The sequence below is a fragment of the Pleurodeles waltl genome, chromosome 9 (genome assembly GCF_031143425.1).
Source record: "Pleurodeles waltl isolate 20211129_DDA chromosome 9, aPleWal1.hap1.20221129, whole genome shotgun sequence".
Lineage (NCBI taxonomy): Eukaryota > Metazoa > Chordata > Amphibia > Caudata > Salamandridae > Pleurodeles > Pleurodeles waltl.
The window spans coordinates 387,447,636-387,591,814 of record NC_090448.1 but is presented as its reverse complement, the minus strand read 5'-3'; the positions used below and the strand labels follow the sequence as shown (position 1 = coordinate 387,591,814).

The 144,179-nt window shown below is 44.7% G+C and overlaps 2 protein-coding genes across 4 annotated transcripts; one reads left to right on the top strand and one right to left on the bottom strand.

The window, feature by feature from the left end:
* Positions 1 to 41,608: 41,608 nt before the first annotated feature.
* Positions 41,609 to 101,863, top strand: CSKMT (citrate synthase lysine methyltransferase). Of its 2 annotated transcripts, XM_069207033.1 has the most exons (3): positions 41,772 to 41,868; positions 47,380 to 47,801; positions 100,723 to 101,863. In XM_069207033.1, exon 3 carries the CDS (start codon positions 100,740 to 100,742, stop codon positions 101,385 to 101,387), a length of 648 nt encoding a protein of 215 aa, XP_069063134.1. In that variant the 5' UTR covers positions 41,772 to 41,868; positions 47,380 to 47,801; positions 100,723 to 100,739; the 3' UTR covers positions 101,388 to 101,863. The 2 variants fall into 2 exon arrangements, with proteins under 2 accessions (XP_069063133.1, XP_069063134.1); XM_069207032.1 differs by lacking the exon at positions 47,380 to 47,801 and having other exon boundaries at positions 41,609 to 41,868.
* Positions 101,864 to 130,480: 28,617 nt separating this feature from the next.
* Positions 130,481 to 143,251, bottom strand: LBHD1 (LBH domain containing 1). 2 transcript variants are annotated; one of them, XM_069207030.1, is made up of 4 exons: positions 142,636 to 143,251; positions 139,468 to 139,556; positions 139,009 to 139,225; positions 130,481 to 131,615 (listed from the first exon to the last, which is right to left on the bottom strand). In XM_069207030.1, the coding sequence occupies exons 1-4, from the start codon at positions 142,640 to 142,642 to the stop codon at positions 131,563 to 131,565; spliced, it is 366 nt and encodes a 121-aa protein (XP_069063131.1). In that variant the 5' UTR covers positions 142,643 to 143,251; the 3' UTR covers positions 130,481 to 131,562. The 2 variants fall into 2 exon arrangements, with proteins under 2 accessions (XP_069063131.1, XP_069063132.1); XM_069207031.1 differs by lacking the exon at positions 142,636 to 143,251 and adding an exon at positions 141,718 to 141,837.
* Between the last annotated feature and the right edge of the window lie 928 nt (positions 143,252 to 144,179).

Sequence of the window (144,179 nt, the reverse complement as noted above, 5' to 3'; positions counted from 1 at the left end):
TCTGATCATGAATAAAAATGTTTAACACTCCTGTTTCAGACATTTTCATAGTTCACTATTTGTTTCAGCAATCACTAATGGTACATTTGCAGAATGTTAAACATTTGAGAAGAGCATAGCAACAGGGACATCTTTTTGTAGCATAGGTTTTACAAGTACGTGTACGTTCTGTGGGTAGAGGACTTAGAACTTTCATATGTTTTGGCACTCCAATATCTTCCCAACCAAATTCAGACCGATCTTTCTCTACATATGCATGATCCAAAACATTTACACCTCTTCTGATCAAGTAGAATGCTCTTTTAATGTGTCCACGCACAAAATATGTCTGTGGAACATCATTCAGCATGATCTCTTGAACTCACTGTACCGAAGATTGTCTTCTTGACTCGATTAGAACCATTTCAAACAGCTCACTCAACCTGTAGCACAACACGAAGGTCAGCTTCCTCCAATTTGCTGTTGAGTTCTTTAATAATATGGCCTGTAACATTTGAATATATCTCTGCAGGCACCAAATCCTCATTGACAAACATTGCACTTAAAATAATTGGAAATTCAGTGTTCACTGAAACATCAGCAATATTTTGGAGAGCTAACATCTCCAAATTCATCTTGTTTGATGTTGATGACCAAAATTCTTCAAGTTGAACAGGTATAGGGTTTGAATTTTTGATCCAGGCAAGGTCAGTTGTTCCACTTGTAGGCATTAGTTTGATTCTCTGAAATTCTTTGACATAGTTCAAGATAACTGTTAAAGACAATGTGCAGTTCTTGCAAGGTCCACAGTGTCTTGGATATCTATAGAACAGCCTGAACAACCTCTCTGAAGTTTTGCATAGATGAAATCTTGACCATTCACAATTGTGACATATAGCCCCCAACAACGGTAGCTTTCAATGAGGACACCTTTTCGAGTTGAAATTCTTTTCAAGTCTTGTGTGAGTTTGTAATTTACTTGTTTGGTTGTAGCATCTCAATCAAAAAATGAGTTTGTTGGAAGATCATAATGCACCAGAATGTCCTTGATAAATTTGCCACTTTCTTTTGATACATGCATCTCTGTGTGCTAGCAAAAGTTCTTTTTTTTGTAACCTGTTTTGTAGTGGCTGCTTTCATAAAACTCTTAATATGACAAAGTGTGGAAATGTAGCTTTAGTGATTGTCAAACAGTTTTCTCTTTCATTACAAATCTGTACTTCAGATCTGCGAATAGTTTCGATCCATGTTCCAGGACATCTAGGAGAAGTGTCTTATATCTTTTTCCACGTATTTTTGGGTCATGGAGTTGCATAGTCGCACAGGCTCGGTCATTTCAAAGAGATATCCTTGCTGCTGCATGAAATGAAGAAGGCTGTCAACATGTTCATTAAAATGTCTCCCTCTCTTTCATATAAGTTTGTGGTGAGGAACAGTTTCACAGTGGTCCATTAATTTTGAATGTCATCTCTCTGAAAACATTGAAAATAGAAAGGACTGCATGGTAAACTAGCTGCCATTGAGCAACATCTCTTTTACATGTCTGACCAACAATTCCCTTGGACCTTTTCTGTGATCTCTGGATCATCTGTTCCAGTGACATATCTGGAGCCACAGCATTTAACCTTCCTTCTGTCTTTCACCGCAAAATGACTTTGGAGGAAATTTCTATAGAGGTATGGTTTTTCCACCCCTAGCTTCTTCACTCTTTCCTAATACCAGGACCTATATCTCAGGTAGTTTATGCAGTTGAATTCGTGAAACAGTGATCAGTGATTCGACAGTCTTCACCTGCAGCTCCCAAGAACCTTCCCGATCAGTATGTACCAAGTTTTTCACTAGAGCTATCATGTGTAAAACATTTCCCCAGTACTTGTAAAGTTCAGATTTTTCTTCTCATTCTTTTGACGAACAGTACAAACTTGGTTTGAATGTTTTCTTATTTTGAACCGAGTGTACTGAACATTGCCTGGCTTTGCATTATGTCTTTTGCGCCTTGTGCCTTGTTCACTTCTGAGACAAGATATGCAAAACCTAAACTGTCATTTTTGTTCCAGACAGCATTCCAGTGCAATGTTTCTGTAGCCTCAGATAGTGAGCATACCTTGAAACAAACAAACATAATGAGTTCCGCTCAATACTGACTGTACAGTTTTGCTTCCAAAGATTTTATCCTCAATAAGTTCATGATCTATGCAACATCCACTGAGAACTTCTTGTACACCGCAACTTTTATCATGGAAAAAGCCCAACATTGGATAAAGATGAGCAGATTCTACTGGATTGCTCGTAAAAATGTCAGCTACAATACAGAAAACACTTTAATCGCATAAAATTGGCAGGATAGGCTGGTCTTCAAGGTAAGCACGCACCTTTTGGAAATCTGTTTAGAGCTGTGAATATTGTGTGGTTTGTGACTGGAGATGGTATTACTGGTAAAAAACCAAACTTCTTCAGTGGGGCGGAATTCTGGGAGATCAGAGCATGAATTCCAGCTCACAGAGGAACTGGCTTTTCTTCATTCTTCAGCCCGCACCAAATAAGTGATATGATAAATTCAGTTAAATCAGCTTTGCAGACCGCATCATCAGGTAGAAGAATATCCATGTTCTCAGCCACTTTGAAATTTGTAGACTGGGACATGTTGATGGCTTGTAGTGATTGTGCACATGTTGGCAAGGTAGTTGGGTTATAAGTTTGCAGCTTCGTTTGTTTATTCCTACAACTGACAGCGTGTTTTCCAGCAACTACTTCATTGGTACAGTCTTGAAAAAGCACCATGGCAGTATCTTGTGTGCTGGATGTTCCAGACAAAGAAGAGCTGTCTTCAAAATCTAAATTATCAAGAGCAGTAATTGTAAATCCTTTCCTGGAAAAGTGACTTAGAAGTGGTGTGCTGCCTGATTCACAAGATTTTACAGCTTGAGCTGCTAACAAGTTCCTGCTCCGTACTATGTCTTAACTTATTGATACACCAATTGCACTTCTTGAAGTGATAAGCTCTCTACTTTTGCACTTGACATAGATTGCGTGGGCAGTTATCATGTGTAACTGAGTTTCCTTTTTGCCGTGATATAATTAATAAAACATGATTTGGAAAAGACAGTACATTTCCACAGCATACGCCTGTCGGTTCCTGGGATCGTCTTCCACTTCTTCGCTTACATCTTCAAAGCAATAATCAATGTTGTTGGCTTCTGTTCCGAACTGAAGGACTTTAATTTGTAAATGTTTTGCTTTGCTGATATTAAACAATGATGTAAAAAATGTTAAGACAACATCGGGCATTCTTGTTGACCCCCATGATTTGCGGTGCACTGGGGCATCTCAAAATTTGTCACTAAGTCTAAAATCGAAATCTTTCAGGACGTTTCTTAAAATGGTTCCTGCTGATTTTACTGCATGCTGTGATCTTATTTTGACAGCAAGAACTTCAGGGGTGAAATCAGCTGAGAACACCATAAGAGGCTCATTCTTTTTGTTAGACTGACAAAACGAATTCTGTCAGTGCACATTCTTGCCAGAAGAATATTAATTTAGTTATTATGATGGATCAATACAGTTTAATGACCATTTTTTTCTGATCTCACTGATTGTGAACCCGTAACCAGCACTCGAGTGGTTTTAAAAGTTAATTTGTTTTTTCAAAGAGTGCAAACTTAATTGAAGGCTGGCACTTAAGTTGCTGCTTGGAGCTCATTGTACATTCATGTTTTGGAATGTATGCACACATGCATTTCAGTTGGGCATACATATCCACTGCAAATACATTCACCTTTGAAGAAAATAGCTGCAGATAAAACATGTTTGCCCTTTGGGACTTGCGTACTTTGTTCTTTCGTCAGTCCCTTTTTCCCTTGTTCTGGCTAAACCACAGATAACACATTGAAGATCCTCTGCTTTCTGATCAGTTGTTGGAGGTGGACGAGGGTAAGCCTTCGATCTTTTAAGTGGATGTGCATTGGGTTTGTTGTTGCTTGTTCAGAAGTTTCTGCAATTTTTTTAACTTATTTTTTTTCCAGGCTTTTTCCATTGTCTATGACTTGTAGCACTTGTGTTACAATGATACTATATCTGATCCTCTTCACCCATCAGTTTTAATCTTTTGTGAACTTCTTCTTGCCATATTTCTGCAGCACCTCCAACTCTCTTCTGTCCGGCCACTGTTAATGTTAGCTTTTCTTTCGGATTAGCAACACTCTGTCAGGAGGTAAAGATCCTCTACTACCACCTGCTTCGCTTATGTTTACAAATTTGAATCAACACAAAACATGAAACAAAAACAATATTCAAATAAATTACCAATATGATGGCTAAAATGTTATAGAGCCTCCATTTTGGAAAATGGCAGAAGGGTTGTTTTGAGGAGTTATTTTCTGTCTCTATAAGACTGCTTAACCTCCAAAACCTATGTTTTAACACCAAAATGAAGTATATAGGTATCATGGTTCCTGAAATATTACATCTACTGTGCAACACACGGCCATGTTTAAAAATGTTGTCTAGAAAGAAAATTGGCCTAGATTAGCAATGTCTACCCAAGCTAAATTACTTCTCTAATGATCCAAAAACACAAATCAAACATGAAAATCTCTGGACAACAATGTTTTATGGAGGTATATGAAGGGACCAGGACCATTACCCACCTAAATTAAATTAAAATATGTTATCTGCATGTTAAATGATGTGCTGTGCAAAAGGCATATTCTTCTTCTATGCTACTTTGAGTCAAAACCGGCACTAGGTATAACACACCTCCAACAAGCAAATGTGTATATACTGGGCACACAAGGATCTCTGCAGAAGGTACCTTTACCCCATAAAATATTTTAAAATGCAGACTTTGCTAACAGGCAGAACAGATTTGTTTTGTCACATATCTGCTTGTCATTTTCTTTGTGACAGTTTAAAAAAAATGTACAAGTTGACGCTCAGGTTTTGCATTGGGTTGTGACATTTTTTGCACAACCTGTAGCAAAATCTATTTTGGGACTTACACCACACAAGTCTTGTTTGTGTAGCTTTATGAAAGAAAGACAAAAAAAACCAAGGTAGCACATTGGACTGCCTCGTGTTACCTTGTAGCAACTGTTACATGGGTGGTGAATGGGCGTTCCCTGGCATCCACTCATATTTTGAAACAAACCGTGTTGGTTGTTGTTCTTATTTGTCAAATTACTTTTATTAGTAAGGATTATGGCTAACCGCAGGATTACCGCTCAGCAGGTTGTTGGTATGCCTTTTGAATCTTCCTCTGACCTTGATTATGAGACTGACTCTACATCTGAGTCAGAGGAGGAAGTGCAAGATTTCTGGCAGTGGATATTCTATTAGAGAGGAATTATCTGATGATGAAGCCAATCTCAGTGCGTATGAAGTGCCTGTTTTTGAGATGGACACTCATGTGGCATTAGTCCAGCAAAAGGTATTTGGATTGCAGGCTGTGGGGCTGCAAGGCTTCCCACTTGAAGAGTTGAAATCTGGGTTGCCCCAAACATGGTCCAGCTGGCTTTGCCTGCCTTTACTGGCGTCACAGGGTGTAAAATGAATACTGAAAGCTTTTTGTCTATACATTTTTCAGTTGTTTATGGATGATGTATTTTTGGGTGAGATTGTTGAGCAGATTCATTTGTATGCTAAAGGGTATTTGAGGGACAACAGTGCCAGACGTAAGCCTCGCTCTAGAACTACCCAGTGGACTCCCACAAATCTGGAAGAGTTGAAGTTCTTGGTTTAAATCTTTGATGATCTTGATAAGGAAGCTGTTGCTGTCTTCATATTGGTCTACCAGTCCCTTGAGGGCAACAGCTATATTTCCAGCAATCACGAGTCATGATCTGTATTTGCTTCTACTTCTAATGCTGCATTTTTTGATAATGTTTTAGCTTTAGCCCAAGATCACCTTGATTGTGACCGTCTTTAAGATTCGACCTGTCCTTGATCACTTTGTAGATGGATTTTCAGAGATCTGTGTTCCAGTGAAAGAAATAGCTATAGATTAGTCTTTGGTCCTTTTCAAGGGCTTTTTCTTTTTTTTAGGCAGTACATTCCTAGCAAGAGGGCATGTTATGGAGTTAAGATGTATATGCTGTCTGAGAGTAGTACAGGATATGTCTATAATTTCCTTGTATACACTGGTAGGGTTTCCACTATTGACCCCTGTGGCTGTCCGTCCACTTTTGTAGTTTGTGAGAAAATTGTGCAGGAACTTTGTAGAGGATATTTTGACAAAGGTCACCATTTGTACCTAGATAAATTGTTAAAGTGGACACCATTACTTGTGGCACAGTCCTCTCTAACCATAAAGGATATCCAAAGGAGCTTGTGTGTAAAAATAAATAAATATAACTGAAAAATGAGGGGACAGTGCTGTACCTTGCGTAGTAATGAACTATTAGCTGTGCAATTTGCAGACAGGAGGGATGTCTACATGTTGACTACCATCCATGATGAAAGTACTTCAACTGTGACTTTGGGATCAGGTTCCTGAAGTGCTCAAACATGTATGTTGGTGTAGGTAGAGCAGCTCACAGATTGGAACCTTACACTGCTGTTCGTAAGGGTTACATTTGGAATAAGAAGTTGGCTATCCATCTTTTCCACTTAGCAACCTTTAATGCCTTTGTGGTGTTCAAGGATTGTTCTCCAGAGTCAAAGATGACATTTTATCAGTTTCAGGAATCAGTGATATGCAGCCTTGTTTTAGTGGAACAGGCAAGTGTTCCTAGAGTGGTGGGTGTGGAGGATGTGGCTAGACTGAAAGATTGTCACTTTGTTTACATTCCTCCCATGTCCAAAGAAAACAATACATGTAAGAGATGTAAAGCCTGTATGTGAAGAAGCATGCATAAGGAGTCATATGCACTGCCCACTTGTTTTAGAGTGTACCACATGAAAAAATAAATACATTTGGAGCACCCGTGGGCCTTACCTGGTCTGTATTGTTTTATACTTTTTGTTCAGTTTCACTGTTGGCATTAGTGTGATGTATTTAGTTAGAGCTGTTGCGTTTGTAGTTTTGTATTTACCTACCTTGTTTTGTGTTTCTTTCTAAAAACAAATTTGATGGTGTGTGAGAGCTGGTGCTTGGCTGGCGGTGTGTGTGGGTTGGCGCTTTGCTGACGGTGTGAGGGAGCTGGGGCTTGGCTGATGGTCTGTGTAAGCTGGCGATTGGCTGGCAGTGTTTGGGTAGTGACTTGCTGCTGGTCAGTACGCACATTGCTAGCCAAATGCCAGTCCACACACTCCGCCAGCCAGTGTGATTGATGTGTGTCAGGCATGTGGGTGCATGAAAGTAATGGGCTGTTGAGTGGTGCTGTTTTTTGATGTGAGTATTGTAATGTGCTGGGCCCGCGGCTAGCGGCATGAATGGTCTTGTGTGTATTACATATGAAAGGTGTGTGAAGGGACTGTAAAACGGTTGGTGCCTTGATGCAGCTTTACAGCTCACAAGCTAAGCCATTGGTTCAGATTTATTTTACCTTTAAATTATTAACAATGCATTTAATTTTTGGGAAATCTTCATTAATACAATTTGATCTATTGAGCAATCACTCACTCTCCTGCCAAATCTAACCAAAAGGTGTGTACTTGATGAATAAATGGTAGTGCATTAATAATTCTCTTTTCTGTCTTTCTTTGCCATGGTGTACATTGTCTGTTGTGAATGTTGTAATGTGTTCGGCATGTGGCTGGCGGTGTGAATGATCTTGTGTGTGTCGCATATGAAAGGAATGTGAATGGCCTGTAAAGAGGTTGGTGCCTTGTTGTGGCTTTACAGTTCATGAGCTGTGAGTCACTGGTTCAGTTTTTTGACCTATCAATTATTAACTGTGCATTTCATTTTTGTGAAATCTCTTGTTAACAAAATTTTACTTAGTGAACCATCACTTTGTGCCAAATCCAACTACTACGTATGTGTACCAGTAAAGCGAGTGAGAAGAGAGCTTGCTCACCTTCCCAAATTACTATCAACAACCACAAGAAGAGAGCACACTATGAAGTCCCTTACTTTTGTGATGGCCCAAACACTCAGCTTATGAAAATCCCTGTTTTTAACCTTTGCCGAGGTTACCACAGTTAAAAACACGCCATATTGGTGGGTAACCACAAGACAGTTTTATTTCACTTCTCCTCTTAGCTGGGAATTCAGCTTAAAAAAAACAACTTGCTCCGCTGTTATCAGGTGTTGTAGCAGACCCCTGACATGTTTGGTGTCTCGGGTGGGACCCCAATGATGAAGCATTCCACCAACTAGGTTGGTGGGTGAGGGGTCTTTCTAACAAAACCCAAGGGCATTTTTTGTCACAGTTTGAGTGTTTGGAATAACACAGAAGTAAGAGATTTGGTAGCGTGCTCACTTCTTATCTAGGAAAAATCTACCAACTCTAGATATGTTTGAAAACTGTACACCCAGAGGAGTACAGGGTGGTGTGCCTCTCCTGGATTCCAACAAGTTTTCTCACCCACAATGCTCTGCAAATCTCAATATGTGACTAAAATCACACATTTTCCTTTCATTTCTGTGCCATATTCTTCCATAAACAGAAATAAACCACAGATTTCCTATCACCTAGCGTACCCCCTCAGTCTCCATTAAAAATGATACCTCACTTGCATGGGTGCCCAAAGCAGAGTCAGTCTAAAACATATTTAAAAACTGTGGTCATGAACAAGCTTTGGTACCCTCTCAATAGCTACACGTTTTTGGCCATTCTTTGTTGCAGGCACTTGGCCCACCCAGACAAGTGAGGTATAATTTTTGTTACAAGATTGAGGAGGTGGGGAAGGGGGGCGGACAACGCTTCGTAATGGGACATTTTTGACTCCCCTTAGATTCCAGAACTTTGTATCTCAAAAATGTGAGGAAAATGTGTTTTTTAAGACAAATGTCGAAGTTTGCAAGGGATTCTGGGTAGAATTTTTTTGTGAGAATCACACAAATCACTACATCCTGGATTCCCCTAGGTTTCTAGTTTTAAAAAATGTACAAGTTTGCTAGGGCTCAAAATCCACAGCTAGGAGCATTGCAAAAAAGGGTCATTTTTCAGTGGAGAAATGTGATACGCCCACATTCCGTTTTGAGCTGTTTCCTGTTGTGGGCACTAGGCCCACCCACACAGGTGAGGTACCATTTTTATTTGGAAACTTGGGGGACACAGAATAGCCGAACAAGCGTTATTACCAATTGTCTTCTGCATTTGCGCCTTCCAAACATTAGAGTGTGTAAGAAAGAAGTCATTTAGAGAAATGCTCTCTAATTCACATGCTAATATGGATACCCAAAGATTCTGAGATGTGCAAATAACCACTGCTTCTAAAGTCCATATCCTGTGCCCATTTCAGAAATACATAGGCTTCCTTGATACCTATTTTTCATTATTTATATTTTACCAACTAAATTGCTGTATGTAAGGTACACAATGAAAACCCATTGCAAGGTGCAGCTCATTTATTGGCTCTGGGTACCTTGTATTCTTGGTGAACCTACAAGCACAATATCCCAGCAACCTGAAGGATCCAGTGGTTGTAACAGTATATTGCTTTTGAAAATCTTCCATAGCTGGAAAAAGTTGCAGATGAAAATGTAGACAGAAATGGCTGTTTTTCAAACTCAATTTCAATATTTCTTTATTTCAACTGTTACTTTCTATAGGAAAACCTTGAAGGGTCTACACAAATGACCACCTGCTTAATTCAGAATGTTGTCTACTTTTCAGAAATGTATAGTTTTCTGGGATCCACCATTCGTTTCATACCCATTTCTGTCACTAACTGGAAGAAGGTTGAAAGCACAAAAAATAGAAAAAATGGGGCATATCCCAGTAAAATGCCAAAATTGTGTTGAAAATGTGGTTTACTGATTCTAGCCTGCCTGTTCCTGAAAACTGGGAAGATGGTGATTTTAGCACAGCAAACCCTTTGTTTATGCCATTTGCAGGGAAGTACCAGATGCTTTCTTCTGCAGCACTTTCCCCCATTTCCTGCCCCACCCCCCCAAAAAATGATTTTGCTGTAGTTTGGCTAATTTCTCAGTCTCTCCAGGGGAATGCACAAACTCCGGGTACCATTAGAATTCCCAGGATGTTGGAAAAAATGTACGCAAATTTGGCATGAATAGCTTATGTAGACAAAAAGTTATGGGGGCCTAAGCGCGAATGACCCCAAATAGCCCAAAAAAAGGCTTAGCACAGAAGGGGGAAAAGGCTTAGCAGCGTAGAGGTTAAAGTCCATAGACTGATGCTTGTATGTTACATTTTCAACTTGAACCGATCATTTCATGTTTGTTCAGTACCACAGACTGATGGCACTTACTTGCCAACTTTAAGAAATCACACGCTTGGTTGGTCTCTCATCCATGCTCCAACAGTGCATTTTTCTTTTCAAATAAGGGCGGTCTTGCATAACCTTGTTTGCTGCTCGATGACCCAAATATTTCAGCTTTGTACAGAAGTATCTAAATCTGTTACAGAACATTCAAATATTTGAAATGATGTGCTTTATTTACCAGTTCTAATCACTAAATGTTGAAGAGCTGTTTTCCTTTAAAGGAAGACAAGATGGTTTTTTTGTAGCTCTGGAAATTGAAGAGCACTGGATATGTCTGTGTTAATGCTTCCATATTGTTACTGTGCTGGAGTATGGCTGGTCTTCTGCTTTGCCCTTTTTACACCTACCTACCTACTGCAGCAATGCTGCAAAGTTTTCAATGTACTCTAACACAATTACACAGAGTAGCTTTGTTGTTACAGTACTCTTATTTCTGACAGACGGATGTAATTCAGAATTGTGCCATGTATAAGATGAAAAATCATGGGTGCTTACATGGGGCTGACTCCTTCAGGATGAGGTTACAGTGAATTGGCGCATCCACAGTTACTGTAAACAAGTAGGCTTTCTCCAATGCACCATGTTAGCAATGTAACATTTCTGATGTGCAAAGTTCTTATTAGCTAATGTAGATTCTGATTACTGGCCAAATTTTGTGGTGTCTATCCTCCTTGCTTTATTTCCCCAACTGTGTAATTTTTAGATGCAAACTAGTAATATTTCTCTGTGAAGACTAATATTTTCTTGAAAGTGCTAGTTATGACTGGAATTGCATGTCATTTTCATATGAGTTTTCAATTTTGCCAAGCTAAATGGTAAAAACTCTCTGAGAAAAAGGAAGATTAGAGTTATGATACAAATCATGTTAAAACATTAGATTGTTGAAAATGTTAAGGTTAAAATTAATAAATCGTTAAAAGATACCTCTAAGGTGGGGGAAGGAATGTTGTTAGAAGCTACTTGAGTAATTTACAGTTTAGCTGGGGGCGACAGTTGTGTGACGTGTTTCAGGAACTTGACGAGGTTGGAGTTTAGCTGTGGGTCATGTGGATTTAAGCAAGCTACAATGGCTCCCTTGCAAGACCTGACGGCTCTGTCAATGAACTGCCTCTTCTCTTTCGTAGTTCTAGCAGGCCCGGGCATATGTAGATTATATGTATTAGGTCTTCCTTCTGGGAAGCAGTGCCTGCACCGCTGCAAGGTAATGTTCTTCCAGGACAGAGCATTGGCAGGTTGCCTAGTCGCATTGTCATAAGATTAAATTGATGTGTGGTGATAAAGTTGTAAAGAGGTAGGCAGCCGGTTCAAGTTTGGCGCAGTATTTTATGAACATCCATGTGTGTGCCCCGGGCACTAAATTTCTTATCTTATGAGTTCACTTTCTCATCATTTCTTTCTCAACCTTGGATACTGGGTGGCTTACACTTATTTTGATAGTTATGCCAACAAAAGGAATGCGGGAGATGTCTGATGCTAAATGTGGATGTGTCCTTTTGGGGGGCAGCGTGTAATTTGCAAAAAGTACATACAGGGACCCAAACATTTTCTTAGGGTACCATTGCTGAATGCCAGGGTTGCCATAACTTTTTTTTCTTTCACTCTCCTACACTTGTTTTCTTGCTGGTTCTTTTTTTCATCCCCTTTTCTGCCTTCATTTTTAGGTAGAGTGCTGCTTTCTGGCCTGTTGTAATCTCGTCTGTGGTTTTAACCAGGCCCACCACTTCCATTTGTTCCTGGGCTTGCCATTAAAAAATCCCTGGATGTTGTTGATAAATGCTTTACGTTTGTCCCACCTTGGGACTGACCCTGTTACATGCATAATTACACGATTGCCAAAATGTTTTACTGTGGGTGAACTTCTTTATTATTTTGTCTCTCTCCTTTGTGCTCATGCTCATGGCAGACAAGGCGCTTATAAGTTTCATATAGCTCAAACTCAATCAGCTGTACTGGAGTGCTTTATATGACCAGGTACGTGACATTGTTTATTTTGTCTCTGTGCGCTCTGTAGCGCCCATGCCGCTTTTAACTTTCATAGAGCAAGAACTTGTTTCATTGTAAAAATGTGTCCTTCCTGTTTATGTGGTACTACTGTGCTCTTCCTTTTCTCCTTTCGTCAATCTCCAGCAGGCGGAGCTCCCTCACAAGCCAGAGGTAGAATCATTCAATCTGCGCCACACATGGCTGACGCTCAAGAACTCAAAGCAGAATACCAGCCACGCTTTTCTGAGCAGCTGGGATGTCTTTCGGGTCATCGGCGGGTATTGTTGTAAGCAATCTCAGAAGTACCTGCAAAGAAAAAAAATACAGACCCTCCTAGTACTGCCTCTTCCCTTGTTAATCAATTTAAAAAACAACTTTCTAATCGCACACCTTGACTTTTCACATTCTTAGTTAGTTTGAGTAGAAAGAAATAGTAGATGCCATTGGATGCTTGAGATCGCTTGTCGGGCGGTGGAAGGTCAGTCCAGGAAAGTCTTGCTTGATTTGGCAACATTGTCATGTAGGAAGTGAAATACGTGCAGGCACCTCTGGTATAGTTTTCACGTTCTCAAATTAACCAAGACTATAGTAGAACTCCCCTCTGCATCAGCCTCCTGTCACTAATATAGTTCACTCAGCGACTCCAATATGGTAACCCAGTCACACAGATCATTACAATAATGTAGTTTAAACAGGTTGTGAGGTATTCATTTTTAGAGAACGGTGCAGATTGTTCATGTGAGAGTTATCATTGAAGAATTTAGACCTGGAAGGGATACCAATAGATTGTAATAGTATTTTGTTAGGTTTTACTTAACTTTGTATTCTTATGGTTTTAATTGCAACCAACGACTTCCCCTCCTCCTCCACCGAAAAAATGGATGAAATCCAGGAATACTGCTAATTTCATCTGAGGCGCTAAGGGCCCGCAGCGTCTCGGAACAAGGTTTTTTTTGTCATGCTATAACCATACACTATATAGCGTGTGCATAATTATAGTCAATATTTAAATGAGTGGAAGGTGGCGGTTCCGTCACTTATTAGTGACGAAAAAGGCAGTATTTCTACCTGGGGGAGGACGATTTCTAACAAATATAATATCTACGTTTCAAAAGAAGATTTTTCAGTTCCTGTAGATATTATTATCGACATCTGCTGAGCACTGCAGGAAAAACAGATTTATGCAACATCACTCATATTTGGCAAAGTAGCTTGTCGTATTAAATGTTTTAAATGGCTTACAGTGCGCAGCTTTATAGGTCGAACATAGCAGCGCTGTTGTCATCTGTTATGTGGGCTTTAATCATACACATCTCATGCCCATCACTTCCATTTGTTCCTGGGCTTGCCTTTCAAAAACTTCTTGTTTTAAGTATAGCACATCACACCATATTTCGGCCGTTTCCTAGTGCAATGCATGACTGTTGGCACTATTATCTAGTTTAACGCTTCTGAATTTAACAGGTTATATTCAAAGATGGGAGGGCCCTAATGACATCTGATACTATGTTTGGGTGACCCTATTAGTTTATTTCTCTCGTTACTCCTCCATGGGGCGTTGTCTATTTTTGGGAGTTGTTAGCCAGCAACTCTGATAGTGGAGTGGTGAAAGTGGCATTATATTGGAATTAGCACAGCAGATTTAAATTAGGATGCTAAACGGCAACATTTACATTTTTTGCTGCAGATAGTGGAAGAAGGTATATTGAAGTGTTTTAGTTATATGCAGGGCCACTGGAATTATGTGGCAGGAAAATACCAAATTATGAAGCAGGGTTGACCAATTTTTGTGGCAAGAAAGTCAGTTTATCAATTTACAACACCAGTAGCTCTAACGTGAGCAAATGCAAGACCTATTGCATTGCAAATGCTTATTTTCCTGTATGTCTTTGTCCTTTTTTTCCTTTCTTTCTCTTATGCTTTGGGTCGTGGTCTGTTGGTGAAAAATGTGTCATAGTCTCCCAGAATTAGTGCAGGTGCCCACCACAGACAAATTAAGTGGTGGGTAGGGCTGAGTAGGTATACTTCACATAGACTAGCTCTTTCACCTCTGGAGAGTGCAAGCAGCTATAGCAATAACATCTAAATGGAAATGTGTGGCATCTGGAATATTATGCCTGAAGGAGTAGGCTGGTGGCAGACTTTATTTGTTTAATCCTTGGATAAATGAAGTTTTACACTAACAAAAGGGGAAATTGTTTTATGTGTAACTTACAAAAGCGTGAGCCTTCTGCCTAGATCAGGGGTGTTCGCGTATATACTTCTTGTACCTTGGCTTCATAATCCACTTCACAATCTCTACAAACATGCTGGATGGTTTCCAAACCTTGAAAGAATGGAGCTCGCTTTGTGCCCCAAGCCTTGGCCACTGATCTGTCTGACAAGTTTCAGCACTGTTTTCTGCAGTTAGGGTTTCAAGCTGGTCAATGTAGCTATCTCATATTTTTAGATGTTCCTAGTTCAACTCTATGGTTCTTATTACATCAATTTTCAACAATTACATTGGTCCGTGCAGTAGTAGAATTTTAACTCAAACAGCTAAATGATCGGTACACCACTCTGTTCAGTATTTTACTTTATATATTTAAGCCTTTAAGAGGTTTAAAAATCACACAATTTTATAATTTTTCTGTACTGATGCTGACCTCTTGATTCTTAGATGCAGAAATGTCCTCTCAGTATTCTTTTACTACTTTTTCTTGGGACATTCTAAGATGTGGGGTTAAAACTGAAGGAGTCGTGGCCACAGAGCATGAATGGGCAACTTATGTTTGCTCAACTTAAGGACCGTGTACACACTAATGGCTGCAGAAACACCCTCCTAGCAGGCCTCTTAAAGAAGTGCACAAGAGTAATTTTGAGCATGTGTAGTTTGTGTTAGGTTATAGACCTGTGCAGGAGATTCGCTCTTATTCATAAACTCATATCAGAAGGTTTCTAGGACTCTTGACATTGATGGGGATGAGATTACAGAGCAACTACAATCTATTTTGAGGGTAATAAACGCAGTACCAGTGACTTCAAGTGTCTGTGAAAGAGGTTTCAGCAGCATGAACTTGATAATATCCTTATGAAACTGTTGTGGTATTGCATGTTTTTCTTCACTAATGTTCATACATGTCATGGGTCATGCTCTCCCTCTTTGGAATCCATTGCCATATGTTAACAGATGGCCAACTGCTCACCTCCATGTGTATGATAGAAGGTGGATCCTACTCCCCATCACAACTAAAGATACCAGAAGCAAGGGATTTTTAAAAGTGATTGTTACCCACATGTTAGGGATTCAGTGATTTAAAAGGTCTCACTAATTGTTTCTTTTGGTTAAACAGCCTGTGGCAATGAAGCATGGTCCACAATGTCTCAACCAGCATGTGCAAAATATCCAGTTATAACTGTACCTTTCATAAGGGATATTGTTTGCCATCTTCGGAATATCAAATGCAATGTGCACCTTGCATTTTTAATAGTGACTGAAGTGTGCTAAAATTGTCAGTGTTTATAATGGTGTTATGTTACATAGGTTAATAAATTTTATAATGTTGATATTCGCAATTGCAGTTTCTGGTATTTTTAATTCAATGCACTTAGTTGCTTTTCTACTGTACTTAGTCAGACACCTGCCTTTGTCCCAATGTGGGCTGTAAATTGCTTTAAGCATAAGTACCTTTACGCTTAAGTACTGATCAGCTTTCATTTGTTAAATCTTGCAATGCTTTCAAATGTACTCATGATAGGCATGTTAAACATATGTGATGTCTTAAGATCTCATGTCACTTCTTGTGATGTCAGTTCCGATTGTGATGTCACTTCCAGTGATGCCACCTGTAATATCACTTGCATACTGCCTAACTTGGTTAGTCCCCTACCCCCAGTTCTTTTACTTCAGGACTTGTGCCCTGCCTGATTTCATAATGGACTGAGCTGGACTGCAAGAATGCAATACAAAAATCTGACCTGGAAAGGCTATTCCTGCATTAACCTGGGAAACTTGAGAACTCTGTGTCACACGGACATCACTTTTCACAAATCTTTGATATTACTTGTACTGAGTCAGCTGGATCAATTAAAGCCAACAGACTACAACTCCTAATATGTATAGATAATGTAAACAAATGCCCATAACTGCCAAGATGCTATACCGGTTTCATCTGTTATCCATATCCACCAAGTCACCCTTAATGAGTGCCAAGAATGAAACAGTCTTGTCCTCAGCATCCTTGGGGCTGGCTGCGCTGAGGACGAGACCATTTTGTCCTTAGCACTTATGTGGCTTACCTATGGCTTTTCCAAGCAGGAAGATAGACGTGTGGATGCAAGTAACATTGATGTCAATGCCAAAAAGTTCCTAGCTCCAAATGAGCAGCCCTGACAAATTTCTCAGGTGCTTGTGTGACTACCTGCTCCAGTCCAGTTTTTTTCGTTTGCATTCTGGGACTTTTTGTGTTGATCACATTAGAAAAGTAGGTCTATTGGTCTCAAAATGAAAAGTGAAATACACAAAAAAACAAGCATTGGCATTGCCATTAGGTATCACCTTTTTGACCATATAAGTGTTTAGACATGCACCATATTATCCTGGGTCTCTTGTTTCCCTCAGCTAACTCATGCTATATGAGGCAGGCGAATAGACAGAATGTCAAATAATGCTAAAAGTGGTGGAACTTATCTTTGAAAGGTGATGGGCCTCCCCTTTGGACCCAGACATGTAGATTTACAAATTTTCTACAATTTACTGCAATACAGTAGTCACTACAGGGGTGTATTAATGGGGAAAAGAAGGGCGCTCAAAGAAAAGGGTCAAACAGTAACTAAAAGGTGCCCTCACAAGGGACCACACCCATCCCTAAAGAAGTTTGCTAAACAAACCATAACAATAAACACCTGCGTGAGGCACTCAAACAAAATGTGATTATATTACATGTACACTATCACAATAAAGTAATACGTGCTCAACGATAGGCAACCAATCAGTTCATTCATATGTGGTCAGATTCATAAAATTTATTGAAGAATCCTCATGAAGCTGAAGTCCCAGCAAATCCAATCATCAGAAATTCACAAGGTATTTTGAAGATAAACAAAGCCAACACGTGTTTCGTCACGGGAGAATGATCCCAAAGACTTCTTCAGGGCTCGAAATAACGTTCTTTCAAAAATAGTAATCCTCCACAATTAACAGTAGTTCATCGCAACAAGGTCCGGGTCCGGCTTCTAGACACTTCATGCAAAAATATCCACGTTCTCAAAAAGTGCCACAAATCTTGTCCAGACGAGCCCTGATAAAAGGAACCCTCAGCCGGTGTCTCCAATCCATACGCCGAAATGACTGCGAGTATGCATGCAATACAGTATTCTGGTATTTTAAATTGTTCTTAAACCTGCTACAAATTAATGAGCAAACGGGATATACTGCAAAGAAACGACTGGATAGGTCAGTACTGTCAATGCACTAACTATGCTAAGCAACAATAACAATGCGAACACACGGAGAGATAGCTCTGCTGTCTACCACCAAGTGAAGGTCTTTCAACAAGCCACATGTGTTAAAGGCACACATAATTCTACCACCCACTTATTATGGAGACTCCTATCAGGCCATACGTGTCATACACCAAAATAGCTCTGTCTATAGACAATTGACACTCTTTCAACTGCTACTATGCCATTGAGTGAAGTTTCTCACACACACCAAGATGGTTCTACGCTCCAATAAAAAGTCACAGGTGCTATGTGAGTTAGAATGCCACCGTCTACGGTGGCCTGCATATGCAAAAAAAAAGAAAAAGCCTCAGAGCCCTCTTATGGTAAATGATGCTTTCAGAGCGACTACAGAAAGTAAATATACATTTGTGTGAATCGAGATGCATGTCAATTGCATGTCGAGGAAAGAACCATATTTTACACTCTGACATTCAAAAATGTGCTGAGATTTAATTTCCTGCAGCAGAAAGTCAGTTAAGTTGGGTATGTAGACTACCTGTGCACAGTTCTCACCTCTTTAATGCTGAATACAGTAACCTGGGGGTGAAGTTGACAAACATTTTCAAAGTGTTTGGTATTGTGCTGAGCCCCGTGTACAGAGTGTATACTAACCCTTGACAAGCCTGAGAATGAAAGTGGGGTTATTCCATGGTTATGGAAGTCTGTCATTATGCAGCAGAGTGGGTTTGGGGTCAAATGTAAAAAATCCATAAATATGGGGAGAACAGAATGCCAATAACTCAGTCAAGTCCTAAGGACACATCCAGCACTTGTGACACCAACATTCACACAAGGTACACATATGAATTATACAGTGTATATCAACATAGAACTAATGTTGTGTGTACTTGATACAGCTTACAGAAAAGTAAGGCATGTGACCTTTGACAGCATAGCTTGTCCCGAATTTACACAGATGCTACAGAGCTGCACCTTAGATGGCAGAAGTGTCTCAGCGTTATTGGATGTTAAAGGCATGCACCTTAGACAGCAGTGCAGTCTCTCAAGTTACTTAAATTTTACAGTGGGTGCTAATAAGTGGAGAGGTATGCTTCAGAATGGATAGGAGTTAAAGGCTTGCACCATAGACAGCAGGGCTGTCTCTCGGGTTACATTGATGACATAGAGTGTGTAAATGAGATGTGAGCTGCCTCTCGTAATGCATCAGAGTCAAGGGCTTGTACCACAGGTTTCATGGTTCTCTCAGGTTACAAATGATACGAAGGCTGAAAATTATAGATTAGCCACGTTTCAGGATATACTTGGGTTAAAGGCTTATATGTAATTTGCAGGAGAATTACAATTGAACTAGATTTAAAGCCTCTTTTTTTGGCCATTGTGGCAGAAGGGAGCGTGCCTCGAGCTGGGCCATCTCTGAAAAGGACCTAGAGGAAGCGCAACCCAATTATTAAGTCTAAGGACGGAGAGGACCTAAAAATCTCTGGGCAGCAAATGAAATTGAATGCTAAAAATCGGATATATTTATTTAGGAACTTTGTTAAAGCGCTTTTAGGTTACTTCACGATGGTAACGTAACTAGGTTGATGGTCTAAGTATTAGGAGGGCATCCTGATGTGACATCAGTGACTGAGTAGTGAGTTTAGGAGCTACAAATGTGAGGGCAAGGGGGAAAAGTGGCACTTGTGGCAAAGAAACAAGCTGCTGGGAGAGGAAATGGGGGTGGGAGTAGGAAGGCAGGGAGGGCGCAACATGCTGGCTGTCTACAAGCTCCATGCAAGCACATATTTTAAATTACAAAATAGCATTTTTAACAAATGGAGCAAAACTAAACAATTTAAGGAAACAATAAATAAAACGGTAACAGATGGAATATACAAAAAAGTAATTCTGTCAAATCTTATATTTCAAAAAGAAAAAGACACAAACAAAACAGTGCATACAACGGTAACGCACGGAACATAGAGAAGAGTAATTCTGTCAAATCATATAGTTATTAAAAAAAATACGCACAAAGCAACCTTACATTAAACAAAAGAAAACACAGGTTCTCTCACTTTCACAGTACACACCCTCACTCGAAGAAGCAGCCTTTGACATTTGATCTCAGTCGAAGGTCAAAGCTCGTAGCTTCTCAAATCACAACCGCTCGTGTGAGGAGCTGTACAGGATTTAACAAAAATAGTTCCTGAGCAGTAAATAAAATAGAAACAGGTGAATTAATATATGTAACAGGGCCAGTCACCATGGGTGGGAACAACACACCGAATGGAGGGACGAATGTAAATAATTCACCACAGAACTTAAAGGAATCTTGATACGCCCACAAACGAACAAATCAAAAGTGGTGGACGTGCTGAATACTCAGGAGATACAGCATGTTTCGTTGAGACAGAGCATGCGCTGCCTAGGCGAGACCTAGAAATGCACCACATAGCTGGTCAGGCATCAGCAAGGGGAGACATACTTGACATTTGTGAATGCGAAAACCATAGGTACAAAATGGCTCTATATCATGTGTGACACCTTTACTTTCTTTTTTAAAATACATTTATTTTTGCATGCCATTTTTGGTTACTCAACAGTAGTGGCTAGTCTGGCATGTACATTTATTTCTATTTGCTGTCTGGTAACCTACAGCTAATTCTGGCTTTTGAGACAAAAAGCATGTTGCATTCTTGTTCCTTTTATAGTGGAGCTCAGATCTGCTAGCACAGGTATATTAATAACATTTATTAATGAGTAGTCATGTATTCTAAATAAGGGGTTTGTGTAGAAAATATAATGTAGAAAAATAATGCACGTATTTCAAAATGTGATTACGAAGAGTGGCCACCCATGTGCATGAAGTGTACTTATTAATATCCTAACATTGTGAAAAGTTGAAAATATGTTTGACTAATGTAGTAATATGTCATATTAAAGGTTATGCATTATACTCTAACTTTACTAATTGTAGGCCTTATATTAGCAAGTGTCTTGGCCTACTTGCCAGGCCTCATGTCGAAGCTGTATTTCTTAATGTTCAATAACGGCTGTCCTAGAGAGTTAAACTGTGATTTTATTGTATTGTTTAAATGTGCTCATAACGTAAGCTTTCTCATGAGAACTGACTGTTCGAAGATGCTGTTCTTGTTAATGTAACATTTTGTGTGTATTAAGTGTGAGACTGACTTTCTCAGGAGGAGAACAATGGAGATACTGACTAGAGTAGAATCTGCAACAATATTGTTAACTGACAAGCTGGATGATGAGCACATTGCAGGACAGCCAATCAACAACATGTGACTGGAGTAGTGGTAGAATTCATAGATTTGGAATTTTTGTTTTATTTGGACAAAATGTGAACATGTTATTAACTGACCAATAGGGATTTGGGAAGTAGTTTTAGTAGTTTTGATTTAACAACACTGCACAGAGAGAAGGGAGGCTCATTCTTGCTCATCTTGTGTCTTGACAAAAGATGTGCTTAACTTAAATGCTTAAAGACTTTGCATTTTCTGAACTTTGATGCTGAATCCTGAATGCCTTGCTGATCGACTGATGTCCTGAGGAAGAAGATTGACTCTGCTTGCTGATCCACATTGAGGATATGTATTATGAATTAGACTGTTAACTATCATACGTATTTGCTTTTCCTTTCTAGGTACCAACTGCACTGTTTTGTTACAGTCATAGTTAGATGTTTTTCCAAATTTGTGTTACTAAATTGTTTTGCATGAAGCCCAACATGCAGATGCTAATCTGATGTTAGTTAAGGATTCCTCGCTAATGAAATTATGTTTATAGGGAATAATGCTTGATGAATTCTCTGCTGAATTTGAATGTATGTAATTACTTTGACGCAGTTGACTTTGTTATTAATTTGCACCATAACCTTAGAATGTGTTGTAGTTCATGCTTTGATTAGATTATGTTTCTTCCATCACTTTGGACCGCCAGTATTGTTTCTGTATGTGTTTCATTTGATTTTGAATTTAATCTACATGACTTTAGCATTGTTAATATAGGAAAATAAATATTCTAACTTTTACTAAAAGGGGTGGTTATTCATGACTGAATGGCTATGGGGCGTGGCAACTACAGACTCCATTGATTATTACTGTTACTGTTGCTGATTATTGACTATTGTTTATTGGTTATTGATTATGTACTGGAGCTATAGTAAGAACATCTTAATTGTGAGTCAAAAGGTTCATTGACCTGTTCGTGTCCCCTTGTAAGTTTATTTATTAAGGTCAGACGTGCTAACAGAGATGGTAGCAGACTGATGGTTCGTCTCCTTAAGAGCTTATCATAGACATCTGGTACAGAGTAACAGGTGTTAACAGAGATGGTAAGAGAGGTCAGGTGTTAACAGTGTTGGTAGATGGAGGTGAAGGTTTGTCTCCTTAAGAGCCCATGATACATGTCCAGAGATAGTAACAGAGTTGAAGGTTCATTATTATTGAGATTTGGATTTTGTTTTTCAATGATGCTAATTGGAGAGAAAATGTTCCCTTAAATCCAGAAATGACTTTCCTAGAATCCAGGTTCCTGCTAATGGTTGTTTGAGGAGGTTCTTAGCGTTCTAGTGACAGTGTGATGAAGTAGGTTGTGCTTGCACACCCTATGCAAATTGCAGGTGAATTGTGAGGTTTGTGAGGGTTTAGGGAGTTTTCGTACTCCAAATGAAGTTGTAGAAGGAGTGTGCATACTCTGCAGTGTGAGAGTAGAGAAGTCGTCGAACTTTATATGTGTGTAGCGCTTTGTGCTCAAAAATTGTCCACGTGGTTGTGGGTGTACGGACCCTGCGTGGTCTAAGACTCTGGAGTATATTGAAAAGTGTATGAGACACTTGGTTTTATGTTGTAATCTGTTTGGTTTAGTAGGTTGATCGGGTGTGGTCAACAAGTCAGAGTGTGAGTCAATGTGAGTGAAAGAAAATTTTGACTGAGATTTTGCGAGTCCTATGTGCACCAGGACAGACCCACTGATCAGTTGAGAGTAACATTTGCGGGTCGAAGTTTGCTTGCAAATCTGGGAGACCGAGAAAGGAGTAGCAGCTGTAGGTGTGGGAAGAGCCGTCACAAAAATCCGTTAGGTTTCTGAAGCAATTGTGTTACCTTTCCTGTAGTGAACCAGCAGATTTGTTTTTTGATTGGTGCTCGCAATTTTTGCATTAGTTTGTGTGAATCAGAGTTGGAAGGACAAGCCGCAAGACTTTGTCAGCCACAGTACGTTTGAGTGTGACGTCATTGGAGTCGCGATGGGATAGGTTGGATAATGAGAAGGGTCACTCACGGATTGGCAGCTGTCCGTGAGAAACAATTGGTTGAGAAAGTAGGAGAAAGGAATCTTGGGATTAAGTCACTTCCTGATTTGATTTTGAATAAAAAAAATGTAGAAAAGATTACATTTTTCAAAGCATTAAAAAGTGCCTTAAGGGGAGATGCGTACATTAGAATGAGTGTAGGCGAGGCTACACCCCCAGAAGGTATACCAGTTTACATTGTAATGGCTAAAACAATGGTGCAAATTGACAGAGAAGGATGGGAACTTAGTGTTTCCTACAAAGAAGACATTCAATTTGAGAGTTTTGGAGCATTTTAAGGATGGTGCTATAAGAATCAAAGCCCCTTCCGAGGCCAGCACAGTTTGAGGCATTAGCGATTTGGGAGTTAGTAGCTAGACAGCAACAGAAATTCAAGAGGAGGATGAGAAAGGCAGAAAAGACTTTAACAGAGGCTAGGTGGGACACTGCTTAGAATTTAGAAGATGGATACTTTGCACAGAATTAAGCTGTTTCTGGCATTTACGCAGGACAATGAGAAGGAAGGAAGGAAGGAAGGAAAGCTACTAGAAAAACTAACAGAAGTCCGTCCAAAAGTAGGGAGGCTAGAAAGTCTTCAACAGTGGAGAAGGAATCAGATGATGATGATGAGTTTATTACACAGTTATTGAAAAATCACCCACCACCATATACAGCACATGAGAGTGATCCAAGTACCAGTGCTAATCCGACAGCCTCGACACAGGTGAATGGGAGAATGAGTCCAATACAGGTAAATGCCAGCCTGATACAGAATGCAATGCAGAGTGGTCTTAATGTGCCTACAACTACTGGAGTGCAAAATCAGATGCAACCGCCGCAGGTTCAGAGAATTTCTCCTGATATACCCATTATGGAAACAACTTCGAACTTAATGGTGCCTACGGAACAAGTTTACCAGAGACCAATGTTGGTTCAGACTGAACCAGCTCCAATTTTACTGCTCCAAGTGCAGCCGCAGGTCATGCCAAGATTTACTCCACTAAGAGGGACATAGTCAGATATGACTCCAATAAAGAATCAGCAATGGAAGTTACTCTCCCACAGAACGTAAGTGCCAGAACAGCCCCATATGCTATATTGCTACCTATAACTGTTGGTCCAGCCATACCCTTATTTGCACATAAGAAACCTACTGTTGGTGAACAGGGAGCAATGTCCCAGAGTATGATGAGGGGAGGTCATAATGAAAATGTTCAGGTAGTATCTCCTGTGGGACAGACCCTTGATGGATCTAGTTAATTGTTAGACCCTGGTCCATTTTTAGCAGTTACAGATACTTTGGCATGGTCAAACGTTAGCCAGAGTTTGAAATTATTGACACCGCCGACCCAGATTGCAGTTGCAAAGCAGATGCCACCACTCCATGCAAGTAACATTTCACTACAAGGATTGACAGTTCAGCAGTTGACTGAACGGTTAGACAAGCTGAATACCCCCCAGAGTTCTCCTAAGGGAGAGGAGTATTTGAATTGTGTTAGGCTAAGCATGGAAGCGAGTGAACTCATTGATGGAACTATGGGTGTGAATAGGTTGCAATCCTACACAGGGGCAGAACTGAGATATTTATGCCTGAAGATTACGAGAGAAGTGAGCAATGTGCATCAGAAACTAGCAGACTTGGCAGAAAAGTATGGCATAGAACTAAAGAAAACAAAGCATTTGAAAAGGAGTTAAGAATAGATTTTGAGGCTAAAGTTTTTGAACACATGAGATCTGCCGGAATAAAGGCAGACCTTAAGGAATTGCTTCAAAGTGCTCAGACCTGGAGAGCATTAGTCAAATGCAAAGGCAGCTGGGTAAATAAGAGAGACAAAAGAAAAAGGGATTTTTTAGAGCTGACTGCACATGTGTAGCAGGATAAAGATCCAGTGAAACGTTTACCAATGAGAGAGATCCCAGGAGGGAATTTTGTTAATGTCCTGTGGAGCAGAAGTGACATTCTGTCATTTACAAATGATTATCCAAAATTGAGAGAGAAGCCAGTAGAGCGATATCAGCAGGCAGACAGGTTTGTGAAAGTTGCAAGGTGTCTATGGGAAGATTTTAACACATTCCTGGAGATAGTAGTTCCAGCTGATTTGTGGATTGAATGTAAGAGTAGTGTAGATTGGCCCACAAGCGAACCAGAGAGAGACAAGATTACAGGTGCACCATCTCCTGAGGTAATGAAATATTACTATAAGGTGATAGAGTTCTTGGAAACGAGAATTTTGCCCAAGAATACTGATTGACAGGGGATTGATAGGACAGCTCAGGAATCAAAGGAGTCAATACATGCATATTGTGAGAGATTGTTGCAGGCGTTCAAGCATTACAGTGGTACAGAAACAATTGGGGTGAAAGACATGCTCCATTTTGCGTTCAGATTTGTGGAAGGGTTGAGACCTGAAATTAGCCAGATGATTAAGAGTCAATTGATTTGCTGGCAAGCAAAGACAATTGATGAGGTGTTGGAGTATGGGAAATACTGTAGCGATGAGATTGAGTTGAAGCAGAAATAATTGAAAGAGAAGGCAATGGTGATGTAGATTAAAGCAGCTCAAACAGGGGTGTAAGGGAATTGTTCTGCAGCAGTTGCCACAGCAGTAGCAGGGAAACATGATGTTTCAGCCCCAGATGAGAGGTAGAGGTCCTGGAGGAAATATGACTCGTGGTCCAGACTTAAGTACTGTAGGTGTTCAGAATGATGTGCAGGGAATGAAGAAGTTATTGCCATATCATGTTTGTGGACCTGTTGGACATTGGAAATGGGAGTGTCCGATGATGGTGCAGCAAGGTGTCGCTCAGCAGAGTAATGACATCAGTTCATTCCAGAACGTGAGAGGATCGAGAGTGAAAGGTCCTAATCCAAAATTTCAGAATAATGTGAATCAAATGCAGAATTTCCAACCCATGCAAAAGGTGAAAATTCCACATGTGCAAATGACATAGTTGCAACCAATGCAACAGCAGGTTCCTATGGTACCTACACAGCAAATTCAAATACCTCCGGCCTCCCTGCGGCCCGCCCCCCTCGTGCCCCCATTCGCAGCTCCCTCCCGCCTCCCAGCTGCTCCTCCCTCCCCATCCCTTCTTAATGGCTGGCGCTGCGCGTCGCGAGTGAGCGACCTCTGACCTGTTTTAGGTCTAGAGCTCGCCCCCCACGTCCGCAGCACCACCTTGCTGTCTCGTGCCCCTGACCCCCGCCCACGCTGCTGCTAGTGTGTTCGAGGCCCTAGTAAGCCTCTTTAGACCCGTGTGCCACTTTTCGCCGTTCTGTAAGTGTTTTTTCCACTGTTTCAGCGCCTTGCCTCCTTGCGCTTCTGCCCCCTTTGTGCCCCTTCTGATTGCTGTATCCCGATTGTAACTTGTGCCATCATTGTATTTTGTGACTGTTTTTGAAGTTTTTGCCTTTCTGCTTGTGCCTTGTTTTTTTCCTGCTTTTTCGCCCCTTGGGTGCTCCCCCTTGCCGATCTCTTCCTTGCCGCTGCCTCCCTGCGGCCCGCCCCCCTCACGCCCCCATTTGCCGCTCCCTCCCGCCTCCCAGCTGCTCCTCCCTCCCCCCTCCCTTCTTAATGGCTGGCGCTGCGCGGCGCGAGTGAGCGACCTCTGACCTGTTTTAGGTCTAGAGCTCGCCCCCCACGTCCGCAGCACCACCTTGCTGTCTCGTGCCCCTGACCCCCGCCCACGCTGCTGCTAGCGTGTTCGAGGCCCTGGTAAGCCTCTTTAGACCCGTGTGCCGCTTTTCGCCGTTCTGTAAGTGTTTTTTCCACTGTTTTAGCGCCTTGCCTCCTTGCGCTTCTGCCCCCTTTGTGCCCCTTCTGATTGCTGTATGCCGATTGTAACTTGTGCCATCATTGTATTTTGTGACTGTTTTTGAAGTTTTTGCCTTTCTGCTTGTGCCTTGTTTTTTTCCTGCTTTTTCGCCCCTTGGGCGCTCCCCCTTGCCGATCTCTTCCTTGCCGCTGCCTCCCTGCGGTCCCGCCCCCCTCGCACCCCCATTTGCCACTCCCTCCCGCCTCCCAGCTGCTCCTCCCTCCCTTCTTAATGGCTGGCGCTGTGCGTCGCGAGTGAGCGACCTTTGACCTGTTTTAGGTCTAGAGCTCGCCCCCCACGTCCGCAGCACCACCTTGCTGTCTCGTGCCCCTGACCCCCGCCCACGCTGCTGCTAGCGTGTTCGAGGCCCTAGTAAGCCTCTTTAGACCCGTGTGCCGCTTTTCGCCGTTCTGTAAGTGTTTTTTCCACTGTTTCAGCGCCTTGCCTCCTTGCGCTTCTGCCCCCTTTGTGCCCCTTCTGATTGCTGTATCCCGATTGTAACTTGTGCCATCATTGTATTTTGTGACTGTTTTTGAAGTTTTTGCCTTTCTGCTTGTGCCTTGTTTTTTTTCCTGCTTTTTCGCCCCTTGGGCGCTCCCCCTTGCCGATCTCTTCCTTGCTGCTGCCTCCCTGTGGCCCCGCCCCCCTCACACCCCCATTCGCCGCTCCCTCCCACCTCCCGCCTCCCAGCTGCTCCTCCCTCCCCCTCCCTTCTTAATGGCTGGCAGTGCGCGTCGCGAGTGAGCGACCTCTGACCTGTTTTAGGTCTAGAGCTCGCCCCCCACGTCTGCAGCACCACCTTGCTGTCTCGTGCCCCTGACCCCCGCCCACGCTGCTGCTAGCGTGTTCGAGGCCCTGGTAAGCCTCTTTAGACCCGTGTGCTGCTTTTCGCTGTTCTGTAAGTGTTTTTTCCACTGTTTTAGCGCCTTGCCTCCTTGCGCTTCTGCCCCCTTTGTGCCCCTTCTGATTGCTGTATGCCGATTGTAACTTGTGCCATCATTGTATTTTGTGACTGTTTTTGAAGTTTTTGCCTTTCTGCTTGTGCCTTGTTTTTTTCCTGCTTTTTCGCCCCTTGGGCGCTCCCCCTTGCCGATCTCTTCCTTGCCGCTGCCTCCCTGCGGTCCCGCCCCCCTCGCACCCCCATTTGCCACTCCCTCCCGCCTCCCAGCTGCTCCTCCCTCCCTTCTTAATGGCTGGCGCTGTGCGTCGCGAGTGAGCGACCTTTGACCTGTTTTAGGTCTAGAGCTCGCCCCCCACGTCCGCAGCACCACCTTGCTGTCTCGTGCCCCTGACCCCCGCCCACGCTGCTGCTAGCGTGTTCGAGGCCCTAGTAAGCCTCTTTAGACCCGTGTGCCGCTTTTCGCCGTTCTGTAAGTGTTTTTTCCACTGTTTCAGCGCCTTGCCTCCTTGCGCTTCTGCCCCCTTTGTGCCCCTTCTGATTGCTGTATCCCGATTGTAACTTGTGCCATCATTGTATTTTGTGACTGTTTTTGAAGTTTTTGCCTTTCTGCTTGTGCCTTGTTTTTTTTCCTGCTTTTTCGCCTCTTGGGCGCTCCCCCTTGCCGATCTCTTCCTTGCTGCTGCCTCCCTGTGGCCCCGCCCCCCTCACACCCCCATTCGCCGCTCCCTCCCACCTCCCGCCTCCCAGCTGCTCCTCCCTCCCCCTCCCTTCTTAATGGCTGGCAGTGCGCGTCGCGAGTGAGCGACCTCTGACCTGTTTTAGGTCTAGAGCTCGCCCCCCACGTCTGCAGCACCACCTTGCTGTCTCGTGCCCCTGACCCCCGCCCACGCTGCTGCTAGCGTGTTCGAGGCCCTGGTAAGCCTCTTTAGACCCGTGTGCTGCTTTTCGCTGTTCTGTAAGTGTTTTTTCCACTGTTTCAGCGCCTTGCCTCCTTGCGCTTCTGCCCCCTTTGTGCCCCTTCTGATTGCTGTATCCCGATTGTAACTTGTGCCATCATTGTATTTTGTGACTGTTTTTGAAGTTTTTGCCTTTCTGCTTGTGCCTTGTTTTTTTCCTGCTTTTTCGCCCCTTGGGTGCTCCCCCTTGCCGATCTCTTCCTTGCCGCTGCCTCCCTGCGGCCCGCCCCCCTCACGCCCCCATTCGCCGCTCCCTCGCGCCTCCCGCCTCCCAGCTGCTCCTCCCTCCCCTCTCCCTTCTTAATGGCTGGCGCTGCGCGTCGCGAGTGAGCGACCTCTGACCTGTTTTAGGTCTAGAGCTCGCCCCCCACGTCCGCAGCACCACCTTGCTGTCTCGTGCCCCTGACCCCCACCCACGCTGCTGCTAGCGTGTTCGAGGCCCTGGTAAGCCTCTTTAGACCCGTGTGCCGCTTTTCGCCGTTCTGTAAGTGTTTTTTCCACTGTTTCAGCGCCTTGCCTCCTTGCGCTTCTGCCCCCTTTGTGCCCCTTCTGATTGCTGTATCCCGATTGTAACTTGTGCCATCATTGTATTTTGTGACTGTTTTTGAAGTTTTTGCCTTTCTGCTTGTGCCTTGTTTTTTTCCTGCTTTTTCGCCCCTTGGGCGCTCCCCCTTGCCGATCTCTTCCTTGCTGCTGCCTCCCTGTGGCCCCGCCCCCCTCACACCCCCACCCCCCTCACACCCCCATTCGCCGCTCCCTCCCACCTCCCGCCTCCCAGCTGCTCCTCCCTCCCCCTCCCTTCTTAATGGCTGGCACTGCGCGTCGCGAGTGAGCGACCTCTGACCTGTTTTAGGTCTAGAGCTCGCCCCCCACGTCTGCAGCACCACCTTGCTGTCTCGTGCCCCTGACCCCCGCCCACGCTGCTGCCAGCGTGTTCGAGGCCCTGGTAAGCCTCTTTAGACCCGTGTGCTGCTTTTCGCTGTTCTGTAAGTGTTTTTTCCACTGTTTCAGCGCCTTGCCTCCTTGCGCTTCTGCCCCCTTTGTGCCCCTTCTGATTGCTGTATCCCGATTGTAACTTGTGCCATCATTGTATTTTGTGACTGTTTTTGACGTTCTGCTTGTGCCTTGTTTTTTTTCCTGCTTTTTCGCCCCTTGGGTGCTCCCCCTTGCCGATCTCTTCCTTGCCGCTGCCTCCCTGCGGCCCCGCCCCCCTCGCGCCCCCATTCGCCGCTCCCTCGCGCCTCCCGCCTCCCAGCTGCTCCTCCCTCCTCCCTTCTTAATGGCTGGCGCTGCGCGTCGCGAGTGAGCGACCTCTGACCTGTTTTAGGTCTAGAGCTCGCCCCCCACGTCCGCAGCACCACCTTGCTGTCTCGTGCCCCTGACCGCCGCCCACGCTGCTGCTAGCGTGTTCGAGGCCCTGGTAAGCCTCTTTAGACCCGTGTGCCGCTTTTCGCCGTTCTGTAAGTGTTTTTTCCACTGTTTTAGCGCCTTGCCTCCTTGCGCTTCTGCCCCCTTTGTGCCCCTTCTGATTGCTGTATGCCGATTGTAACTTGTGCCATCATTGTATTTTGTGACTGTTTTTGAAGTTTTTGCCTTTCTGCTTGTGCCTTGTTTTTTTCCTGCTTTTTCGCCCCTTGGGCGCTCCCCCAGCGGCCCCGCCCCCCTCGCGCCCCCATTCGCCGCTGCCTCCCGCCTCCCAACTGCTCCTCCCTCCCCCCTCCCTTCTTAATGGCTGGCGCTGTGCGTCCGCGCCACTGGCGCGCCGGAGGCGCACCAGAGGCAAGCCCGTCTGCGCCCGTCAGCGCCTGGACTGCGCCCAGCGCCATCCCCCCTGGTCCAATCGCCCCCGCACCTCCAGCCTCCGCTGCTCGGCCAGCGAACTCCTCGACCTTAACCCTGGATCCTCCACTGCATGCTTCCAGGCCACCCCGAAGCACACCGCACCTGCAACTTCACCTGCAACAGAACAACAAAGCCTGCAAACAATCAACACCAACCACCTGCACTGCATCCTCCTCAACACACGCTCCGCACGAAAGCATGCCATCGAGCTCTGGGACCTGCTCGACACCACCGCCCCAGACGTAGCCTTCCTGACCGAAACCTGGTGGAACGACTCCTCGGCCCCAGACATCGCCATTGCCATCCCTGACGGCTACAAGATCACCAGAAGAGATCGCAGAAATGGAATCGGTGGAGGGATAGCCATCGTCCACAAATCCACCCTCAAGATCCACACCCACACGGAAGACACCCTCAAGACAGCTGAACACCTCCACTTCCAGATCCACACGGACCCCAACACTACCCTCAGAGGAACCCTCATTTACCGACCTCCAGGACCAAGAACCCCCTTCAGTGACACCATCTCCGACCTCGCAAGCACCCACGCCCTCGCCTCTACGGACTACATCCTCCTGGGAGACCTCAACTTCCACCTGGAGAACAACAACGACGCCAACACCGCATCTCTGACCACCAACCTCTCCAACCTCGGACTCAGACAACTGGTCAACACACCCACCCACATCGCCGGTCACACCCTTGACCCACTCTTCACTGCAAGCAACCACATCTCATTCAGCCACACCTCCGAACTCCACTGGACCGACCACCACTGCGTCCATGTCACTTTCAAGAAAAACACCGAACACCACCGCACCCCACTACCGCCTCACCGCCGCTGGGGAAAAGTCACCGAAGACCAACTAACCAGCACCGTCGCCAAAAACCCACCGTCCGACCCCACCGACCCAGACTCCGCCGCCATCAACCTCCAACAGTGGATCCTCAACTGCGCCAACATCCTAGCACCACTCAAGAGACCGACCGTCAACCAAGAAAAGAAAAAAGCAGCCTGGTTCACAGACGAACTGATCACCTCCAAACGCAACTGCCAGAAACTCAAGAAAAAATGGATCCTCGAATGCACACCCGACAGCCTAGCAACCCACAAGGAAGCCAACCGCAAACACCACCAACTGATCCGACTCGCCAAATGCTCCCACTTCACAGAACGCCTAAACAACAATGCACACGACAGCAAGGAACTCTTCTGCATCGTGAAGGAGCTCTCCAACGCCAACGTCAACGACGTCCCACCATCCCAGAAACTCTGCGACGCTCTCTCCACCTTTTTCTACCAGAAAATCGCCGCCATCCACGACAACTTCAACACCACACCTCCGCCAGACCCCACCCCCAACAACCCCTCCCACGCCGACCGCCTCACCACCTGGGCCCACGTAGACGACGCCGAAACCCTAAAGACCATGAACTCCATCCACTCAGGATCTCCCTCTGACCCCTGCCCACATCACGTCTTCAACAAAGCCAACGCCACCATCGCCCCCCAACTCCGCAAGATCATCAACCTTTCCTTCAACACCGCAACCTTCCCGGACAGCTGGAAGCACGCCGACATCCAACCCCTCCTCAAGAAACCCAAGGCTGACCTCAACGACCTCAAAAACTTCCGACCGATCTCCCTCCTCCCCTTCCCAGCGAAGGTCATCGAGAAGATCGTCAACGCACAGCTCTCCCACTACCTCGAAGACAACTCCATCCTAGACCCCTCCCAATCCGGATTCAGACACAACCACAGCACCGAGACTGCACTCCTCGCTGCCACAGACGACATCAGACAACTAATGGACAACGGCGAAACCTCAGCCCTGATGCTCCTAGACCTATCCGCCGCCTTCGATACGGTCTGCCACCGCACCCTACTAACCCGACTCCACGAAGCCGGAATTCAAGACAATGCCCTCAACTGGATCTCCTCTTTTCTTTCTGGTAGAACCCAGAGAGTCCGACTCTCACCCTTCCGCTCCGAAGCCACCAACCTCATCTGCGGCGTCCCCCAAGGCTCCTCGCTTAGCCCGACGCTGTTCAACGTCTACATGGCACCCCTCGCACAGCTGGCCCGTCAGCACAACCTCAGCATCCTCTCCTACGCCGACGACACCCAGCTCGTCCTCTCCCTCACTAAAGATCCACACACCGCCAAAGCCAACCTACACGAGGGACTGAAATCCATCGCCGAATGGATGAGAAACAGAAGCCTGAAACTAAACTCTGACAAGACAGAAGTCCTCATCCTCAGTCGTTCCCCCTCGGCCTGGGACGACTCTTGGTGGCCCACCGCACTGGGCCCCCCACCCACTCCAGCCAACCATGTACGCAACCTCGGCTTCATCCTCGACTCCGCTCTCACCATGTCCAAACAGGTCAACGCAGTCTCCTCCTCCTGTTTCAACACCCTCCGCATGCTCCGCAGAATCTTCAAGTGGATCCCTACGGAAACCAGAAAGACGGTGACCCAAGCCCTCGTCAGTAGCAGACTTGACTACGGCAACGCACTCTACACAGGCATCCCAACAAAAGACATCCAACGACTCCAACGCATCCAGAACGCATCTGCCCGCTTGATCCTCGACATACCCCGCCGATGCCACATCTCCCACCACCTGAAGGACCTCCACTGGCTCCCCGTGGACAAGAGGATCACCTTCAAACTTCTCACCCACGCGCAAAAAGCACTACACGACGCCAGACCCGCCTACCTGAACAACAGACTCAACTTCTACGTCCCCTCCCTCCAACTCCGCTCTGCCAACCTTTCCCTCGCCATCATCCCCCGAATCCAGCGCAAGACCTCCGGCGGCAGATCCTTCTCTTACCTCGCCGCCAAGACCTGGAACTCACTTCCGACCTCCCTACGCCAGACCCAGGACCTCCTCACCTTCAGGAGACTCCTCAAGACATGGCTCTTCGACCGATAGCAGGTACCCCCCCCCCCCCCCCCCCTAGCGCCTTGAAACCCTAACGGGTACATAGCGCGCTTTATAAATTTCTTGATTGATTGATTGATTGAACAGCAACAGACGATCCTTTCTCAACAGGTCACATGTCAGAGGCTTAACCAAAGTAGTAATACAGTGCACTAATTCCCATTACACAGTGAGAATGGAATAAATGATGATTGGACGAGTGAAAGTTCAGATGGGGAGCCGTGTGTGCTTGCAACCTCCTTGGAAGTAGATCAAAGAGGAACCTATGTGAAAGGAAAGGTTATGGGTCACAGAGTTTAATTCTTGCTTGACACTGTAGCTACACGCTCGACAGTGAGAAGCGCAGAAGTTCCAAATTTGCCCCTTTCAGGTATAACAGTTCAGGTTGTGAGAGTAGGGAACCAGTATTTGACAAACTGGATTACAGATCCAGTTAAAATTGAGATTGGCAACTTTCAGGGATTGCACAAATTTGTAGTCTGCGATTCAAGTCCGGTATCCCTACTGGGAAGAGACTTTCTGTGTAAAACGAAATGTTCGATAACTTGTTTAAATGATGGAATTGAGTTTCAGATGAATAGTGATGAAGATGACCAAGCCCCGGAGACAGAGAGTGAAACTACAAATGAGGAATACCCTCTGATTGAATTTTTCCCGATGTTAACAGTGAAAGAGCTTCATCCTGATTTGCAGGGAACAGTTAAAGAGAAAGTGTGGGATTTGACAGAAAAAAGTTGGTTTGATAAAGGGTGTTGAGCCAGTTAAAGTTACTGTGAAGCTGAATGCAGTTTTTCATCAACTTCCACAGTACCACATACCGCAAGACATCCTTATGAAGGTTGCCCAGATAACTGCAGACTTTGTAAAGCAAGGGGTTTTGAAGGAAGTATTGAGCACTCCATGTAATTCACAGATAATGGGTTTGCAGAAGCCCTGTGGGAAGGTTCGAATTGTTCAGGATTTGAGAAAAATAAATGAGATTGTGGTCAAATGTTGTACCGTGGTGCCAAATCCAGCTGTGATAATGTTTCAGATTCTATGTGATGCCGAGTGGTTCACTGTCATTGATTTGTCACAAGCCTTCTTTTCTGTGCCTCTTCATGAGGATAGTCAATTTCTCTTTTGTTTCAAATTTCTGGATCGAGTTTACTGCTGGTGCAGAATTCCTCAAGGGTTTTCAGAGTCCCCTTCCATATTTATTCAGATCTTGAAAAAAGAATTTGGAGTCGTTGGAATTGCCTTTCTAATCAACCTTGGTACAGTACATTGATGACTTGCTGATTACGTCTAAAACAAGGGACGAGTGCAAGTATGAAAAAATGCCCTGTTGAACCATTTGGGAAAGAATGGGCACAAAGTGTCTCTGCTTAAATTGTAATACTGTCAAAAAGTGGTGAAATATTTGGGCCACCAGTTTGAGAAGGGATCAAGAAAGATATCCAGAGAAAGGATTACAACCGTATTGCAGATATATTCCCCGACCACACAAAGAGATGTCAGGATGTTTTTAGGGATGGTAGGCTATTGTCAGCAATGGATTCCAAATTTTTCAATCATTTTGAGACCATTGCAGAAGCTGACTCATAAGGAAGTCACTGATCGTATAGTGTTAGGCCAGGCTGGAATGAAAGCGTTCACTGAATTTTTGAGAGAATCCAGCGTTGGGTATGCCTGATTACACGAAACCTTTCACATTGTTTTGTCATGAGCGTGATGCATGATCTTTGTCTGTCTTGACCAAGGTCCATGGAGGTGTAAACCGCCCAGTAGCATATTTTTCAGCTACTTTGGACACAGTTGCAGCAGCCTTACTAGATTGTTTGCACGCAGTTGCAGCAGTTGGTCAAAGCCATACAGCGTGAAGGCATTGTGATGGGACATCCCCTGACTGTAATGGTCCCTCACTCTATTGAGATTCTGCTTACAAGGACGAAAACCCAATATTTGACTAGTGCGAGGTTGACCAGATATGAAACAAGTATTCTAGGGTCACCAAATGTGTCATTGAATAGATGTACAGTGCTGAACCTGGCAACCTTACTTCCAAATGAAAATGTTGAAATTGAGCAGATGGAAGATGTTGAGCATAATTGTCTTGAGGTAACTGACTTGTGCACAAAACTAAGACCTGACATTAGAGATACCCGATTGGAAGAAAATGACCAAATTATTTTTGTTGATGGCTCTTGTCTGAGAGACAATGCAGGGACCCTGAGAGCAGGATATGCTGTGTGCACAATAACTGGTATTTTGGAAGCTTCTTGGCTTCGAGGATTGTATTCTGCCCAAGTTGCGGAACTGGTAGCCTTTACCAGAGCGTGCCATGTTTCTGCTCAGCTGAAAGTTTCAATCTATATGGATAGCCAGTGTGGATTTGGAATAGTCCATGATTTTGGCCAGCTGTGGTCACAGAGAGGTTTCATGACCCCTTCTGGTTCACCAGTGAGAAATGGAGAGAGAATTAAAGAATTGTTACATGCTATTCAAATGCCTGAAAAGATTGCTGTGGTGAAATGCAGGACACATCTGAAGTCACAAAACTTTGTGTCATTGGGAAATGGATATGCGGATCAAGTCGCAAGGTTTTGCACATTGAACTGTATATCATTCAAAGACAAGTGGGAAATGTTATCTGAAGAAGACAAAACCTGTACAAGTTATGCATAGAAGGTAATTGACACTTTGGAGGAACTGAAAATGTTACAAAATAATGCTTACAGGGAGGAAAAACGTTAATGGAGCAAAATGAAGTGTGTGCAAAGACATAATGAATTGTGGGTTTCAGAAGAGGGTCAGTTGGTTTTGCCAAATAGCCTGTTGTCTCAAATGGCTAGGTACTATCATGGACAAGCACATATTGGGAGGGATGCAATGATTCGATTGTTCAAACATGATTGGTTTAACCCAAGGTTTAGACAGGTTGCTGAATCAGTTTGCCATTGTGTCATTTGCCAAAAACTAAACACAGGGAAAGGGACAGTAGTTAATTTGAGCCACATTGGAAGAGCGGGAGGTTCATTCAACAGAATGCAGATGGATTTTATTGAGATGCCTCTGTGTGGAGGTTTGAGATATGTGTTGGTGATTGTTTGCATCTTTAGTCACTGGATTGAAGCTTGACCTACACGAAGAAATAATAGTATCACAGTAGCGAAACTACTGCTTAGGGAACTGATACCGCAATTTGGGTTTCCAATCTCTTTAGACTCAGATAAGGGAATTCACTTCAACAATGAAGTAATTAAAATAATACTGTGCAGCATTGAACCTTGAGCAAAAGTTGTGTTGTAGTTACTGCCCTGAAGCATCAGGACTAGTGGAACAGATAATTCGTACCTTAAAGTCAAAAGTTGCAAAGATGTGTGCGTCCACAAATTTAAAATGGCCTGACTCATTGCCTTCAGTGTTGATGTCAATGAGAAACACACCCGAAAGGAAGACAGGATTGTTGCTGCATGAAATCCTTATGGGCCGAGCCATGAGGTTGCCAGCGGTGCCTGCAAATGCACTTGTCAACATTACACATGATATGGTATTGGGCTACTGCAAATGTCTGGCCAATGTGTTTCGCTCTTTCTCTCAGCAGGTGGAAGCCCCCACACTGCCACTGATCCACGACCCAGGGCACAATCTGAGAGCTGGAGACTGGGTTGTGGTCCGGAAACACGTAAGGAAAACGTGTTTGGAGCCTCGTTGGAAGGGACCATATCAGATAGTTCTGACAGCTACCACAGCTGTGAAGTGCACTGGAATTCTGAACTGGATTCATGCGAGTCACAAGAAGAAAGTGGCATGTCCACTGGATCATGAAGAAGAAGAGTTGTTGAGAGTACCAACAACAACGAGACAAGTCTCAGGGCTGGGAAGAAAACAAAGAGGAGCAGAGACCGGATCTGAGCCCGTTGAGGATGGTTCAGTCACTCCTGTGAGGGACGAAGGAAAAGACCTCCAGGAGGGTGACGGAGAGCCTTTCTCAATTGAGGCAGCAGGACAGCCTGGTCAGAGGAGGTCTTTCCCAGAAGCAGACAATCTTGAGAGACAGACAGAGCATTTGTCAGACCCAAGGGGAAAGGAGTTGAGGTGGATCAAAGTCACTGTGATCTGACTCCTCCTGAACCCATTGCAGGTCCATCAAGAGGAAACACCCCAGAACAAGGAGAAGGTTCAAGTTTGACTCTGAAGAGAACACTGACAATAGGTCCACTGAAAGGAGATAAGTGGCCGGAGTGGCAAGTAGAAAGAGGGAAAGAAGTGGTTGTTGAGACAACAATCGGGCAAGAAGTAGATACAACAAGGAGAGAAGACATAAGTGAAGGAGAATTGAATGGTGATCGAAAGTTGAAAAGAAAGAGAATAGCAAGTTGAAGATACGCAGGTCCTGAATGGGCGTATGCAACTATAAGTGAATGGCTGCAAGAATTTTTGTCTTTTTATTTTGATAGAGACATTCTGGGTCAGTATTTTGGCACTTGAAGGAAGCTGATGAACTGAGCTGTTGAAACAAGCTGAGAGAAACTTTTTTTTTAGAAAGAGACTGTTGAAAGTAACCATAAGAGACATTGATAACCTGATTTGACTTTTGAAACCTGATTTTGACAAAGCTGCTTACCGATTTTGACAAGGGATCCTGGAAGTAAGACTGAGAGCTGTAAATAACTGCTGAAAGAATAGTTGTCTATTTTTGCTGCAAGTTTTTCAAAATTTTCTTCTGCTTTCTGATTCTTTACAGATCATGAGTAACATTAGTCAACAGGGTAGAGATACTAGGTGCTGTAAATATGAGTATTGGTATAGCGATTATGTGTGGGATATTGTTTGTGGTGTTGATTATGGGTATGTCTGTTCTTGATAAGAGTGAAGCCAACCATACTTCTGCTTTTGAAATGTCTACTGCACTAACGGCAATAGAGAAATTTAGGTTATATGAGAAATATTTGCATGAGGATACTAATGCGCAAGAACTATCTTCTAATGTCTTCAATCGCTTGTTGAGTGAGTATGTAGAGACGATGGGTGTGAGGAATTGTGTGTATGCAGATTCCTTCATCAGTTGAGGAAGGAGTTACCTACCATAGCTTGCCATTAACCTACGGAATAAGTTGTAGTCTGCTACTAACAAGATTTTATAACCAGGAGTATATGCAGTACTTTTACTCAAATTATGATGTTGTGCTTTTGTTTGTTCCTATAATTAGGTATTGGAGTAGAGTATCTAAGGATAATGACGTAGTAATAGTTGGAGGTTTCTTTGAGCCTACATTAACGTTTGGCACAGCTTATGCGCCCAGGAATAATTTGACATGCTTGCTTACACCTGTAGAGAAAAGCTTCTTAGATCACACAGATGACAGGAGAAAGGCACTGAAGCAGAAGTTATAAAAAGGCTTAGAGAAAAGGACTTACAGGAATGATTATGCTTATGGCGCAATTAAAACGCAGGGGAAATTAGCTTTAGATGCACAACACGTAGGGAAACTTTGTATATACAGGATTAAATGACCCACTGATACTTTGTTTGTGGGAATGAGTGAATGTAAGCATGTGTTTTTGTTCCAGACTAAATGGAAGTTTATGTTGAATGGACAGCACCCGGCAACTCCCGGAATTTATTATATCTGTGGTCTTAATTCTTATTACTGTCTTCCAAAAGGATTGTATCGGACATGTTATTTGGGGATAGTTTTCACAAAGATTTATCAAATGGATGATTGAAAGAAGTTTCCGAAAGTGACTGAATTACATCATAAGAGACAGAGGAGGGAGTCCTCTTCTGGTATAGTGGGAGATATATTTGGAGCAATGATTCCTTCCGTGGGAGTCATTCTGAATTCGATAAAGATTTGAAAGTTGTCTACTGTTGTGGATAACATGCTGACAATTGTTGATAGAATTTAGTGAAGGATAGTGGAGTCTGTAGAATGATTAATTCTAGGCATTGTTGTTTATATTCCTGATAACAGTAAAGAAATTAGAAGCTTAATTACTAATCTGACTAAGAAAGTGCTGATTTGAAAGAATTGAAAGAACCAGGTGTCTGGAAAAAGGTTGGCAAAGGTTGTGCTTCAGTGGGAAATTGGTTCAACAACATTTGGAATGGGATTCTATTGAAAATATTGCAAGGGATATTAATTATTGTGGTTTGCCTAATTGGAATATGGGGATTGTGTAAATTATGCAAAATAATGAAATTGAAAAGGTCAAAGAATAACCAGAGGAGGGAAGAAATGAAAAGGGAAAAATTGTATAGGGAAGAAAATTCAAAAGGGAAACAAAAGGATGAAGGGATTGAATTGACAAAATTTTAGCTGATGCTAAAATGTGTGGGTGGTAGTTAGTGTGATGACACATTTAGCCATCAGAGGAGCGGACGCGCTTAACGAAGCGCGACCGATCCTGAGGAACAGCTGAAAAGAACAGCTGATCGCTCAGAGCGCGGCTGATAAGCGTGTAACGGCCGCACTAGGCCGTTACCCAGTGCGCGCTGAAGGCGCTCGCTTTAGATTGTTGACAACAAAAACACGGCAAAAAATGAAAACAATGTATTTTTATACTAGTACAATTATAAACACTGTATGGCACAATAAAAGTGTTAACATGGAAATCTAACACAGAAAAACGTATACAATAATAAAGTTAGTAAGATAGTACTTATCTTGACTGCGAGCAGCAAGAAAAGAGAACTTGTTGCTCTCAGTCAAGATGTTTATACTCACCTGTTATTGGTTGTTTCCTTTATGACATGTACTGGGTAGTTTCTCAGCCAGGTTTTCTGGGAGTTGTAGTTTTTTCTTGGCTGCTAGTGGAATTTAAGCAAGAGAAGATAGCATAATACTCGCCTCTGTGTCTTTAATAAAATCAAGACTTTCTTTCACTTAAGCTAAGAAAATCTCCATTTAACGACACTGCACAGAGTGAAGGGAGTCTCATTCATGCTCATCTTGCATCTTGACAAAAAACGTGCTTAACTTTAATGCTTAAAGACTTTGCGTTTTCTGAACTTTGATGCTGAATCCTAAATGCCTTGCTGATCGACTGATGTCCTGAGGAAAAAGACTGATTCTGCCTGCTGATCCACATCAGGGATAGGTATTATGAATTATACTGTTAACTATCATGTGTATTTGCTTTTCCTTTCTAGGTACCAACTGCACTGTTTTGTTAGAGCCATGGTTAGATGTTTTTCCAAATTTGGGTTACTAAATTGTTTTGCATGAAGCCCAACCTGCTGATGCTAATCTGATGTTAAGGATTCCTCGCTAATGAAATTATGCTAATAGGGTTTAATGCTTGATGAATTCTGTGCTGAATTTGAATGTACGTAATTACTTTGACGCAGTTGACTTGTTTATTAATTTGCACCATAACCTTAGAATGTGTTGTAGTTCAAGCTTTGATGAGATTACATTTCTTCCGCCGCTTTGGACAGCCAGTATTGTTTCTGTGTTTCATTTGATTTTGAGATTAATCTACATGACCTTAGTATTGTTAATATAGAAAAATAAATATTCTAACTTTTACAAAAAGGTGTGGTTATTCATGACTGAAAGGTCATGGTGCATGGCAATTACTGACTCCATTATTACTGTTATTGATTGTTGCTGATTGACTATTGTGTGTTGGTTATTGATTATGTACTAGAGGTATGGTAAGAACATCTTAATTGGGAGTCAAAAGGTTCATCGACCTAATCACGTCCCCTTGTGAGTTTACTTATTAAGGTCAGAAGCGCTAACAGATCTCAACAGGTAAAATGGTGAGTGTGTAATAAATGAAAGGGGGTTAGTTTTGCCACCTGTCCAGTATTTTACTCACCTGACCGGTATTTCTGGAAAATCAGTGAATCCGGTACAAGTCCCCTTTAACATTTAAATGTAAACAGCAACTACAATAAGAAATCACTTTAAACTTATTTTGGAGCTGTCTGAGTTACGACTATATGAATATTGAAGCAAACAATGGGAGAACTCTGAAGTAAAAACAAATATTATAGAGGGTTTTACGCATTCTTTTTTCAAATCTGCGCTCCTGGCTATTCCACAAAATCAAACGGTAAACGGCTAGTATTTTTTTTCTGACCAGGGTGGTAACTCTAAATGGGGCTGCGTATCAGCAAAACACTGTTAACAGAGAACCTACAAATCCCAGACGGTAGTACTGTGTACCACGGCTGCAATGTCGTGTTAACCGTACCATTGTTAAATTCTCAGTCTTTCTTCAATTGCCATGTAAGGCTGTAGCCCAGTCTTCCTTTCCTTTCTAGTGTGGTTGTCTTCGTTCCATGATAGATTGGGATCATGGCTGTACTTATTGCCCTGCGGAGGACCCCTGGCCTTTTTTCTCCGTTCTACCGCGCTTTCCGCTTCTCCAGCCTCGCAGGTACTTAAAAAAACAAAACACTCCGTGGTATCTAAAGCGAACTTAAACTAGGGACTGGATATATGGCTCTCGCAGAAGAGCAACGTTCGTCATATTTTGGAGGTCAAGCGAGGCATCAGCACTCTTCGTTCGCAGACTGCAGGGTAAAAGCGGGTGGCTGTAATTGAAACAACGGCCACCGGGGCAACACCGCGGCCATGTTAGACGGGCGGATTAAAAGGAAGGTCATAACGAAAAATGACAATAACTTCTAGTCCTTGTTTGTAGACGTCTGTAATTGCATGTTTAAGTTTTCAGAGAGGCGCTGGCGAGCACGAAAACTATTTTTAAAAATCTGCTTAGTCATGTTCATGTTGAGGTGGAAGTGGCATTGGTGCCATAGCTGCCGAATAGGAAACCATGATATCGGCTCGGCATTCTGTGATTCTGGGTAAATCACTCAGCCTCCCAGTGCCTGACAAATAAACATGTCCCCGTGTAAGGTAATTGGAGGTCATGCAAAGTGCACCAAAATCTTCAGGTCGCATTCGCGCTATATAAACCTGCAAAAATGAAATAAATCTCCACGTGCTTGAAAAATGTTACCCTGTGTAGTATAACTGGTGCTCGTGTTAAAGCACCCAGAAATATTCGGTTGGGGTTCGCATTATATAAACTGTGAAGAAAAAAAAATATATCAAGCTGTCCCCTTTCCTCTCGTGGTAAAGGTTATATAGCCAAAATGCGGATATCTATATTAAAACTGTTCTCAAGATTATAAAGTACACAGCTCACAGAAATACAAGCCAAAGTTGTTTTTTGTTTAGTTTGTTTTTAAATATTGATTAAAGTGTTGAGCAAGCATTCACACATAGCTGGACAGATTAAAGATGAAAAAACTAGCAAACATATACACTCCAAGAAGCCAATATACGGGGCTGTTTTCACAATTCCACCCTAGTACCATGAATGATAAGAGTAGAGGTAGCCTACTGTTACTGAACATAGGCTTAGGGTTCATAGGCAGCACCATTACTATAGTGTGTGAAAAAGAGAGAGAAATGATGGTGAGAAACGAGGAGAGGGCTATATATTTAGAGGGAGAGACAGAAGTTTTGTTCGTGAGAATGGACAGTGAGAGAAGAAAACGGGAAGATCTGCAAACTGAAAGAAAGAGCAGATGGTGAACAGAAAGGATTCTGAGGGTGACAGAGAGAAGTTTGACGAGAGCAGAAGGTAGAGAGGGGACATATGAAATGGAAGGTATAAGGAACTGATAGGCATGTGGTGGAGTGTGAGAGGCAGAGACGAATGGTAAGGTAGAAGAGGGGAGGGAACGAAAAGAGAAAAGGCAACTGAGAGATGAAGAGGGTAAATAAGGAATGAACAGAGATGATGTGAGGGTTTACTTTGTCACTTGCATATCAAACCTTTCAATCCCATTTCAAATGCACCTTATCTTTGAAAATATGGAGCTACTCTGCTCTTTCCCTTTCATGCAACGCAGCACAGCAACTTCACTTGCTGTGTTTGTTGCTTGAAATGTTAGTAAATATATCCCTCAAAGATTTGGCACAGGTGGCCAGACTTGTTTTGAACCATGTATGTGCTCTGCTGCCGTTTGGCATTCAGGCAGAAAATCACTGAATGTTATTTTTCAAATAAAGATGGAGAAAAATCCATCCAAGGTTCCAGCCTGGAGCATTTGTCTCGCAGGGTACAGTTTGACTCTAGAAGACTCTGGGATTAGAGCACTTTGGTCTTGATATGCAGGTATTTCTACTTGTGCTCTTCATCATCCGTTAACTGGAAATGTTGAAAACTTTACAGAAACACATTAAAATAAAATTGGATCCTTCCGTTTATAGCGCCTTCTTACCCCCATCCCACAGTCCGCTGAAGTGCATTTAACTCGGGGTCTGGGGCAGTGCAAGGGCTGCAGGAATGATAGCTACATAGCTACATCCCTGAAGGGGCTGGCTTTAATGCTGATGCCAGATGGTGTGAGAATATTTGTTTTGCCCCCCCCCCCCCCCCTTCAAAAGACCTCCTTCTCCAAATATTAAATCCTCTAGTGCTGTCCATGGACATCATTTAGAAGTCTCCAGGGTTCCCAGCTGCGACTTTTGGCTTGCTACTTGCAAACCCCTGCCTTCTGAAGTGGCAAATTCAGTGCCAGGAACATAGTGACCGCTCATCCAGGATGTCAGTTGGTACGCCACTCTGTTTTCTGTCAATTTGTATTACACTAATAGTGAATAATAGTATATTATTCGCTATTTGTGTAATAACAATGGAGTACAATTAGCTGAGAATATGCCCTTCCATGGAAGCTGCGGTAAGTAAAAATGCTTTTAAATGTATGTTGCTGTGTGCTCGCAGGTGAGAATGTGTGTGTGTGTGTGTGTGTGTGTGTGTGTGTGTATGTATGAATGAAAGTGGAGGTCCAAGGCCACTACTCCCGGCATTTTGGTGAATTGACATCCATGATGCTGTCCCTCATCCCTACATAGACCCGCTCTCACGTGCATGTAATTCCTTTTTCCGTGCTATTCATCCCAAGTATGCAAGGTAGAGTAGGGTGCCAGAGTGAGGTGTATTACATATATATTATACAGAGACAATGGTGTGTAACTGTGTATATCAGTGTATTGGAAATGATATTTAAGACTATGGCCACTGGAATTATGCAATTGTGCAGCTGTGGCATTTTTTGCCTAACTATAGATTTGCCGCATTTGAGACATAATCCTTCATCTGCTGCATAATGTGCAGAGTTGAGCTAAAACGGTTCAAAAGTTACTAAAAACGCAGCAACACATGTTTCTGTACAGTGGGAAGCCTTTGTGAAGGTTGACTGGTCACCTTTCTGTTGCTTACTGCTATATTTGGGTGTTAAACTGGTGCTAATGAGGTGCAACCAATACCCAGACAGTATTGAAATGTTTAAAAATGTCAAAATAATTAAGTATTAATATCAGAAAATGTGCCGCATTTACACAGCATAGTTTAGCTTTTACTGTTGTTTGATTTGCTCAACCCTGTTGCATAATTCGGCCCTCCCCTGCAGCATAATTGCTGGCAGACATTATATGAAAAGTGTGCCTAGTCTGGTGAAATACTAATACAGGATTTAAAACATAGCATAGTGGTTGGGTTTATTTTTTCTAATAAGCACTTATTATTATCCAAAGGAGCCATATTTAGCAACCTTACAATAATGAAAAAAAATAGGGAAAAAACAATAATATTGGAAACCCATGCCTTGCAGGTTCCGTGCTGCTTTTTCAGTCTTGTTCATAGCCAGGGCCACTGGAATTATGTGGCAGGAGAGGGACAAATTATCAAACGTATCTCTGGGACAAAAACAGTGACCCATTGAACTATCTACATAAGAAACAATTTTTAGATATGCATGATATACACTGTTTTGCTGTAGGAACACTATCTCTATGCACTACTTCTAGATAAATCAAAACTGGACTAGGCAAAACTTTTCATTATAAACTGCAGCACAGAGGGACTCTGAAGTCTGCCTTTAACCCTGCAAAAGAAGTGTCAAAATGCAGCCGTCCCCAGACCTCGGCCCCGGGTGCTGTGACACCAGCCTCTGAACAAAATCAGAATACCATGCCATAGGCGGGGCAGGAAGAGGCCCAACACATGCTGTGACTGCAGAGAGAGGACTATTATCATTCTGTATGTTAAATCACCGGCAAACAGAATAGTAATGGCCCGATAGTAGTCTGTGCTATGTTGGGGAGGGGCTGCTGCAGACCCTGGAGTTCACAGGAGGAGTATGAGCTGGCCCTGTGAGTATTTAAGAAATGAGGCTTCTCACAGGGGGACAGCTCATCTCCCGGCAACTTGCAGAAATATGGACAAAATGTGTCTGTGAAAGGACTCTTCACAGACATCGGACGTAAGGCCCAAATAACGGACGGTGCGTGAAAATTATGGACAGGTGGTCACCCTAAGTGCCATGCTTTTATGGTATGAGACGTTTTACTTTACCATTGCAAAAAACACTGTTTGAAAACCGCAAACCAAGTGTTGAATTACTAAAAAGGAATACAAAATCTACACAGAGCTGGTTGGATCATCTAGCTTAGTAGATCTCCCAACCACACATGGTACAACTGCCAGTTGTCTGTGCTCTCAAAATGCTAACCTAAAATGAATCATTATGTTAATGGCATTATTTGTTTTTTTTTATATTGCAGACTAATTACAGCAAATCAATTTACTTAGATGTTATAAGTGTTTAAAACTTTAAGTAAGAACTGTTAATTTGCGTGAGACCAACATTTTAAAATGAGTAAAAAATATTGGACAAACCACAAGCAACATGGGAGTCGTTTGTACATAATCTAATGACAGTTAATCACTAACGGCTATTTTTTTTTGTTCGAAAAACTTTTATTGAACAATGAGAGTACAGCACATTAACAAGACATTAACGACAGTCTATCTGTATTTAAGGAACAGTTGAAATATTTACCCAGGATCCCTCCCCTCCACACCTGTTCCTTCATGTCTGCACTCCATTCATCACAAATGCCTGTATTCTGTGAGGCTATGAGTTCAGTATATGTGGGAATTGTTTCTGGTTCCCGGATTGCAGACAACCTTTAATAGTGTAGGCACCATGCAGCATTCATTCTACAGTCACGTCCACCCAGTGTTTTAAATTTTCTCATGGAGTTTGTATGTTTCGCCCTGCCATCATACCATTCTCAGTCACTCTGCCCCATCTGAGTTGTTCGTCTTGTACTTTAGGTCTGACAACATCTGTGCCTATACCACCAGACCGTTTGCAGGTTTTTCTGTCTCTTCACGTGTGGTTTATGCTCACTTTCTTTGCCACAGCCCATTCCAACATGTCTCTAAGCCAGTCATCATACATCAGGTGTCTAGGTTTCAGCCGTTTCATAGCTGTTTGGCGTTCAGATAATAGAAGCCTCAAGATTATTCATTTTTGGCTTTGTTTTCCGCCCTTTGACGTGGTGAGCATACCAAGGAGGAGGACTCCTTGGTGTAAGGGGAATTTTCCATCCTGTAGCTCTGTCTAGATTCATGATCGCCTTTTGCCAGTAGGATGTGCTGACGCAGAGATGTTAATTAGAAATATTGACAAGTGTTTATGCATTTTTGATCAATAAGAAAATGGTAGAAATACATAATATAGAAAATTAATGTGCATGTTTGAAAATGTGCCCACGGAGAGTGGTCACCAAGATTCACGAATTATACTAAAAATGAGTAAAAATATGTGACATGTTGAAAATGCATAATAATAATGTATTAGTATGTCATATTGAGATATATAACTTATTTTTTGCATGATATTGTAGAGTTAACTTAGCCAAAGTTGTGGCCTAGTTTTGCCAGGCCTCATGCAGAAGCTGAATTACTAGCACAATGTAGAGAAGCCAATGTGCTGAACTGACTCTGAACTGCTTATTGTTTAATAAAATCTGCTCAGCTAAAATCCTATGCACGAACCAACAGACTGGAGATGTTCTTTCCCAGGACTCGAACAATGGAGACACTGACTGGAGAAGAAGATGCAACATTTTTGATACCTGACAAGCCGGATGATGAGGACATCGTACAATGAACCAATCCACAGTTTGAGAATCATGAAATACTAGAATCTATAGATTTGGTGTGTTTTATCCTTTGACTATTTAAATGAACGCTTGACTAATTGACCAATTAGAAATTGTGGGATATCTGGGTGATTTTGATATAATGCAGTGACAAAGGGGGAAACTTCAGAACTGATGGAGAGATGTTGGGGGCAGACGTTGGAAGAGAGACCTTCAATATTGGGAAGAAGAGATTCGAGATTCTGTTATTGGGCGCAAGCCCTTGAGAGCCTGATGTAATGCTGATCGATTGATGACCTGAAGACGAAGGCTGACTTTGTTGCTGATCCATACTGTGGATAGGTAGCTATGACAATGTGACTGATTGCCTTTTTGTGCCTTTTCTTTCTAGGTACCAACTGCGCTGTTTTCAGTTTCCCTTCTAGTTAGATGTTTTTCCAAATTCATATTCTAAACTGTTTTCGCATGAAGTCCCACATGCTAATGCTAATCTGAGTTAGATAGGGTTCTTATTCTGAGACATTGACATATATGGTGACAAATGATTGACAAACTGATTTGCTGAACTCTGCTACTCATGTTAACATATTTATCATTATTGGCTTATGTTGAGGCATTAGAACGCATGCTTTCTCAAGTTCTGATTAGATTATGTTATTGGTGGTCACTAATGAATTAATCTTGAGTTGATTTGAATCAAGTTTGAATTAATCTCATGACTTAGTATTGTAACTAATAGGGAATAAAAATTACTAAATTGTATACTGTGTGTGGTTATTCTTGACTAAAGGTCATGGTGTGATTTATTAACATTTGATTACTGAATAGATAAGTGGTTATTGATTCTTATTTATTGACTATTGATGCACATTGGTTACACCATAGCTAGGATACTCCTTGCAAATCAAAAGGTTCATCTGCCTATACGCGCCCCCTTGTAAGTTTACTTACTAAGGACCAGGCGCGCTAGCAGTTTTTGGTAGCAGCTTGATGGTTAGTTTCTTTGGAGAACTAGTTATGTGGAGACCAATGGTTATGGTGGTAGTTTAAATTAGGGTTAGTTATTCATTTTATGAGATTTGGATTTTGTTTTTTTAAATGGGAATTGTAGCAAGAATGATGTCCCCTTAAGCCCAGAAATGACTTTCCTACATCCTGGATCGTGCAAGTAGAGTTGGGTATGTTCTCAGTGTCTTTGTGATAGTGTGAAAGTGGTAGGTTGCGCTTGCAAAGGCTTATGCAAACCGCATGTGAATTGTAATGTATTTGAGGGAAGTAGAGAGTCCTCGTACTCCAGTTGAGGTTTAGTAGGAGTGTGCGTACTCCGCAGTATGAGAGTAGGGAAGTCATTGAACTTCACATGTGTGTGGCACCTTGTGCTCAAAAATTGTCCAGGTGGTTGTTGGTGATGTACGGACCCTGCATGGTCTAAGACTTTGTAGTATATTGACAAGAGTAGGAGACACTTGGGTATATGTTGTAATCTGTCTGGTTTAGTAGGTTGATCGGGCGTGGTCAACAAGTCGGTGTGTAAGTTAAGTGAGTAAGAGAAAATTTCAACCTATATGCACCAGGACAGACCCATTGATCAGTTAAGAGTAAAATATGCGGGTCAAACTTTGCTCGCGAATGTGGAAGATTGAGAATGAGGAATAGCTTCATGAGTGAAAAGGGCCATCAGTGAAAATCCGTAAGGTCTCTGAAGCGATTGTGTTCCTTCCTGTAGTAAACCAGCAGGTTTGTTTTGGTTATTGGATTTTGGTTAGTGCTCGCTATAATTTGTATTAGTTTTGTGTGAATTGGAATTCAGGAGGACAAGCAGCAAGACTTTGTCAGCCGCAGTGTGTGAGTGTGACGTCAGAGTGAGCAGCGCTGGGATAGGTTGGTTAGTAAGAAGAGTCACGAACGGATTGGCAGCTGTCCATGAGAGACAATTGGTTGAGAAGGCAGGTGAAGGGAATCCTGGGAGTAAGTAATTTCCTTATTGAATCCAATAAAAACAGAGAAAGATGAAGTTTTTCAAGGCATTTAGGAGTGCCGTGAAGTGTGATACATACATTAAGGCGACAGTGGGGGAGCCTACCCCACCGAAAAATTATCCGGCTTATATGGTAATGGAGGAGCAAGGTGTTGCACCATGTCTTTGGTTAAACCAGTGGTGCAAGTTAACTGAGAAACAGGGAGCTTTGGCGTCAGAGCATGGAACGTTTAATTTGAGATTTTTTGATCAATTGCGAATGACATATGAGACAAAGCCGCTTCCAAGACCGGCACAGTTTGAGGCATTACCGATTTGGGAGCTCATATCAAGACAGCAGCAAGAAATGAAATTCCAGAGGAGAATAAGGAAGGTAGAGAAGTCTTTAGAAAAGGCAAGATGGGATTGGGAACAGAAGAAGTGGAGAATGGCGACATTGCAGGGTGTTAAGTTGTTTCCTGCTATCACAGAGGAAGATGAGTCGGAAGGGAAAGAGGATACTAGCAAGAGTGATAAGAGTTCATCCGGGGGTAAGAAGAAGAAAAAAACCTATGTAGAAGAGGAAGATTCAGATGTTGAGGATCTTATTTCTCAGGTGTTGAGAGACCGACCTCCACGCTATGCGATGCATGAAGGGGGTCCAAGCACTAGTTCTGCTCCAAATGCCCCAGCTCAAGTGACGCGGACAGTGGGACCAGTGCAAACAGATAATGGACAGATACAAGGGGTAGTGCAGAGTCCTTCTAATGCAGTGACTACTTAGGTAGTCCAAGCGCAGATGCACCCACCACCGGTACAGAGAATTTATCCAGAGGTACCAATTCTCGAGACAACTTCGAACTTAGTGGTTCCTACGGGGCAAGTGGTTCAGAGGCCGATGTTAGTTCAGACTGAGCCGACTCCAATGCTGTTGCCCCAGGCACAGCCACAGGGTTTGCTGAAGTTCACACCAATGACGGGACACAGTCAGATGTGACGCCAGTAATAAATCAGAGTATGGGAGTAGCCCTTCTACAAAAATGCGGGCGTCAGAGCGACACCAAATGCAATATTGCTGCCGATTACAGTTGGTCCGGCGGTACCATTGTTTGCGCAAAAGAAGCTAATTGCAGGAGATCAGGGTGAAATGTCACAAAGCCTCGTGAGGAGGGGGGTGAGAGAGCATGTGCAAGTGGTTTAATCTATGAGTCAGACCTTTGATGGATCTAGGTCATTAATGGATCTTAGTCCACTTGTTGCGCTTCCAGATGCCATAAATGGCCGAGTGCAAGTCAGAGCTTTAAGCTTTTGACACCGCAAACTCCAGGAGCAGTAGTACAACAGGTGCCATTGCCGAACGCAAGTAATATTTCATTACGGGGATTAACAGCACAACAGTTAAATGAGTGGTTAGATAGTCTGACTACCCCACGAAACACATCCAAGGGTGAAGAGCAAATTGATCGTGTAAGGCTGGCTACAGAAGTGACTGAACTGGTTGAGGGATCAATGGGAGTGAATAGGTTAGAATCCTATACTGAAGAGGAGCTGAGATACTTGTGCCCGATAATCACGAAAGAAGTGGGCAAGATACATCAGAAATTGGCAGACTTAGCAGAGAAGCATGACCTAGAAATTGTGAAAATGAAGCATTTGAAATGAAGCTACAGATACGTTTTTGAGGCAAAAGACTTTGAACACATGAGGTCAGCTAGGATGAAGGTGCATCTTAAAGAGCTATTGCAGAGTGCGCAGATCTGGGGAGCATTAGAGAAATGGGAAGGCAGATGGGCAAAGAAGAAGGATAAACGGAAACGAGATTCACAGGAAGGGTCTGAAAGTTTTCAGAAAGAAAAGGATCCAGTAAAAGTTATACCAATGAGGGAAATTCCAGGAGGGAAGACTGTTCACTTTCCATGGCACAGGAATGATATTTTGTCATTCACAAATGATTATCCAAAGCTGAGGGAGAAACCAGTTGAATGGTACCAGTTGACAGATAGAATTGTGAAGTTTTTGAAATGTCTGTGGGAAGACCTGAATACTTTATTGGAGATAGTAGTGCCAGCTGATTTGCGGGTTGAGTGTAAGAGAGCAGTAGATTGGCAGACGAGTGAACTGGAAAGAGATAGTTACAGGTGCACCATCACCTGAGGTGATGAAACATTATTATAAGGTGATTGAGTTAATAAAAACAAGAATCTCGCCTAAAAATATTGTTTGGCAGAGAATTGACAGGACAGTGCAGAAGGTAAGAGTCAATACATGCGTACTATAAGAGGTTGCTGAAGGCGTTCAAGGAGTACAGTGGCAAGGAAGTGACTGAGCCGAAAGACATGGTACACTTTGTGTTCAGGTTCGTGGAAGGATTGAGACCTGAAATAGGTCAGATGATTAAGAGTCATTTGATTTGTTGGCAAGCAAAACCAATTGATGAAGTATTGTAGTATGCGAAATACTGTAGTGATGAGATTGAGTTGAAACAGAAGAAGCTGAAGGAGAAAGCAATGGTGATGCAAATTAATGCAGCTCAGACAGGAGTGCAGGGAGCCTTAGTTCAGCAAATGCCAGAACTGCAGGGAACTGTTATGTTCCATTCTCAGATGAGAGGTAGAGGTCGTGGAGCTAATATGAATTGTGGTCCAGATTTGAATACTGTAGTGGTTCAAAATGATGTGCAAGGGATGAAAAAGATGTTGCCTTTTCATCTTTGCGGAAACGTGGGACACTGGAAACTGGAGTGTCCGATTATGGTGTTGTTTGGCAAAGTGGTGATGTCAATACGTGTAAGGAAATGCCTCCTTGGCATGGTTGCCCCCTGACTTTTTGCCTTTGCTGATGCTATGTTTACAATTGAAAGTGTGCTGAGGCCTGCTAACCAGGCCCCAGCACCAGTGTTCTTTCCCTAACCTGTACTTTTGTATCCACAATTGGCAGACCCTGGCATCCAGATAAGTCCCTTGTAACTGGTACTTCTAGTACCAAGGGCCCTGATGCCAAGGAAGGTCTCTAAGGGCTGCAGCATGTCTTATGCCACCCTGGAGACCTCTCACTCAGCACAGACACACTGCTTGCCAGCTTGTGTGTGCTAGTGAGGACAAAACGAGTAAGTCGACATGGCACTCCCCTCAGGGTGCCATGCCAGCCTCTCACTGCCTATGCAGTATAGGTAAGACACCCCTCTAGCAGGCCTTACAGCCCTAAGGCAGGGTGCACTATACCATAGGTGAGGGTACCAGTGCATGAGCATGGTACCCCTACAGTGTCTAAACAAAACCTTAGACATTGTAAGTGCAGGGTAGCCATAAGAGTATATGGTCTGGGAGTCTGTCAAACACGAACTCCACAGCACCATAATGGCTACACTGAAAACTGGGAAGTTTGGTATCAAACTTCTCAGCACAATAAATGCACACTGATGCCAGTGTACATTTTATTGTAAAATACACCACAGAGGGCACCTTAGAGGTGCCCCCTGAAACTTAACCGACTGTCTGTGTAGGCTGACTAGTTCCAGCAGCCTGCCACACCAGAGACATGTTGCTGGCCCCATGGGGAGAGTGCCTTTGTCACTCTGAGGCCAGTAACAAAGCCTGCACTGGGTGGAGATGCTAACACCTCCCCCAGGCAGGAGCTGTGACACCTGGCGGTGAGCCTCAAAGGCTCACCCCTTTGTCACAGCCCAGCAGGGCACTCCAGCTTAGTGGAGTTGCCCGCCCCCTCCGGCCACGGCCCCCACTTTTGGCGGCAAGGCTGGAGGGAACAAAGAAAGCAACAAGGAGGAGTCACTGGCCAGTCAGGACAGCCCCTAAAGTGTCCTGAGCTGAAGTGACTCTAACTTTTAGGAATCCTCCATCTTGCAGATGGAGGATTCCCCCAATAGGGTTAGGATTGTGACCCCCTCCCCTTGGGAGGAGGCACAAAGAGGGTGTACCCACCCTCAGGGCTAGTAGCCATTGGCTACTAACCCCCCAGACCTAAACACGCCCTTAAATTTAGTATTTAAGGGCTACCCTGAACCCTAGAAAATTAGATTCCTGCAACTACAAGAAGAAGGACTGCCTAGCTGAAAAACCCCTGCAGAGGAAGACCAGAAGACGACAACTGCCTTGGCTCCAGAAACTCACCGGCCTGTCTCCTGCCTTCCAAAGATCCTGCTCCAGCGACGCCTTCCAAAGGGACCAGCGACCTCGACATCCTCTGAGGACTGCCCCTGCTTCGAAAAGACAAGAAACTCCCGAGGACAGCGGACCTGCTCCAAGAAAAGCTGCAACTTTGTTTCCAGCAGCTTTAAAGAACCCTGCAAGCTCCCCGCAAGAAGCGTGAGACTTGCAACACTGCACCCGGCGACCCCGACTCGGCTGGTGGCGATCCAACACCTCAGGAGGGACCCCAGGACTACTCTAAGACTGTGAGTACAAAAACCTGTCCCCCCTGAACCCCCACAGCGCCGCCTGCAGAGGGAATCCCGAGGCTTCCCCTGACCGCGACTCTTTGAATCCTAAGTCCCGACACCTGGGAGAGACCCTGCACCCGCAGCCCCCAGGACCTGAAGGACCGGACTTTCACTGGAGGAGTGACCCCCAGGAGTCCCTCTCCCTTGACCAAGTGGGGGTTTCCCCGAGGAAGCCCCCCCTTGCCTGCCTGCAGCGCTGAAGAGATCCCTTGATCTCTCATTGACTTCCATTGCGAACCCGACGCTTGTTCTAACACTGCACCCGGCCGCCCCCGCGCCGCTGAGAGTGAAATTTCTGTGTGGGCTTGTGTCCGCCCCGGTGCCCTACAAAACCCCCCTGGTCTGCCCTCCGAAGACGCGGGTACTTACCTGCTGGCAGACTGGAACCAGGGCGCCCCCTTCTCTCCATTGAAGCCTATGCGTTTTGGGCACCACTTTGAACTCTGCACCTGACCGGCCCTGAGCTGCTGGTGTGGTAACGTTGGGGTGGCTCTGAACCCCCAACGGTGGGCTACCTTGGACCAAGAACTGAACCCTGTAAGTGTCTTACTTACCTGGTAAAACTAACCAAAACTTACCTCCCCCAGGAACTGTGAAAATTGCACTAAGTGTCCACTTTTAAAATAGCTATTTGTGAATAACTTGAAAAGTATACATGCAATTGAAATGATTCAAAGTTCCTAATGTACTTACCTGCAATACCTTTCAAACAAGATATTACATGTTAAATTTGAACCTGTGGTTCTTAAAATAAACTAAGAAAAGATATTTTTCTATACAAAACCTATTGGCTGGATTTGTCTCTGAGTGTGTGTACCTCATTTATTGTCTATGTGTATGTACAACAAATGCTTAACACTACTCCTTGGATAAGCCTACTGCTCGACCACACTACCACAAAATAGAGCATTAGTATTATCTCTTTTTGCCACTATCTTACCTCTAAGGGGAACCCTTGGACTCTGTGCATGCTATTCCTTACTTTGAAATAGCACATACAGAGCCAACTTCCTACATTGGTGGATCAGCGGTGGGGTACAAGACTTTGCATTTGCTGGACTACTCAGCCAATACCTGATCACACGACAAATTCCAAAATTGTCATTAGAAATTCATTTTTGCAATTTGAAAGTTTTCTAAATTCTTAAAAGTCCTGCTAGGGCCTTGTGTGTTAAGTCCCTGTTTAGCATTGTCTTTTTAGAGTTTAAAAGTTTGTTAAAAGTTTGAATTAGATTCTAGAAACAGTTTTAGACTCTTAAAAAAGTATTCCAACTCTTAGCAGAATAATGTCTGATACAGAGATGCAGGTGGTGGAACTCGACACCACACCTTACCTCCATCTTAAGATGAGGGAGCTAAGGTCTCTCTGTAATATCAAAAAAATAACCATTGGCTCCAGACCTACCAAAATTCAGCTCCAGGAGCTGTTGGCAGAGTTTGAAAAAGCCAACCCCTCTGATGATGACATCACAGAGGAAGAAATTAGTGACTTGGAGGCCAATGTCCCTCCTCCAGTCCTAAATAGGGAGAACAGGACCCCTCAAGTCCTGTCTCCAACTGTGTTAGTCAGAAATAGTGAGTCCCTCACAGGAGGGTCCCACATTTCTGAAATCACTGAGGATGCTCTCAGTGAAGATGACCTCCTGTTAGCCAGGATGGCCAAAAGATTGGCTTTAGAGAGACAGCTCCTAGCCATAGAAAGGGAAAGACAAGAGATGGGCCTAGGACCCATCAATGGTGGCAGCAATATAAATAGGGTCAGAGATTCTCCTGACATGTTAAAAATCCCCAAAGGGATTGTGACAAAATATGAAGATGGTGATGACATCACCAAATGGTTCACAGCTTTTGAGAGGGCTTGTGTAACCAGAAAAGTGAACAGATCTCACTGGGGTGCTCTCCTTTGGGAAATGTTCACTGGAAAGTGTAGGGATAGACTCCTCACACTCTCTGGAAAAGATGCAGAATCTTATGACCTCATGAAGGGTACCCTGATTGAGGGCTTTGGATTCTCCACTGAGGAGTACAGGATTAGGTTCAGGGGGGCTCAAAAATCCTCGAGCCAGACCTGGGTTGACTTTGTTGACTACTCAGTGAAAACACTAGATGGTTGGATTCAAGGCAGTGGTGTAAGTAATTATGATGGGCTGTACAATTTATTTGTGAAAGAACACCTATTGAGTAATTGTTTCAATGATAAACTGCATCAGCATCTGGTAGACCTAGGACCAATTTCTCCCCAAGAATTGGGAAAGAAGGCGGACCATTGGGTCAAGACAAGGGTGTCCAAGACTTCAACAGGGGGTGACCAAAAGAAAGGGGTCACAAAGACTCCCCAGGGGAAGGGTGATGAGACAACCACAACTAAAAATAGTAAAGAGTCTTCTACAGGCCCCCAAAAACCTGCACAGGAGGGTGGGCCCAGAGCCTCTTCACAAAACAATGGGTACAAGGGTAAAAACTTTGATCCCAAAAAGGCCTGGTGTCATAGCTGTAAACAGCATGGACACCAAACTGGAGACAAGGCCTGCCCCAAGAAAGGTTCCACTCCAAACTCCCATCCAGGTAACACTGGTATGGCTAGTCTCCAAGTGGGATCAACAGTGTGCCCAGAGCAAATCAGGGTCCACACTGAAGCTACTCTAGTTTCTGAGGGTGGGGTGGATTTAGCCACACTAGCTGTCTGGCCGCCTAACATGCAAAAATACAGACAGCAACTCTTAATTAATGGGACTAGAATAGAGGGCCTGAGGGATACAGGTGCCAGTGTCACCATGGTGACAGAGAAACTGGTTTCCCCTGGCCAATACCTGACTGGAAAAACTTACACAGTCACCAACGCTGACAATCAGAGAAAAGTACATCCCATGGCAATGGTTACTTTAGAATGGGGAGGGGTCAATGGCCTGAAACAGGTGGTGGTCTCCTCAAATATCCCAGTGGACTGTCTGCTTGGAAATGACCTGGAGTCCTCAGCATGGGCTGAGGTAGAACTAAAAACCCATGCAGCAATGCTGGGTATCCCTGAACTGGTGTGTGTGAAAACAAGAGCACAATGCAAGGCACAGGGTGAAAAAGTAGAGCTGGAGTCTGGAAAAATGGCCCAGCCTACCAAGAGAACAGGAAAGTCAGTTGGGAAACCAACTGCAACACAGCAAAAGAAAGGGAACCTCTCTTCTCAGGAAGAAGTTCTGCCCTCTGAGGGAACTGAGCCTTTGGAGCTTGAACCTTACCAGGTTGAGCTCTTAGGCCCAGGGGGACCCTCAAGGGAGGAGCTGTGTAAGGGACAAGAAACCTGTCCCTCTCTTGAAGGCCTTAGGCAGCAAGCTGCTGAAGAGTCCAAAGGCAAGAAAAATGGAACACATAGGGTCTATTGGGAAGATGGACTCCTGTACACTGAGGCCAGAGACTCAAAACCTGGTGCCACTAGGAGAGTGGTAGTGCCTCAGCTGTTCAGAGAGTTCATCCTAACATTGGCCCATGACATTCCCCTTGCTGGACATTTGGGACAAACCAAGACGTGGGAGAGGTTAGTCAACCACTTCTACTGGCCCAATATGTCCAACATGGTTAAGGAGTTTTGCCTCTCCTGCCCCACCTGTCAAGCCAGTGGTAAGACAGGTGGGCATCCAAAGGCCCCCCTCATTCCACTTCCAGTGGTGGGGGTTCCCTTTGAAAGAGTGGGTGTGGACATAGTTGGTCCACTAGAACCTCCCACAGCCTCAGGAAATATGTATATCCTGGTAGTAGTGGATCATGCTACCAGGTATCCTGAAGCTATTCCCCTTAGGTCGACTACTGCCCCTGCAGTAGCCAAGGCCCTCATTGGTATCTTTACCAGAGTGGGTTTCCCTAAGGAGGTGGTGTCTGACAGAGGTACCAACTTCATGTCAGCATACCTAAAGCACATGTGGAATGAGTGTGGAGTGACTTATAAATTCACTACACCATACCATCCACAAACTAATGGCTTGGTTGAGAGATTCAACAAGACATTAAAAGGCATGATCATGGGGCTCCCAGAAAAACTCAAAAGGAGATGGGATGTCCTCTTGCCATGTCTGCTTTTCGCTTACAGAGAGGTGCCACAGAAGGGAGTAGGATTCTCACCCTTTGAACTTCTGTTTGGTCATCCTGTAAGGGGACCACTTGCCCTTGTTAAAGAAGGCTGGGAGAGACCTCCCCATGAGCCTAAACAGGACATAGTGGACTATGTACTTGGCCTTCGCTCTAGAATGGCAGAGTACATGGAAAAGGCAACCAAAAACCTTGAGGCCAGCCAACAGCTCCAGAAGTTTTGGTATGACCAAAAGGCTGCACTGGTTGAGTTCCAACCAGGGCAGAAAGTCTGGGTTCTGGAGCCTGTGGCTCCCAGGGCACTCCAGGACAAATGGAGTGGCCCCTACCCAGTGCTAGAAAGGAAGAGTCAGGTCACCTACCTGGTGGACCTGGGCACAAGCAGGAGCCCCAAGAGGGTGATCCATGTGAACCGCCTTAAGCTCTTCCATGACAGGGCTGATGTGAATCTGTTGATGGTAACAGATGAGGATCAGGAGGCAGAGAGTGAACCTCTCCCTGATCTTCTGTCATCAGACCCAAAAGATGGCACAGTAGATGGAGTGATCTACTCAGACACCCTCTCTAGCCAACAGCAAGCTGATTGTAGGAGAGTCCTACAACAGTTTCCTGAACTCTTCTCCTTAACCCCTGGTCAGACACACCTGTGTACCCATGATGTGGACACAGGAGACCGCATGCCTGTCAAGAACAAAATCTTTAGACAATCTGACCATGTTAAGGAAAGCATCAAGGTGGAAATCCACAAGATGCTGGAATTGGGAGTAATTGAGCGCTCTGACAGCCCCTGGGCTAGCCCAGTGGTCTTAGTCCCCAAACCTCACACCAAAGATGGAAAGAAAGAGATGAGGTTTTGTGTGGACTACAGAGGGCTCAATTCTGTCACCAAGACAGATGCTCATCCAATTCCAAGAGCTGATGAGCTCATAGACAAATTAGGTGCTGCCAAATTCTTAAGTACCTTTGACTTGACAGCAGGGTACTGGCAAATAAAAATGGCACCTGGAGCAAAAGAGAAAACAGCATTCTCCACACCTGATGGGCATTATCAGTTTACTGTTATGCCCTTTGGTTTAAAGAATGCCCCTGCCACCTTCCAAAGGTTGGTGAATCAAGTCCTTGCTGGCTTGGAGTCCTTCAGCACAGCTTATCTTGATGATATTGCTGTCTTTAGCTCCACCTGGCAGGATCACCTGGTCCACCTGAAGAAGGTTTTGAAGGCTCTGCAATCTGCAGGCCTCTCTATCAAGGCATCCAAATGCCAGATAGGGCAGGGAACTGTGGTTTACTTGGGCCACCTTGTAGGTGGAGGCCAAGTTCAGCCACTCCAACCCAAGATCCAGACTATTCTGGACTGGGTAGCTCCAAAAACCCAGACTCAAGTCAGGGCATTCCTTGGCTCGACTGGGTATTACAGGAGGTTTGTGAAGGGATATGGATCCATTGTGACAGCCCTCACTGAACTCACCTCCAAGAAAATGCCCAAGAAAGTGAACTGGACTGTGGAATGCCAACAGGCCTTTGACACCCTGAAACAGGCAATGTGCTCAGCACCAGTTCTAAAAGCTCCAGATTATTCTAAGCAGTTCATTGTGCAAACTGATGCCTCTGAACATGGGATAGGGGCAGTTTTGTCCCAAACAAATGATGATGGCCTTGACCAGCCTGTTGCTTTCATTAGCAGGAGGTTACTCCCCAGGGAGCAGCGTTGGAGTGCCATTGAGAGGGAGGCCTTTGCTGTGGTTTGGTCCCTGAAGAAGCTGAGACCATACCTCTTTGGGACTCACTTCCTAGTTCAAACTGACCACAGACCTCTCAAATGGCTGATGCAAATGAAAGGTGAAAATCCTAAACTGTTGAGGTGGTCCATCTCCCTACAGGGAATGGACTTTATAGTGGAACACAGACCTGGGACTGCCCATGCCAATGCAGATGGCCTTTCCAGGTTCTTCCACTTAGAAAATGAAGACTCTCTTGGGAAAGGTTAGTCTCATCCTCTTTCGTTTGGGGGGGGGTTGTGTAAGGAAATGCCTCCTTGGCATGGTTGCCCCCTGACTTTTTGCCTTTGCTGATGCTATGTTTACAATTGAAAGTGTGCTGAGGCCTGCTAACCAGGCCCCAGCACCAGTGTTCTTTCCCTAACCTGTACTTTTGTATCCACAATTGGCAGACCCTGGCATCCAGATAAGTCCCTTGTAACTGGTACTTCTAGTACCAAGGGCCCTGATGCCAAGGAAGGTCTCTAAGGGCTGCAGCATGTCTTATGCCACCCTGGAGACCTCTCACTCAGCACAGACACACTGCTTGCCAGCTTGTGTGTGCTAGTGAGGACAAAACGAGTAAGTCGACATGGCACTCCCCTCAGGGTGCCATGCCAGCCTCTCACTGCCTATGCAGTATAGGTAAGACACCCCTCTAGCAGGCCTTACAGCCCTAAGGCAGGGTGCACTATACCATAGGTGAGGGTACCAGTGCATGAGCATGGTACCCCTACAGTGTCTAAACAAAACCTTAGACATTGTAAGTGCAGGGTAGCCATAAGAGTATATGGTCTGGGAGTCTGTCAAACACGAACTCCACAGCACCATAATGGCTACACTGAAAACTAGGAAGTTTGGTATCAAACTTCTCAGCACAATAAATGCACACTGATGCCAGTGTACATTTTATTGTAAAATACACCACAGAGGGCACCTTAGAGGTGCCCCCTGAAACTTAACCGACTGTCTGTGTAGGCTGACTAGTTCCAGCAGCCTGCCACACCAGAGACATGTTGCTGGCCCCATGGGGAGAGTGCCTTTGTCACTCTGAGGCCAGTAACAAAGCCTGCACTGGGTGGAGATGCTAACACCTCCCCCAGGCAGGAGCTGTGACACCTGGCGGTGAGCCTCAAAGGCTCACCCCTTTGTCACAGCCCAGCAGGGCACTCCAGCTTAGTGGAGTTGCCCGCCCCCTCCGGCCACGGCCCCCACTTTTGGCGGCAAGGCTGGAGGGAACAAAGAAAGCAACAAGGAGGAGTCACTGGCCAGTCAGGACAGCCCCTAAAGTGTCCTGAGCTGAAGTGACTCTAACTTTTAGGAATCCTCCATCTTGCAGATGGAGGATTCCCCCAATAGGGTTAGGATTGTGACCCCCTCCCCTTGGGAGGAGGCACAAAGAGGGTGTACCCACCCTCAGGGCTAGTAGCCATTGGCTACTAACCCCCCAGACCTAAACACGCCCTTAAATTTAGTATTTAAGGGCTACCCTGAACCCTAGAAAATTAGATTCCTGCAACTACAAGAAGAAGGACTGCCTAGCTGAAAAACCCCTGCAGAGGAAGACCAGAAGACGACAACTGCCTTGGCTCCAGAAACTCACCGGCCTGTCTCCTGCCTTCCAAAGATCCTGCTCCAGCGACGCCTTCCAAAGGGACCAGCGACCTCGACATCCTCTGAGGACTGCCCCTGCTTCGAAAAGACAAGAAACTCCCGAGGACAGCGGACCTGCTCCAAGAAAAGCTGCAACTTTGTTTCCAGCAGCTTTAAAGAACCCTGCAAGCTCCCCGCAAGAAGCGTGAGACTTGCAACACTGCACCCGGCGACCCCGACTCGGCTGGTGGCGATCCAACACCTCAGGAGGGACCCCAGGACTACTCTAAGACTGTGAGTACAAAAACCTGTCCCCCCTGAACCCCCACAGCGCCGCCTGCAGAGGGAATCCCGAGGCTTCCCCTGACCGCGACTCTTTGAATCCTAAGTCCCGACACCTGGGAGAGACCCTGCACCCGCAGCCCCCAGGACCTGAAGGACCGGACTTTCACTGGAGGAGTGACCCCCAGGAGTCCCTCTCCCTTGACCAAGTGGAGGTTTCCCCGAGGAAGCCCCCCCTTGCCTGCCTGCAGCGCTGAAGAGATCCCTTGATCTCTCATTGACTTCCATTGCGAACCCGACGCTTGTTCTAACACTGCACCCGGCCGCCCCCGCGCCGCTGAGAGTGAAATTTCTGTGTGGGCTTGTGTCCGCCCCGGTGCCCTACAAAACCCCCCTGGTCTGCCCTCCGAAGACGCGGGTACTTACCTGCTGGCAGACTGGAACCAGGGCGCCCCCTTCTCTCCATTGAAGCCTATGCGTTTTGGGCACCACTTTGAACTCTGCACCTGACCGGCCCTGAGCTGCTGGTGTGGTAACTTTGGGGTGGCTCTGAACCCCCAACGGTGGGCTACCTTGGACCAAGAACTGAACCCTGTAAGTGTCTTACTTACCTGGTAAAACTAACCAAAACTTACCTCCCCCAGGAACTGTGAAAATTGCACTAAGTGTCCACTTTTAAAATAGCTATTTGTGAATAACTTGAAAAGTATACATGCAATTGAAATGATTCAAAGTTCCTAATGTACTTACCTGCAATACCTTTCAAACAAGATATTACATGTTAAATTTGAACCTGTGGTTCTTAAAATAAACTAAGAAAAGATATTTTTCTATACAAAACCTATTGGCTGGATTTGTCTCTGAGTGTGTGTACCTCATTTATTGTCTATGTGTATGTACAACAAATGCTTAACACTACTCCTTGGATAAGCCTACTGCTCGACCACACTACCACAAAATAGAGCATTAGTATTATCTCTTTTTGCCACTATCTTACCTCTAAGGGGAACCCTTGGACTCTGTGCATGCTATTCCTTACTTTGAAATAGCACATACAGAGCCAACTTCCTACAATACGTTTCAAACTGTAAAAGTCCCTAGAATGAGAGGACTTACTCTGAATTTTCAGAATAATATGAATCAAGTGCAGAATTTTCAACCCATGCAGCAGATGCAAATGCCACGTGCACAAATGACACAGCAGCAACCAATGCAGCAGCAAGTTCCTATGGTACCTAGAAAGCAAATGCAGATACCTCAAGCCCTGATGGAACAGCAACAGATGATGCTTACTCAGCATGTCACAGGTCAAAGACAAAACAGAAGTAGTGACACAGTGCACCAATTTCCAATACATAGTGAGAATGAAATAAACAATGAATGGATGTGTGAGGGTTCGGATGAGAAGCCATGCATGCTTGCATTTTCCCTAGAGGTAGATCCTAGAGGACCTTTTGTGAAAGGAAAGGTGATGGGTCATGGGGTTTTATTTCTAGTGGACACAGGAGCTACGCGCTCTACAGTAAGAAGTGCAGAAGTTCCGAACCTACCTCTTTCAGGCAGGACAGTTCAGGTTGTAGGAGTAGTGAATAGACAGTTGATAAATCCGATCACAGGTCCAGTACAGGTTGAGATTGGTAACTTCCAGGGACTGCACAAGTTTGTAGTTTGTGACTCAAGTCCAGTATCTCTACTGGGAAGGGACTTGTGCAAGACCAGATGTTCGATTAGTTGTTCAACTGCTGTAATAGAGGTTCAGACGAATAGTGAAGATGAGGAAGAACAAGCTTCTGAAACTGAGAATGAAACCATTAATGAAGAGTACCTGTTGATTGAGTTTTTCTCAATGTTTACTGTGAAAGAATTACATGCAGATTTGCAGGGAACAGTGCAGGAAAATGTGTGGGACCTGGTAAAGAAGTGGGTTTGATTAAGGGAATGGAGCCAATTAAGATCACTTTGAAGCCGAATGTAGCGTTCCTGCAGCATCCACAGAATAATATGGCCCAAGATGTTCTGATGAAAGTGCCGCAGATAATTGGAGATTATCTGAAACAAGGGGTTTTGAAGGAAGTGTTGAGCAGTCCATGTAATTCACTGATAATGGGCCTGAAGAAAACTTGTGGGAAAGTACGAATTGTGCAAAACTTGCAAAAAGTGAATGACATGGTGGTCAAGTGTTGTCCTGTGGTGCCGAATCCAGCAGTAATATTGTTTCAGATTCCATGCGATGCAGAATGGTTCACAGTGGTTGACTTGTCACAGGCTTTCTTTTCTGTGCCTCTCCATGAGGATAGTCAGTTTCTTTTTAGTTTCATATTCCTAGACAGAGGCTACAGCTGGTGTAGGCTTCCTCAAAGGAACACAGAGTCACCATCCTTGTTCAATCAGATCTTGAAAAAGAATCTGGAGTCATTGAAACTGCCATACCAATTGACTCTGGTGCAGTACATTGACGACTTGCTTATTGCATCCAAAAAAAGGGACAAGTGTAAGTACGACTCGATTGCCCTGTTAAATCATATGGGACAGTTCAGACATAAAGTATCACCTTTGAAATTGCAGTATTGTCAAAAGTCAGTGAAATATCTGGGACACCAAATTTAGAAGGAGTCAAGGAGAATTTCCAAAGAAAGGATTACAATGATATTGCAGAGAAGTCCCCCGACTTCACGGAAAGATGTCAGGATGTTTCTGGGAATGGTAGGCTATTGTCATTGGATTCCAAATTTTGCTGAGATTGCCAAACCATTGCAGCAGCTGACACATAAAGATGTTACAGATCCCATTACCTTAGATCAGGATCAAATGAAGGCGTTCACTGAGTTGAGAGAAAGTTTGTGCAGAGCTCCAGCGTTGGGAATGCCTGATTACACTAAGCCATTCATATTGTTGTCATGAACATGATGCTTTTTCTTTGTCTGTCTTGACACAGGTCCATGGAGGTGCTTATCACCCAGTAGCCTATTTTTCAGCTACCTTTGACCCAGTTGCAGCAGCCTTAGCAGGTTGTTTGCGTGCAGTTCCCGCAGTTGGTCAAAGCCTTTCACAGTGTGAGGGAGTAGTGATAGGATACCCTTTGACGGTAATAGTACCTTACTCTGTTGAGATCTTACTGACAAGAACAAAATCACAATATTTGACTGGTGCCAGACTGACAAGGTATGAGGAGAGCATTCTAGGTGCTCCAAATGTAACATTGAAAAGATGTACAGTGCTGAACCCGGCAACATTACTTCCAAGTGATACTGTTGAAATTAAAAGGAAGAAGACATTGAGCATGATTGTCTTGAGGTAACTGAATTATGCACAAAACCCAGGCCTGATATCGGAGAAACACGATTGGAACACAATTAACAAATTGTCTTTGTCGATGGCTCATGTCTCAGGGATGATACAGGAACATTGAGAGCAGGATATACTGTGTGCACAATTACAGGTACTTTATAAGCTTCTTGGCTTTGCGGTGTATATTCTGCACAAGTAGCAGAATTGGTAGCTCTTACTAGTGGGTGCCATATTTCTGGGAGATTGAGAATTACTATCTACACAGATAGCCAATATGGATTTGGAATCGTCCATGATTTTGGTCAGTTGTGGTGGCAAAGGGGGTTCCTAACCTCTACTGGTACACCAGTAAGAAATGGCGACAGAATAAAAGAATTGCTGTATGCAATACAATTACCTGAAGAATTTGCTGTGGTGAAATGAAGTACACATGTAAAGTCACAAGACTACTTCTCACTAGGAAATGGATATGCGGATCAAGTCGCAAGTTTTTGCGCATGGAACTGTATATCGTTCAAGGACAAGTGGGCACTGATGTCAGAAGAAGATAATATATGTATACGTTTTGCATTAAAGGTGATTGATACTCTGGAATAATTGAAAACACTGCAAAATAATGTTGACAAAGAGGAGAAACGACTTTGGTCTAAACTAAAACTTGTTCAAAGGACTGATGAGATATTGGTCTCTGAGGAAGGTCAGATGGTCCTGCCAAATAGTTTATTGTCGCAAATAGCCAGGTATAATCATGGGCAGGCACACATTGGGAGGGATGCAGTGGTCCGGTTGTTCAAGATTGACTGGTTCAATCCTAGGTTTAGGCAGGCAGCAGAAGCAGTATGTCATCACTGTATAATCTGTCATCAGCTAAATGTGGGAAAAAGGACAGTGGTGAATTTGAGTCACATTGGAAGAGCAGGAGGTCTATTCAGCAGGATGCAATTGGATTTCATTGAGATGCCTGCATGTGGAGGTTTGAAGTATGTGTTGGTGATTGTATGCATTTTTAGTCACTTGATTGAAGCATACTCCACAGGAAGGAATGACAGTCCCACAGTAGCACAGTTGTTGCTCAGGGAGTAGATACCACGTTTCGGGTTTCTGATCTCTTTGGAATCAGATAGGGGAACTCACTTCAATAACGAGGTGCCTAAACTCTTATGTGCAGCACTAAACTTTGAGCAGAAGTTACATTGTAGTTACCGCCCTGAAGCATCAGGACTAGTGGAACAGATGAATGGTACCTTGAAATCCTGAATTGCTAAGATGTGTGCAGGTACGAATCTGAAATGACCAGATGCGTTGCCGTTGGTGTTGATGTCGATGAGAAATACACCTGACAGGAAGACAGGGCTATCGCCCCACGAGATTCTCATAGGCAGAGCAATGAGATTACCAGCAGTCCCACAAATGCTCTTGTAAACATTACAGATGATATGGTGTTGGACTACTGCAAGGGTCTGGTTGATGTGGTTCGCTCTTTCTCTCAGCAGGTGCAGGCCACTACCCTGCCACCTACCCACGATCCAGGACACAATCTGCGAGCCGGTGACTAGGTCGCTGTCCGAAAACATGTTTGCAAGACATGTTTAGAGCCACGCTGAAGAGGGCGTTACCAGGTGGTCTTAACAACTACGACAGCTGTGAAGTGTGCAGGTATTCCGAACTGGATTCACAGAAGTCATACGAAGAAGGTGGCATGTCCACTGGATCATGAAGAAGTGTTATTGAGAGCACCAACAACAGCGAAACAGGTTGTCGCACCTGAGCCAGAAAGAGAACCAAGAAAGCCTGAAATTGAGCTTGTGGAAGAATCAATCTCCACGGATACAACAGGAGAACCTAGCTCAGCAGGGTTCTCCCGGAAGCAGATGGTGCTGAAAAGCAAACAGAGCAAGTGCCAGATCACAAAGGTGAAGGAGTTGAAATGGAGCAAAGCCAAGGTGATGCGACTCCACCTGAGCCTGTTGCAGGTCCATCAAGAGAAAACACCATAGAAAAAGAGAAAGAGAAAAGTCCAATCTTGAGAAGGATATTGACAGAAGGATTTAGAAAAGGAGATAGTTTGCCTTAATCACAAGTAGGGAAAAGAAAGGAAGTGGTCATAAATGAAACAATAGAAGAAGTAGATACTGCGAGAAAAGAATTGAGTGAAAGAGAAATAAGTGGTGATCGAAAGTTGAAAAGAAAGAGAATAGCAAGTTGGTGTTACGCAGGTCCTGAATGGACATATGCAACTACAAATGAATGGCAACACAAGTTTATGTCCTTTTGTTTTGATAGAGAGGTTCCGAGTAAATACTTTGATGTAACCTGAAGGTGAACAAGACGCTGAATTGTTGAACCTGTTTGAAGTACTTTAAAGAGATTGTTGAAAATAAACCGGAAGAGACACTGAAAACCTGATTGACATAAAAACTGGATGTGACAAGCTGCTAATCGATTTTGACAAAGGAAAAGGGTTCCTGGATGTGAAACAACTGTGAGAGAATAATTTTTTATTTTTTTATTTTTATTGCACTTTATATAAGAGTTTCTTCTGTTTTCTGATTCTTTACAGATCATGGCTGAGATAAATAATCAAGGGCCATATGTACGAACACATTTTCCCATTGACACAGAATGGGAAAAACCCTTTGATACATCTGGCCCCAAGTTAGGGATGCAAGGCGCTGTAGATATGAGCATTGGATTGGCAATTATGTGTGGGGTTTTGTTTATAGTAGAGATTGTGGGAATGTCTGTTCTTGATATGAAAGGAGCCAATTGTACTTCTGTTCCTGAAACTACTACACTAACAGCTTTAGTCAGTTTTAAATTAGATGAGAAATATTTGCATGACTATACTAATGCTCAGGAGAGCTTTCTTCTAATGTCTTCTATCGCTTGTTGAGTGAATATGTTGAGACGATGGATACTAGAGATTGTCTTGTGTGTACGCAAATTCCTTTGTCAGTAGAGGAAGGAGTTACGTACCACAGCTTATCATTAATCTACGGAATAAGCTGTAGTCTGCTACTAACAAGGTTTTATTAAGAGTTGATACTGTATTTTTATTCTAATTATGATGTGGTGTTTTAATTTGTTCCTATTATTAGATATTTGAGTAAAGTAGCTAAGGATCATGATATAGTATTAGAGGATTCTTTGAGCCTACACTAACATTTGGAACTGCTTATACGCATACAAATAATCTCACATGCTTACACCTTTTGAAAAGAGCTTTATAGAGCATACTGATGATGGGAGAAAAGCACTAAAAGAGAAATTAAAGAAAGGTTTAGAGAAAAGGACTTACAAGAATGAATATGCTTACACTGCAATTAAGACGCAAGGGAAATTAGCTTTAGATGCTTTACATGTAGGGAAGCTTTGTAAATATAGGCCAAAATCACACACTGACACTTTATTTGTGGGCATGAGTGAATGTAGGCATGTGTTTTTGTTTCAGAGTAAATGGACTTTTATGTTGAATGGTGAGGACCCTGTGATTCCTGGTATCTGGTATATTTGTAGGCTTAGGGAGTCATTTTGACCTCGGCGGTCTTTTTTGAAGACCGCCGTGCGGAAGACCGCCAGTGGTGGCGGTTTGCCGCTCTGCCTATTATGACCGTTGGCAGCTCTCCGTCCTTTTATGGACGGAGAGCCGCCAACAGCCATACTGGCGGGAGGCGGGGAAGTGGAGGGTGATCCACCGCCACGCCAACAGAACACCGCCCAGCGAATCACATCCTGTGATTCGCCGTGGCGGTGTTCTGTTGGCGGTGTGGTGTCGGCGGAGCTGCCCCCATGGCTCCCGTCCCCTCCCGGAGGATCGTCGAACCAGGTAAGTCGATCGTCCGTGAGGGGAGGGGGGCGGGGGGTGTTGTGTGGGTGCATGGGGGTGTGAGTGTGTGTATGTAGAGGGGGTGTGTGAGTGCGTGTATGCTTGCGGGGGTGTTGTGTGTATGGGAATGAGTGCGTGTATGTCTGTGGGCATGTCTGTATGGATGTGTGCGTGTATGTTTGAATGTGGGTGTGCATGTCTGACTGTGTGTGTAGATGTAGGCATGTATGTAGGCGTGTGTGCGTGTAAGTGGGTAGGTGGTGCCTGCGTGCGTGTCGTGTGGGTATGGGTGATGTAATGTTGGGGGTTAGGGTGGGGAGGGGGCCCCTGCCACCTTTGGGGGGTGGCAGGGGTGTAGGGGAGGGAGTCGGGGTTCGGAGGGGTGAGGGAGACCCCTATCAGTGCCAGGGAAGGAATTCCCTGGCACTGATAGTGCTTACCGCCATGGATTTCATGGCAGTTCAAACCGCTGGAAATCTCCGGCGGTAAGCCGGGTCCAAATACCGCCGGCGGTCTACTGACGGCCGCCGGGCTGGAGAACCAGGTCTCCAGCCCAGCGGTCATCTCCGCCCTGGCGGGCGGAACGGAGAACCGGCGGATGACCATGGCGGTAACCGCCATGGTCATAATTCTGCAAAGTAAGACCGCCAGCCCATTGGTGGTCTTGCTGCCGGTTCTCCGCCTTCCGCCAGGGTCATAATGACCCCCTTAATGCTTATTATCGTCTTCCAAGAGGATGGTATGGGACATGTTATTTGGGGGTAGTTTTCCCCCAAGATTTATCAGATAGATGACTTAAAGACATTTCCGAAATTGACTGAATCACATCATGAGCGACAGAGGAGGGAATCCTCTTCTGCTATTGTGGAAGATATATTTGGTGCGGTGATTCCTTCACTGGGAGTCATCCTGAACTCAATCAAGATACGAAAGTTGTCTACTATTGTGGATAACATGCTGACAAATTTTACAGCGGCAATACTCCTGATAGATACTGTTGGACTTTTGCTTATGCAGGGTCATCCCCAGTCTTTTTGCCTCCTGCCTCCTATTTTTTTCTCACCTGTCGCTGTTGAATTGAACTCTGAGCACTTTCCCACTGCTAATCAGTGCTAAAGTGCATATGCTCTCTGTGTGAAATTGTATGTGATTGGTTTATCCATGATTGGCATATTTGATTTAATAGTAAGTCCCTAGTAAGGTGCACTAGAGGTGCCAGGGCCTGTAAATCAAATGCTACTAGTGGGCCTGCAGCACTGGTTGTGCCACCCACATAAGTAGCTCTGTAATCATGTCTCAGACCTGCCACTGCAGTGTCTGTGTGTGTATTTCTACACTGTAAATTCGACTTGGCAAGTGTACCCACTTGCCAGGCCTAAACCTTCCCTTTTCTTACATGTAAGGCACCCCTAAGGTAGGCCCTAGGTAGCCCCAGGGGCAGGGTGCAGTGTATGGATAAGGTAGGACATATAGTAATGTGGTTTATATGTCCTGACAGTAAAATACTGCCAATTTCGTTTTTCACTGTTGCAAAGCCTGTCTCTCTCATAGGATAATATGGGGCTACCTTTAAATATGATTAAAGTGTAGATTCCCCTAGAGAGTAGATGGACATGTGGAGTTTGGGGTCCCTGAACTCACAATTTAAAAATACATCTTTTAGTAAAGTTGATTTTAAGATTGTGCGTTTGAAAATGCCACTTTTAGAAAGTGAGCATTTTTTTGCTTAAACCATTCTGTGACTCTGCCTTGTTTGTGGATTCCCTGTCTGGGTCAGTTTGACAGTTGGTTGTTTTTCACCTCACACCAGACAGTGACACAAAGGGAGCTGGGGTGTAACCTGCATTTCCTGATTAGCCATCTCTGCTAGGAGGGAGGGGTGGAGTGGTCACTCTCATCTGAAAGGACTGTGCCTGCCTCTAACAATGCCGGCTCCAACCCCCTGGTGTGTGTCTGAGGCCTTGCCTGGGCAAGGCAGGATTTCACAAGTAGGTGTGAGTCCCCTTTGAAGAAAGGTGACTTCAAAGACTAAAATGGGTATAAGAAGGGCACCCAAATCTACAGACTTGAGAAACACTTCTGGAACCAAGAGGAACCTCTACCTGGAGAAGAGCTGATAGCTGAGGAAGAAGTGCTGCCCTGCCTGTGACTGTGCTTTGTGGAGCTTTCCTGCATTGCTGCTTCTGCCATAGTAAGAGGGCAAAGACTGGACTTTGTGTGCCTTCCATCTTGTGAAGAAATCTCCAAGGGCTTGATCTAGAGCTTGCCTCCTGTTGTTTGAAGTCTCAGGGACAGCAAAGACTTCTCTCTGCCAGCACCTGGAGTCTCTGGAGAGACTCCTACTCTGCCCTGTGGTGCCCATCCAGTTCCTGGGACCCTGAAAGGAAAAGCTGGCAGCCTAAAGACAAGAAAATCCACGCACAGAGCGCCGTGCGGGGAAAAGATTGACGCAAATCCGATCTGCGGCTGAAAAAACGACGCGCCGCCGGCTCCGCAGCTGAGAAACGACGCTCGCAGGAAACGCGACCGAAAAAGCAACGCACGGAGCAGGAGAAACGACGCGCAGCATCGCTGACGGAGGCTGGGAGATCACAACCTGCGCTGCGGGATTTTCAAATCATCGTGCGGCTGGATTTTTGACTCAAGTACCGCCGTGCAGAGTTATTTTTGACGCACACCCGCCCGTGCGGGGTTATTTTTGACGCACACCAGGTACATTTTCACTCTAGCAGCGCTAGTGTGTTTTTAAAACTACTTAAAGACTCTTTTTGATTTTTAATTAATAACTTGACTTGGTGGATTTTTGTCGTTTTGGTCTTGTTTTGTTTAGATAAATATTTCCTATTTTTCTAAACTGGTGTTGTGTCATTTTGTAGTGTTTTCATTAAGTTACTGTGTGTGTTGGTACAAATACTTTACATCTAGCACTCTGAAGTTAAGCCTACTGCTCTGCCAAGCTACCAAGGGGGTAAGCAGGGGTTAGCTGAGGGTGATTCTCTTTTACCCTGACTAGAGTGAGGGTCCTTGCTTGAACAGGGGGTAACCTGACTGTCAACCAAAGACCCCATTTCTAACATTGGTGATCAGCGGTTGGGATTTGGACTTGTATTTGTATTTGACATACAGTGATTAAGTGTACACTACTGTTTGAGTTCAGACCATTACGTGACCACATACTACTTGTTTGGTGATCTTTTGCTTTTTCTCTTAAGGACTCCATTTTGTTTTACTTCCATGATTTTGCTGATCCCTTGACTGATTCTTTTTACTTCATTGGGAACTTATTTTCTTCCTTTGGAACTTTGCACTTGTGACCATCATGTTTCAATCTGGAGATGCAACAGCTGGAGCTGTGTTTGAAATAGAGAAACTGAAGGAGTACTCAGTTGCTCAATTGAAACAGTTCCTTAAAAATCTTGACTGTCCCACTGAGAGCTCCACCAGGGAGGCGGAGCTGCAAAAGGCACAGAGGGCCTGGGTGACAATCAAGAAGGCTGGAGGGCACACAGAGGAGGAGAATGTGGGTGGGGAAGTGCAGAGGATACACAGTGGTGTAGTGGAGGTACCTGTTACGCCTGGGGGGAGGGTCCCCAGGAGGGGTAGCAGGGTGTCATCCAAGGGTCTGACTCCTGAAGAGTTACAGGACAGACAGGCAGAGAGGGCTCGCCGGTTCAAGGAGTTGAGGATGCAAAGGGAGAAGGATTTGGAAGAAAGGAGGAGGGACTTAGAGATCAAAAAGAGGATTTGGGCTTATGAGCTCAAAATGAAGGAGCTGGAAGTCATGAGGGCTGAATCCAGCTGGAATGGTGGCAGCAACAATTTTTTATCTAGTGCTGCTGAAGAAGTGCACATGCCCAGAGATGTGGTGCCCTACTTGAAGGAGGGAGTTAACACACACCAGGAGGTTCAGGGGTATGAGGTAGCTCCAGTGATGCACAGGGTCCCTGAGGTGGATTGGGGAACTGGCATGGGGAGTCATATTCCTACTGGTGGGAGGGACACTCTACTGACTCTAGGTGAGAGTGACAGGGAGAGGGGTTCCCCCCAGGTAGAAGTCCTGGTTATGGAGTGTGAAGACATCCCAGAAGAGTGTGGGTTGAGTGTCAGGGACAGTCAGGTACTGTCTCACCAGTCTCAGGAGGGTGATGTGGGGTGCTTTTTCAAAGCAGAGTCACTGGATGGTTGGGTGAAGGGTACTTTGGTTAATTCATGTGAGGGGCTGAGTGATGTAATTGCTGGAGAGCATATGTCTAGTCCTTATTTTCCAGAGCTATTCCAACACCAGGTGGAGTGTGAGTTCTCTGACCCCAGGGAGCTTGCAATGGAGGCAGACTTCTGGGTGAGTACCAGAGAGTCTGAAGAGGCATTTGGGGGTGCTCCTGAGAGGAGTGGTCTAGGTAGTTCCCAACCAGGTGAGGTAGGGAAGGATTGTAGTGTCCCAGGTAGGTCCCAGTGTAGTGGGATGGGTGAGGGACCCCATATCCAGTCTCAGAGGAGAGGAAATGGGGATGGGTTGAGGCCCAAGGTGCCCGAGATCCGGTCCCAGGTCCTGGAGGGTTCCATGAGGGAACACCAGGAGGGGAGCCTAGCCTGTACCATAGGGCCATCTGTTGAGGGAGACCCCACAGTCTCAGGAGAACTTGGGGGGCGGCTGTAGCCAGCGTCCCACCAGTTCTGGTGTCTGGCAGTACCACTCCTAGTGAGGGGGTGCAGAAGTCCAGACAGAGGGTTGAGAGGGGGTTGCGGACCCCAGTGGAGAACCTGGAGGGTCAGGGGTCAGCTCTGAGAGCAGAGCCCCCCAGGAATGACCTTGGTTAGACCATTTCTGGGTTGGGGGGGGAATCCAGACTCTGTCAGATGGGCAGAGGTCAGGAGACCTGCGCCAGCCAGACTCTTGTGTGGCCCTTGGGGACAGTGTGTCCCTTGAGGGGGATAAGTGTGCCCCCCTGGAAGTCTTGGTGTGCCAGGCAGTGGTTCAACCGCAGGGTGGTGACCCTGGGTTGGATGACCAGGTTCAGAGGGTAAACTCTGACCTGGTGGGGGGTAGGTATGCCCCCCAGGAATTCCTGGGTTGCCAGGCAGTGGTCCAGTCTGTGGGTACAGACCCTGGACTGGAGGATCAGGTGCAGGGGATAAACCCTGACCTGAAGGGGGGGACGGTTTGCCATATCACCCCCCCTGGTGTGATTTCAAGGGGTACTCTCCCTGAGGGGTGGGTGCAGAACCCTGAAAGTAGGGCAAGGGGAGAGAAAGACTCACCCCTGACCCCAGAGCAATCTAAGGGTACAGACCCTGGATTAGAAGGCCAGGTTCAGGGTGTCCCCCCTGACCTGGAGGAAGGGGCTACTGCTAACAGTGCCCCTACCATGTTGTCTTCTGGGGGGGCCACTCCTAGTTGGGTGGTTCAGGACCCCAGAAGAGAGGGCAGGGGGAGGGAAGCCTCACCCCTGGCCCTGGTCCAACCTGAAGGTACAGACCCCAGGTTGGAGGATCAGTTGCAGGTTAACATCCCTGCACTGGTGGAAGAATTGTGCAGGACTGCTTCTACAAGCACCCTGACAATATTTTACTCTGGGGGTGCCGCTCCTGGAGGGAGGGTACAGAGCCCCAGAGGGGAGGACCAGGGTCAGGTTATCTTCTCTGACCTGGTGGAAGGGAGAGTGGTCAAAGGGTGTCAGGCACCTGGGGCTACTGCCCCCCACTCTCCGCAGTCACAGTGCTTGGAGAGGCCTGAGGTCGGGCTCTCATCCCTGACAGTTGTCTGGGGCCACTTTGGCTTGCTGTCCTGGTGGACAGAGTTGCCCCTGGGGGGGTACGAGAGTCACACCTCGGGGGTGGAGTGGGCAACACCACTGTGTTGGCCCTGGTGGTACTATCTGCCCATTGCAATACATCTGTGAGCAAAGTAAAGTTAGATGCTGCACAGATGGTGTCTGTAGATGTGGAGAAGGGTTCCCCATGGGTTAGCTTAGTGGGCCCTGAGAGTATGGACAGAGGGATCCAACTGGAGTCAGGAAGGCGTAGAACTGGAACATGCCCCTGCTGTTGTGGGCCTGGGTCCTTGTTCTATCGCCCCAATCAGGGAAGTACATCAAGGTATTGATTGTTCTCCCCTGGCTTTAGGCTGGTAGGGGGTCGTGTTGGACTTTTGCTTATGCAGGGTCATCCCCAGTCTTTTTGCCTCCTGCCTCCTATTTTTTTCTCACCTGTCGCTGTTGAATTGAACTCTGAGCACTTTCCCACTGCTAATCAGTGCTAAAGTGCATATGCTCTCTGTGTGAAATTGTATGTGATTGGTTTATCCATGATTGGCATATTTGATTTACTAGTAAGTCCCTAGTAAGGTGCACTAGAGGTGCCAGGGCCTGTAAATCAAATGCTACTAGTGGGCCTGCAGCACTGGTTGTGCCACCCACATAAGTAGCTCTGTAATCATGTCTCAGACCTGCCACTGCAGTGTCTGTGTGTGTATTTCTACACTGTAAATTCGACTTGTCAAGTGTACCCACTTGCCAGGCCTAAACCTTCCCTTTTCTTACATGTAAGGCACCCCTAAGGTAGGCCCTAGGTAGCCCCAAGGGCAGGGTGCAGTGTATGGATAAGGTAGGACATATAGTAATGTGGTTTATATGTCCTGACAGTAAAATACTGCCAATTTCGTTTTTCACTGTTGCAAAGCCTGTCTCTCTCATAGGATAATATGGGGGCTACCTTTAAATATGATTAAAGTGTAGATTCCCCTAGAGAGTAGATGGACATGTGGAGTTTGGGGTCCCTGAACTCACAATTTAAAAATACATCTTTTAGTAAAGTTGATTTTAAGATTGTGCGTTTGAAAATGCCACTTTTAGAAAGTGAGCATTTTCTTGCTTAAACCATTCTGTGACTCTGCCTTGTTTGTGGATTCCCTGTCTGGGTCAGTTTGACAGTTGGTTGTTTTTCACCTCACACCAGACAGTGACACAAAGGGAGCTGGGGTGTAACCTGCATTTCCTGATTAGCCATCTCTGCTAGGAGGGAGGGGTGGAGTGGTCACTCTCATCTGAAAGGACTGTGCCTGCCTCTAACAATGCCGGCTCCAACCCCCTGGTGTGTGTCTGAGGCCTTGCCTGGGCAAGGCAGGATTTCACAAGTAGGTGTGAGTCCCCTTTGAAGAAAGGTGACTTCAAAGACTAAAATGGGTATAAGAAGGGCACCCAAATCTACAGACTTGAGAAACACTTCTGGAACCAAGAGGAACCTCTGCCTGGAGAAGAGCTGATAGCTGAGGAAGAAGTGCTGCCCTGCCTGTGACTGTGCTTTGTGGAGCTTTCCTGCAGTGCTGCTTCTGCCATAGTAAGAGGGCAAAGACTGAACTTTGTGTGCCTTCCATCTTGTGAAGAAATCTCCAAGGGCTTGATCTAGAGCTTGCCTCCTGTTGTTTGAAGTCTCAGGGACAGCAAAGACTTCTCTCTGCCAGCACCTGGAGTCTCTGGAGAGACTCCTACTCTGCCCTGTGGTGCCCATCCAGTTCCTGGGACCCTGAAAGGAAAAGCTGGCAGCCTAAAGACAAGAAAATCCACGCACAGAGCGCCGTGCGGTGAAAAGATTGACGCAAATCCGATCTGCGGCTGAAAAAACGACGCGCCGCCGGCTCCGCAGCTGAGAAACGACGCTCGCAGGAAACGCGACCGAAAAATCGACGCACGGAGCAGGAGAAACGACGCGCAGCATCGCTGACGGAGGCTGGGATATCACAACCTGCGCTGCGGGATTTTCAAATCATCGTGCGGCTGGATTTTTGACTCAAGTACCGCCGTGCAGAGTTATTTTTGACGCACACCCGCCCGTGCGGGGTTATTTTTGATGCACACCAGGTACATTTTCACTCTAGCAGCGCTAGTGTGTTTTTAAAACTACTTAAAGACTCTTTTTGATTTTTAATTAATAACTTGACTTGTGTATGGTGGATTTTTGTCGTTTTGGTTTTGTTTTGTTTAGATAAATATTTCCTATTTTTCTAAACTGGTGTTGTGTCATTTTGTAGTGTTTTCATTAAGTTACTGTGTGTGTTGGTACAAATACTTTACACCTAGCACTCTGGAGTTAAGCCTACTGCTCTGCCAAGCTACCAAGGGGGTAAGCAGGGGTTAGATGAGGGTGATTCTCTTTTACCCTGACTAGAGTGAGGGTCCTTGCTTGAACAGGGGGTAACCTGACTGTCAACCAAAGACCCCATTTCTAACAGATACAGAATTAGCTGCGGAAAGAGCTATGATGCTTCAGAATCGCCTTGCTTTAGATATCCTTCTAGCGACGGATGGCGGAATCTGTAAAATGATTAACTCTAGGCATTGCTGCTCATATATACCTAACAATAGTAAAGAGATAAGAGACTTACTTACTAACCTGACTAACTCAAGGAAGGATTTGAAGGAATTAAAGGATCCAGGTGTTTGGGAAAAGGTTGGAAAGGGATTTGCTTCAGTGGGAAATTGGCTTAGTAACATTTGTAATGGGGTATTATTAAAAATCATACGGGGAATATTAATTGTGACCGCTTGCATATTAGGATTATGGGGTTTATGTAAATTGTGTCAAAAGATTAAATTGAAATGGGCTAAAAATATTCAGAGAAGGGTAGAACGAAACACGCAAAGAATTTATAGAGAAGATTTGAGAAGGAGACAAAACACTGAGGATATCGAACTGTGAAAATGATGATGGTAAAAGTAGTTTGATGACATATTTAGTCATCAGAAGAGGGATTGCTGACGCAGAGATGTTAATTAGAAATATTGATGAGTGTTTATGCATTTTTGATCAATAAGAAAATTGTAGAAATACATAATATAGAAAATTAATGTGCACGTTTGAAAATGTGTCCACGAAGAGTGGTCACCAAGATTCACGATTTATACTAAAAATGACAAAAAATATGTGAAATGTTGAAAATGTGTATACTATAATCTATAGATTGGTGTGTTTTATCCATTGGTTATGTAAATAAACATATGACTAATTGACCAATTAGAAATTGGGGGGATAATCTGGGTGATTTTGATATAATGCCGTGACAAAAGGGGAAAACCTCAGAACTGATGGAAAGATGTTAGGGGCAGACGTTGGAAGAGAGACCTTCGATATTGGGAAGAAGAGATTCAAGATTCTGACATTGGGCTCAAGCTCTTGAGAGCCTGATGTAATGCTGATCGATTGATGACCTGAAGACGAAGACTAACTGACTGCTGATCCATACCATAGATAGGTAGCTATGACAATGTGACAGATTTACTTTTTGTGCCTTTTCTTTCTAGGTACCAACTGCGCTGTTTTCAGTTTCCCTTCTAGTTAGATGTTTTTCCAAATTCATATTCTAAACTGTTTTCGCATGAAGTCCCACATGCTAATCTGAGTTAGGTAGGGTTGTTATTCTGAGACATTGACATATATGGTGACAAATGATTGACAAACTGATTTGCTGAACTCTGCTACTCATGTTAACATATTCATCATTATTGGCTTATGTTGAGGCATTAGAACGCATGTTTTCTTGCGTTCTGATTAGATTATGTTATTGGTGGTCACTAATGAATTAATCTTGAGTTGATTTGAATAAAGTTTGAATTAATCTCATGACTTAGTATTGTAACTAATAGGGAATACAAATTATTAAATCGTATACTGTGTTGTGGTTATTCTTGACTAAAGGTCATGGTGTGATTTATTAACTGTTGATTAATGATTTGCTTAGTGGTCATTGATTCTTGTTTATTGACTATTGATGCACATTGGTTACACCATAGCTAGGATACTCCATGTGAATCAAAAGGTTCATTGGCCTATACGCGTCCCCTTGTAAGTTTACTTTCTAAGGACTAGGCGCGCTAGCAGGTGTGAGTGTCCGGCATTGCCATATCATGTGGGTGAAGTCTGCTGCCGTGCCACCACAGCGAGGACAACCTTCTGATGGTGAGAGATTTATGCGGCTCAGCGCTATAGGGGCCAGATAAGTTCTGTGGTGATAATGTACTGAATAAGCATAAAACCAGTGTTTTTACCGCTCACTCTTTTGGCCCCTTCCCTTCATATACATGGTCTCACTCACTGGCCAATAGGGTTTCTTCCAGGTCCGTCTCCCATACTGCCTGTGCCTTAAGTATCAGCCTACGACCCCCCCGCCATGTCCAGAAACATTGTGAGGGTACACAATACCGACAGCTCTTCCGGGAAGCTGGGCCAGAGTGCCCTTGCTGTCGCTGACAGTTTAGCATACTGTAAGTATTGTCCTGGGCCTAATGCGAAGGAGTCGGTGGCATCGTCCTACCTTATAAACTGACCCCCTAGATATAGATCTCCTAGAATATTGCATCCCCATCTCTCCACCTTCTGCCAGACATTGTTATTTTGGAAAATGGTTGTAAATCCCAGATTGGGCACATCCTCAGCACCCATGTAACTGTATATGTCCACGCTCCACACACCTATCGTATTTGGTATGGAGCATTCGTCTGTACCCACCCATCACCCAGCAGCAGGGCAGGCAAAGTCAAGCTGCTGTGAGAACCCTGTAGAAGTGTCTTCTGCCAGTTGTTCTCTAGCCAATGACCTGCGTGCTGCTAATGTGATGCTAAATAGTATTGTTCTATATTAGGGAGTTTGATCCCCCCACGCTCCCACGTCTGCTTAAGCATAGAAAGTCCTACCCATTTCCTCTTATAGGGCCAAAGGAGGTATAGGATAAACCTATCTAGTTGGACAAAGTATAGTCACAGGATCTTGTATGGGGTATTCTGAAGGCCATAAAGACACCTAGTGAGCACCACCATCTTAACTATTACCTCCCTGCCCATTAAGGAGAGGTGGAGTTCTTTCTAGATTCCTACAGATGCCTGCAGTCCCTCCAATACTCTGCCTATGTTAAGGTCATGGCACCTACTTTCGGTATAAGCCAGTTTGATTCCCAGATACCGGAGGCCCTCGGCTCCTCATGGAAGCCCCACATCAGGGAGAGAAGCGGTCAGTGCTCCCATTGGAAACAGGTCAGACTTGTCAGTGTTGATACGAAGTCCATACCCTTCTTCGAAATATCGCTGGGCATTCAGAAGAAGAATGGAAATTGAATATTCCGCATGACGCACATATATTAAGGCGTTGTCCGCATAGAGAGCTACCACGTATGTAGTCTCTCCCTCCTGGATCCCCCACGACTTCAGCACCCTTCACAGCAGCACTGCCATTAGTTCCATGGCTATGGCAAATAACAGAGGCAATAATCGGCACCCCTGTTGAGTTACCCCTAGATAACTAAATCTGATGGGATACTAAGGCACCCGTACATACTCAAGCAGCAAAGCAGCAGCATCTGTGGATAGCAGCTGGACCCATGCAGTATATTGTGGGGGTAGGCCCACCTTCTCTAGCACCAGCTATAATTACTCCCATTCTACTGAGTCAAAGGTTTGCTCGTTGTCAAGGAGCACAAGGGCATAGGAGTCCTCACTCAGGTGTGGTGCGTGGTAGACGTGGGACAGGATTGGACGCTATGCCTGGTGCTTCACCATGGAATAAAACCACATTGATTCATATGTATGTGGGTAGGTGGGGCAGGAGACGAGCAGCCAGAATCCCACTAAGTATGTTGAGGTCCCCATTTAAAAGAGACAGTGGTCTGTAAGCGAACGGCTCCATTGGGTCTTTGCCACGTAACAAGGGCTTCTCTCATCAAAGAGGGTAATTGCCCAGATTTTCCTACGTCCTGATATACTTGTAGTAGTCTTTCAGCTAGGACATTTGCATATTTTTGTTAGAACTCGGCAGGGAGACAATCAGTGCCTGGTGTTTCAGCTGTTTTGAATCGTTGAATGCTAGTCAGGATCTCCTCCCTGGTTAAAGGCTCCCCCAATGAGGTCTGCTCCACTTTCACCAGTTTGGGCATTTCTGCTCAGCCAAGAAGTTCGTTCATGATCCGTCACTCTCTTGATGTGTATAGTGTACATACGACTAAGATGTGCCCGGAACACCCAGTGGATGGCTGGCTGTGTGTGGACTTGTATCCCCCTTTCACCTCTCAGAGCTGAACCGGTCCGCTAAGTGTCGTGTCTGAGTAACCGTGTGAGCATTGCTCCAGTGGTATCCAGGGGTGTGGAATTTAATAAAAATATCTACTTGTCCTTTTAGTGCCATGTGGCTAATCAACAAATTACGGCAACAATCTCATTATACAAGAGCTCCGACAATAGCCTCTCTGATTATTCCAGGGCGAATACTATAGTAGGGCTTTAGTGCTAGCAATTTTGCCACCTTTCCACAGATTCATACTGGAGCTGGGGGTAGCGGTAAGCAATAGTTCCAAGGTTGAAATGGTCTTTTGAGTATGTGCAAACCTACTAACTTGCATGTTTTGGAAATTTACTCCTGACAAGGGCAGATGTAAAGTTTCTTCCATGGTTAGGAAAAAAAAGTGGTTGGAGGGAAAGAACTTGTAAACGCTCAACAGATTTTTACAAGTAAATCTACACATCCATATTTGCTTGTGCTAAAATACAGTTCAAAAATACTTTCTATGAGTACGATTATGTGTTCTACTTCTGTAAATTCTTGTGGGTTCATGAAATACATGAATCTGCACTAATGCAAAGACATATACCATGAGCTCACTTTTGTGAATTTCTTTAAGAACTGGGCCCATAATTGGGTTTGGCGTTAACCAAGACATTTTGGGCCAGATGTACAAAACGTTTTGCACGTCGCAAACAGCGAATTTCGCTGTTTGCGACGTGCAAAAAGCACATTGCGATGCCCAATCCCCGTTTTGCGAGTCGGTAATCTGATTACCAATTCGCAAAACGTGACTGCGAGTTGCAATTAGGAAGGGGTGTTACCCTTCCAAATAGCGAGTCGCAGCGCGATGTTGTATTGTTTTGTGACCGCGAAACAATCGCAGTTACCATCAGTGTCACACTGGTGGTAACCCATTCACAAAAGGGAAGGGGTCTCCATGGGACACCTTCCTCTTTGTGAATGGCATGTAAAACATTTTTTCAGAGCAGGCAGTGGTCCACCGAAACGGAAAACGGGCTGCATTACAAAAAACCCAGCTTTATTTAAAAGCTGTCACAGACATGGTGGTCTGCCGTCTCCAGCAGGCCACCATCCCTGTGAGTGCGGCGAGTCTCAAGAGGGTCGCAAATTGCGACCCACCTCATTAATATTAATGAGGTGGGCCTTTGCGACCCCCTTGCGAGTCGCAGATGGTGTCAGGGACACCATCCTACATTCTGAATTGCGACTCGCAAATTGCGAGTCGGTCTGACTCGCAATGTGCGAGTCGCAATTCAGAATTTTACTACATCTTGATTTAGTAAACTTATGTCTCTCTTTGTCCACCTATCACAGTGAATGATAGCAATCTGCTCATTTACAAAGAGCATATCGGCACACAAAGTAATTTTGCTCAGTGCCAGGAACTACTTTGTCAATGTGTGCTTATTGAGACCAAAAAATATTTTTGCTTTTTGCCAGTGTTTGTTACAGTGGTGAGGGCTTAGCAGCTCCTACAACAATAATGTTTTACAACAGCCATGTCAAAACAAGACACACGTTGACAAAACTAAAGACTGACCACCAATGCTTGTTTATTATTTATGCTTCCCATAATGTTGTTGAAACTGGTTACACTGATTTTCCACTACAAATAGTTTTTGGAAATACCAGCATGCATCAACTCATTTTAAAATGATGCTTCAAAGAAATTGTACCTAAATTTCACAGTAGTTTAGCACAACATTTTTTCCTGGTTGCATTTTTGTCTGAATATTTAATTTTGCAGGCAAAGAATCATCAATCTTGCTTTTGCGCTTCTGCAAATATTTGTATTTAATCAGAGAGCATTATACATAGCCTTATATTGTTAAACTTTGCAAATGTGGATACACTTTTTTTTCTTTTTCTGGAACCACAGTCAGTAGTGCAGTCTGAGCATACAACATTTATTTAGAGCATCCTAATACTAAAGGCTTTGCATTAATGAACCATAAACTTGTAACATATGGACACAAATATTACCTCTACTGCTGACAATTCCCTTCCCTCCTCCATAATGTGGTACTGTAAAATGGCAGCCAAAGGGTTTGTGCTACAGGGGCTTGGGCCTACTTCTCCCAAAGACAAAGTAAACCTGAAATCTTGTTGTCCTTTACCACAAACAATATGTCCTGTGTGTCGGGCTGTAGGAATTCTACAACCTTGGGTATCTCCCTCTGCATGAAGCATTTGGTAGTATGCTGTACAGGTGTGTTTTTCTAATCTGTCTGTGCCAGTCGTCCAGAAGGTCTCTACGGGCCAGGTGCCAGTCTCCCTGTTTTTGTGGATGAGTGGGGAGCATTTTTTCTGTGAGCACAGATTTGCTTCTTGGCGAGTGATGTTGCTCTTAAGTTGGCACTACACCCATATGTAGTTTTTCAGCAAACCCCCCTCAGAACAACCTTTATTGCTTCCCAAACGCAGGCCTTAAGTGCTTACAGTTTTCCTCAAAGTAAAGTCGTAGCTCTTCCTGGACTGTTGCCTCTGAGGGGGGTTGGGGTGTTAATCAGTCAGTGCTTCTGCACCAAGTTGCCACAGTGGAATCACCAGGAGCTTATATCCCCTGCCTAGGGTCATGAACAGTGGGAAATGGTCAGCGATGTAGCGAGCAAGGTAAGAAACATTCCGCACTTGCTGGATCAGTGAGGCAGTGACAAAATAGTAATCTAGCGGGCTATGCGTGTTCTTGGCAGGTGAGTAGCAGGAGTATACTCATGCAGCTGGGTGTGGACTCCACCAGGGGTCTAATAATGCCAGTTCCCTAAGAAGGTCTGTCAGTTGCCCTGTCATGCAGGGTTTCGTGTGTGCCCTTGGAGGCTCCCTGTCTAGTGTCCCATCGATAGCACAATTAGAGTCTTCTGCGAGGATAGTTTCTGCAGTTAAGTAGGGGGCTGCAGCTTTAATCACCTCCCCATAGAAGGTCCCACTATCCACATATAGGGCAAATACATTAATGTGACAGAACTCTTTCCCATCTAAACTTCCTAATAATATCACACACCTCACTTCCTGGTCTATATGTCCGCAGTGTCGGAGCGGAACTCCAGGGGCCACCCAATTCGGCCCCTGGAGCCTGAATAGGATGTTGCATATATTTGGCCTAGCCATGTCTCTGTATGCTAGAGATAAAAAATCCCTCATGTGTGTGTTTCCTATAGTAGGCCTCTGACATTCCATGTCAGTAGTTTAAACGTGTCAACCATTTTGGTTCATCTGCATCGTGCACCTCTCCAGTCCACACCCCTCCATTGCCCGTTAAACTCAGCCTACTCACAGGGTTTAACCAGGACAAACGTATCCCCCACATTTTCATTGAGCATCAGCATACATCCCAGTCAGTCGCAAATTAACAAAACAAAGCAAATCCCAAACCCCTCCCTCCCCTTGGGCAGTAAAGCCACCTCATCCCACCCTACACATGGCTGAGTGAAAGCCAGGGAACCCCCCTTATTCCCGTTTCTGGAAACTAGCATCAATGACAAGCAATCAGTAACGTTCAAACTCAGAAACTTACTGCGCTACACATCAGTGTGGTGTGAGACCACAAGGCCAAAGCGCTCAATCACTCCACCCCCATCTATGCTCCTATAGTCCTATTGTATCGCCAGCCCTCCTTAATAGTTCTGCATGTATGACATCAGGTAGTATATCTCAACAGCCATGCACAATAATGTAGCAGAGGAAGACAGATAATATAAGTGGAGGTTTAATAGGAATGGTTCCACCATGATAGTAGGTGGTAATGTCAGTGAGTCAGTGTCTGGCTTGAGCACTGGGCCTGCCAATGTATGAGTGTTCCTCGCGTCGCATCAATGAGGCTCTAACAGGGTGTCCCTACGTCAGTACTATCTCTGTTCCAGGGTTACTCGTCTGTTTGGTAAACATCTCTCCGGTGTCCGTTCCTAATCACTAACAGCTATGTATTGACCACCTCACTGTCTGTAGATAATCATTAATCACTCTACACCTGTCTTAAAAAAAAAAGTACCAACAGGACACAGTCTCTATTATGTTCATCACAGTTAGACAATCTGCTGCCATTGTACAAATTACATTACCATTCATATTGATCTTTGGGTAAACCCAACGCATGTCTTAACAACTCTGGGAAGAGCCATAATTCATGACTCAAAATATCTTCTTCAAATCCGTGTAAACAAGTCTGATTGAGTTCCCTTTATGAACTATGGACATAAGGCAAAAGATGGAAGATGCCTTAAGCCAAATGTCGGGAACCCTTGTCTCACAACCTGCGTCATTAGTTCTGTAACATAGCACTGCAAAATCCAAATACCTGTTTCCCAAACCTCTCAAACCTTTTAAGCTCCTACGTGCTACCACATCTTTACTAAAACTCATTACATAGACCTCCTGAGATAACCGCCCCTTTAGCTCTGTTTTTAGAAAGAACATGTATCTTCTCCAGAATATTCAATATGTATATCTGTTTAAGTCTTCTAGGATACTGCAACACACTTACAAAATATCTTGTATATTTTACTAAAAATGCATGTTCAATACATGCAAACACTCCAGATTTAGATGTTACATTTTTTTCTCCTAAAATGGAGAGCACTTAAGTTTTCTGGCCCATGCAAGTGAAGGCCACCCAATCAAGATTTTTGTATTTTCTTCTTTTCTGCATTCTGGGATGTAAGTCTTGTTCGTCTCATAGTAAAGTCAATCAAGACTACAGAGTCAAATATTGAAAAAAAATACCCGGACATCATTGTGTACTCAAGCATCAGCCTTCCACACATGAGTCATGAAAATGCTGTATTTTAGCTTTCTCCCTAAAACTGATGCAAACATTGGCTTAGTTGCAGACAGTCCTAATTCACTAGAACAGTAAACTGTCAGTGAAAGGGTTTGTGCTGCAGTGGGTTGATTGTACTTGCCCAGCAGACAAAATAAAAATGACAACTTGATTTTCTTTACCCCCCAAACAATATCTTGGGTATCAGGGGTTAGGAATTCCACCCTCCTGAGAAAAGTAAACATGTCAAAGAACACACAATATGACACAAATCATCAGTTTAACAAAATAATACAAATGACAATGTAATAAGCCACGAAATGTCATGGTCTTGAAGAAGAACCCATCTAAGAAATGGCAAACCATGAAAACCGCATGAATGTCAGTGGTTGGCTGGATGACCCAAATCCCACTTCTCTCCGAATTACTTCCTGTTGTATATGCTTAAAAACTGACAACATAAGTTTCTTGAAAACAACTAAAGTGCACTGTAACCAGACCTTAAAGCTAGAGGGGATGTTTGATGTCATCCTTCCTGACAATGGGTTGGCAGCAATTTCTGTTCATTAAAATGTTGGGAAATGTATAGAGCACTTGGCGAGGAAAGAACAGGCAATATCGATGAAATGAGGGAGAGCTGGTAAGGATTGTGAGTGGCCTGTTAGAGATATCCGATGAGCATCAAAGCTTCACATGCTGGCTAGTGGCCCAAGAAAGAGATTTAATGAGCTTGAAACTAACACATGTTGATTCCCAAACATAAGACTGGAAGAGGGTGGGACTTTGCTTAAAGCTTTTAAAGTTGCTCTCAATTAGAGAGACCTTTCTGAAGTCTGAGTATCATTGTCAATAAGTAAAATTGTGTTCTAAGTTGCGATACATACACATGTTGAGTGAAAATGTGCTTCAATAGATAGACTTAACACTTTGTTAGGGAAACTGTGGTCCATGGTGTGAGATGCCCAAAGTGAGGGTATGCTGGAATATTTGAATCTCTCACTAAAATAATAAAACTGTATTCCAAGATTTGACAATGACAACCTTTGTGTGAGATTGTTCTCCATGGTGAGAGACCACCACCTATTTAGCAATAGTAGGCTCTCAATTATTGAGTAAGACTGTACTCTAAAATGAGACACACCCAATGAGTAGTACTAAATGTACTTGCCTACTGTTGCCTCTTCTACACAGAACATTGCTCACTCAGCCCACCACATAGTCATCATCTGCCACCCTCCCAAAAGGCTTTGGTCTCCCATGTTCTGATGGAACTGGAAGTCATCAAATACATGGACTAGTTGGAGCAGCAAGCTCAGAGGTTATAGCTGTGCTATGATTTCAGTAAGTGTCACTGACCTGGCAGATACAGTATCAATCCACATTTGGGGTGCTGTAGGGCAGACAGGGGTTACTGGGTCTCAACCATGGTGGTTGATTTTGGTTCCCCGTGGTATCATTGGATCTGTACTACTATGGGTCTGTGAACCAGGCCAAGTGCTCATGGTAGCGAGGAAGGGCAATTACATGTTTGACATGTACATAGTATGGTGGACACAAACTCAACAATCCATCAACTGACTCAATAAATCAAAGCACTGCCATTTGCAAGATGGTAGGGGTGAAGAGTGAGACTTTAGTTTGTATTGTTCAGGTGGAGAATGCTTGGGGCCAGGCCTGTCCTTTTGTCTATCCTAGATCACTGCTTGAGAGAGACTGATGACCGCCCAGTGTAGAAACCTTACACTTCATTGTGCCTGTTTTGTGGATGAACCAGTTCAGAAACAGCCTCAGTGCTACATGTTTTGAGAAGCTTCACTTTACACAAAGCCTGTGAATGGAGAGCAAACTGGAAAGGGCACTTAAAAGACAACCACATCAAACTGGTTCTGAAGCTTTAGACAACAAATCCACCTCCTTTGCCTGGAATATGTGTGTAAAAGTATGATCCACATCTCTGCCATTTGTTCCAAGCTCTTCCAGACTAAGGAAGGGAGTGCTCTGTAGAACCTACCTGCTGAGAAAGGAAATAAATGTGCCTGGCCTGGTAACAGGAGCCACTGTCCAGGAGGAGGGAAACAGCCTGTTCCCGACAAGTGGCACCCCCAGTGGAATCTGACCAAAAAAGAGAGTGAGTCTGGAGTGCTGCAAAGAGATTCTCAACGTCTCTGTGCAACCCCAGAGTGACCTGTATCAAGATTCTTGTCTTGCACAGCAGCCTGACATGGGCTAAATATATGGGTGCAGCTGTTACCAGTACTCAAAAAGGATGATGTCACTGAAGGATTAAGGTTGGATGAGCCCGGAAGCCTCAACTGCCACAGAGTGACGACATTGTGAAGAAACTCGAGACGCAGTAACTAATACAACCTATCACCACTGTGCAGCCAGCCACAAGTCTGGGCATTGTCTAAGATTGGTTTGACCACTCAGACCTGCGTAGGGAATCTGCGAACTGTAGCCCAAACAGAGCTGCATTGCAGCCCTTTGAAGAAAGGACCAGTGCCAAAAGACTGGGAGTGCATCTCTCCGAACAGCCTGCACTGCAAATAAAGTAAGAACAGGTAAACGCAGGGCTTAGCCTCCGTAGGGGGAAACAGACTGATGCACGTGGGCAAGTCCACAGTGCTGCTTAAGACTTTTTAACCAAGGTTTGAAAAAGACATTGAACTGAGTTGCTTTGCTAACAAGTGCATCTCCTTTGTGTTATCTGCAGCCATGCTTAATCCTTGCTTTCTCCGTATATCATAGCAAACCTTAGAAATAGAAACCCAACCACAGCGGGAAGGAGAATAGCTCTAAGGAGAATGGGGTGTAGCACTTAACTGTTTGTTACCTCTGATTACAGCCCTCTACCTGCCCTCTCTTGCTACCTTGAGAGTCAAGTGTGGTAAGGTTTGTACTTGGCCCAGTTTCCAGAGCCCTGATCAGATGGACAAAGTATGCTAGTGGCAGACAACCTCAGCCACCACGGTTGAGGCTGAGTAGCCCCTGTCTCTCCTGTGATTTCTCCCCCTCCCCCAAACCCAAATGGAATCTGACAAGCACCCTTCCCAGTCACAGTAACATACCTTAAAAAGTGTACAAGGATACTAAAAGCACACCATTTCAGTTGCCCTGTGTGTAACTCACAGAAAATGACTTTCATGTTACCAGACAGAGCTGCTAGGTATTCTACCATTCTAAGTCGGGTTCTCTTTTGAGAGTAACATACTTCATATCAAAACCATCTATGCGCAAAACATTTTGGCCAGTCAGTGTTCACATTTACCCTATTTTATATATTATGTCACCTTCTCCCACATATCACACTATATCACACAAGCCTTGATATAATTCTACAACACAGGAGGTTTCTGCCTTGCCGAAGGGCCCACAACTTCATTGCTTATTTCTCCACAAGACCCCCAGAAAGAATTTATTGCGTCAGGGCCCTGCTCTTCTCTTCTGACTGATTAGTAGAGTTTCCTCTTCTTCTAAGATAAATCACAGTAGCAGAATTTCTCAAGAGCCTTACACTTGTATATTGAGCTCGCTAACAACAACACGCAACGAATAGAATCCTGCCCTTGTCAAACCTTTTTCCAGTCTGGTGACTTGAGTCTCCTAATGCCTAGACAAAGTGCACCGATTAATTGGATGGGGCTAGTATTTATCCCTCTATGATATGCTAGCGCAAAGGTAGATTCTACCAAAGACCAGGCTTTCTTAAGAATTTGACCACACTTTGTCTGGTGTATTGCTCTGGCTCAAACTAAGAGGACACAATGCCAAATAATACAGCACTCTGTCTGAGTAATGAATATATTTATTAAGGCACTGCCCAGATATCAAATAAAAGGCACGCAAATATATGAAAATAAGCATATAACTAAAATGAAGTAAAACTTGTGGATATACAAGAATAATCACAACAATTAAGCAACCACATAAAGAAATGTGCAATGCAGCAACAGTGAATATATATGTAAAAAACATCTAAATTGCTTCACCAATGTTTTTTTTTCATCATCCTTGCCAGCCAGACTGGGTGAGCTGGGGTCAAACAAGGCGGGAGACCCCCGAATTGGGATCAAAGAGATCCTGGGCAGCGTGTCCGCTCCACATGCGAGTTCCTGTCTTGTTGCCAAGTCTCTCTGTCTTTTATACCTTAAAACAAGCTCAAGGAGAGATTTCTAGAAAACCACTCCCGTCTGTTATGAATTTTAATTCTGGCTGTACTTCGTCCATGTCAAAAACATGCAAGAGAGCAGGCCAGATTCCTCATGCTTACTTCTGAGGCAGAACCATACTTTTCTCTAATGAAAACATTCTCAAGCTTGTGCACTTGTATCTAGTCCGCATCCCCTATAACATGTTCCAGCACAGTATGAGAAGAGAAAAATAAGTTCTCTGTGGAAAACAAGTTTTGTGTGAAAGAAAATCTGTGCTGCCCTGCAACCATAGCTGGGCACAAAATGAAATCATTTTCACAAAATGGAGTTGATGGTCAAACATGGAGACTGTGGTTAAATACACATAGCATTAGATCTGGACAGAATGTACATTTCGAGCTGTTAGCAGAGTGGTTGGCGGAATCCAGGAACAAATGGTCAGTGCAGTGGGATTGCACCCATACTCCATCAACAAATAGTTTCGGTTTGCTAAGTGGCACCTAGTGTGTACTAGGGCCAAAAGAAGCCCGTGCGCTGTTGCTGGGAGGAGGTATGGTTGGCAGGGAAGCAATCTATATTCCCCAGCTTTGTACACACCTACAGATTCTTTGGATGAAATCCACAGAGATAATATAATGCAGGTTGTCATGGCTGAACAACCTTCACGAGAGCGACCATCAGCCACCTCATAGTTTTGTACAATGGAGAAGAAGCCACCATTGACTAATGCTTTGAGTCAACTTTGGGTACAACTCCAAAGTCCTAAAACTCATTTATGTCATGCTAGAAAAATCAGATAGAGGCAGGGTGATACTGTTTTGCAGCAGTGTAAGGATTTTTGTCCCTCAGGCCTAATGACCAAAGAACTGAGCTGTTATTTACATCCATGCAAGAAATGCTGAATGTAGGGTTGAAAGCCCTGGTGAGTTAACCCTGTGCTGCCCTGCACCCTATTTTACCATTTCTGACTGACCTGGGAGTTTACATGCACAGACAACACGTGTCTGTGGTCTCCTAGCAGGTGCAGTTGTGTGGAATTTAATAAAATGTCTAGTTGTCCATGGGACAGGTTGCTTCTTAAATCTATTTGTCCAGTAAAAAAAATCTACTTGTCCCTATAGTACCATGTAGTGCGGTGACAAATAATGGCAGCAATCTCATTATGCAAGAGCTCTGATAATAGCCTCTCGGATTATTCCTGGACCACTACTATAGAAGGGCTTGAATACATGCAATTTTAATCCTTACTATAGCAATTTCCTTATTTTGCCACCTTTCCACAGATCTACATACTGGGACCGAAGGAAGCAGTACACAGTAGTTCCAGGGCTGGAATGCCTTTGAGTCAGCAAACCTATTAACTTGCATGTTTTACAGATTTTCAACAGCTCTTCTCTAATCTTTTCCCATAATGAAAAAGGTTGGCAATTTACTCCTGACAGTAGAAGTTCTTCCAGGGTTGGGGGAAAAAATGGTTGGAGGGAAAGTGAACTTGTAAACGCTCAATAGATTTTCACATGAGCAAATCTACAGATGCATAATTGCTCGTGCTAAAATACAGTTCACAAATATTTTCTAGTAGTACGTTTTCCTGGTCTACTTCTAAGTTTTTGTGAATTCATGAAAGCCACTAATTGAAGGACATATGCATTGGGTGCACTTTTGTGACTTTTCTGTAAGAATTGGGTCCCTAATTAGGTCTGGCATTAACAAAGACATTTTATTTTTGCTAAATTTCTATTTCTCTCTATCGGCTGGCTTTACTGTGAATGATTACATTCTGCTCTTCCACAAGGAGCATATTGGCACACAAAGTAGTTTTGTTCAGTTCCAGGAACTACTGTGGCAATCAGTGATGCAACAAAACTGGAGCCCCCCGCAAAGAACATGGAAGGGCCCTCCTCTCCAGACTCATTCGGGGCAGATGCTGTGCTGAGGGCCCACCTAGAGGGGGACTGTGGTTTCTTTGTTATGCCACCAGTGGCTTTTTGCCACCAAAAAATTTTTTTCTTTTTGCCAATGTTTGTTACAATGGTGAGGGCTTGGCAGCTCCCACAACAATAAAGTGTTACAAAAGCCATGTCAAAACAAGACACGCATTGCCGAACCAAAAGGACCGACAAACATTTTCAGATCAGTTGCCTTTGCCAGTGCTTGTTCATTTTTATGCTTCCCATAATCTTGTTGAAAATGGTTACACTGATTTTCCATTAGGATTATTTTTGGGAAATACTATCATGCATCAACACATTTTACTAAATGACCCATCAGAAAAATAGCACCTAAAGTGCCATAGTAGCTAAGTGTTTTTTTTCCTACTTGCCTTTTTTTCCGCACTTTTTATTTTGAAAGCAAAGAATCCTCAATTTTGCTTACACGCTTCTGCAAACATTTGCATTTAATCAGAGAGCATTCTGGCAGCATTATACTTAGCCTCATATTGTTAAACTTTTCAAATATGTCATACACTTTTTTTTTTACTGGAACCTCTATCAGTAGTGTAGTTTGACCTTAAAATATTTATTTACAGCGCTTACCCTAATAATGAAGTCTTTTCATTAATGAACCATAAATACAAATTCGAACAGCAGTAACATATGGACACAAATATTCTCTCAACCGCAGACGGTTCCCTTCTCTGTAAACTGGCAGCCGAAGGGTATGTGCTGTAGGGGGTTCAGCCTACTTGTCCCAAGGACAAAATAAACATGAAAACTTGTTGCCCTTGACCCCAAACAATTTGTCCTGGGCGTTTGGCGATCGGAATTCCACATCCCTGAGGTGCTCTACATGATTTTGGAAAAGTCACCAGCATAGTACCAGACTTTTCTGGAGAAGGAAGTCCCTCAAAAGTGGAACTCTTTCTGTAATATGGTTGACAACACCATGTCCAGGCCATGACATAACTGATGGGTGGTTTTAGGTGTCTGATAGTCATGGGGTCCATGTTGGGGAGGGCGCTTACAAACTCTCCTTGGTAAATATGTGCAGCATGTCATGGTGCAATTTTTCATCACCCCGGAGTGTGAGAAATATTTGTTTTGCCTCTGTGAGTACTTGAGGGGTTGGTGGTCCCCTTGTATGTATGTATGTAGCCTCCAGATTGTGGGTTGTCACTTAATACAAATATATACCTTGCCAGTAGCTGCCTTCTCTTTGTCGTGTTGGATGCCCACCTCTTCTCATTCCTTTTTCCGTTACCCTGACCATTTTTGAAATTTTTTTGCCACATTTTTCTCTGGCTGTATCTGATGAAGAAACTCAAGTGAACAGAAAGGTCTCCTTGCCTTTGCCACAGTGGCAACCAGTTTAGACAGTTATTTATGTCCGTCGCCTGAAAGATGCAAGAGCTTGTCAAAGACAGAAGGTATTGCCTTTTTAGTGTGAGAGGCAAGCTGGGCCACACAGGATTATTATATGCAAGGATGCCGGTGTTCGTCTGTAAAGTATTGTGTAAAAAAGTAACAGAAAAAACATTTCATAGTACTGTAGGAAAAGCAAACACATATCTTAGGGTATCTCCAAACGAATAAATGTTTTCAATCTTTATAAATGTGATGGTTTATTTTTCAAACACTGTTCAATCGAGAAACTGTGAAGAGAATTTAAAAAGAATAATGATGTCAGAATCTGAAGGGAAACCCTTGCCAAGACCTACTTTTATTCCTGCAGGATTTAGCCATTTGCTCCTTACCCAGCTGAGTGCAGCAGATGGCCCTTCCTTCAGCACCATAAAAGTCTTTGTGCCAAAGCTTTCTGTAATATGGATGCAGAAAATGAAACAAAAACAACCCTTTAATTGTGCTCTTCTGCCAGACACAAGGAAAATATCCCTGTTCCTGTAAGGCGACACCCAAGAGAAAGGGCTGGAAAACACGTGTTCTTTTGGTGTGTTCAGTGAATGAGCGTGACAATAAAGCCCAGTAGTGGTAAGCACTGCAGCTTGACAACTGGCCTTTCGCTGTCTGGTAGGCTCGACCTAAAATCTGAACAGATGCATGACCATTTCAAACTATGATATGCGATCTCTCCTCAGCCCACACGTTTTTATTCAGCCTGCCAATGAAAGATGAAGCACAGCAAAATCCTTTGAATGCCTGAAACCTGTATGCAACGGATACTCATTCACTCCCAGAATTATGGGATTCTTACCATCAGAAGTCGAGCGAGACAGTAAATATTGTGGGATGTGGTGGCTGCGGGGGCAAGGGGGCTCAGGCTAGTTAGAGATTACTGAGCTCTGACCGCAGTACTGTTGAATCCCAAACTGGATGAACAGATGCTCGCTTTTAGCACTTGAGACTCGGGACAGTGAAGCAGAGCCGTCCAAGGCTAACTCAAGGAAGTGATATTCAGAACGCAGCAACAGCTTTCAGTAAGCTTACCACCTCACTCATAAAATAATGAACTTTACATAAAGGAATGGTCAGTAAAGTATATCGAATGTAGTTGTCTCCTTCCTGGTCAGATGCGTGACCTGGATGACTGTAAAGTTTTAATGCTGTAAACGGATTTACCATGGGGCCCATGCCCAGATTTGTTCAGTGGAAGATAATCACAAAGCCCAAACTAGTGACAAAGGAACACCAGAGGCAGCAACTCTCTGTGAAATAGGATCGAACAGCATCACCAAATCTATCTCATTTAGATACTCTATAAAGTGCTTGATTCAGTGTTCTTACACGTGTAAGGATAATGTGCCTCCCAGTTGACTTTGCTCTGATTTTGGATTCTGGTGCTGAAATGTACCCAAAATGTACAGTATAAATTGGTGCCTCTTATTCATAGTGGCAGCTCTGGCCGAGCACCATCCTACAACATCACTGTAGATCAAATTGTGCTGAGCATGTCATTTCTCTTATGAGCCAAAGCTTAATACAGACCAGCACAAGTCGGAAGCCTATGGCACACAGTGCTGCCAATTGCTGGAATAGTTCCACAGAAGCCCACAGAATACTTACGACAGGTTGAAAAGCACTTGATGCCCGACCTAAAAAAGGAAGGAAAGAAAGGCGAGATAAAGAAAAGTAGTGAAAACAGGAAAAAGAATGAAAGAGAGAAGGAAGGCAAGAGCGGTGGAAGTAATGAAAGACACAAAAAAGATAGAAAATAAATCAGTATAGAAAGAAGGAACGTCAGAAAAAAGGGAAGAAAAGAAGGAAGGAATGATGGAAATAAACAAAGTAGAGAAGGAAGAAAAGACAGGTAAACAGGAAAGAAACAAGGCAAGAAAAGAATGGGAAGAAGGAAAGAAAGAAAAAGAAAAGAATACAAGAAAGCAGGAAGGAATGATGCAAATAATGAAAAAGAAAGGAAAAAAGAATGAATATTGGAAAGATGTAAGGAAAGACTAAGATAAAATTAAGAAAAGAAAAACTAAAAAAAGGCAGAAAGGAAAAAGAAAAGGGAATGAAAGAAAGAAAAAAATTAAAGCAGTAATGAAGGAAAGAACGCAAGAGAGATGGAAAGGAGAAAAAAGGAAAACTAAAGAATAGAAATGAAGAAAGGCAAGTAATTTGAAGAAAAGAAACAAGGAAGAAAATAAGGGCACATGGGAAGAAAAATTAAAGATAGAGAGAAAAAAGGAAAGATGGCAAGAAAGATGTAAAGAAAGAAAAAGGAGGAAAATGGAAGGAAAGAAAAAAGGAGAGAGAAGGAAAGGTAGACAGCAAGAAAGAAAGGAAGAAGGAAATAAATTGGGTAGAAGGAAAGAAATAAGGGAAATAAACAAAACTGTTACATTTGCTACAAATTAAACATGATCGAGGCTGATTTTCTTTGTAGGCAACGATTATTAAAGAACCATTGGTGAAATTGAATCCAGAATAAACATGTTCTGAAGAATTATCCACTTATGGATTCACATGGGAAAATATTGAAGCTTTGTGCACTGCCTACATAGTAAAAAGAGAATAACTTAATACAGAGCAGTTTCAAATGGATTCAGTCTGTTACGTGGAGAAATACCAGCAGTCAGATAAACATAAGAATTGGCAGGAGACAGGAAAAGCCTGTGGTCATAACTGGTAGAATGGCCTTGCTTTCTCCTCAGGTTCTGAACACAGAAGCAACACTAAAGTAATTATAAAGTCAAAACAAAAACACTGGCAATAAAGGGAACTACATTTTGTGTGGATGCGCTCTTGGTGAAAGAGGAAAATGCAGTCACTCAAAGTGAAGTTAACTAGTGGCTGAAGTAGGCTGACCCCTTGCCCCATGCTGCATGCTGTAGTGGCTCGAAGCAAAATGTGAATGACACAATAGACCATGAAGAAAGGTGACTGAAAGCCTCTTGAAGTAAGTGTATTACACATAAAATTGTAGTAAAATCAAACGGTCTGGTGTAATGCCAAATCTAAACAAGCATTTGCAATGCAATAGATCTTGCATTTCCTCGATTTAGAGCTAGAGTAGCGGGTCCATCGTGGCAGAGTGTTTTGTGAGGCGCCCGACTTTTGGAAGAACTGGAAGAGACACTTAATAGTCTCTGCAGGTGAGTGGACTTAGAAGTAGAGACAACAAGTGATGCAAGCCCAGCATTGTTGTCTGGGAAAGCATTCTTGTCAGAACTGGAGAAGTTCTGAACTCACCAGTTTGTTTTGTCTGGAAGAGAAGCAGGCGGCTACACTTTCTCCTGTGCTGCTTCGGATGCCATTACAGCCCTGTTTATATCAAAGCAGCCATGGGGAAGTAAAGATCAGCAAGCTCACGCCGAGTGTTTGCTTTTCCCGAGCATGTGGATGAGGGGGGAGGGAGTTGAGAAGAAGCTTTAAGAAACTTTTGCTAACAAATAATTGTTTTGATAAATGTTTAAATGTGAAGCAATCTGAATATATTATATCTCGTAAGTTGTTTTGGCAAAATGTTCAAATTTTGTTTAGCTCAATAATGCACCAAAAGTTTCCCGCAGTTTTTGAAATTGTTTTTATCATTGGAATGAAACAAAACATGCAGAAAGGTTTGTGTAACATTTTTAACTTAGAATTTAAACCCACCTGGTCTGAAAGTAGAGTTTCAGTGTATTGAATAGTTAACTTAGACAACAATTTCGGTTTGTGGTTTTAATATTTGCAGAGACACTTTGGTGCACGATTTGACTGCGATGTTTACATGGTGAATGTTGAAAGGCTGTGCTGCGTTGCCAACTCTGGCTTTCATTGACATATTTTTTATCCAAACTCCCAAGTGTGACCCTAAGCTTCTTTTGTGTGCTTCCAGTCTGGAAAGCAACCTACCCTGGCATCAGTTCTAGCAATAGTACACATTTTTAAAACATAAATATAAAGGGTGCCCCTTTATTTTGGTCCTTTACAATTGCATAGAGGGAGAGGTTATTTTCCCTGGTTGTGTTGAAAAAGGGGGAATTAAAAAAAGCTGTGCATGTTAATTTAATTACAAAAATAGCTTCTTCTTACAAACAACTTTACTGAGAAATGCATCATAGTTGAAAAGAAACAGACAAGGGCAGAGGGGTTAAAGCATAAAGCAGTGCCACGGATAAGGGAGACAGGCTGAAAAACGAGCAAGCCACTCCCTGTAGAAGCCACTTAAACAAGACAAAGAGAGTGAGGGCGAGATGGCCCTGGAAATGCCACCTCTGCTGTTGGTTTTATGTTTGTAGAGGGAGCTGGGGGAGGGGAAGGGAGACCTGTTGGAGGACTTGCTCGAGAAAGCGTGGCTGCTCTGGAACACACACCCACAGTGTAAGAGGAGCAGGCAAAAACTAAACAAAAAGTCCCCTACAGAAGAGCTAAACAGGACAAAGTGTATTTATACAGTAGTTGGTCCCTGCTTCCAAAGAGCAAAAGCCAGGACAAAGAGGCATAACTGACCACTAGCAAGGAAGGGGTTTTAAATGGGACTGAAACAAGCAAATTAATCGCTGTGAGTCCACAGTAGTATACTTAAGTATACAAGAGGTCGAACGCTTACGTTCGGCCTAAAAAGAAGGTCAGAAAAGGAAGAAGAGAAACTTAAGAAAACAAACGTAAGAAGCAGGATGAAAAGAAACCTGGGAGAGTGAGATAAAAAGACAGCAAACTTGGTGTGGTAGACGTTTAAGCCATGAGGTGGAATCAAGACTAGGCTGCCTTGGAATTCAGCAAACTCATCATTCGGTAGTAGCACTGGTGGGCTCCCAAGAAAAACTTTGAGTTCCAACATTTTCTTATATTTTATTTACATATAATTATTTTTATTTTTTTTAACAAATAAGGCACTTATCTCCGCTCCTTAATATTATGATGTAACTTGTGGTTTTACACTGTTGTGTGGGTCATCCTTTGTGGTATACAATGTAACCACAAACCCATGAGTCTCAGCAGTGTCTGTTAGTTATTTGTAACATTCACACTTCAAACTCAGTCAACTTTGGGTTCTGTCATGTGGGGGAGCCATTAGGGCAACGGGATGAGCTTAGAATGCAAGCCCAAGTGGCACTAAGTAAAGAATCAGGGGTTGACAATGAGCCAGCAAATGATTATGTTGACTGATCGGAATGACGCAGAGCCATCATAAAGAACTTGCACTGTGAGGTATGTATGCAGATCTTGCATTTCTGGACTGTTACATCTGTTGCTTCTGCCAGGCTAAAAAATAATTTGAGGTGTAGATGCAACCACCCTCTTGAGGAGACCCTGATTGAAGGCTGAGAACCAGGAGTATGAGCAAGTGAGAATATAGGATGTGGTTGAAAGACTAAGGCCCTCATTACAACCCTGGTGGTCAAAGACAGCCAGGGCTGAATTGGCGATCGTACCGCCAACAGGCTGGCGGTACACTTCGCCATATTTTGGCCGCGGCGGTAGCGCCACGGTCACACCGCTGGGACCGACGGTTTACCGCCATCATTGTCCCGGCGTTTATAATCCGCCAGGGCAGCGCTGCTTGCAGTGCTGCCCTGGGGATTATGACTCCCCTTCCCACCAGCCTGTCCATGGCGGTAGAGACCGCCATGGAAAGGCTGGCGGGAAGGGGAGTCGTGGGGTCCCCAGGCACAGCCCCACCCTGCTAGGATGTTACGGCCGACATCCCCGCTGGGCCGGCGGGTGGAAACTCTGTTTCCGCCCGATTGCCCAGCGGGGATGTTGAAATGCGGCCGGTGGGGTTTGCGGCCGCATAGGCGGCCGCTTGGGGGTTCAACGCCGCCTGCCAAGGTTGCAATGAGGGCCAAAGTGCCTTAGATGCAGATTACCTAGTTAGTGCTTTCCTCCCCCAGCACCCAAGTGTATCCATGCAGACTTCCCAACCCCCTCAACCTTTTCCCCTAAAAAATACCTTACTTGGAGTTTGTGTTAATGACAAATGTGTCTAAGACATGTACAGCCCATCATCCCCTTTTTGTTTGAGACTCCGAGGCCTTCCTAGAGATGGTGCCCTGTGGGGTACCAGTTAAAGCGCACTGCGGGGTGATAACTGACGGGGTTGTGCACTTTCCTTTCTATGACAAGTTGGTGAAGGCTGATAGAAGCTGACTCCTGCCATGATGTCTCCAAGAAGCTACTGTAGTGAGCCCTCTTTGCCACTTGCCCTGCAAGTGTTTTTGTGCATCTGGAAGAACTGTTTATTAGTGGAGGGTGCGGAGCATCGGAATGTTCTCTATTCGATCTGGAATTCCCGATGTGACAGTAGCAGCCAGGAGGGCTTTGGTTCATTGGAGACAGACAATTTAATGAAGGCCTTATGTACATACTCTTTTCCCAACAGAGTTTGGGGACAGCAAGCTATCAAATCCCATTATCTTAGTCGGCAAGCCTAGGTGATGCCAATGACAATGGAGTAGAGCAAATTGTTATTTCTGACTAGAGGGCAGGTGGTCATTATGTAAGAGGAACTTGCGTTAGTAGTCATTGGTCCCTCATTGATAGAGTACCTCTCATATTCATGCGGGGGCCCTCTGACCTTTACATGCGGCCTCCTAGGCAACAGGAGCACTGGGCAGCTCTTTGCTTGACTCCGTACTAACAATAAAAATATTAAATAGACACACAGTCATTTATTTCAAAATTAATTGGTGTTAAAGAAAGGAAATAACTACGGACTCCTGAACTTTACTTTAGAAACATCTTCATTTTTAAAGACATCTTGCAGCATAAGTGTAAAACTAAGACAGTCTCTTTAAAATTAAAAAAGTGTATTTAGTTAACACTTTTTTACCTTAGTACAATTTATTTTATCAGTGCATTGAGATGTATTCATTTAAAAGTGATAGTTTTCAAACATAACATAAATTTGGAAACATTAATTCTTCCCCTTACCCTGAGAACACCACCAATAGTAAATTAAAGAGGCAAATCACTTGGTATGTGCACTTTATGGGTGGCCTGCGTTCCTATCATACATGAAAAACATTATAGTTTATTAAAATGAAACACAGAAGCAGGTTTTGTGCAGTGCACACCATGAAACATGTATTTCAAAGTCCTCTTATATGTGATAATGCAGAAAAAGGAGGGGAAGTGATAATAAACAATTGCCCAGGATCGCAGAATTCAGAAAAGTGGGTAAGCCAGGATTAATTCCAGATTTTCTGGTTTCCCATTGTTTATTTCAGCCACTAGATTTTATAGCCTTCGTTTCTCCTACACCTATCTTGCCACCAATCCCCCCCCAGCCACCCCACCTGACCGCCACTGCCCTGGCATCAATGCAGCCCCCGGGCACATCACAGACCAAACTTTTTGGCCCCTGAGAAAATGTATGCAAGTACCCATGCACTAACTCATCCACTAATCCCGTCCACTTTGATTCAGACACTGGAGCATCTTGTTGAGCCAGACAAGGCTGGTTGGGTCTTCCTCCTAAAAGTCATTCATTCTTATATTTTATAGATACATAACTAGCCATGCCATGGTGTGAGCCGAGTGTCTCACATTGGTTAATGGCAGTTGCCTGAGCTTTCTTAATATATTCTGTGTAATGTTACTGTATTTAAGACGGTTCACTCAGTATTTGTTAAACAGCCCAAGGGGACCTCTATTGTACCATCAGACACCTATAGAATGACACACTTACATTGTTCTCATGGTTGATTTTGTTTTTCTCCTTGCCGTTTACAGATGATCTGCAGCACAACATGCATAAGCAGAGCACATGGGACCGCTTCTATGTGGAGAACTGCCCTTCCACATTCCGCCACTTTGACTGGTTCTTTGGCTACAAGCATGTGGCAGGATTCTTGCACACCTTCCTGCAAAACGAGAAGCACATGGGACATTGGCACGTCCTAGATGTGGGTTGTGGGACATCAGACCTCGGGCTTGGGTTGTACAAGGGTTCTCCTCAACCGCTCCACATTTCCTGTGTGGATTTCTCCCCTGTGGCCATTGACTCCATGCAGAAACACTTTGCTACTACAGCTCCCATTCCATTGAACCCTGGCTCTGAGCTGCACTATAGGGAAGCCGATGCCACAAATCTGGCCCACTTGGATTCACACACTTTTCACCTGGTGCTGGATAAAGGCACCATGGATGCCCTGCTACGAGGGAAGGAGGGGGTGGCCAGAGCTGGCCTGATGCTGGCCGAATGTTTTAGGGTTTTACATCCTGGTGGCAGTTTGCTACAGTTCTCAGATGAGGATCCTGACGCCCGCTTGCCTTTCTTGGAGCAAATTCATGGAGTGGAAGGCAGCAATGCAAGTGTTCGGGCCCAAGATTTGGGGACCGTCGGAAGCTTACAATACTATGCCTACGTTATGACCGCACCAACTAAGTACTGCTGACATCCTACATCCATACCATATTCAACAAGACTGACTGATGGCTTACGTCTGACTCTGAAAAGACTGACTCTAAAATGTACATTATTACTTCAACTCCAAGGGGCTGGCTGATGTTTTGCATCGAGCCTTCAGGGGCCTTGGGCTGGCCATAGTTTATGTGAAGGGGATAAGGCTGACCATAGTTTATGTCCACAGTGCATGGCCCAGAGGAGGCTGAAAGCCTACATCGTGACTGCCACCCAAGCTACTTTTTATAAGGACTCTTCTAACTACGGGACTGTGCCAACTCTTCAAGTATTTCCTTCCAACTGCGTATGCAGGCATTCCTGGACCTAGATTCTGTTCCAGCCCTGTCTCATGCACTGATGGACTATTAGATGCGTAAATCTCCTGCTAATACTCATTTGTTCTGCTGTAAATGTGTCTAGTATGAGCATCTACTTTAATAAATGTGAATGAAAATCAGTGCCACACAAGCACTATTTGTCTCCCCACTTACTCCTTTGACAGGATCCTAAGTCCACAATTGCATTGAATGGAGACCAACTTATGATACTGGAGCAGGGTTGTCGAGTAAGAGGACAAGAGCATGCGACTGGAGGCGGTGTAGGGCACATACATCAGAAACTGCTTCAACTCAGCATTGGAACTTCATTAGAATGTTTCAGATCTGGATACAACCTCATCCCATTGTTTACCTCAACTCCTCCAAACTGATCACACTATGTCCCTTCCTGTTAGCCCCATCCCAGTCTGTCTTAATTTCCACAATCCCTCACTCAATGGCCGTTTTGTCAGCTGCCTGCCTGCTCCTTTTTTGAATAATTCTTCAAATGAACGTGACCAACTTTCTCTAACTCATCCCTTTTACTTCTTGTTGATGTCAAGCCCGTCCAGGACCTCCAGCAAATATAATATCTATCTAACATCATTCTACCTGACACCCTCATGTCCTTTAATCATTTTCATCATCAATTCTGTAGTATCCTGTAACCTAATGATTGACCTCCCTACAAAGGTGACTGGGCCATGAGAACACTTGGGTCATGCCCCACCAGGTTGGCCGCTATCTGAAGTATAGTGGATGTCATTTCTGAGTTTTGTCTTCAGCAGCTCTAGTCAGTGTTGAGTGCTCCTTGTGGCCTGGACCTTGTATCTTTCTCCTCCTAACCAACTACCCACAGAGTCGCTCTCTAGGTTGTCCAGTCTTGAGATGGTTCCATGGAGTGAGAGATAGCAGGCTTCCCTGCTTGACATCCGACTCCGTGATTCTCCTATAGTTCTTTGTGGGATAGGTGGCTACATTTCAAGATTCTCCTTTACGTGCTTAAAATTATTGATGACTTTGTGCTTGAATATTTTAAAACCATATTGTATGTATTATATAATGGGTTCATTTCCTCAGAGACCGTTATGTGGTGGGTTTAGTTACATGGTATTATTTTCACCATTTCAGAACTTTGTTGAATCTCTCTTGTGCCCTGCCCTCCATCCCAACTCTCCTTGAATTCTCCCTCGTTTTAACAGTTGTCACTGTCCTTCCTTCTCCTGGCCTTTGTAATCTTTCCTCTCTAGGCATCATGCTATCCAAGTAAATGGTGGAGAGACTAAGGACGACTTACTCTGGTGAATTCCCTGTTTGGGCTTGCTAGGGCATAGCATGGGCTTTGGTTCACACCCCCTACTTTCCTCATCTCTCCTACCTACACTACTGGCTATTGCGCAGATTCATAGCGTACTCGCTTGTGGGTTAACTGTGCTTACAATGTCATGGCCTTCTGTCACTTCCCAGTGGTTTAACAGCATCCCCAATGGGTAGGGGATTTGGACTGATGCTCCTGACATTGGCATTCTTCCAGCCATCTTCATTCCATAAATTCTTGTCCACAGTGGGATGTTACTGTTCTCCATCACCGTGACCATCACTTGCATCTGTCCAAATCTACCTAACTGTCAGAAAGTCCCTCCTCCTTTTGATCTCCACTTAACCAAAAGTACTGCTTAATACATGTCTTGTATAAATGCAACCCTTGCTGTTTTCTACTACTTGAAATCCCTCTTCACTACTCTCAACCGCTCAGCAAATTCCTCAGCATTGATTCCCACCCACATTTCAGCTTCTCACTGTTTCTCTCCCTGCGCACCAGATGGCACCAGGCAGATGGCACCCATTAAAAAAGAGAACTAATAGAACACGAGGCCTCATCCTGCAAATGCCATCCCTCTTTACATCCACCCGATGCCCAGACCATAGAGTGTAATCCACACAAAAGCTGCATAGGACATTGTTGTTATGTGTGTTTTTTATTTTCTGCCATCTCTGTTATGGCTGATGCCATGTTCTCCCGCTTCACCACTGTAGGTTCGTATATATGAATGTAATATTTATGTAGCGCGAACCAATCCAAAAGGCAGTGAAGCATATAATTCTGCATCTCCCAAAACTCCTCCTCACAGCCCGCCTCTTTTAGCCTTGATCACAATCCCAAATATTCCCTAGTTCTTCCACGTACATTCCATGTTCATGTACAAGAGTTGTCTCCAATGTGTAGCTTAGAACGAGTAGAAGGAAAGCCAATTCATGGGGTGTCTCCTCGTGATCAAACACTACCCTACCTTCCCTCTTCTTGGCCCACTCACCCTCCCTGTTCTTGTCTTCATCCTCGGGACTCTTTTTTTCCATAGGGGAACGAGTCAGCAATGCTTTATTTGTGCAGGTGGTGGAAACAAATACTCATTTTTGGGGACTACATGATCATACTTCATACAGTAGGAGGGAGAAAAAAAGGCATAATTAGAAAGAGAAAGATATAATATCTGCGACAAAGATAGAAAGCAGGGATGAAAAAGAACCTTCCACAGAGATATAAAAGACAGGGAAGTCTGTGTTCGTAGAAAAAAGAGGCATGAACAAAATCCTGTCCAATCTCTCCCTGCCTCTTTCAATGCAATGTGGATCCGCCTGGGTGATTGTGGGAAAGGAATAGTGCTGACGAGCCAGATGCATTTGTGAAGATTTGTGTATTTAATTACAGGTGGAGTATTGTTCTTCATATAACACGTAGGTTTCTCTTAACACAGCTACCCTAGTTCTGAGTGGTCCTGGTTTTACAAGATGGAGTATTTCACCCAGAGACTGTGGAATCAGGACAGTACAATGCAGATTGTCATGGCCGAACATCCTTCAAGACAGCGAGCATTGGTGACCTCATAATCTCGGACACGGGAGAAGATGGCCCCTTTGACTAGTGGTTAGAGTAAACTTTGGGCACAAACCCAAATTATTGTAAACATCATTGAGCACCCAAAGTCATGTGAAATGTTACCGAATTCACTTTGCTTAAAAACATACGGCAAGCCAGAAGAAAACAAATGTGGGCCGGGTGATGCTGCTTTCCAGTTGTTTAACAGGTTCTGCCCCTCTGTCTTAGTTAAGAAAACAACTGAGCTGTTGTTTGCAACCATGCAAGACATGATGGTTATAGGGTTGAAGGTCCTTTTGCAATAACCCTGCGCTGCCCTAATCACAATTTTACCATTTCTGACTCACCTGTGAGTTGTCCTCTTGCAGAAGACCCCATCAGCAGTCTCTTGCCAGGTGCTCTACATGATTTTGAAATTGTCACTTGCACAGTACTCAATTTTTCTGGAGATCATCTGAATTAGAAGTCTCTCTGTAATATGGTTGACAACTCCATGTCCAGGCCTTAACATGGGTTGTTGCTATCTGATAGTCAAGGGCCCCATGGCTCTTTCCTCGCCCCAAGGTTCGGGAGGCTATTTACAAACTTTCCTTGGTAAATATGTGCAGCAACCTTTCCTTCCCCTAAGCTTGAAAAGCATTTGTGTTGCCTCTGTGAGTACTTCAGGGGTTGGTGGTCTCTTTGTATGTATGTAGCCTGAAGATTGTGGGTGGGCACTTAATACAAATATATACTTTGACAGTAGCTGCTGCCTCTTTGTTATGCTACATGCCCACCTCTGCTCATTCCTTTTCCCCCTTACACAGACCATTTTGGCCAAATTATTCTGTATCTGCATCCCATTAACAAACTCAAGTGAGAAGAAAGAGCTCCTAGCTTTTGCCACCAAGAACAGAAGCAGTTTTATACATTTATGTCTGTTGCCTGAAAGATGCAACAGCGTGTTAAATGAGAACTGGCATATACAGTAGGTATCTCATTGTTAATGGGAAAGGCAACTGCTCACTATGCTGGTGTTTGTAAATTATTGTTTAAAAAAGTAAAAACAAAATCAAAATACTGGAGGAAAAGCAAACACATTTTTATTGGTATCTACAAAATGAACGTTACATTAAATGTTGCCTATCTTTATAAATTGCATTGTTTATTTTTCAAATACTTTTCAATCAGTACATTCTGAAGAGAATATAAATGAGTAAGGAAGTGTCAGAATGTGAAAGGAGACACTTGCTAAGGCCTACTTTACTTTCTACAAGATTAAGCCATTTGCTTCTTAGCCAACTGAGTGCAGCAGCTGGCCCTTCCTTCAGCATCATAAAAGCCTTTGTGTCAAAGCTTCCTATAATATATAGATGCAGGAGATGAAGCAGAAACAACCCTTAAAATTTGCTCTTCACCAAACACCAGCAAAAATATCCCTGTTACTATGTTTTTACAGACAAGCTGGAGTGGTGCAGCGCAACACAGCCCTGGGGGGCAACGGAGGAGGCATGGTATTTTAGTGGTGCAACTGAGAGAGAGAGAGAGAGAGAGTGCTTGAAAACACCTGTGCTTTCTTGGAGAGCTGAACTAGTGAGCATGACAATAAAACCAAACAATGGCAAGCATTGTAAGCGCACAGCTGGCCTTTCGCAATCAGAGAGTTTGTGTTGTTTGATAGGCTTGCCCTAAACACTGTGCAAAAAGCATGCCCATTGCTCTCATTTGAACTTTGAGATGTGATCTCTCATCCCACACATTTTAATCTGCCTGGGAAGGAGATCTGAAGTAAAGCAAAAGCCGTTGAATACCTGGAACCGGATAATCATTCACTCCTAGAAATATGGAATTCTTAACTATCAGAAGTAGAAAGAGACATTGTGGGATGCTGTGGGACTTTGGGGGGGGGTTGGCTAAGGGTAGTCAGAGGTTATGAGCTCTGGTTATGACAGTTGAAGTCATTTATTACTGGTGTCCTGGGACCACTATACTGTTGATTCCCAAACTGGATGACCAAGTACTCGCTTTTAGCTGTTGACTCTCTCAGGATAGTGAAGCAGAGGAGTCCAAGGCTAACTCAAAGATGTGATATTCAGAACACAGCAATACCTTTCAATAAGCTTACCACCTCACTCATAAAATAATTAACTATACATAAAATGATGGTCAGCAAAGTAAATCGGACATAGTTGCCTCCTTCCTGGTCATGTACATGACCTGGGCGACTATATAAGGTTTAATCTCTAAAAGCTATAAGTGGAGGTAGCCAAGATGGCGGCAGGAGCGCTCATATAATTGCGAGCTCTGTTGGATCCCCTATATATCATGGCCTAAAACGTACTTCTGTATCCTGCAACGGACGACAACCACACCAGCGGAGAGTGGTAACCGCCAGAGGATAGGCGCTCCGGTGTTGTTTTCCTGTGGCATTAAAGATGTCCGACTCTGAGCCCTGTTTGGACTACCACGGCCGATACAAAAGCAGCCATGCCAAAACTGACCAGCCTTAAGAAGATGGTTGCACAGGACCTCTGCAATAGTAAGCGAACACCTTGGGAAGGGCGCATGACTCTGGGAACTGCCCCTCCCCCGTGCAACATTTGACACACACCATGCGGTGCTAATTACCTGCAGCAACAAAGCCGCACGACCAACCCTTTTCCCCTGGGGCTTTTCAGGGAGCACTCTCCTGCACACCACTACATTAGGAACTGGAGGGACCCTGGATGTGACATCAGGGTCCCTCACTGGCAACTATATTTCGAGAGCTGCTTTCTCCATGGGGCATCTACAGATCTGGTGAGAAGTGCCTCCATCCTGAGAAGAATGCCCAACAAAACACCAGAAGTGCTGCAACAGCAGGAGATCCGAATCACCCACTGATGGGGTAATGAATGGCTTTCGTCCACTGTGAATCTTGCGGAACTTGCCATAGGGATGGTGCTACTGCTTGGTTCCACTCTCTCCCACCATGTGTGACAACCCGCACTAGCGACCACTCGTCTGTGTGCTGCACAGGCACGTTGATGAGCCTACCACTACTCAATGTTCTCTCATTTCTAGTCCATTTACATAAAAAGTGGGCCTCCCACCCTACATTGCTAGCCCTGATTGACCCTTGGTGACGTGCTTGAGATCAGCTTGGGAAATTCTAAAGCACAACTTATGCATGACTTATTCACGTTCTACTGAGCCAATTGGAACTGCACGCTTCTGGGGCTAGGGCTTGGGGAGAGTCTATTTGATTGCTATCTGAGAACTGAAAAGGGACAGAGCCAGTTTTTTTTTTTTGTTTTTTGTATTGTGGCACGGCACATAGGAAAAGTGCACAGCTGGAAGGACTCTGTTGAGGAGGTGGGGGAAGAAGTGGTGGATGCTTTCTCCACCTTGGTGCCCAGGACATTGAACTCAATGTGACGTTGCACTCCAAAACTGCTAAAATGGGGAACACAGAACAGACCCCAGACAGACCCAAAATGGAGACACCCACGGCGGGGTCGTCTTCCAGGGAAGAGAGTGTACTACATGATACCAAAGCTAAATTTGCCAAAATACTTGGAGCTGTACAGGGACTACGGGTGACACTAGAACCAAAAGTTGACACACTGATCATAGATGTGGGCCTCAGACGGGAAGAGCACAACAAACAAAAGGCATGAGTGACCGCACAGGAAGAAACCATTAGGAGAAACAACCAGTAGTTTCTGACACACAGAGAATGCTGAAGGAATGAAAGTGGGAAGCAGATGTCTTGAAACGAAGGGTCGACGACGCAGAAAGGAGATCCGGATGAAACAACATACAGGTAGTGGGGTTACCAAAGAAAATTGGGGCCAGAGCCTGGATCTTTATTTAGAGCAGTGGCTAACACAAGCAGTATTAGGGGGCAGTATGTCAACCTTTTTACTTTTCATTGAGCACGCTCACCAAGTACCAGCTCAACCACCGCTGCCTGGAGCGCCGCCACGTCCTGTGGTGGCACGTCTCTTCAACTACCATGACAGAGACAACATACCTGCAGATTGATCGCACGGAAGACCCGTGGCTAGTTGAAAATCAGTGACTATTTTCCTGAACTATACAGCTCATGTTCAGGAGAGACAAGCTTCCTACTATACCCTGAAAGTTAAACTCTAACAAACGTGCATCAAGTATGCGTTGATATTCCTTGCCAATCTCCGGGTCCTGACTGGTGATAAAGCGCTCTTGTTTCACACTGCTGATGAAGCCTGAGATTGGCTAGAATCCAAGGGAGAACATCCACTGGGAGACCGCCATGAAACCGATGCTGGTTGGATGCGGGTGAAAAATAGACGCCGACAGAGCCATAAGACACACTATTATCCTTCTCGTGATCAGGCAGCAAAAGAGCGAGCACAAGTAGTGGCTCCATTGACTCATGGGGGATCTCCCACAATAGAAATAATTACTGGATTGCCAGACATTACATATACTCAATCCATAAGGGGATCTCTACCGGATAAACTAGAAGATGCATTGCAAGAGAGCCCCGTGGTTACCCCGATGAATGCTGATCTATTTGGATTATACCTCCGTATCTGTATCCCTCTGCAGCCACTGGAATATGGGACACCATCACCTCTTCCACACTCAAATGCTGTTCATCACCGAGACCTGGCTCACCCAGTCCTCAGCCTCTGACATCGCCCACCACAATCCAGCATCACAGCCCCCACCCCTGCATGCCACAGCTGGAACAAAATCACCAAACCCAACTGGACGGCCGCATTCTCCACCAACAGACCCCACACTTCTAAAAACCTCCAAACAGATGTCCAAAACTTCTCAGACTGGATCTCCAATTGCACCATCACTGTCACCCCCAGGAAAAAGACCAGCACCAGAAGACCCACCAAACACGCCAGCTGGTTCACCCCCAAACTCCGGGCCTTCAAACACAAATGCAAACCACTAGAGAGAGACGGTGCTCTGACAGGACCCCCTCAAACCACACCACCTTCAAATCAGCCCTCCGCAAGTACCACCACCACCTCAAGGAAGCCAAAAAGGACACCCTAACCAACCGCTTAGAGGCAAGCACCATTCATACGAAAGAACTCTTCAGCATCATCAAAGAATTTTCTCACTCTTCTGCCACGGAGACCATGATCCACCCATCCCAAGCCCTTTGCGACTCTCTGGCAGACCTCTTCTACAACAGGATAGCAGGCATCTAGAGCAACTTCGACCAACAGCCCTCCAACTTATTCACTCTCACAGCCACCTCACCTACTGGATCCCTCTCACCATGTCCATCACCAGAGCGATCATGACCACCATTCACACCAGAGCTCCGACTGACCCCTGCCACCGCCACATCTTCAACCTAGGACAGAAGGAAATCGGCATTCAACTCACCACCATCCTCAATTCCTCCATCAACACTGCCACATTCCCCAATGCCTGAAAACACACCGAGGGGAAACCCCTCCTAATGAAGCCCTCCGCCAGCCCCAGCAAGCTCAAGAACTACTGGCCTATCATACTGCTCCCTTTCCCATCCAAGGTCCTAGAGAAAGCCATCAACCACCAACTGACCTACTACATGGGAGAAAACAACCTACTCGACCCCACCCAGTTAGGTTTCCGCTTCAACCACAGCCCCAACAACGCCTTGATAGCCACAATCAATGTCATCAGAGGCATCCTCGACCACGGTGAATCAGCTGCCCTGATCCTCCTTGACTTCTCAGCGGCCTTCAATACTGTATCTCACCACACCCTCATCGCCAGACTCCACTACATCTGCATCATAGGAAATACCCTCAAGTGGGTCTCCTCCTTCCTATCACAATGCACACAAAGAATTCACCTCCCTCCATTTACCTTCAAACCCAATACCATCATCTGCAGAGTCCCCTGGGGATCGTCTCTCAGCCCCACCATCTTCAACGCCTATATGACCCCTTTGTCCGACATCGTCTGCACCCACGGAATCAACATAATCTCATACGCAGGTGACACCGAACTCATCCTCTCCCTCATTAAAGACACTGCCACCACTAGGAGCAACTTCTAGAACGCCCTGACCAACGTCACTGACTCAATGAGATCCGGCTGCCTGAAACTCAACACAGACAAGACCGAGGTTCTCATCTTTGGAAACAACACCTCCCCTTATGACACCTGGTGGTAACCGGCACTCGGTCCTTTCCCCACCCCTACCAACCACACCCGCAACATCTGCATCATTCTGGACAACCAACTCTCCATGAAACGCAGGTCAACACAGTAGCCTCCTCCTGCTTCCCCACCCTTTGCATGCTTCATAAGATTTTCAGATGGATCCCCGTCAGCACCAGGAAAATAGTGACTCAAGCCATTGTCACCAGCCGACTGGACTTCGGAAATGCACTCTACGTCAAAACCACCACCCACCTCATCAAACAACTTCAGACCATACAGAACGCCTCCCCAAATGGGCCACCGTCACCCCCCACCTGGAAACCTCCACTGGCTCCCCGACCAGAAGAGATACCAATTCAAGCTCCTCACCCTTGCCTACAAGGCCATCCACAATGCTGGACCCTCTTACCTCAGCCTCCGCCTGACCTTCCACCAGCCTACTAGACACCTCCGATCTTCATCCCTTGCACACATCCCCCGCATCCGGTCTAGCCGAGGTGGAGGTTGTTCTTTCTCGTACTTCACTGCCAAGTCCTGGTACGGCCGCCCCCTCCATATCTGAACCTCCCACTCTCTCACAGACTTCAGTAAAGAACTTAAGACATGGCTCTTTGACTAGGGCTTACTGTACCCCAGCTCCTGGATAGTCCTCGGGCTGATAAGCCACACTCATCAAATACTTGATTGATTAATTGAATCCTTTTCATGATTGGGCAATACTCCAGTGCTTAAGGGGCTATATGTGTCTCACCACTGCTCTGTTACTTTAGGGGTGGTGGGTCAGGAGACACAGTATGAGGTGCATGGCATCAATGAACTGCTCAAGTGACATGTATCATACAATTCGATATGGTGACCACGGACTACCCTCAATGGTCCGCTGGACTAATCACATGTTTTGTTATTTTGCATCACAGGGTTCTTGGCTGGTTGCTGCACCGTTGCAGAGTGCCTGGAGAAGGGAAGTGTGTTTATGCTGTGGATAGATGAAGTGTGTGTGGCCTTGGATGCGGGGCTGAATAACAGACACATTAGTGCATCATGGTTGTACATTCCCTGCATTTGTTTTTTACAAATGTCAATACCAGCATACAATTTTATCCCATGGAATGTGAGAGGCATGGGCTCCTATTTTAAGTGACATAAAATGTATGCATACCAAAATAGACGTAGCACTGACTTCACCTGTCTTCAGGAAACACACCTACATCACTGAAACTGATTAGATTGGCTAGGAGGTGGCAGGGAGGAGTATATGGCACTACATGTTCTAGTTATGCCAGTGGCTTACTGATCTGGGTGCCTCCTGGAGTACCCTTTACAGTCACACACACCAAGGTCTACCATGTAGGTTGTTATGTGAATTGCATAATGGATGGTACACCCTTCGCACTGATAGCAGTTTACGCCCCAGCTGTGGGACAACAGGCTTTTTATGTGACACTGACGCTTACTTTGTTGACGGACCCAACGGTACACTCGATATGCTGTGGACATTACAATGTGGCGCTTGATTTGGCCATAGATAGATCAAACCCTCCCTCCCCATCCCTTCAAGGTGCCCACCCGTGCTTGGTCTCACAACACCTGAACACATGGACACGCGATTTGCAGGTTGGGGATATCTGGGATTCACTACACCCCACAGAATGAGAATACTCCCATTACTTGGTGGTCCACACGTTACACTGTAGACAGGGACAGGGCAGGCCGTTTACTGGAGTGGCTACTGTGCTCAGAAGCCCCCAAGCACCCAATTACCTCACTCCAGTTATCAACAGGACAGATTGAATACCTAAGGATACATTAACAATGAGTTCAAGAAATACAATAGGGAGTTGTACAGGGAACCCCAAGTGACTGATCTGGTAGCACTCACAACTTTATTTAACACGGGCACATACCACCATGATCAGCTCACTACAATGGCAGGAACTAGGTGATCCGACAACATTAGAAGAAGTACAGGAGCCAATTATTGAGATAGCTCAAGGGAAGACTCTGGGCACCGACGGACTCCCGATAGAATTTAATGCCCACTCTTGCACTCATTTAGTGCCTCATCTCATTAAAGTTTGAGAGCGCACCAGCTGCAGGGGCGCTACCGGCCTCCATGAAGGAGGCTGTCATAGTGGTTCTGCATAAACAGGACATGACCCTTTGGATTCAGGTCATATAGACCCCTGTCCTTCCTAAACCTTGATTACAAGGTGCTTGGAAAATTACTAGCCAACAATTTGACAGCAGCTATTACCTCCCTAATGCACCTTGATCAAAATGTTTTAATTCCAGTCCGTAATACTTTTATCAACCTACGGCGAGTTTTACATGTTTTGGATTGGGTGAAACGAACTGGAACGAAAGGATGGGCCACCTCTCTCGATATGGAGAAAGCATCTGACACATTAGGCTGTCCATATCTGAAGGCAGTACTTTACAGCATGGGCTTTGGACCTTACTTTTTTACAATGGGTGGTGGTCTTGTATACTGATCCGATCGCGAGGATATGGAAGGGGGATGTGATACCCCAAGCATTTCCGGTGGGCAGGGGCACACACCGTGGCTGCCCGCTTACTCTGTTATTATTTGCCATGGCAATGGAACCCCTAGCATGTGTGCTGCGGGACTGAGCTCTGCAGTGGGGCCCGGTAGGACTTGACCAACCCTAGATAGTATCATTATACGCTAATGACGCACTGGCTTATTTGAGGGCAGACCATACAGTGTTACAGGAGGTCATGATAACGTTGACAACATTTGGGTCTGTGTCTGCCTCCGTCTTGAATGGGATAAATCATGTTTGTTCCCATTAGCATATGTCCCGAAGTCGATTGAGATGCACTTCAACACATGAAGTTAACTTGGTGATTTGACTCTATTAAATACTTAGGAGTGAGGATCTATTATGAATCGCATGACCTCTTGGAAAGGAACTTTGGCAAGGCGTAGCTGCGATACGCTGCTGCATCCCTTTTTGGACTAAGCTACCTTTTTCTCCCTCAGGCAAAATACCCATCGCCAAGATGTTGGTACTGCCATGTCTCTAGTAGTTTTTTACGGCCCTTCCAGTGAATATTTGTTGACCCTTTTTTAAAGAACTACGAGATGTACTGACGGCTTTCAGCTCGGGTGAGGGTAGATGGTGGATTGCCATACAAAAATTGTTTGCCTCATTAATAGAGGGTGGGCCTGGGAGTCTCTGACTACGAACAATATTATGTGGCAGTGCAATTACAGTGACCGATGCATTGGTTTCTGGGGACATCAGCCCTTGAGTACACCTACATACAAAACAAATTAGGGCGATGACCATTGCTACATAGACTACTGGATGCTAGCCCTTCAAGGGTCACAGACAGTGTGCTGTTAAAAACGGCACTGTATGTATGGAAAAAATACATAAACGCGGGGCAGCACAGCACTCCTTATGCACCCAGTCTTCCAATTTGGGCCATCCCGGAACATACAAGACAAAGAACTGTGCACCGGGCTGAAACTGGGAGGAAGCAGGCATCGAGGTATGGGCAGATGTAGTCGGTCACTACAACATTGGCGGTAAATGCTGCTTACCGCCGTGCAGAAGACTGCCAACACACCTCCGCGGCCGCAGAAATCCGCCACAGCTATTATGATCCACAGCTCAGAATCCGCCAAAATTCAGACACCCACACAAGTCCGCCACAAAAAAGGTCAGTGATAAACTGGCGAAAACAAAACCTCCACCGTCACGGCAATAGAAATACGCCCACACTATCACGACACACGAATCCACGCGGCGGTCTTTCAACCGCGGTATTCCATTGGCGGTACACACCGCCGCACTCAAAATACACACACGTTTACAAAACACAGCCACATTGGACAATTCAAAATACACACCACTCCCACACACCCATTACAATATAAAACACACACCCACATCACCCACAAACCCCTACGACCACAATTACCGAGAGAAGGCCAGAGAGAGACACTACAAACAACTACCAAGCATCCACAGGCACACAATACCATCACCCACATAACTTCCACGAACCTCACACAACACACCACTAAATACCACCCCACTTATCACTACACACACCACCCCACACATCACCCACACCACCCCATGGCACGGCAAAGACACCCCAGGTTCTCTGAGGTGAGCTCAGGGTCATGGTGGAGGAAATCGTCCGGGTAGAGCCACAGCTATTCGGATCACAGGTGCAGCACACCTCCATAGTTAGGAAGATGGAGCTATGGCGCAGAATAGTGGACAGGGTCAACGCAGTGGGACAGCACCCAAGAAATAGGGATGACATCAGGAAGAGGTGGAACGACCTACGGGGGAAGGTGCGTTCCGTGGTCTCAAGACACCACCTTGTGGTTCAGCGGACTGGCGGCGGACCCCCACCTCCTCCCCCACAACTAACAACATGGGAGGAGCAGGTCTTGCCGATTCTGCATCCTGAGGGCCTCGCAGGAGTAGATGGAGGAATGGACTCTGGTAAGTCAAATCTTAACTATTACATCCCCCACCCTACCTGCATGCCGTCACATATCCCCACCCTCACCCCCATCATTCCAACTCCTCACAAATGTCCCAACATCACAAACCACACATCCTAACACCAATCCCTGCATGCATCAACAAAGTATGGACACCCATCACCAAAGCATGGCCACTGCACATACCCACACACCCCCCCAAACCACCATCACACAAGGTCCCACACAGGAATGCAAGCACTGGAGTACACGGTTACCCACCTATTGCACACCATGGCACACACAGATGTAATAAACATCCTTTTATACCCCTACAGGACCCCTACCCAACATCACCGGACAAGAGGGTCCACACGTCCACACCACCAACAGAAGAGGCTCACAGGGATGACAAGCTCTGTCCAACTGGATCTAGATGACCAGCCCGGCCCGGCCCATCAGGGACCTCAGGACAGTCGGTTCCCCTGACACAGTCACAGGCCACTACAGAGCTTCCCCCCTCTGGAAACACCAGCACAGCACCCACCCAGCGGGCCCATACCTCTGTCCCCAGGACACGTCAATCAGCAGTGTGTCCACCACTACAGGGAACACAGGCTAACCCACCACCCCAACAACAACAGGGATGTGGGGGCAGTAGTAGTGGGCACACGTTCCAGGGGACAGAGGCCCAGGAACACAGGGGAACTGGGAGGGCTGCTGTGTGACAGGGGGAGGACAGGCCAAGGGAACCCACTCTCCACGAGGCCCTCTCCAACATCATGAGAGCCTACCACCACTCCCAGGAGACAATGGCAACGGTACTGGCCAAGTTTCAGGAGACCCATCGCCTGCAGGAGGAACAGTATTTGGGCTTCAGGGAGGAACTCAGATCCATCAATTCTACCCTGGGCACCATTGTAGGGGTGCTGAAGGAAGTACTCAACACCAGGAGGGACACTGTGGCACAACAAGGGGCCCGTGACACTAGCCTGGACGATGAACTGCCCACCACCTCCGCCGGTGCTAATAGGCAGGAGGCACCACCACAGAACCACCACACCAGCACCCCACCCCCTGCAGAGGGAGAACCACCCCGCAAACGGTCCCTGAGATCCAGGGCAAAGACAGAGAATGATGCCAAGACCCCCGCCAAGAAATGAGACCACTCTGAATGTCACCCTTTTGTCCCACCTTGTCACCCTGTCCATCCTCAAACTGCCCCAGCTCCACTTCCTATGCCCATTTGGGCAATGCACCTGTGAGACTAATAGACTGGACTCTGCCATGGACATTCCTCCACCATCACCCCTCACCATTTTACAACCCCCTCCAATATTGAGCACTTAAATAAACACCCTTGAAGCACGAACCAAACTGGAGTCAGTCTGTGATTTTGAAATAGTGTATTAGCAATTACAGTGAAAAAATGCTGTTTCAAATGTAATGTCAACATACCTATGTCACACAGCTCTAGTCCATGAGGAAACAAAACAGATGTCACAGTGTTGGACCCACATCTGTGAAATCGTAAGGGAAAGTGACAACTCAGTGACCATACACTGGGTGAAAACGACAGACAGTAGAGAGGTAGTAGTGGTAAAGTACATGTAGTAGGCAGGTCTGTATTCTTACCTGTGTCTCACTGGAAATATTGCAGAATCACTGAGTTCTTGTTGTCGATGTCCTCTTCTTCTGCTTCCTCGTCTTCACTGTCCACGGGCTCCACAGCTGCAACAACACGGCCATCTGGACCATCCTCCTGCAGAAAAGGCACCTGTCGTCGCAAAGCTATGTTGTGAAGCATACAGCAGGCCACGATGATCTGGCACACCTTCTTTGGTGAGTAGAATAGGGATCCACCTGTCAAATGGAGGCACCTGAACCTGGCCTTCAGGAGGCCGAAGGTCCGCTCTATTATCCGCCGAGTTCGCCCATGGGCCTCATTGTAGCGTTCCTCTGCCCTTGTCCTGGGATTCCTCACTGGGGTCAGTAGCCATGACAGGTTGGGGTTACCAGAGTCACCTGCAAATGGCGAGGGACTACTGTTAGACACACACTAACCTGTAGGGATATCCCCAGACCCAGACAACCATTCCCACTGACTTGCGTCCAGGTGCTCACCTAATAGCCCCACACGGTGCCTCTGGAGTTGACGCATCACATAAGGGATGCTGCTATTCCGCAGGATGTAAGCGTCATGCACTGTGCCAGAGAATTTGGCATTCACATGGGAGATGTACTGGTTGGCCAAACACACCATCTGCACATTCATGGAATGATAACTCTTCCGGTTTCTGATGGGGTTTACCCATCAGCTAATTAGCACACTATTAAGGTCTTCGCTAAACGCAGTTAGGAATGAGATGGAAGGTTTAACAGTGGTCCGAGCCGTGTGTGGTGGGAGGGGGGTAGGGGTATCATATGTTTTATTTTAAGCAGATATATTGTAAACCTGTGGTTGAAGTTGCTACGACTTGTAATGTATATCTGAAATATAAAATCAATAAAATATATATAAAAAATATATATATATATAATGGAACTCTTCCGGTTTCTGTACACCTGTTCACTCCTGCGGGGGGGGTTACCAAAGCCACATGTGTCCCATCAATGGCACCTATGATGCTGGGGATATGTCCCAGGGCATAGAAGTCACCTTTCACTGTAGGCAAATCCTCCACCTGAGGGAAAATTATGTAGCTCTGCATGTGTTTCAGCAGGGCAGACAACACTCTGGACAACACGTTGGAAAACATAGGCTGGGACATCCCTGATGCTATGGCCAATGTAGTTTGAAAAGACCCACTTGCTAGGAAATGGAGTACTGTCAGCACCTGCACTTGAGGGGGGATTCCTGTGGGATGGTGAATAGCTGACATCAGGTCTGGCTCCAGCTGGGCACACAGTTCCAGGATTGTGGCACAATCAAGCCTGTAGGTGATGATCACATGTCTTTCCTCCATTGTCGACAGGTCCACCAGCAACCTGTACACCGGAGGATGCCGCCATAGCCTCACATGTCCCAGCGGACGGTGCCTATGAAGGACAACAGCGAGCACAGAGTCAACGAACTCAGAGGTACGTACCCACAGCTTACACAGAGCACCAATCATAATCCGAAATTTGGCCTGTATGAGTGTTGAGGCAAGGCCTAGGTATGTGTGACGCAGTTAAAAATTAAGCCATGTGGGCCCCTGAAATGGCGGCTGCCTGACCTGTAAAGTGGGACAATGGGATGTGAGGTAACTGCACTGGCGTTGTACACCGTCGCGGTAGGCGGTGGAAGACGGCGACGCAATTCTGCATTGGTTAACATTGGACCTTATAGGTTCTAGGAGCCAATGACGATGTACGCCGCTGGTGACGGTATGCACCGCCGCGGACGTGACCGCCATTTTCTATCTGTGCAATCACTCGATACCTGATCTTCGACAGGAGAGGACCTACACTGCAAGTGATGCTGTGACCTCGGTCTGGAAGAGACAATGGCTTGTGCATCTGGGGAAAGGGTCCCTGCCTTCACATCGGAGGAGTTGGAGAAACTTGTGGATGGGGTCCACCCCCAGTACACGCTACTCTACGGTCCTCCAGACAAACAGGTAAGTACACTGGGAGCATGCTGTATGGACTATGCCTGTGTGGAGTGGGGTGGATGAAAGATGGGGGGGGAGATTGAGGCGTGCATAAAACGACAGTGAGTGCATGTGCATCATGGCAAGGGTAGGGCTGGGGGCCAATTACTGTGACGATCCATTTGGTAATAATTTTTCTTTTCCCCCTGTACAATTCCTGTAGGTCAGCGCCCACAAGAAAAAAGAGATTTGGCGTGCCATCACCAAGGACGTCCGGACCCTGGGGGTCTATCACAGACGGAGCACCCACTTCTGGAAGAGATGGGAGGACATTCGCCGCTGGAGCAAGAAGACGGCGGAGGCCCAGCTGGGGATGGCCTCCCAACGTGGGAGGGATGCCCGTTGCACCATGACCCCCCTGATGTTCAGGATCCTGGCGGTGGCGTACCCGGAGTTGGATGGGCGCTTGAGGGCATCACAGCAGCCACAAGGGGGTGAGTACACTCTCATTCAGCTGAATTTGCGCGCAGTGGAGGTGTCTGGGTGGGGGAGGTGGGCTGTGGGTTTCCCTAGGCCAGGGCGAGTGTGCTAGTTAAGTCCCCTTGTTCTGGCAGACCCTGTGGCACCCCACACCACCTGTGTACAGTGGCAAGTACACCTAGTCAGGCTCCTGTGTCATCTATGTGTGCAGATGTCGGCCATAGCCTTGTAGGCCATGTTCCAGGGATTGAACAGTGGAGCCCAAGTGCGCAGCATAGTGCAGGGGGCTTCTGTGTCTGTCGTGTCCGCCAACGGTAGCGGTAATGCATGCACTTAACATGTCTTTCTTCTGTCGCCCCCCCCTTTTTGTGGTCTCCCTGTTCTTGTGTGCATTAGCATCATCAGGCAGAGGAGCAGTGGCACCGGCGCAGGAGGGAGCTGCATCCCACGTGGCCCTGGAGGGCGACATTACGGACTCGGAGTTCACCAGTGGGACGGAGGGCAAGGGGGAGCTCCACGGTGGGGACAGGAGCAGACACCAGTGACACGGACTCGTCCTCTGATGGGAGCTCCCTTGTGGTGGCGGCAACATCTGTACCCCCCGCATCTACAGGTACAGCCGCCACCCCCCCTACCAGCACCGCCCTCCCAGCAGCCCCTCAGCCTTTGCCCCGTGCCCGCTCACCCAGGAGGGTGGACATCACCTTTGCCCCAGGCACCTCAGACCCTGCCCCAGTCAGTCCTGCTGCCGTCAGTGAGGAGGCCATTGACCTCCTCAGGTCCCTCACTGTTGGGTAGTCTACCATTTTGAATGCCAGGGTGTAGAAAGGCAGTTGCAACAAACAAATGCATTCCTGGAGGGCATCCATTCTGGTCAGGCGGCCCTTCAGTGAGCTTTTCAGACTCTCGCCTCAGCACTGATAGCAGCCATAGTCCCTGTCTCTAGCCTCCCCCCTCCAACTTCCTCCACCCAGAGCCAATCCCCTGTACCTCTGCCTATCCCAAGCACACCCTCAGACCAGCATGCACATACATCAACACACAAGGGAAGCTCTGGCAAACATAAGCACCACACATCCCACAGGCACTCACGCAAGCATCACACTCATGCAGCCACCTCAACATCCACTGCCTCCACTGTGTCCCCCTCCTCCTCGTCTCCCTCCTCCCTCCTCCCTCCCAGTCTCGTCTACACTCACACCTGCATGGACTACATCTACAGCCACTACTTCCATGCTCACGTGCAGTCACTACCCCCACTGCCATTCACACGTCACTTGTGTCCTCTCCCAGTGTGACGCCACCTCCCAAGATACACAAACGCAGGCACACACACACCCAACAGCCATCCACCTCACGACAGCCTCCAGCGCATGCACCTTCACCCAAAGTCACCAAACGAACACCTCCTACAATCACAACCTCTTCCTTCACTCCCAAACCCCCTCCAGTTACCCGTCCCAGTGTTCCCAAGAAACTTTTCCTGTCCAACCTTGACCTTTTTCCCTCACCTCTCCCACCCCGTCCGTCTCCTAGGGCCCGACTCTCCAGGTCCCAACTTAGCACCTCAGCCACAACATCTCCGGGACCAGTGGTGCCTGCAGTCACCGGAATCTGGAGTGCACCGGCCACCAGGGCAGCCAGTGTGGCACGGAGCCACAGCACCGACAGTCCCCCACCTGTGAAGCATCAAACGTTGGCCAGTGCCCGGCGGGAGACGGGGAAGACTCCAGCCACCAATGCCGCTCCCAGGGGTACAGGTGGGAGTGTGGAGTCAGCTGCGACACCTTCCAAGGTGGGGAAGGGCCACAAGAAAGTCAGCAAATCTGGGAAGAGCAGCATGGCGGAGAAGACCGCCATCATCCCTGCTACCCAGGAGGCCACTGCCAGCACCAGCCCAGCTGCCCAGGAGGCGACCGCCATCATCCCCGCTGCCCAGGAGGCCACCGCCAGCACCAGCCCCGCTGGGCCAGACAGGACCGCCAGCACCAGCCCCGCTGGGCCAGACAGGACCGCCAGCACCAGCCCCGCTGGGACAGACAGGACCGCCAGCACCAGCCCCGCTGGGCCAGACAGGACCGCCAGCACCAGCCCCTCTGGGCCAGACAGGACCGCCAGCACCAGCCCCGCTGGGCCAGACAGGACCGCCAGCACCAGCCCCGCTGGGCCAGAGAGGTCCGCCAGCACCAGCCCCGCTGGGCCATGAAGGACAGCCAGCACCAGCCCCGCTGGGCCATGAAGGACCGCCAGCACCAGCCCCGCTCGGCCAGACAGGACCACCAGCAGCTGAGTCACTGCAAAGGACCCCGCCAGGATGGAACAGTGGGCAAACCACCCACTGTAGAGACTTGAGAGACTGGCTTTGCACTCCCCAGGATGGAACAGTGGGCATGTGGCCCCCTCGTGGATTTGGCGTCGTGCACTCACCGGCTGAGTTGCCCCCCCTTCCCTTCCCCCTGAGGTGCCTGTTTTAGTGCTATCTGATGCCCCTGCAGTGTTCTCTCCGTCATGCTCGGGGATTGAGTGTGGGCCTCGCCCATACCGTGTGGGCCCAGTGTTCCACGGACTTCCATGGAGCACTACCTGGACTACTATTCTTGGTGTACATTTTGTTTATAGTGTTCAATATATATTTTTGCGTACTGGATTTTAATATATTGCAATGGTTACACTCATTTTCTTTGGTCTTTGCATCCTTCCGGGGGGGTTGCGGGGTGTAACTGTAATGTATCATGCTGTATTAGTGTGTGTGTTGTCGTGGGTGAGGGTGGGGGTGGGGTTGTTGCGTATTGCGTGTGTGTGTCCCTGTTTTTTCCCTCCCCCCTCCCCTGTGTTGTAGGTGCAGTACTCACCATTGTCTTTGCCGCCGGTGTTTGTGCTCCTGGTAGAGGAGCAAGAAGATAAGGCTTGGCAGGATCTGGTGCTGGGGCTCCATGGCGTCCGGATTCCTCATGGGGTGTGTGGAGGTGAGCGTTTTCCCTTCGAAGTCCTGTTTTCGCCCTGTTTTTGTCCGCGGTGAATCCGCCCCGGAAAAGGTGGCGGATTGGTAGGTTGTGATACTGTGGGCGGTACATTGTCCTCCGCCTGTCTGTTGGCGGTGACCGCCAAGCTGTTTGTTTGTACCGCTGTGGCGGTCTGAGTGTTAAAGTGGTTCTCTTTGTTGGCGGTTTCCACCACGGTTGTGATTCCATTTTTTTTCCTGCCGGCCTGTTTGCGGTTTTACTTCCGCTTTAACACCGACCGCCAGGGTTGTAATGACCACCATAGTGTCTAAAGAAGGGGTCTGTGCATTTGATGCTGGTGCAGGATCACGGATTAATACCGGGACAGCTTTTGTTGAATAGCACTATGAGATATGATACACTGGACTTGGGGATCTATTCAGGAACAACCTCCTATAGGGATCCAATTGGAAGCAGTGCTATCAGGTGGAAACACCAAGCACATCATAACACACTTGTATTCTGCACTGCGGAGCTCCAAAATTGGGGATCGAACGACACTCCGAGGCTGGTGGACACTGGTACTTGAGAGGGATTTTACAGACAAACAATGGACCCAATGTTTGCAATTGGTAAGGTAATAACACGAAACGTGCGATTTTGCCTTATATAATTTTATTATTTACACCATGGATATCTTACCCCACATAGGCTTAGAAAAATGTTCTCAAGAGCCCTTAATATCTGTCTGAGATGTAAGTCAGATGACGCCAACTACTTTCATATGGTGTGGACTTACCCGATGATTCACCCTTTCTGGGAACAGGTGTTGACCACAATATCAGACGTGACAGGCAGCTTGCTGCCGCACAAACTGCTGAGGTGCCTATTCAACACTGGGCAGACTACTAAAAACAAGACTAAATATTGTATCACTATGGCATGAAAGTCAGCTACTGTACCTCTGTTGGAGGCGGTTGTATGCCGATGGGCAGCAGCCGAACTCTTGGTCCACAAATGACTGCATAGAAGGGAGGAAGGCCCTGACGCACTAAGGAACTGGGACACCTATCTGGACTGGCACGAAGCAAGTGCCCTTGACCAACTTCCTTGAATATGTAGCATATTCTGATTTCAGACACTGAGCACCTAAACTATTGCTTCCAGACCACCAATGAAACTATCCATTCCAGAACTAGGTACTCTGGTGGATATATCCCGAAATTCTTACATCAGCAATGATATATAGTGTGCTTTACATGGCCCTCTTACTGTGAGTCGCTACAATTAATATGAGACTTTAGAGTCGAGCAACATGCCACAAACACACAGAGGGAGGGGAGGTTGGAGTTGGGTTGTTAGTTGTGGCTGTTTGGTTATTTTATGTTTATTATTGCTTGAGACTGCTTCTTCTCAGCAACACATACATTGTCAGGACTATTGTAACTTGAACAAGAAGGAAGAGCTGGGAAGCGAGTATTAATGCCCATAAAACACATAAGTTTGTCACTTGCCTTCTTCCAGATGAACACCTGGGCTTTGTTATGGAAGGATGGTATGGACCCTAGCTTATAGGTATTCGAGGGCCTTTGACCCACAGACAAATGTGTTTTGCATGACTTCCTTTCTCTGAGGTGACAAGATTCCACTAATTGTAACCTGTGAACATTGTGAGAATTGTACCACGTTTCTATAAAATGCAATAAAGATATTTAAAAAAATTCTATAAATGGATATAACATGGGGCCCGTTCCCAGCCTTATTCAATGAAGGTATTCACAAAGCCCAAACTAGCGATGTAGAAACACTAGAGACAACACCTCCCTGTGAAAAAGAATCAAGAAATAGCATCACAAACTCAGTCTGGTTTAGATAGTCTGCAAAGGGCTTGGTTCAGTGTTCTTACAAATCTTTTTTTAAACTTTATCAAATATTGCAGACAGCATAGGACAACAATTCCAGCCGGGAGTCTTCCCTGTTGCTGGGTCTTTGATTGCCCCTCTAGTTTCAGACTCCATAATGGGAAGGCCAAGTTCTCATCTAATAGCATCTGGGAGGCAGGGGAGGGTCACCCCAGCCACAAATCTGACAATAGTAACATAATCAGCAATGCAGGAGTCCCCATATAGTGCTCCCTAGTGCTGTGCAAACCCAACCTGAATGTCAGACTCTGTGCGCAATGGTGGAACCATCGGCAGCCCTAAGTGCGTGTATTACGGTAGTCTGGCACGCCGATGAGATGAGCCAAACCAATAATCTTCCTGCTTTTCCTCCCCCGCATGTGACTGAGCTGTATACTCCTTGTAAGAGAAGAGGCCCAACAGTTGCATTGTGTTGGGGTGTAGTGTCCGCAGCTCCGAGAGCTCTGGGTGCTGAGAGGTGTCTATAAGGAATCCGGCTTCCAGATATCACAACTTGAAATCCAAGTTGGTGAGCTTATTCTCTAGGAAATTACAGACTCCGATCTGTGCACCAATGCAGTGACTTTGGATGTCCACTTTGAATACCTCCCAAACCACCATCACAGACACAGTAGACTGGTTTCACTGAAAGAAATCCCCAGTGACCTCCCTTAGGGAGCCCCGGAAGACTAGGTCATGCAGTAATTTCAAAGCAAGTCTCCTTTTGGGAATCGGGGTCAACCTCCTCCCCCATCCCAAATGCATCAAAAACAGATTATGGTCAGAAAAACTATGGACCAAATACTGCACCTGAGTGGCATGTCTAGATGGAAATGTAAATCATGCACCGGGGATAAAAAACAAATACTCCTGAGCCTGACCATGGCAAAGTCTCCAGAAGTCCTGGAGGCCCCAGCCATCCACTTCTGGAAGTAGTCAGCCATCCTCCAAACAGGGGAGTCGAGCAGCAGAGGGGAGGACCTGCCCACTGACATCCGCCAGGCAATTGAAGTTGCCCCCAATCACCTTAGCTTCTGGCAAAGTCACCCCAGGTACAGCACCAGAGACTCCTTGTATGTGGCAAAGTCACACCCAGGTACGGCGCCAGAGACTCCTGATATTGAAAGCGTATATACATCCAAGCTCAGTGGGCCTCCCGTCCAAGGTCCCACTAAGGAATGTATATCTGCCTTCCTTATCGATGTGCTGGATCTCACAGTGAAATTGACTCCTGCCCAGATCTATGAGTGTGTCTCTGGCAAGGGAGGAGTAGCAGGTCGCAAAGACCTGTCCCCTTCACCCCTACCTAAGTGTGTGGGTTCAGATCCACCAAGTGTGTATCCTGAAGCTACGCAATGTCAACCCCTCTCCTTGTCAGCTAGGAATGTATTGTGTTCTTACCAGTGCTTTAAATGGAAAAATGGAAGTGCAGGTACTCTCTATCAGAGTACCTGCTTGTTTCTGAGAAGTGCCGGTACTCTCCAATTAAAAGCATTACGTTTTTCTTGAGATATGCCGGTACTCTCCCTCTCAAAATAAAAAAGTGCCGGTACTCAGTACCGGAGAGTACCGGCCCATTTAAAGCACTGGTTCTTACACATCTAAAGGTAAATGTGCCTCTCTGTTGACTACTGATTTTAGATTCAGGTGCCGAAATCTAACTGGGGATTCCCTTCAGCATTCAAACGTTGCCTGGTCTTCAACATATATCATATAACTTGGTGCTTTTTATGCATAGTGCCAGCTCTGGCCACATACCATCCTAAATCTTAAAGCCACATAGTAGGTCAAATTATGCAGAACATGGCATTTGTCCATTATGCGCCAAACCTTAACACAGACCAACATAAGTGGGAGTCCTATGACAAACAATGCTGCCAAGAGCTGGAATATTTCTGAACATTAAGCAACAAGCAAGTTATTTGGCAGTTAGGACATAAATGAAAACAGATTCATTCTTAGATGTATTCTTTAAATAGTACACTTCAAGGCCATTCTAGGCTCAGGAGCATGTAGCTACACCTTGAGTGTTAAGTCATATTTGAAACATGTAGTTGTGTTTTGGATAATTAAGTGTATAGAAATAGAAATTCACCTTCTTAGTCATCAGTCTGGCTCCTGATTCTTATGAAACAGTTGGCTGAATTAGATTGCACTTGGGCAAAACAACTTACAGGTTTGAGGGCCAGCCGTTGGTGCAAGGTCGACACGCTAACCAAGGAAAAAACTGTTGTAAGGAAAAATGGTGCTGTGGGGGTGCACACGTGAATTGGTGATACCGGTGGGTGCTTAATTTGTGCCAGTGGTAGGGACTCATTTTAGGGACCAGAACTTATTTTTTATCATCAAACCTAGGGTAAACAAGCATTGGCAAAGCCAATAGGTCTAGCGTTATTCACTAGGTTTTTGACAATTCTTGTTGTATCATGGTTTGGTTTCATCTATCAAAAAAAAACATTGACTGAAGGCAAAAATGTTTTTGACCTAAAAAAAAACACCCATTACCGTAGTGATCCCTGGCACTGAAAGGGACTACTTTGTGTGTGGACGTGCTCATTGTGAAAGGGCATCAAGCCATATCTCCTAGTGAAGTCAGCCAATGGCCAAAATAGGCTGACGCATTGCCCATGATGTATGCTTGAGTGGGTTGGAAAAAAATGTGAATGACACAACCTCAGACAAATGGATGAAGTGTGGCTGATAAGCCCTCTAAGTAACTATATGATACACATAATTTTAGTAAGATACAAAGGTCTTGGCTAACTTAAAAAGGCCAATCATTCTGCCATTGGCTGCCAGCCTTTGTGAAAGAAAGATGGCAAGGAAGAAAAAAAATAAAAGACTGGATCGATAGAAAGGGAGAAAGAAGAAAGACAGAAAAAATGAAAGCAAGAAAGAGAAATGAAAGATAGAAAAAAGGAAAAGACAAAAAAAGTAAGAAAAAAAAGAAAGGGTATAAAGAAAAAGAAAGAAGAAGGAGAGAAAACAGGGAAGAAAGCAAAAAAGAAGGAAGGCAACAGAGATGGAAGGAGCGATCGAATGGAAAGGAAGAAGGAAAAAGGCAAGAAAGAAAGAAAGAAGGAAAGATGGAAAAAAGGAACAAAAGAACGATGGACAGATAGGTAAGAGAAAGAAAAAAGAAAAAAAGCAATTTTGAAGGAAGGAAAGGTAAAGAGGAAACCAAGAAGGAAAGAAAGGAAATTAATGGAAAGAAGGTAAGAAAGAAGAAAGTGGAGAAGGTTTGAAAGAAAGGAAAGAAAGATTAAAGAAAAAGAAAGAAGGAAAGAAAGAAAAAGAAAACAGGAAAGGAAACCGAAGGAAAGAAAGCAGGAAGGAAAGAAGGCAAGAGGGATAGGATGAAGGAAAGATGGAAAAAAGATAAGAAAGAAAGAAAAAAGAAATTAAAAAAAGAAGGCAAGAAAGTAGGCATAAATGAAAGAAAGATAAAAGAAAAGAAAGAAGGAAAGATGGATCAAAAGAAAAAATAAAGGAAAGAAAAACTAAGGAAGGGAGAGAAGAAAAATGCAAAGAAGGAAGAAAGAAAATGCAAAGGAGGAAAGAAAAAAGAAGGGAAAACTGGAAGAAAGCATGATAGACGGAAAGAAAGGAAAGAAAACATGGAGAAAGATGGAAAGAATGTAAGAAAAAAAAAGGAAAATTTATTATATATATTTTTTTAACAAATTACGCACTTATCTCATGAATATTATGATATAACTTGGGGTTGTACTCTTGGGTGTGTCGTCCAGTGTGGTATTCAATATCACCACAAACTCCTGAGGCAGGTAGCAGTGTCTCTTATATTAATTATTTGAAAAACACACACCTCTTCTAGCTGAATCTTCTTAGGATTTTAGTCATCTGGCGGAGACTTTAAGGCAGCGGGATAAGCTCAGAATATAGGTCCATTTGGCTTTGAGTAATGAATCAGGGGTGGGCAGTCATCCAGCAGTTGATGGTGTTGGCTGATAGGAATGACGTAGGGCCATTAGGAGAAACTCGACTGTGAGGTTTGTATGCAGATCTTGCATTTCTGGACTGTTACATTGCTTGCTTCTGCCAGGCTCGAGATAAACTGAGTTGTAGGTGCAACCCTCTTGAGGACACCCTGATTAAAGGCTGAGAACCAGGAGTAGCAGTGAGAGAGAATGTAGGATGTGATTGAAAGATTAATAAGTGTCTGGGATGCAGATTACCTGGTTAACGCCTGCCTCCCTCAGCACCCAAGTGTATCCTAGGCAGCATCCCAACGCGCTCCACTTCTTCCCCTAAATGATACCTTACCTGAAGTTTGTGTTGTTAATGACAAATGTGTACAGTCTAATACATGTACAGCCTATCGCCCCCTTTTTGTTTGAGATTCTGAGGCCTTCTTGGAGATGGTGCCCTGTGAGGTACCAGTTAAAGTGTACTGCAGGGTGGTATCGGAGAGGCCGGGCACTCTCCTGTCTATGACAAGCTGGTGCAGGCTGATAGAAGCTGGGCCTAGGCACGACTTGTCCAGGAAGCTACTGTAGTAAGCCATCTTTGCCTCATGCCCTGCCAGCTTTTGTGTGCATTTCGGAGCATTGTTTATTAGTGGAGGAATGTCCTCGATTCAATCTGGCACCAGACAGATGACGCTCCTTAAAGAAGAGAGCTAATAGAAAGCCAGGCCTCATCTTGCTAATGTCATCTCACTTTACATCCACCCAATGCCCAGACCATTGTGTAATCCGCACAAAAGCTGCACAGGGCATTACTTGCTATGTGTGTTTTCATGTCCTGCCATCTCCCTGTCATGACAGATGTCGCGCTTTCAGCAAAGTTTCTAACCCTTGCCATGATCCCCTGCTTCACCACTGAAGGTTCGTATGTATGAATGTGGTATCCATGAAGCGCAAACCAAGCCAAAAGGCAGTGAAGCGCATAACTCTGGTTCTCCCAAAGCTCCTCCTTACAACCCCTGCCCCACTGCCTCTCCCAGCCTTGATCACATTCCCCAGTCTCCCTTAGTTCTTCCACTTACCTCATGTACAAGGTTCATCTTCAGTGTGTAGCCAAGGACAAGTGGAAGGGAAGGTCAATTCACGGGGTGCCTCCTCGTGATCAAACACTACCCTTCTCTCTCACTCCCTCTGTGTCCTTGAAGCACCTACTTTTTCTGTTATTCTCTTCATCCTGGGACTCCTCCTTTCCAGAGTGGAAAGAGAGTTAACAGTGCTTTCCTTTATGTTGCAGGTGGTGGAAACCAGGACTCATTTTGGGGGACTGGTACTTACTGTACATGATCATACTTTGGCCTAGAGTAGGTGGGAGAAAGAAAAGTGGTACATAAAGAGCAAGAGAAAGATAGAACATCAGTGACAAAGAGAGAACACAGGGATGAAAAAGAACCTTCAAGAGTGAGATAAAGAGACAGGCTTGTCTATGGTCGTGGAAGAAAGAGGCCTGGGTAGAATCAAAACTAAGCAGCCTTGGTTTTCTGCAGTCCTAACATTCAAGAGTGAGCTCCCAAGAAAACCTTTGGGCCTAGCTCTAACAAATTAAGTACTGGAACAAAAAAGGGCTCACACTGTCCTCCATGTTCAGGCAGGACCTCCTGTGACTCATTCTCCTACTTATTCTTCCTCGTTAACCTCATTTAATTCCACCCGGTCTCTCCCTGCCTCTTTCGGCCCAGGAAGGCAATGCAGATGAGCCTAGGAAGCTATGTGGGAAAGGAATAGAGCTGATGAGCCAGGTACAGTTGTAAAGATCTGTTCTTTAAAGAGCGGGTTAAGTATTATTGTTCATACAACATGTAGATTTCACTCAACTATCTAACATGATGACCCTACTTTTGAGCTGCGTCGTTTTACAAGATGGAGTTTTTCACCCAGAGACGTTTGCTGTGGGATCGGTTACTGTGGGGCAGTGTGGTGGAGTAGGATGGTGAGGAATACTGGGCAGAAATCTGATAAGCTCCTAATGGGGCACACTGCCTTTGTAACTCAGCCCTCTAATTATCTTGTCTAACAAATATTGATGTTGTATTCTACTGCCTATTGGCTGTTACCTTACTATCAAAAATGTACTACTTATATTTGGAATCAACATCTGCATCCTTCTTTGTACTGTGTGCTGGGTCGTCTATGTATCATTTTCTGACATATGGTCAGTCCAAATAAAGAAAAGATGAGATCAGAGAGTGATGGTATCAGGGGAAAGTAGTTGCCTGTGATATGGGACAAGAAGGGAGCTCAAGAATAAGAGTAAGAATATGAGGCTGAAATGGTTGGCTTTGTTGTAAGATATATTATAAGCTCGAGTTTTATAGATAGACTGTTGCACCCTAGCACACTCATTCAAATATAGGCTTTCTAGATAGAACACTCAGTGCATCACAACCTCATTAATGAGAATGGCCAAACCCATAATGGAAAAACCTTTATTTACAAACGCTCAGATCCATTTACAAACAGCGGTGCACGCAAGGGGAACAACCCTCCAACAGACACCTAGAAAAACAACAAGAAACAGACTGTGCTGGAAAGTGAACTATGGCTTTGTTGCAGGCTCAACATAACTGCTGGAGAAGGGTGCAACTGCATACATAGACAGTACTCGAATCTATTTAGGCTCTAATCTTGCTAGCCTTTGGCCTATAGTAAAGGCTTCTTCACTGTGCTTTTCCAGCATTAAAAGTATTGCATCACCAATATGCACAACTGACAGCAGCAAGGAGCTCACAGTACTAGGTTACTCTCTTGTACACTTGAAGGAGCATTTAGCCAGTGCAAAGGAGTAATGGTTTCCTTGGCTACTTTTTATGTTTATTTACATTGTTTTCAATACCAGTAGCTTTTTTTTGTTTTTCAGCTACTTTAAAGCACCCAAATACATAACTGGTTTCTCCACCTTTTAAATAGGTAGCTGTATTGTCCAGGAAGTGGAATGGGAATAGTCTATAATTAAGGTACCAGTTTGGCCTTAAGAGACTCAGGTAGAGAGTATGTTAGGTATTAAATAAGGTTACTTAAGGCAAGGGGCGACGGTGTTGAATTTGATCCGTTAGTGGAAGTGAGATGATACACTCCAGGTTGGAGGTAACGTAGGTTGCCCTTTGGCCTTCTTCAATGTTTTAGCTAAATATAGTGGAGTGAACCTTTTCACTAGGGATGCTGATTACTAGCATGAATGCTTGTTAATTTAACAATTTCTTTATACTGTAACTTTTTGGGATTTGTCTTCTGGTGCAATAAGGCATTGATCAGGTCAAAGTGAAATTGATTGACTGTGTTCTGATTGGGCTGTGAGTTGGCTGATCTGAAGTAGATGGCATTTATCTTTTGATGCTTGGGCTCTCTTATTCCCTTATGTTTAAATTTATGGAGGTTAGTTCAAGGATTCACAAAAGGTTTGTGTTAACCTTTGCACCCAGACTCAGCTTCATGAGGTATTTACAAAAGCTACGACTCTGATTTACACTTGGTCTGACTGTGAATGTGAGAGCAATTTACATCTGCTTTATCATTGGTCCAGCTTCTATTGTATCTTCGTTTTCAGCATCTGAAATGGCAATAACTGACATTAAAAAGTGCTTCCATTTAAATACTGTATCATGCCACTGCATGGACCTAACTGTGGTGAACAGTAGGAGTGAGAATAGAGTCTCTGCAGTTCAGGCCCACACAAAAGCTTGTAGTTAAAGGGTAGTATGATAGAAACAAGGCATAGTGGTGCCTAACATTCAACTACTCTTAAGAAACATCAATACTAAATATATACCAATGTTGTTAATCATCTTATGTCCCAGGTAGAATAATGTCTGAAATAATATTAATAGATCAAAAAATTAATGTCTTTGTTGTTATATGGGACTGACCATCACCAAATGTACATAAAGCCAAAAACCAGTAGTGACAGGGGAACACATTTAAGAACTCTCTTAACGCAATTCTAAAGAAGAAAAACAGGAAAATGAGGCAGTGATAAACACTGGGAAAATTAACTGAAAAGAAAGTCCTTCTTTATAGTATTTTCAAAGCTCACTATGGCCAAGTGGAATGTCCCAACCTCCGCAGTGTTAAGCGTGGGATGTGTAGTAACACTGGGCAGTTCCAGAAGTGCTCAAGAAGGTACCCAATGCCCTAAAAAAAAAAAGGCAACATCTAATGTGCCATGTGGGAATAATATACTTTGTACTTGTAGTGTTTGGTCCTCAATTCCCAAGGGGATATGGGACAGAACACTCCACTAAGAAAAAAAAGAGGTATTTGATTTTGTATGCTAAACCTCTAGTTATCAATGAATTAGTCACCGAGAGACTTTCAAAGCATAAGCATGAGGATTTAGATAAAACAAATAATTTAATTAAAAAAGTATTGGTTCTGAAATTATCATTGAACCACAAGCGAGCTGCACTAGGGCATCATAAAAGGACAATACCAGCAAACCACCACTTTCGCTAATGCATCATTGCAGGACCATACAGCAGGCATCATTTCTGAATTTATGTTGACAGAGATAAGGGTCCAGAATGAACATATAATGGTATCAGAGCAGTTCAGGGGTTAATATCTAAAATTGGAGTACATCTGAAGTACTTCTGTGAGAATGATTAAAAGACCTGAAGGGCAGTGGAAGTGGTGAAAGAAAGCATGTGGCACACTGAGTCTTGATAATTGTAGCACTCAAATACAAAATTCTTAGGTTGATAACTGAGACCTGGGAGAATTGTTCCAGGTAAATAAAGCCAATATTTTAATACAAGACAAGAGGCTACTATTACGCATTCTTTTCTTGATTTAATTTCCAGGTGCACCCATAATACAAGAACTACATTACCCAGAAACACCAGGTTACAAAGGAAAACAATATCACATTACAGTAACTCAACCAATCAAAAGATGTGTAACTTGATAATTATCCTGACTGAGAAACACGTTCTGTTTTCTTGCTGCTTGCAGTGAAGATAAGCATCTGTTACAGCTCATCTTAATTTTTCATAATTATTGCTTAGTTGTGTTTAGTTTTGTCACTCATTGCTGTCTATGAGTACGGTTTGTGGGGTTCCTGCTATCCTTGATTTAAATTAATAGTTCCATTCTCTCATTGTTGTGCGCTCGCGATCCTACAAACACTTTGACAGTTGCGTCTTCTGTGGATTTGGCCTGTTGAGTCTCTCGACGCCTGCTCTTCCAGCAGGTTATTTCAGCTGCTGTTGTCTCCAGCGTGACTGTAGTCTACACTGGTGCACTTGTGTACTGCCTTTGGCGCTTTGCAGCCTCATCAGCAGAGTTGAACGAGAGTGTCCCCTACCACACTCTGTTTGGGGATTGGCTGCTTTGATTTTCCGATGCCGTTCTTCCTCACAAGTGGCTCTCCTCCCTCTGGGCATGCCTTATCTCTACCCAACCTTTTCCTCCAGTATCCTTTAAAGGACAGCCCCTTAGGCAGAGTTATTATTGTTATTATTGTTTTTTTTTCCTGATATCTATTCAGTACTGGCATTTTGCTTTGCTTCGAGATACAACAGGTTTAATTCCCTTCTGATATGGGACACAAAATAATTGCATAAATAATTGTAATTATATTTAGTTTAATTGGTATGTAATTTTAATCATACAGTCATCTTTTATAGGGATTTGTGAGGTGTATTACTTTACCGTAACCTTGTTATTTCGCCATATATATTTTTCTTTCGATTGATGTTCAGATGAAGTAATAATGAGAAGGCAGAGGTTCACAATTTAAAGGAGGTGTTGGGTTCTTACCTTAAGGACTCTGTTCAACAAGTGGTTTCATCCTCTATGACTGGCATCACTAAATCTTTGGAAGCATCTCTAAAAAATGCTTGATCAGAAGGATAGAGTCAACTTAGTGCAAGGAAAGAGCTGCTTATCATCTAATAAAAATAAATTGGATGTTATAAAAAGTATATCCCAAAAAAAGTCAGGTCCTCCAGCCCAAGAAGTTCTTAATTCTAGAAATCTTTTTCAATACAAATTACTCAACTCAGAGATATTGATGATGATATGGACTATCAAAATGATGTTTTAGGGAATAACAATGACATAGATTCAGGTCTTAGGATCTGGCAAGGGCCTCCTGAAAAGAGGTGAAGAAGTTCTCAGCTGAATGTAGGAGAATGTTCTCAACCTAGGAAAACAATGGTTTTAGATGATTTGGGGGAACTTAAGTTTGACTCGACTTTGATTCATCACCTAGTTTCTTCAGAATAGTTCCCTTTAGATCATGTAGCAGATATGTCTCCCTCCATCTTAGGCTTCCATTGCATAAACCCACTAGAAATAAATTACATTCTGAATGTCCCTGTCCTTCTCTTCAGGACAATATAACTGCTACTCCTGTAGTTGATTCTAACATGTTAATATTTTTCTCTAAGTTTCGTAAAGATCCTAACAAAGGATTGCACAGGACCTGGACTAATTGTCAGGACAGACTCATTGACCTGAGCGGTCCTCTTACAAGAAGTTTAGATTTGGCTAAGGAGGCTAAATTAGACAATTCACAAGTTGACCTAGAAATGATATCTAATTGGGCTCAGAGAGCTATATGCATTGTAGGTAATGCCAATGCTCACATATCTCAGGAACAAACAAAACGTCTGCTCTTGAAAATTTATCCCAAATTGGGCAATTTATCTACCAAGGAGAAGGGTCAACATGCAAATGGTCTTCTATTTAGAGGCTCTTTTATTAAGGAGTTGAGTAAATATGTATCAACGTTGGCCTTTATTGATAAGAGGCAATATTCCGTGAGAAAAATCTGCGATTCTTATGTTTTCGGAGGACCGGCAAATACAGGAGTTGCTTTGACGGCTGATACCTCTCTAGAGGAATCAGTTATAAAGGCTCCAATGGTCAAGCTTTCAATCACGACATCAAACACCCAATTCTACCCCAGTGAAGCAGAGGTTTCAGATCAATAGTCTATCAGCACAGAGGATCAAATTCTAAAGGTAAAATCTCCCATTTCTGGCCTTCATCTCATTGGGGGTTGTTTAAAATAATACCTAATGGCTTGGCAATCAATTACCTTAGTTTGATGGGTCCTTCAAATGCTTCAGGGCTACTGTATAGATTTGTTCCAAACACCTTTCTGACATTTCCAACCTCAACCTCTAATTTTTTCTCACAAACTGTCCAAAATGATACAAACAAAGGTTCAGTCTCTTCTTTGCAGGCGGGCAATGGAACCTACAAAATTTGATCCTCTCGGATTCATAAGTACAATATTTTTATTTCAGAAGAAAAACAAAAAATTCCATCCAGAAATAAATCTGAAATCTTTCAACAATTTTGTGATCTATTACCACTTCAAAATGGAGATGATTGTTCATCTAAGAGATTTGTTACTACAGAAACATTGGATAAGTTCGCTTAGATCTCCAAGATGCATATCTGACCATTCCGGAGCACCCTGTTACAGGGACTATCTTCACTTTCCATGAGAAAATTCAGTTTACCAATTCAGAACCTTTCCTTTCTATCTTTCTTCAGCACCTTAGCCTTCAAGAAGGTGATGAAACCTGTGGTGGCCCATTTGAGAGCTTAAGGAATTAGATTACTTGACTATTTAGGTGACTTTTATCTTTTTGCTCAAGGCAAAACTCAACTTCAGGCATACCAAAACAGTTGTCTGGGGTTATTGCAGACCTCGGTTTTCTGCTAAATTTGGAAAAATCACCTCTCACCCCATCACAACAAGTTGAATTTCTGGATTTTTTCTCATAGACACGAACCAGGGTATTCTTCAACTTCCACAACAAAATGTCCTTTTCCACGGCCCCTACATTATAAGGCTCTTCAATGGCTAAAATGTGTTATCTCCGCAAAGGTCTTTCTTATTCAGAATTAATTCCTTTGGATCTGGAATCTTGAGAAGGGCTACACTGGTGGTTCGATCACCTAGAGGATTAGAACAGAGGAGCAATATTTTCCACTGTTCCAGATCTTATTTTGGGATCCGACACCAGTCAGTCTGGTTGGGGCACAAGATGTGGCAATATCTCGAGTGGAAACCCGTGGTCAGATCAGAAATCTTTATTGCACATAAATTGCTTAGAATTAGTTAAAGGTTCTTTTGTGATTTGAAACTTCACCAGGGACAAATTTGGTTGTTCCTTTCTGCTAAAAATGGACATTCTTTCAGCAGTTTGCGACATCAATCAGCTGGGCGGAACAAGGTCCAAACCCTTAGCCTAATTAGCCAAATGCTTTTGGGGGTTCTGTCTAACACAGAAACTTTCCGTTCAAGTGGCATACCTGCCTGAAAACCTCAACACCATTGCTGATGTGTTCCAGTAGTCTTAAGAGTTCCTGCGATCAGCATCTTCATCATTCTGTATTGAAGATTTCTTCAAAGTTTGGTCCAATGCTGATGGATCTATTTGCATTCCGGGTAAAAATGATTGTCAGCAACTCCCTGACTCTAGTTACATGGAAGATTTTGGGTCGCCGTTGGAGAACTACAGACATTTCGCCAGATGCTCCTCTGTACATTAAACAGGCTTGGGTGCCATGGACAACTACATGTTACAAGTCTGCCTGGCTTTTATAGCATACCTGATGTATGGACAGAATCCAGATCCCTTTTCAGCTGATGTGACTTTAATTGTTTAATTTCCTAACCTCTCAGGGAAAGGCTTAAAGAGCGAGCAACACGTATAAATCAGCTGTTTAAGCAGAACATGTCAGTATGAATGGAAGACTGGTGGGTGAACATCCACTAATATGTTGTGTGTTGAAGTGAGTCAATTTTTCTAATCCTCCTTCACCTAAATATAACCATGTGTGGGACATACATTTTGTTTTGCAATTGTTTCTTTCACAGCAGGACAATGACAAACTTTCTTTAAAAGTTTTGTCCACAAAATTAACAGTTTTGTTGTGCCTAGTATTGGTGAAACATGTATCAGATGTTAAAGCTTTAGATGTATCTTCTCTACAATTTACCCTTTCTTTTAGCAAGTTTTCAGATTTCTAGAAGGACAAAAATTAATTTATCATCTGTTCATTTCCCATATTTCCCTTCACAACCCAAATTATGTGTAGGAAATTGTCTGAAAAACTATATATTAGCAACCTACCTCTGAGAGCATCCTCTGTTCAACTTCTAATATCTTATCGAAAACCTCATAAACCTGTGTTTTCCGCTGCTTTATCAAGTTTGGGTAAATGGGATATGAATCCAGCGGGTACTGACATTAATGCTTTTGGAGCTCATTCTGCTAGAGGAGCCATGGATTCAAAGGCTTTTTGGGCTGGTGTTGGACTTGAGGGCATTGCCAGATTTGCAGATTGGGCAAATGAGAATACTTTAAAAAACTATTGTTGCAAACCAATTGCTCACAAGGCTAGTACTGTTGTATCTATGCTTTGGACAACCACAATAGGAGCCTCCGGTCTTGTAATGAAATACAGATTTCCCTAGCTTTAGTGAAGGGATTTCTGGATTCTTTTAAAGACAAGGCGGCGAGTATTTTCCTATCGCTGGAATTTTTTAACCCTTCCACGTTTGATTTTATAGTGCCATATCCTGTTCCACCTAAGAAGCTTTCAAGTTCATAGCATATTTCGATGGATGGTATTGAGCATTTGACTTTCCAGACATGTTCTGAAAGGAACCCTTCGGATTCTCGACTGTCCTTGGAATTTTGGAGTCTTGCAATTCTCTCATCCGTGATTTGGGCTAAGGACTTCTCCAGTATTCCATTGGCCTTTAATATTATGACGAGTATATTTCCTATGTTACAATCTTAATGTTTTAGCTGTCATAAGAGAAGAGGGCGTGTTTCTCTCAGGCAAGATAATTATTAAGTTACACATCTTTTGATTAGTTGAGTTATCCTGATGTCATATTGTTTTCCTTTTTACCTGGTGTTTCTGGGTACTGTAGTTCTTTTATACTTGGCTGCTATTGGAAATTAAAGCAAGAAAATAATGCATAGTACCTGCCTCAGTGTTGTTAAAATCCAGACTTCTTTTCACTAATGTTAAGGAAATCTCTATTGTGCATTGTTTCTAGGTTGATGGGTGGAAAGCATAAAATGTTAAAGTCAATGTCACAACACAGTCTGGGAAAGTATGTCCACATTTGAAAGATGTGATAAGTCAAAATATCCTTCCTGTTTTAAGTATGGTTAACCTACAGTACAGTATTATATGAATGCACCAAGTAGTATGTAGAGGGTGAAGGAGACTAAGGTGGTCATTCTAACCCTGGCGGTAAAAACCGCCAGGGCGAATGACCGCGGTAGCACCGCCAACAGAATTATTGCAGAGTAATTAAAGCAAAACAAAATTAGTCTCCATATTAATCGCTTAACAGTTTAATGAAATTTTTTAATGAGAAAATATATTTTCTTTTATAATCTGTGAAACAAGCATTTTCTGTGTGTCTTCAGACCAGAGGCCACCATTACTCCATCCCCTCCCCAGGTGAAATCACATTGCAGAGGCTACTGTCTTTTAGGGGAGTTGTTTGACTGTGTAAATCCTTGTTACATGCAATCTGTGAGGCAGTAATCAGTGTTTCTAATGTTTCATTTACTGTTCTTTGGTAATAAATTCGAATTTGATGTGTGCACTGTAGTAATAAATATTTGAATGTGCATGTATTGTTACAGTTGCTTTCAAAAATGCGTTTTTGGAACACATTTAATTATCACTGTCATGGGGGCTAGGGAGAGCTTGTGTGAGACATGTCTGTCAATCTATCATGTATGTTGATAGTTGTGTTTATGCGTATTTAAACCTTTCCAGCGAAACATAGAGGATATATCTTCCCAGCTAGCATGCTTTGAAAGTTCTGCATCACAGCTGAATGAGTTGACCCAGGTATAGGAAGCTAAAGTTTAGACTCAGATACCAACATTTCTAGAAAATGCCAATGCTGGTTTAGGCCCGTCTTCGACCCCCTGAAGAAGGGTACTTGCCTGGGGGTCTCTCTGCTTTATCCATTCCTTCTTGGTTAGACTCCAACTCCTCTTGCTCCTCCACCTGTTCTTCGCTCAAAACTAGGAAGTCCTCTGGGGGCCACCGCAGCTCGCCACTCTCCACCTCACACACATCAGTGGGCTCTACCACAATGGAGGGCAGGCGGTCGCGCACCTTAATATGCCCCTCATATGAGTCACAAGGGTCCGGGAAGATCTAGGGGAAGCAGTGAGAATGAAACAGATGGCTACATAGCACTGTGCTCACAACCATATATGGCACTCCTGGTTTCATCACACCATGAATGGCACCCACCCCTAAGCCTCACATGCCACTTGTGGTAAACCTAGGACTCTCACACCTGAGGCAATCAAACCTGCAACAGACACAACTCACCCTCCGTCCTTTGATGAGGACTCAATACCCCTATACTCCTGGTTGATCTCACCCCTCTGTACCTGGAAAGGTATTGTGCTTTCACTGCTCCTGCGCTCCAGACTCTCAGGACCTATCTCATGGTCTTTAATCAGCTCGGTCATCACGGCACCTGCAGTGGAAGAACATAAGGAGCACTAAGCATCAAAAGGATGAGGTGTCACTGCAACACAGAAAGAAGCCCTTCAAAGGGAAATCCTACTAGAATGTCTTAGTTTAAGTATTGTCTTACAAAAATATCATAGCCAGAATATTGACAACTATTATTATGAAATTTAGTATAAGAGGATAAATATAGATTTAGTACTCAACTCCAAGTAGTTGTTCCTTGATGCTATATATATCTGGCTTACAAATGTGGCTTACATCCCAGTTATTTTTAATCCCTATGCCACAACAAACTGGTCTATAACCTTTAGCCTGAAATACTTTTTGATGTCACAACAAAGAGCTACTACATAATAGCATGGGTTGTGATAGAAATTCAGATTGCTCTATTACTTTATGCTGCTTGATGACTTTGCATGCATCTTTATGACTTCAAAGACTTATCTGTGAGAGCACAGGGAAATACTGTATATTCAAGAAAAGTATTACTTAGTACCCAAGGGGCTGATTTAGACCCTAGCAGGAGGCCAGCCATCTGTCAGGGTGGTGGAGGTAATCTCCTCCATCACCGAGCAGGACTGCTGCCCACCAAATTCAGAGGTTACCACTGTCCTTTTGGTGATCTCTGAGCCTTAACAGGAGGTGCCACCACCATGGCTTCGGTGGAGATGCAAACACGTTGTTGCGTCCTCATGTTTCTGACAGCCATGCACCAAACCTTTTTATTTTTCAGAAACAAACCAAACTCCCAAAGTTGCAGTTTGTTTCTGAAAAATAAAAGGTGTGGAGGTCATTATTATTTTTCTGTATGTCATTGTAGGGTTTTATCTGGTGGTGGTGGACAGAAAAAAAGAAGGCATTCAGACCTTCCACTCTATATAGTGCAGGGGGTCTGATGCCTGTACGCTGACCAGCGCTTTAAAACGACAAGGATCTGACGGGTATTGAGTACCTGCACTTCTTTAATTTGAAGGGGACAGTACCTGCACTTCTCAGCACTGTTGCAATACATAGCAAAACGTGCTTTGTCCACCAAACTTTGATTTCTGAATAATGAGATACACCAAAGGACAAAATCATGCAATCAGTACATGTACAGAAAGACAAAAAACATGCAATTAGTACATGTATAGATAGAATCAGGCCTGGTTTTACCAACGTATGCACAACACAGTGCTGCGTGAAAGTTTGTAGCACTGTGTTGCGTGAATGTTACATTTTACGGTGCTAGATTTGCTAAGAGTGGCACACTAATGATGCCATCCTCTGTGGTTGCACATAAAAAGCTTATTTAGCATGACGTTAAGCGCAGTGCTGTGATGCAAGAGCAAGCCAGCTGTGTCTAGTGTGAGATTTCTACTCCAAGTACAGTCTACAGTGCAAACTTGTGATGACAATATACAAAGGCTAATCCACGTAAAATGTGAAATTAAATTTTAGGGTGGCAATGGCAATATCATGCAATATTCCACTTGTCCATTGATTAAGCCTGGTTTGATTTAGTGACATTATGGGTCACTTAATGATCTCATGAGCTGCCTGATGACCTGACTGGCTGCTCTTAGACGTAACAGTCTCCCCTTCAACCTCACAGGTTACCCTTTAACCCCTAACAACTGTTCTGTGGCTTCATAGGTCACTTCACGACCTCACTAACAGCTCCATGCTCTGCTGTTTTACCTGTTGGGCTTCATTAGGGCCACAAAGACAACTCAAGGGATATATAAATTACTCTGCGACCACAAGGGCTATTCTATGACCCAAGTCACTTTATCATCCGACCGGATGCACTATGACCTCACGTTTCTCGGTGATGGCACAGGCCATGTTATGAAGTCAGTGGCTGCTCTACCATGTCACACACTGCTCTACAGTTTCAGAAGATATTCTAGGACCTTATAGGACACTGAGCGACAATGCTGGTTAGTCATTGACCTCACAGGCCTGTATCCTCACAGACCAACCAATAACAGTGCAGGTTACTCTATGAGCTCATAGGCCACTCGATGACAGTACAGGTTAGTCCACGATCTCACAAGCCAGCCTGTGACCTCACAGGCTGCTTTGAGCCTGAAGATCCGATAATTCTACACAGCTCTACAGACGGGACTGCACCATAAGTAGATTATGTCAGATCAACAAAGGAGAACAAGCATTGCTCTTACCGACTGGTCCAGTGTCATCAGCTCTAACTGCACCGTACCCCTGTGTTCGCAGCACCCTGGTTGCAAGTTCCCTCAGTGCTCAGGCTATAAGATCACAAGAGGAAGGAAACTACTGTCTCATCAGATCACTTGCCTGTCACATCTAGCAGTATGTGTGGTTGTGTTGCAATAACCCACATCCTTTTATGTACGATTGCAAATCTTGCTGCTTTCACGTCTGCAGGCCTCGCACGTTACTCAGTAAATATTCTAGTACAACAAATTGTTCAGCAAGCTCAGGACAATGCAATGAGTCTAAGGAATCTGTTGACACTCTGGAAACAGCAGCAGTGCCACCATTATGCCTTGACCAAAGCCAGGAGGCGCTGTACAGAATGCCCTGAGATTTTCGGCAAGCTAAAGCATACAACTGGGTTGTATGTTAAAATATATGATGTCGGTATTACTGACATTTATGTCACCTCCAGAATAAAGATAAATTGGTAGTCTGCATTAATAAAAAATTAACAACGTCTTTGCATTTCCAAGTACAGTGAAAGAAAACTGCATCAGGTTTGGTAATATGATTTCACGCCGATGATATTTTGTCTTGCAAATGGTTATTCAAAGCTACAACCCTGAGATGTAATCCCATGTAGTTAAATTAAGGCACTAAAGTCCTGCATTTGATGGTGGTTCCTCTCCCTCTGTGTGCTACATCGTGACAGACATAGTGTGCTACTTTCTGCACAGTGCGGTAGCATCACTGTTTGGTAGTAGTATTATGAAAAAATTGGATTAGGGATATAAAGTCCCCTTATCCCTACTGACAAGAGGCCTCTATAACAGTGAAATGTAGCAAAAAGTAGTCATAGAAAACGCTAGATAGGTACTAGAATGTGATACTTCCGGGTTTCGGGTAGGATCTCATGTACTTACGCAACATTTTTCAGCTTGTCCGAAGCAGAAGGCTCTGTGTGCTGCCCGAGGAAGAGCCAGGCCAGGATACCGCCACTGGACATGGGCAGGCCCACTACGTGGGTCTTGGGGTGAGCGGGTTTAAGGGCAGACCACTGGTGCTGTGGATGTCCTGTGGTGGTCTGTTCTCTGAGAGAATTGTGGTTCAGTGTTGTGGTTTTTGGGGGGTCTGCTGTCACCCCTCAGATGTCAGAGAGCATGGCAGCTCAGTGTTGGGGTCTGCTAGGCAGTCTTTCAGGTTTTGGGGGCTTGTTGGCCGACAGTTTGGTTTCAGGTATCTGAAGGCCTGAGTTGTTAGGAGCCAGCCCTTCCGGTCGTCGAGTGCTCCATGTCAAGTTTTAGAGTGACCTCGGTCAGACGTTCAAATCCCAGGTTAGGGTCTCTTCGAGTTATCTGGCCTCAGAAGGACCCGAGAGCCAGGAGGCTGCTGGTTCAGGTCTCGCGGGTGTCTGGACGGAGTCGCCAGTATGGGGTCTTGTCTCGCGGACACCTACGCTGCTATACCAGGCCGCCGTGCAGCCGGGGCGAGGAGAGGGGAAGGTAAGCCGCTCTCCTGGGATTAACGTCGAATGAACGCACAGGGGGGCCGTCGGCTGCCGCAGGATCATCTTCAGCACCTTCTAATCCCCCCACCTTCGTCATCGCAAACGGAGACCCCCTCATTCCTAACGCGCAGCTCCTTAGCTTCCGTATTATTAGATCCTCACACAGCTTTGCCAAAGCGCCTTAGTCCTGACTGCATCACCACCGGCTATTTCAGATCTGCAGCCGGTGTCCCCTCGGTCCTGCTACCCAGGGGCAATAGCGAGATTGGACTCCTGCAAACAACACCTATCTGCCGATGTACCTCATTACAGGCCAGCGGCACAGACAGTCTTCCAGTACTGGGAGCCACACGTCGCTCCGTTAGTATCAGTACACTTCGTTATTAATCTGATGCACCTGTTATTCCAAATGTGGAACCCATACATAGTTCATCCAGTGCACCTTGTCTGGCACTACATTACCCCTTACTATTCCAGAACTGAAACCCAGACACAGCTCTGCCAATGAACTCAAGCCCGACCTGCAGCACCTCCTCTGGGACATACACAGCTCTTCCAATACACCTCAGTCCGGATTTGCAGCTAATGCATATTTGTGGCGCTGCCAGTGTGTCTCACCCCTAGCCCGCTGCTCTGTGCAATTCTATTACTGAGTCTTGCACACGGCTGTGCCGGTGCATCTCCACCCTGCCCTGCAGCCCCTTCAGTAATCAGATCCACACATAGCTCTGCTAGGGCCCTCAGATCCAGAGTTTCCTCATCATCGCACCGGGGGTAGCTTCCAGTGGGCATTGCTGTTGTTAATGCAGAAGGTGCAGTGACACTGGAATACACGAGTTGTAGGACCTAATATACCATAAGAGCTATTGTTTACTACTCAACTGGAGAAGCATTTTTTCTTACTCACATTAGGGTCCATTGGAACCTCACTTCTTTTTTTAGCTGTCTGTGTGCTCCTCT

Bases quoted from the DNA above. Each gene is read 5' to 3' on its own strand.
- CSKMT (XM_069207032.1), top strand. From the start codon at position 41,787: ATGGCTGTACTTATTGCCCTGCGGAGGACCCCTGGCCTTTTTTCTCCG. The intron at 41,869-100,722 runs GTACTTAAAAAA...TGCCGTTTACAG, and splicing joins CCGCTTCTCCAGCCTCGCAG to ATGATCTGCAGCACAACATG.
- LBHD1 (XM_069207030.1), bottom strand. The intron at 139,226-139,467 runs GTACAGAGGGGT...TGCTTCCCCTAG, and splicing joins AAAGCACAATACCTTTCCAG to ATCTTCCCGGACCCTTGTGA. The intron at 131,616-139,008 runs GCAAGTACCCTT...TTGCCATTTCAG, and splicing joins TAAAGCAGAGAGACCCCCAG to ATGCTGAAAACGAAGATACA.